The sequence below is a fragment of the Caloenas nicobarica genome, chromosome 3, assembly GCF_036013445.1.
Source record: "Caloenas nicobarica isolate bCalNic1 chromosome 3, bCalNic1.hap1, whole genome shotgun sequence".
NCBI classification, from domain to species: domain Eukaryota; kingdom Metazoa; phylum Chordata; class Aves; order Columbiformes; family Columbidae; genus Caloenas; species Caloenas nicobarica.
Window position 1 is genome coordinate 103,308,484 of NC_088247.1, and position 143,096 is coordinate 103,451,579.

Sequence of the window (143,096 nt, forward strand, 5' to 3'; positions counted from 1 at the left end):
TCTTCAGATCTGTTGAGAAGAGGAACCTGCAATTGCTGCTGTTCAGGCAAACCGATCTGTAAACACAGACGCTGCAGCAGAGGGTGCCTTTTCAGTAAAGCCTAATGGGGGAGTTTATGTAATAGAACAGAAATAAATGGAAACTTCACTTCTAAATTGAGCTGTTATTTCTCCTGTAGGGTAATTATTAATCAATAAACCTATCAGAGTGTGCTAAGTGCTCTGAACTACCTTGCAGTCTGCTAGTAAACCAACCTTAAAATGTTATTAACTCTCAACCATGATCAATTCTGGCGTGTGTCTGAAAGCAGCATGGTCTCTTAGAGCTTTTGCTTCACCTGTGCACTAGCTGGTTTGCACCGATGTGGATTAATACTACCACTCGGAGTTGTGGGTGTATTGTGCGTTGTTCAAGCCATAGAAGCTGGGTTGTGTAGTGTTTGGGCCAAAACAGGTTTCCAAATGTTATGTTGAAAGTCTTACCAGGTGCTTATTTCTCCCTTAGCATGTTTCAGATGGATTCTAATGCTGCAAGGCAAAGGTGAATGATTACTAGTAGAACAAGATGGGATTTTGCCGTTAAGCTATTTCATAGATGGCTCCCCTGAAGACTAAACACCACTGTTCTCTGGGGCATCTGGTACTGGATACTGATGAAGACAAGGCATAAGACAGGACACAGCTTTGATGTAAATAATAATTACTCTGCTCCTGTGAAGCTATTGGCTCTGCTGTTAATGCATGAACAGAGGATAATGCAAATAAAAATGCAAACAATGCTGAAAAAAAAGTGTTTTCAACAAGGAGCAGTAAGATACTGTTAGAAAATTTTGGGGTTTTCTTGCAAACAATATATTTCCTGATATGCATTTGGTCTTCTACAAGAGGAGCTAATTTTGGGGCTATTCACTGGGTCCATTGCACTTAAAATTTTTCTTTCAAAACATGTTTTTAAAGTAGCAAACCAAAACCATTCTTCTTTGGGCTCTTTAGGATGAAAATACTGTCTAAGGTATTTAAGTGCTGTCTATGAACAATATCCACCCCGGGGCACAGAAAAGTCTTAGAGCCTAAGTACTTGACTGTGGAATAAATGGAAATATTTCCAAGGTCTTGCCTTTGGTCACATAAAAAGAGAAAAAAGCCAAACCAAACCATGAATTCCCTTTGAAGTAGTCATTTTTAAAGGCAACATGCCAGCATGGTTGGATCAAAAGAATCCAGAGAAGAAACACACCAGCACTTCGTTGTTTACATCTCTGAAAACTGCAAGTATAGAAAAGTTTTATTGTACCTGTTTCTCCTTCCGCATTGATGGTACTGTATTGGTGTATCGTGGAACAAGTGTAAGGGGCTAATAACTTCCATCTCCCAACAGCTCCATAGTGATTAGCGGAGGAAATTCTGGTGTGGATGCATCACGACTGAGGCTGCTTTATGCTGTTCAAATAACACACAGGAGTTTTAGAGAACTAGCTTGAATAGCAAACTTGGGAAATCATAGAGTGCATTTGCTCTACGTAGTCTCCTCTCAGCACGGGCTGGAGAGGTTGGTAGGAACATGCTGCATTCCACTAACTCATCACTAGCAAAACAATCCCTTTGAGTGTGCTATGAACTAGTGCAAGTTAAAATGCTGCTGATGCACTTTGCCCTTTCTATTCCTCCTGCGTGCTCAGGAAAAAACTGTAGCATAGTTAGAGTTCTAGGCCTCTGTGCTCATTGTAATTAGGAATTTTACAGGCACTTTCAAGGGAACTGAGAGAGATTGAATACAGAGAGCAACTTGGGATCTCTGTTAGCAAAAATAATCCCACCGGTATCAGAGTCAAAATGACACCTCATGCAAATCAATTTGTCACTGGCCCCAATTCTCTGCAATAGAAGACAAAACTTTTGTGAAACCTGAAATTGATTTTGGCACTTATTGCTGGATTGTAAACAAGCTCATCCTAAAGTCTGTTTGGAATTAATTGCAAAAATTGATATATTTTCACTTAGCAAGTTCTTTCTGCATGCACCCCCAGGGTGAATGCAAAATAGGCATGTTTGCACACAATCCCTCCCGTGTCTTCTGCTTGCAAAAATCCTGATTTCTAAAGTCCCCTTGAGAGCAGATGGGGGAAGCAGAAATATTTTTGTAGCTCTGGGGTACTCCAGTGACTTAGGACATACAAGTTTCTTGCTAGAGACTGGGCTGGGATTCTGTTCCTGGGGAACACAGTTCTGCGTTAGGTGCTGTGCCTCAGCCACCGTGTTGGCAGAGGCCACGGTGCTGATACAGCACAAGCCAAGACAAAGAGCGCTCTGTTTCTCAAGGTACCCCGGCCATCCCGCCTGAACAACGGGGCCGGCACTGGCAGCAGCTCTTTTCTCTTGGCATGGCTGTTTGTTGTGCAGCTTTGTAAACATATCGAAGTTGGCCAAGAGCTTGAATTTTTCGTATGTGGTGTTTCCACAGTTATGCTGCTGAACCTTTGTAGTCTAGACATGGCCTGTGATTTGAGGGAAGCTGCTGTTCTTCTCATTGAAGACTTAGTAATAGAAATGCTATTAAATACTATGGTGGGTATTATTTCTGTGTAAAGTGCTTCGAGGTTTCTAAAAGCCCTTCTAGTTCTGCTTTGCAGTAAATTTAATTGTGCTCTAGAGGCTTCTAGGCTGCATTGGTTTATACGTTGAGGCAAGCTGAAATTGGCCAAACTTTTTAATTTGGGGCTAAGTTATGGTGTGAGTGTGCTGGAGGTGGGAGAAGATTGTTGTCTCAGGCTCCAGGAAACATGGTGAAGAAAAGATAGCACCTCCTCAAACAACAGAAATTATGGAAGGACAAGTGAAACAAATAAACAGATCAAGTTCTTGCAGAGCCTATCATTTCCGTTTCTCTAGCCTTGGAGGACTAAGTAATTTCAGGTTACTTTTCAAGGCTGTAGCACTTGCATATGTAAAGAATATATTTTTGTAGCTTGGTGTCCTATCTGCATTGTGCCTGACTTCTCTACAAATGTTTCAGTGGATACTTATTTTGTCAGTTTTATTTATTTATTGTCAGCCATTAGAAAATTAAACTCAAGAGACTGACTAAAATATGTCCTGTCACATAAAGACAGAAGACAGGTCAGTTTTACTCCTGTTATAATCAGGTGAACTCCTGTTAACTTGTGTTACAATTCTTGTTTTGATCCAGGAATACATTTGGTCAATTCTGTTCACTCTTTGGGCAATTTCAGAGCATCAAATTGTGGCAGCAAAACCAACAAAACCTTCCAGCTCTGGAGAGAATGAAGACTGTTCTGTGTCATAAACAATGCTTACCCTACAGAAGATTTGACATACTTCATGTCTTATAAATTCCCCAGCAAATGAGTGTTTGAAACATGACATTCTTTAAAATTATGCATTAAAATGATGACAGTGCTGTTCCTCAAACCATCTTACAAACATTTTTCATACAGAAAGGGATGTCTGGAAACATTAATAATTAAAGAGTCTTGAGTATTTTTTCTACTTGCACCATGAAACAGTTCAAATATATTTGAAATGGATTCTTTTTTGTTACGGTGTTCCGTGTGACTAAAGCACAACAGCCCTGCAGTTGGGTTATGTAGATATGCTGTGAAATCAGGTTGTTCTTCACATTGACAGAATTTTATCACTTGGGGAAGGGTGTTTTAGATCCAGGAGAGCATGCATGTGGTCTTTCAGTTTCTCTTTAACAGTTCAGAGGGAGAAAGAAAGGGAAGGTGCTTCTACCCTTTGCACTGCTGTTCAAGGATTGTGTAAATATGTCCCTGCCCCGCTCCCCCAGACTGATTGGGAGGTACAAGGTGGCTGCCCTCATGCTCTTCACTTTTTATTCTCTATATGTGTCTTAGCTTGTTTTCCTTCCAAATGTATAACAATAGATATATGAGCCTTACTGAAGAGATGATCTGCTTTGGAATTTGTGGAAAATCTAGAGCTTCAGAGGAAGAGAAAGCATTAAACTTGAATTATATCCACAGTCAGCTCCTTTACTGTTGAAGTTTGGCAGCAATCAGCAGTCACTGAGGAAGCCAACATGGTGTGTTTAATCAGAGGACTGTTTACCAAGTCATTGACTTGCTTTGAGATCTGTTTTTATTAAATGACCTTTACACTATTTTGTAAACACTTTTTTGTAAAACAAAATTTGAGTTGTGTAGGTTAAAACATTTTTTTTCTGAAACTCTACAGAAGTGCTGATGTCCTGTGAGTGACAGAACACTGCGAAGATCGAATCCTATCTTAAGAAGCGAGTAAACCTCTATAGTCTTTACAAAGTACATCACTTGTCTCTGAACTATGAGTTCTGTTCTTCTCTTGCAGGCATTATGCTGCTTGAAGTATTCCTGGTTCTGGGGACAGTCATCATCTACTTGTTACTCACCAAGAAGACAGAAGGGACATTACCCTTCAAGGAGGGATGGTGGGGCAAGGGACAAAAGCCTGACACTGAAGAAGATACAACTATTAGGCCATTTAAGGTGGAAACTACAGAAGAAGAGCTGAGTGTAAGCAAATATCTGTACTGGGGAGAGAGAAGTACGAAATGGCAGAATAAATGCAGAACTTGTTCGGAAGTAATTTTTAAATTGAACCAGTACTTATGGGAATGAGCAACGATATCCTGGACTTGATGGAAGGGATTTTTCAAGTACTTCAGAAGATAGGTATGGATAGGCAGATTTCACGTCCAGCTGTACAATTTTGTTCTCAGCTGGCTATTACAAGATTGCTCGTAAATAAACCTCCTCTGTAAAGCCTAATAAACATAAAAATCATACTACAGATTACTCAGTTTTGTGTTCCTGTTTGTGCACCTTCATCAGTTTGATTGTGTAGGCCAGGGTAAGAACAATGTCATTTTTTTTTCTTCCTTTCTTTCAAAAGCAATTATGAATATCTCATTTTCTTTACTGCTTTATATTTGCAGCTGTGTTGGATGCTGATTCTTGTGTAATTAATGATCATCTTGGTTCAACGCTAATACCACAGTGGTAATTACAGTAAACACATAAATTGCAGAATTTGTTAGCGAGATTTTGATTGTGTGTGTTTAAGTTGGGGATAGCACAATTTCATAGATTTGTGTGGAGTAGTGGTTCAAAACAGTATTCACGGGATTGCTCATATTTTTCATTTATAACGGATTCCTATTTTTTCAGTAAGGCCTGTTTTTTTTAACACTTTGCTCTCCTCAGTAATATCAGCAGACATTGATGTCCAATGTTTTCCTCTTACACTGCAGACACAAAGCTAGATAATTTGTAATTTACAGATGTCTTCGAAACACACAATTCTGTATTATGACAGCTATTGCAACATAATCCATCAGTAGAAAACTGTTTCTAAATAAATTCTTACATAAACTAGGGGTTAGAGTTATGGTAGCATACATAAATAGAACATTCATAAAGGTGTTGAGCATGGACAAAAAACATGTATGTAAAGACTTGTTAAAGACTTCATTTAAAAATCCATACTTTCTGTACATGTGTTAAATGCCAAAAGCAGTGAATTTACATACTAACATCAAAAAAAAAGCACAGGAGCTTGTCCTAGACTGGGACAGCCTGTTCAGTGTGGGGCATGAGCCAGTGCTGACACCTCAGAATAAGAGTTACCTCTATCGCTGTTATTAGAAGATGCTGTTCAGGTTTAAACTCCACAGAGGAGGTTTGAGCAGGATTAGATTCCTAGACCTGCCTTCCACCCTCAGCTATTCTGTGGTTCTGTTTGCAGTAGGAAGGGGCTCTTGGCTGTCCTTCCCTGCTGACTGATTTTTTTGATTGGTTTTTTTTTTTTTTTTTGGCAGTATCATCAGCATCCCATGTAAGGGTGAAGTGCAGTAGGAAGGTCAGTTTGTTATTCTAGATTGGGAAACCTTTACTCCAGTAAGCTATCACCAACTTTGTGGCCATATGAAATCCCCTCAGAGTGTTTCCCAGTGAAGACACCCAGCCCCTTGGTTTGGGAAGGAGAACAAACGCTTTGGGCCAGATCCATCATTGATAGTGAGGCTTTGGGCCAGATCCATGCATTGATTGTGGTAACCTGGGGAACAAAGTACCATGGAAAGGCAACAAGACTGTGAAGGCACAGTGCTCTCAGAAAAGTCTATTGTCCTCTGTGGTTATCAGCCTGGCAAACTGGTTAGTCAGCCCTGCAAAACAAAGAGTGCTAAGAACAGGTGTGAATGGAAGAGGAAGGAGACCATCAGGGGGAGAAAAAGAAGTGGAACAGCTGATGGAGCATCAGCAAAATGCACAGGTGTCATGAGACATGTTATTTTCATTGTTCTCATTTCACTTGAGAATAACTAGAAACCAGCACAGCGGAGCACAAGATGGCAGACAAAAGCACTTGTAATGTCTCTTCTCTCTTCTTCCCCGCAGGACTTATTTAGGAGACTTGACCAGGCTCGATTCACTGAGCCACTGGAGAACAGTTGCTTCCATTATGGGACTAACTCAGTGTATCTCAGGAAGGTTGTCTCCTACTGGAAAAACCAGTTCAATTGGAAGAAACAAGTTGAAGTCCTCAACAAGTACCCACAATTCAAAACTAAGATTCAAGGTGTGTGGTTTTTTTCCCTTAAAAATAAACAAACAGTAATGCATAATCTTGTCTACAAGGGATCTCGGTGGTAAGAATTCTATGGCTGTGACTCATGTGCCTTCTCTCCCTGGCTGCCATGGTGTGGATCACTGGCACTGCTGCTGAGGCAGCGAGAAACTGAAGCCATTAGGACAAGGAATGACAAATGGAATTCCCTCATGCATGGATGGGTTGTCAGCTGGTGTTAACAGGAGCCAAGCACAGGCATTTGGGAACAGAACTGGATCTTCAGATGTGCACATGTTCCCTGACTTGCATGTAATCGTGCAGAAACACCCACAGATGCCACCTCTTGCTCCATGTAGTTCCCCAGCTGCTGCTGTCACAGTGGTGCCATCAGTCTGGCAGCCTCCTCAGCTGGGCACACTGGCTGCTCAGGTTGTCCCTGCGTGGCAGATGTGCTCTGCTGCACCATTTTGAGCATTCTTAGGCTTAAAAATGCAGAATGCCTTTTCCTTGGGGTTGATGTGCTGCTAGGTGTCTTGTCAGTCAAAGCACAGGAGCTTTGGTCAAACTGGATGTTTTAAATACTTGAATTAGAGTTGTGCATGGGTCATTTGGGGGTACAGTTGAGCAGGCAGTTGTCTTACATGATGGCAAAATTCAAACTTGAGATTATGCTTTTTTTTTTTTTTTTACTTGCACCCATAATTGTAAGTTATTTCAAATGGGGCAGTTCACCATAATATTTAAAATGGATTTGGGACAATAAATGGCTGTTACATAGTGGTTAGAACATAAAGATTTTTTTTAAATGTATACAACATGGTCAGTGCTGAAAAGATAAAAGCAAAAAGTCTTCCCATAAAAAAGAAAAAATATGTATAATCTGAGACAAGAAAGGGAAAAGAAGGACAATGCACTATGTACAGCAATAGGAAGAGAAATTTCAATGGTTAGGAATGATTACAGAGGTGAGCCATGAAGAGACAAGATCAAACATGCCATATATCAGATTCCCAGCTTCTGTCATCACTTTTAAGTTTTTCAGAGAATACAAAAATCCACAGAATTGTCAAGGAAGGGGAAATCTCAGTCAGTGAAAGACTGTGGGATTGCTGGTGAGCTGGAGTCGATGTGAGTAAAATGTACTTAAATACATCAAGAGATGAGGCATTCAGGCTCTACTGAGAGCAAATTATCGTTTCCTGGAAAGCAAAGCCCTGAATGGGTTTGAGGAAAAGCAGCTCACCTGAAGCATTTAGTGCAACGCTGTGTGAAGCCTACTGCTTACGTACTGTAAGGATCACAAAGGAAACAGAACTGCAATTTTTACCTTTTTACTTAACAATAAGGAGACTGGTACCAGAACATAGTTTCCTGTTTTGGTTTACTCGGAGATACTGAAAGCTTTGGACAAAAGGTGGAAAATAACTACAAAACTGAATGCTTTATTTTAGCAGGGCATTTTTTCAAATCCTGGATTCAGCATGATTGGTTTATCAGCAGTTAGGATGTGTGACTTGATTACAGGAGGCCTCTACAGACAGGGAACACTTAGTGGAGGCTTTCTAAATTCCTTTTGCCGTAACATTAGGATCAATGGCTGGAAACAGAAGCCAGGCACATTCAAATGGAAAGTAAGGCATGCACAAAACAAGGAAGGTGATTAACACCCCCAAACAAATAGCTACTAGTTATGAATGATTCCCTACCTCTTGACACCTTCAAGTTGCAGTTGTGTGCCTTTCAGGAAGAAAAGCCTGTGCTTGGCTAAAGCCTCTCTGGTGCCGTATAGGGACATTTGGGTAAAATTTAAGGGCACTTGAACTAACTGATGTAATCGTCTCTTCTGCCTTTAAGCTGTATGAGTCACTGTGTTACCGTTAGTAGATTGCTTCACTTCTATGTCTTAATTTTCCAGTTTATTTTAAAACATAAATATGCCGACCTCATTTGGCTGTTGTGATGCTTAATTGCCCATTATAAAGTACTTCAGGGTCCTCGGGTAAAAGGATCCAGAGAAGTGTGGTGTGCTTGCACGCTCACCTAAAAAGGACTTGAGAAAAGATTTATTAATAATCTGTTCTGTGGTTAGTTTTAGTGTCATGGTAAATTTGGGCATGTTAATTAATTATTTTATTTTTACAGGCATTGATATCCATTTTGTTCACGTAAAGCCTCCTCGTTTGCCTGAAGGCCAGTCTGCAAAGCCATTATTAATGGTTCATGGTTGGCCCGGCTCATTTTATGAGTTTTACAAAATTATCCCTCTCCTGACGGATCCTGCAAGCCATGGCCTCAGTGATGAACACGTTTTTGAAGTCGTTTGTCCATCCATCCCTGGTTATGGCTTCTCAGAAGCACCCCACAAACAAGGTACGATGTATGAGAAGAAACTGAACTAACACAAGTTTAGTCTCACAGTGAGACAGCTCCTGTGAGCAGAACAGTAATTCTTGGCTCTTCTTGTTTTCCCAGTGTGGAAACAAAAGATTCTGTGTGCCATGTGGGAAGGAGATAAGAGTGTGACTTGAAGTGACACTGTTAATTAGTTTCAGGAGCAACGTAGAGATACTTTACAAAGGACTATAAAAAGTTATGAAGTAACAACTCATAAACTGTAATTGAGGCAATGAATTGTGTGGGGGTGAGCAGGAAGAGTAAACTGGATTTGTTACTGTTCCTTTTGGGTGTTTTGAATCCATATTCAACAGCATTATACAGGTACATGAGAAGAGTTGAAACAAATCAATTGATGTATCTACATGGTAGGTTGCAGCCAATACCTGCTGGTTCAGCTTGTGCTCTGAATTACACAAACACAAGCTGAAACAAATTGGAGCTAGGTGGTATTTAAAGTGATACTGAGCTTAGTACTTAATTACATGTGTAGGTGAACGATGTGGGGAAGGTTAGTTTTGCTTTTTGCTGCTTCTCTGGTTATGATTTATGCAGTCAGTATTTAGTGAAGAGGAGAAGTGCATTATTAGTGGAAACGTAAAAGTTTCCAACTATCATTAAGATTAGACTGTGCTCCCAGTAGACAACCTGATCTGGTTGAAGATGTCCCTGCTCATTGCAGGGGGGTTGGACTAGATGACCTTTGAAGGTCCCTTCGAACCCAAACTATTCTATGATTCTGTGAAAATGGAAACACATTCCCCAGGCAATGCTCAGTGCCTCTGACAGGGCTCAGCTGGAGTGTGACGACAGTTTAACTGGGGGTCTGGCACCCCCTCAGTGGGGCAAGTGCATGGGCAGCTGGTGCAGTTAGGAGACCACCAGTCTGCAGCAAAGGCTTTCTCCTCACGCTTTCTGCTTGATTGCTAGATTGCCTGGCTGATGTGATAAGGGCTTCCATATAGTCTGTCAGACAGGCAAGGAAAAATGGACTTGTAGCTTTTTAGGAACTTGAATATTGCCTTTATGGGGAGAATGAGTGCTGCACAGTCAGAAGTGTAGCTGGAATTTATGCAACGGTTTGGAGTGGTTTTTATATTTTTTTTTTTTTTTTTTTTTTTTTTTAAATGCAGGCTTCAATTCTGTAAGCGCTGCTTCTGTTTTTTATGAATTGATGCTCAGACTGGGATTCAACGAGTTCTACACACAAGGTGGTGACTGGGGCTGGCTCATCTGCACCAATCTGGCCCAGATAGCTCCCAAGTGAGTACCCCTTTGGTACAGCACTGTGACTGGCATGCAAAGCTGTTTGATTCTTCGAATAGTTACTTCTTGTGCGCTTGACAGTTCCTGTCGAAGTCCTCATACGAGCACTGTGTAGTTTCTCTCTTCAGTACTCAGGGTTAAGCAGTGATCCAAAATTTCATACCTTGATTTATACTAAATACCTGTTCTTTCAAACGGTTGTGCAGTTGTTTTGTACTGGCCCCACTGGGGTCTGGAGTGGGATAAGTACTTGTAACAAAAGGAGGATTTGTGGCTTGGTGCTTCAGGAGTGTGTGCTGATTACTGACAGTTGTCCCTTTGGCTTGTCATTTTTGTGTGGAAAGCCACACTACAAAGTACAGCTAAGGTCATGATGTAATTAGCAGGTTGGAATTTAACTACGTCAAATTTTGTTAATAACATTTTAAATGTAACAACTTTGAATTGCATTTTTTTTTTAAAATTTGTGGGGCTTTTTCTGTTTTTATTTTTAGCCATGTGAAAGGTCTCCATTTAAATCTAGCCTCAGTTACAAACATGGGATTCACTCACCTGCTCTCCGTCCTGCTGGGCCGCTACCTCCCAGGGCTCTTCGGGTTCCAGGAGGAAGATGTCAGAAGGATGTTTCCCTTCTTGGAAAAAGGGCTCTACAGGATCTTGTTGGAGTCTGGCTACGCTCACATACAGGCTACAAAGCCTGACACTGTTGGTAAAACAAACAAACCCTTTGAGCTCAGAATACTTAATCTGTTCATTTTAGTTGTACTTTCGTAGAAACAAAACGTACTGCTTAAAATATGCTGAAAATCAGGTTTTTATCAGGGAAGCTGAAATAGGAAGGTTAGAGGTTTTAAAAGGTGGGCTCCTTTTCTGTATCCAAGTCAGAACAGTTACATATGGGTATGCAGCATTAAACTCATGCAGAAGCAGTAAATCTGTAACATCAAAACTGAGCAGCCTCTACGTGCCACTGAGCTCATTTTCAGTTTTCATAAATAAAATAGTTTAATATTTTTCCACTTCTGCTATCACCGGGGACTGTAATTCTATTTCAAACGTAGCTTTGCTGACAACAAAAGGTAGTTTCTTCACAGAGAATGGATCACGTTCAAATGATGTAACCTACAACAAGCTTTTAGCTGTCTCAGCATGCAATGTAGCTTATTTATAGGAATAAGTAATACCTGAAAAGTAAATTCAAATTTTGTTTTCACTCATTGTTATGAATCACTTGCAGACTTTCAAGGAAAAAAAAAAAAAGGGTGTACCTATGAATGTTCTTTCTAGATGAGCTAGTCGCTCAGAATGCTTAACTGCTCTAAGTATCTGACTATTAAGTGTTTCTATTTTAAAAACGTCTTTTTCAACTGAATTGGACAACCGAGTCAAGAATACTGAATATATTTTAGTTTAGTGCAGCAGAAATTCACTCATGGATTTTATTAAAAACATAGCTATGGAAACTATTTCTTAATGGTTTTCTGTAAGCTTACCTACAGAAGCAGGTATAATCTTAAAATGTGTAGGCAAAATATAATTTGATGGATTTAAACCAATTTTGCTTCGTTTGAGTTTTGGTTTCTAAAAATTACTAGTCTCTAATTCCTTTTGCGGTTTAAGAAAAGATGGGGAAGCTGGTAGCTGAAGGATGCCCAGCCATGCTCCTGCTGCTGGGGTTTTCTGGCTGATTCTTCTTCCTACCAGCAATGTGTGGTCTGTACGGACTAGGAACCAGCAGCCAGTTCATGTTTTGGGAGCTGGAGCACAAACATTCCTGCAGTTTTGAGGACAGAGAAGAGAAGAGCGTGGCAGGTTCCCATAGGGGAAAAAAACCCAAACAGGTAGCTGGAAGCAGCACAGCCATGGAGGCTGCCACAACCTTTCTGAGACTGTAGGTGGTACAGGGTGACCTTGCAAGCTGTTGTAAGTGAGGAAGTTTTCTCTGGCTCTTGATACATATGTACTACGCTTGCAGATACTCTACTCTTGATTGCTTCAGAGCTGGCTTTTGATCCAACTGGCTTGCATGGATTTGATTTTACACTTTTTTTTTTGCGAAACCTGCATGGAGTGCGGGTTCATTTTCAACTGACTGAAACAGGCAGTGCCTGTATTCAAAAGTACTACTAGGATCCATGTCAATTTTTCCTGTATGCAAACCGATGTACTCTTCCTTGTTCACACTAAATATATGAGAACATGCTGTTGCTTGTTTTGTTCTGCAGATCTGGACAGCATGCTCAGTATAACTTCTTTAAACACTTGGTAAGCCCGTTATCAGTATTAGTTGTTTGATAACTGAAACTCAACTATCATATTTAAATAGCAATTACTGATGAAATTGTGTTAGCTGTAGTGTTAGGCATCTTTCAGAAAGGTTAGGTTGATATAGGTGGAACTCCAAGTATGCCGCTGTTCATCAGGCAAAGCTTTTTCTAAGGTTTTTCTGAGCAGCTGGGAAGGTTTATGGTCCCTGTATTTCACAGCACTAGGATGTATGAGCAAAGTTCCAGGTGCAGGTGCATTTCTTCTGTCCATGCAAAGCAAACTCTAAAAAGTATGTTAAGCCTTGTCCTACGTGAAGGCAGTTGGCTATAGCTAATTCAGAAGATGGACCTTTTAGTAAAGCTTTGCTCTTCTTTAATGACTTTCTAATAATCCTTAAAATGTTTTTGCTGTTAGGTAATGGTGCAGATTCTCCTGGTCATGTGTAGGCATGTGGGCTTTGGCCCTGTAATGCTGTTTAATACATGACAACTTCCAGATTAATGGAAGCAAACCCTACTTGGCACATAGAGCTTAATCTTGTGAGTTTACAAGAAAAAAAAAAAAAAAAGCAGAAATCCAATACTTTTACATCAGTTCAAAAAACTTAACAGTGTGAGCTAACGCAGAGCCTGTTGGTTTGCAGATACTATCAGTTTATAATTCAACAAGAAATGGCTCCACCATGTTCTACTGTTGTATTTATTTATTTAAGAGCACAGCTGCTGGAACAGCTTTGTGAAGTTATCTACCCTGTATTATAATGGGCTGCTTCTGTAACAGTCTTGAGTTCAGTAGTCAGATATCGCAATTTTAGTTACATTTTCCTCATCTGTTTCAGGCTGTGGTTTGAATGACTCTCCTGTAGGACTGGCAGCATACATCCTGGAGAAGTTTTCTACATGGACTGATCTGGAATTCCGTAATTTAGAGGATGGAGGACTAGACAGGTAAGTGTTTCCTCTTAGTGCTATTTTGGATGGGGTGACTAAGCCCAGAGTCATAGCTGAAGAAGTCTGTCAAACTGATGGCCTCACATCTCATAGGGAGTGACCACAAATGGTGCAGTGCTGTACTACAGCGTGCAAAGAAACAAACAGGCCACGAAGGCTGATGGACTCCCTTCCCACTTTGATGTCCTAGAAAAGAGACAGAACCTGCAGTTTCTGGGTATTATAAACTCACTTAGATGGAAGAATCTCATTAGGACAGAAAAACAAAGTTTAACCTACATTAAGATGCTCGGAAACAGAACTCATGATTCATTTTAATACTAATAATTAACTGTCTATGAATTTGCCTTTGATCAATATTACTTCATCTACTTACCGTTTGTTAATAAAGGATCATTCTTAGTGCGCAGCAGAAATCTGAGATGAAGTTCCCTTTGAAAATTGTGGAGGTACCTGGCAGGAATGGAGTGAAGGGGCATGTTATGAGAAGGTCCAGTGACAAGGGATTTGAACAGAATGTTTGTGCTGCATGCAGCTAATAATGTGATATGGAACACGCACTGTTTACAGCACATGTTGGTGTGATGTCTCTATTGAAGACTCATGGTAGCATTTAAAATTATAAATAATAAATGGCACAAGCTGTTCCATGTGTTCTGCTCCTACTCTCCCAGTGTACGGACAGTAGAGACAGCTATGCTGGAGCATAAGGTGCCTGTTGGGAGTCTGCCTTCCCTGTAGGAGTTAAATCCCCCTTCCCAGTTTGTGTCTGCAAGCCTTTAACATGCTTAACTGGTCACTGACAGACAGAGGGGGAATAGCACATTTCACCTCTCAACTCTTTTCTCAACCAAGTTAACTATTTTTTTCCTGTAACTTTTTTTTTTTCTTACAACCAAACCAAGTCAAGTTCCCGCTAAAGTAATGGAAAATGGTATTTGTTCTAACTAAGCAATCTCTGGGCTTGCCTATTCAGGAAGTTTAATCTGGATGACCTGCTCACCAATATCATGATCTACTGGGTGTCAGGCTGTATAGTCTCCTCAATGCGTTTCTACAAAGAAAATTTGCAGAAGGGGTTAGGCACACAGAAACATGAAAGGTAAGTGGTTGTTTTTCTTTCAGTATTTTGCCCTGAACTTTATTTTATGGTTGCAGACAGGTTCCTTATGTATAGCTGCTGCAAGACTCTGAATGTTGAGGAAAAGCAGTGCTGTATCACAGTGCTCCTCTGCACATGGGCCTGTCAGTTGTGCTTGGAAAACATGTTAATTAGGTAAGAATCCTGAGCCATCAGTAAGATGTGACTGGAGGCACTGCTTGAGCACCTCCCATTCACTGTGTATCCAAGTAGGGAAAAGCACATGCAAGTATTTCCAGATTTTACTTCAGGTACTAAATTAGCCTATGACTGAGTCATGCAGTCAGCTTTGTTTATAGTTTATTTGTTTATAGCTCTAGTACTTTCCTGGACACAGTTTGCCTATTCCTGCAAAAGATTTAAGTCCTACCTTCAGTATAATGACAAACTGCAGAATTCGGAAGTCAGTACGACTGATGTTCCTGCTGCACAGACACTTAAGACAGCAGTTTGGTTGCATATACTTGTGTCAGTTTGACTATCAGTGAAGGCTTAAACCTGCCCTGAGGTATTTGCAACCACAGCTCACTGCTGTGGTATTTATGTAGCTGTGAAATGATGCTCCCAGGAAGCTGACTCAGTTCTTGACGCTGTTGTGGCTACGCTGTGGGCAGTATCCTGCTCCCATTCTGCCTACACGAGATGAGCTATATGAGCTTTTTTGTGCCTAGAGGAAGGAGTCTCAAAGTCCTATGTAAAATTAGGCACCCTGGTTTTGGGCTTCCTGTGGTTACGTGCCAAACAATTTTTGTATCTGCATTTTAAAATCTGTCACTTCTGACAATGCAGCTTACGTGTGGGGGGTATTTAAACCTAGAAAATGTTGCTCCGTTTATAACAAGCGCTCCACTTTCTAAGGTACTTTTCCTTTCAAATTTAGTAAGAGTAGAAAAGCAACTGATGTGCAAAACGTTCTGTAGAGTGCATTTGTGCCAGTTACAAGCAAGAACTACTTTACAGGTTAAAGTCTCACATTCAGAAATGTTTCCTCTGAACTAGTCTAGATTTCCTCTCTATTATTCTTCCCCTCTCTTCCCCCTCTGCAGCAGTTTAAGATAATTCTTTCCCTGCCTACCCTCCAGTTGTCCTGCCAGGCTCAACCTGTTCTAGTTGTAATCTTTACTGTAAGTCTCTCTCCAGCCCTTGTCAAATTGTGTGCTTTCACCTCAATACATGTATCTGAATGCAGCATTGAAGAAGCCTGATACCCACCACCTCCTAGGGCTTTCTTCTTAGTTTCCATACTTCTGTCATGCCCTGAATCCCTTGCAAAACCACCTTAATATCAATTTATGCAAAAATGGTATTTTTTTTCCAGGAATGGGAGTGTCTTCAAATTTGGGATCTGGAAATCAACTATTAATTGCATGACAACAGTGTGCCCAACTGTTTAAGAGCAACATATCAGTAGGATTTCCCATTTCTTGCAGAGTTAAGTGTTTGAAAGGTTAAAATGATTCTCTCTCCTCCCTCAGGCTCACAGTCCAAGTACCTACTGGCATTGCCTCCTTCCCTAATGAAGTGATGCACACACCCCAGGCTTGGGCACAGAAGAAATACACCAATATCGTGTCCTTCCATTTCATGCCCCGAGGTGGCCACTTTGCAGCTTTGGAGGAACCTCAACTTCTTGCTGAAGATATTCTGCAATTTGTTGCGAAAGTAGAGAAAGAGCAACTTTGGAGAAAGAAAGGAGAATAACTCCACTACCAAGCAGCAGGGTAGAATCACAGAATGTCCTGAGTTGGAAGGGACCTACAAGGATCAAGTCCTATTGCTTATAGCTTAGCACATGTACAGGCCTTAGGAAGTTGACTGTAATCCGTGTAATTAGATGTTATTCTTGCCCAGATGTGAGAGAGGACAGCAAGCAAAACACAGTTTACCTCAAGAGATGCTGCTGCAGTGACCTACTGGTTTTGGGTTGGGTTGGTTTTGTTCAGCTAGGCTAAGAAAGGAACACAAAGGTTACTTGGTTATCTTCTCCCCCAACCACAGACTTCTGTAGTATTCCTGACTCTTGCTTTGAAATTGAAAAATACACCTTTACAAGTAATAACTAATAACAGTTTAATTGTTATGAAAAGCTTTTTCATGGCAGCAGTAAAACTTGAGTTGGTGTAGGTGTGAGGTTCCTCACAGAAAGAATGGGGAGCAGCCTAGCAAGACCTAACTTGCATGAGTGCATGGGTTGTACTGATGATCTACAGCACCTTTAAACTAGCCAGCTGGCTACCGCTGGCTGCCCTTCTCCCCCAGCCTGGGCTGGGAAGCAGTGCCCTGGCTGTGAGGAGGCTCAGCGCTCCTGGAACAGCAACGCGTGAGGAGCAGCTGAAACACACAGGCACCTGGAGCTCAGACCAGGAGAGGTAATTATAGACCAAGCTCCCTCTGCACTGAATTTGTACTTGTAGCTAAAAATCATAGCCCTGGACAGGCTCAAGACATTGTGGCTTTGCACTGCTTCTGCAAGGTAATACCTCTTACTAAAGAATAAAAATTTAATTAATTCAAAATCAAAAGAAACTTGCATTAAACCTTTGACTAATACCTGTGTGTTTCTTTTAAATTTTTTAATAACTGAGATTTTGCTTGGTGACAGCAAAGAAGTGTCAATTCAGAACCTATCGATTCTGTACTGCATCTGTTACAAAGGTCAGGTTGAACGCAAACTGCTCAAAGAAAACTGAATTTGAAGGGCTGTATGTTTTTGCCAGCAACAGTCCCTCGTGTGTGCAGTTGAGCTTCAAACACTCTTAAACTGTATCCAGATGACTGATTTCAGTATGGTTTTGTTCTCCAGTCACTTCTGATATACTTCCCTATCCCTGCAAGCACAGGGAAACATAATCCACCGATACCACTTGGATGGATTAGTATTATTTCACAATACGAATTGAAATGGAAGCTGTTAAATAACAGTCACTCCAGCAGAGCCCTGTGCTGTCCCACAGGGCTTTAGACTCAAGAATACCAAGTCAACGCTCCTGCTGGGCACATTTGAATCTCAGTGCTCAAAGCCACGTGATACGCCAGGGCAGAAAATCGTTAGTGCAGACTGGTTGTGGACCAGCTTGGGTCAGTTTTCTGAGCAGAGCAGCTCTCAGGTCTCCCTGCGCAATTAGACTGCAGTGCTGCCTTAGACCTTCAAAGCTGTACTTGAATTCGTTAAGGCAGCTAACTGCCTCCAGATTAGTAGTGAGCACTAATTCTACATTTACTTGTAAATGCTTTCATTAGTCAAAATTTGTGTTCTCATTTGCAAAATGTGTGGTTCAGGCTGGTCTGGTTTGGATAGACAGGAAGAAAATACAGAATCATTCACTCTGTCTAAAATAGACTCTTCTCAGAGAATACCATTCCCCAAACTTGTTTCACCTGCAATATACTGAAAAAAGGTTGCTTTTTCAGGAGGAATCTGCTCACCTCTTCAAGGACGGCCGTTTACAGGCACCACTGTGCTCCCTCCTGCACAAGTCTTGATCTCTGGCCACTTGTTCCTGCTTTACCTCTGTCTCCTGTGTGGCCTTATGTTTCAGAGCAGGAGATCATCCCCTCTCATCGTTAACGCACACGCAAACATCTGCGGTGCTCGGGAGCGCTGCCATATCCCCCTACAACCGAATGCTTCCCCGGGGACTGCTCAGTCACAGTGCAGATAAAGTAAGTGGGAAGGAAGTTTGCTAGACGATACCTGCCAAACACATTTTCAGATGCGAGTAGAAGGCTCAAAATGTTTTCTCTCTCCCTTCTGGAGCAGATCAGCTCGAAGGGGCCCAGCCTTGATGAAAGGAGGCACATCAGGACTCTGCGTTGTGATCTTCTGTTACAGCAGCTCATCCAGGTTCAGTCACCAGTGAGTGCTGGACAAAAAACCAAGCGCCTGTAGAACTTTTCTATTTTTAAAAGTGCCTCACAGTGCTCAGCAATCTGAGACAATGATAATGAACAGAGATAGCAAGTGAGCACGTCCTTGCCCCGCTCTGCAGACCAGGTACATGCACTTCAGCCAACTACAAACAAGCTGTCCACACCAACAGCCTTACTGAGTATAGAAAATGGGCACTGAGACACTAAATCCAGTTTGATTAGCTACTGTCCAAAAGAGGAAAAAAAAATCTGGACAAAAAAAGGTGTAGAATGTAGAAGGTTAAAAATTAAACACCTGTTAGATAGCAAAGGCTGTTCTGAATTCTGATGTCACACTTCTCAAACCTTAAGCTCACAGCTATCAGAAGCTGTTGTGTTCATCACCTGCTTACCTACACTTTAGATACAAAGATTCAGTGAAATACTATGACAGTGTGAAAGACTCTAAAATTCAGCTGTGCGCCAGCTGTAAAGCCTGCCATCAATTCCCCTTCCCATTTTTCAAAATAATAATCTGGTTTTTTAGAAAAACACAGCCCATCCCACTGCCTGTGAGGTTTAATACTAATGAAGTGTTTTGTGGGCTAGTGATAGCACCTGCGTCTCTTCCTGCAGGGGGCAACTCTCCGATGAGGCCCAGATTTGGATTTGACAACCACCTTGTGTGAATCCAGACTCACCCCTGATGCACTCTGATACTGGCTAGTGGGCAATTATTTACTACAGTACTACAGGCAGTAGAGCAAAAGACAGTCAGATAACCAAAAATAGTTTTAACATTTCTGTTAGCAAGTAACTGCATATCAGATTATTGCAATAGTAAAAAGCAGTAAGAAAGGACTCTCTGCTCTGCTATGCGTGTTCTTATTGAAGTGAGCCAGGTGAGTACCTGCCATTCAGACAGTGAATTTCCTCTAACAAGGCCAAGTCATAGAAGCATTTTGGTTGGAAAAGAACTTTCAGATCATTAAGTCCAACTGCTAAAGTGGTGCTCTTGAGCTGGCCGAGTTGTTTTTTGGCAATGAGGCTCTTTGAAATAATAAGTACGGCCTTCAGAAGAACGCAGAACTGGGTGACACTTTGATCACAGAATCTCAGAATGGTTGGGGTTGGAAGGGGCTTCTTGAGATCATCCAGTCCAACCCACCTGCTAAAGCAGGTTCACCCAGAGCAGATCACACAGGAATGTGTCCAGGTGGATTTTGAATGTCTCCAGAGAAGGAGACGCCACAACCTCTCTGGGCAGCCTGTTCCAGGGCTCTGGCACCCTCACAGGAAAGAAGTTTCTCCTCATATTCAGATGGAACCTCCTGTGCTTCAGTCTGTGCCCGTTGTCCCTCATCCTATCATTGGGCACCACCGAAAGGAGTCTGGTCCCATCCTCTTGACATCCACTCTTGAGATATTTATAAACATTGATGAGATCCCCTCTCAGCCTTCTCTTCTCCAGGCTGAACAGACCCAGCTCTCTCAGTCTCTCCTCATAAGAAAAATGCTCTAGGCCCCTCATCATCTTCGCAGCCCTCTGCTGGACTCCCTCCAGTAATTCCTTGTCCTTCTTAAACTGGGAGCCCAGAACTGGATGCAGTTCTGCAGATGCAGCCTCACCAGGGCAGGTTTTTTAGATGCTCAAAACATTCTGTTTTGCTCCAGAACCATATCTTGGTGAAGCTTCCATTTCTGGACCAAAGCTGCCCCAAAGTCCCAGAATTTACACTCTGCTCCCCAGCTGAAGCGCTTTGGAAAGTATCTGCTTCTGGGATGGAAAAGCCACTATCTGCAGCCTTTGGACATCTTGTGCAACTAAGCAAGACAAGATTTCATGTACATTAAGCAAAAAAGTCAGGCATTACTCAGATGATGAATGAAAAAAAATGAATAGAAATCACACTTCCATATGAAAAAGGAAGTTAAACCATCGTTTAGTGAAAAATGGAATGTGTTAAGTCTGGCATCACAGTTAGATCTAGATCCACGAGGGGCACTATTCATCACCACTGAGTCAGCAAGAATTGCTTGGGGACAGGGATTGATCGGTTCAAGACAGTCAATCAAACGTACATTCTGTTTTACAGCAAGTGCAATACATAATATGCATTAAATGAAGATACATTTTCATCTGAAAGGGGAATGGAAAGATCCTTCTGGATACCGTGGGAAGAGACAAGGAATAAATCCATATTGATTTCGGGAAAGCTTATTTTAAAACACTGAGAAATGATGCCGCTTGTTTTACTTGCTGTAATAGCACTTTAAGGAACATAACTCACACTAAAACAGTCTTGCTCGGGATTAGTTTTCTTTCATGGAAGAAATATCCTGTGCAGTGCCAGACAGCCCTGATGGTGTTATGCCAATGCTGCCAGAAGAATTAGCCCCATTACAATTGTCAGTTGTCTTCTGGAGAGCAGTATTTATAAACAGATCTGCGCCGAGTGACAGCTCTTTCCCCTTGATAGACATAGTCCAAACTTCAGTCTTCAAAATACCTTCCTGATTGGATTTTAAGATGTTGAAGGACGCTCAGGCTCTCCCTTGTGTTTTGGAACTGGATATCTGCAGTTTTGCAGATAGGATTAAGGATAAATGAGATTCAAGTGATGAGTTTCCATCTTCTAAAGAGAAAGATAACCCCCCCTTTCCAGCAATGGTTCAAACCACTGCAGATGAGCAGTGCAGAGGGAGCGCAGCGCAGAGGTGAACAGAAACACAAGACGACAAAACTACACTCAACTGCCCAGCTAGTCAAAGGTACCAACACGACAAACCCAACTACACGTGAAGGCTGACTCACGACTCTTTCAACAGCACCGAAGAGGTGCAAGGAGGGAACCCGATGGCTTCGCCTTGCCTGCGCTGCCTGCCCCAGCAGCCGCAAGGGGCCCGGTGTCCCGTTGGCGAAGCCGCCTGCCCCCGGGGCTGAGCGATGGGCTCTGGCCCTGCCAGCGGCAGCAGCTGCAGCGGGCTCTGCGCCCGGCCCCGGGGACAGGTGACAAAAGAAACCCCACGCTCAGCTCTGAAATTCCTCCCGGTCCCTGACTTGCCCCCCACTGGTATCTGCTCCACATCCAATGCAAAACCAACTTTTGCCCGTCCTGCTGATAATGTTTTCCTGATAAATACCCCATCCATCCTTCCTTCCTAACACAATCCACCTACTGCTGCTTAGTCCCTGGCTGTCCACTGCACAGGACTATGTGGACGTGTCCCACCCCAGATATAGGGCTGAGAGAGTTGGGGCTGTTCAGCCTGGAGAAGAGAAGGCTCCGGGGACACCTTATTGCAGCCTTTCAGTGCTTAAAAGGGGCCTGTAGGAAAGATGGGGACAGACTTTTTAGCAGGGCCTGTTACAATAGGACAAGGGCTGATGGTTTGAAATTAAAGGAGGGGAGATTCAGGCTGGACATGAGGAAGACATTTTTTACAATGAGGGTGGTGAAACACTGGCCCAGGTTGCCCAGGGAGGTGGTAGATGCCCCATCCCTGGAGACATTCCAGGCCGGGCTGGACGGGGCTCTGAGCAACCTGATCTTTTTGAAGATGTCCCTGCTCATTGCAGGGGTTGGACTAGACGAGCTTTGAAGGTCCCTTCCTACACGAACTATTCTACGATCCTATGAGGCAGTCAGACAAGTGATGTCAGCACCTTCCTCTGCAGCAGGGAAAGGCCCAGCCCAGCTCACGTTTTTCCCATTGTCCGTCTGGCAGCCCTCAGCACAACTTCACAAGCTTGGGATGCAGCTCTGCTCCATCTGAACCTAAGTAGTTCCTCTCACTTTTGGGCTACGGCCATCACTGCCTTGTAGGATCTCATCTCTGCTCAGCGCACATCTCCTAACCTTTCATCTTCCCCAAATGGAAGAATTCTAAGAGCAGCTTTATCTTCCAGCACTTCTTAAGCTCTTTTGAAACCAACCCTGAATTGTTGGGGTGAGTTTGTATGTAAATACACTTGTATCTCTTGAGTTCTAGGAATACTTGTACAGTCCCAAGGGAACTAAGGTCCGCCCCTGCATTTTTCACAGAATCACAGAATGTCCTGAGGTGGAAGGGACCCACAAGGATCATCGAGTCCAACTCCTGTCCCTGCACAGGACAACCCCACAGGTCACACCATGTGTCTGAGGGTGTTGTCCAGTCTCTTCTTGAACACTGTCAGGCTTGGGGCCGTGACACCTCCCTGGGGAGCCTGTTCCAGTGCTCCACCACCCTCTGGGTGAAGAACCTTTTCCTAATGTCCAACCTAAACCTCCCCTGGCACATCTTCCTGCCATTCCCTCAGGTCCCATCAGAACCAGAGAGAAGAGATCAGCGCCTGCTCCTCCTCCTCCCCTTGTGAGGAAGCTGTAGCTGCCATGAGGTCTCCTCTCAGTCTCCTCCAAGCTGAACAAACCAAGTGACTTTAGCTGCTCCTCATACGGCTTCTTCTCCAAACCCTTCACCAATTTTGTAGCCCTTTCTGACTCAATGGAATTTTTTTTTGTTTTACTCCCAGTCTTTTGTGGCTGATAAAGATTTTTGCAGTGATCGGAATACATTCTTAGTCTTCCTGAGAAACCAAAGAGGAATTAAGTAACATCTCACACAAACGGAGCAGAAGAACTCACTGCAGAACACAGATATAATTAGTTCTCCTACCTTTGCCTCTCTGTCTTTTCCATTTTGAACCTAAATAACAGAAATAATTGCCTAAATGATTCCTCTTAAAAAGTACACAACTGATTTATTTCTCAATTTTTGCCCTTCTCTACCCAGCAGATTCAGATTTCTGGTCTCAGTAAGGAACAAATTCTTCCTATTGTAAGGAACAATTTTGAAGTTACTGACATCAAATACAGGATAATAAGAAAAGCCTACTCCATTCTCCGAAGCTAGAACCCTGTCATAAAAAAATTAAATGCTTGTATCTAAATTACGGTACTTAGCAATTCTTTAAATCACTTCCTTCTCCATTTTCCTGTGTAGAGATAGCTGCTGGGTTTATTTTTCTACGTCTATAGATGAAGGGGAAAAATATAATGATAATTTGCCTTAGGAAGAAAAAAAAAACAGAACTGAAAATAAGTTTTGACGTGGAACATCTTCACTTGAAAGCAGCAACTTGGTACTTTACGTTTCAAGAGAGCAGGCTGTAATAGAGCTAATCGATCTGAAAAGACAAGTATAAAACAGCACTAAATGCATGAAAGATTTTCATACAGAAGGAAAGTGAGCTGTGCACAAAAATGCATCTATCTTACATTCCCTCTGCTCTCAGTCTTCCTCCTGTACTGCAACTTTTCTTTTTTTAATAAGCATCTGAGAAGCACAACAGACAGATACCTTTCAAAACCAATCCCTGACTTCCGTCACAAAATTACACTATTTCGTGTCACTACATAAAAATTGGAGGTTCACAACCACACAGCAGGTAACACATTCTGGCTCCTATTTTATGTAGGGTACCTTATGACGTACCATACATTTGATTTCCGGAACTCTATTTTAAACATCACTTCTGAGAATAGCGTCTTCGTTAACTATTAACCAGCACTTAATTAACCACTGAGTCTATAAACAGACATGAAACGTTCCATCTCTTCTGGGCTATTTACAGTCCCACCCATTCCCACCTGAATACCACGCACAGACCTAGTACAGAGCATTCATTCAAGGCTATCCGATCTTGCAACCACTGTCCTGTGACTTCCCAGAAAAAGCTGGTTTACTTTAAGACCTAAACATAAACATGAGTTTAGAGTCTGGAAGATAAAAGCGTTTTAAGGCCCTAAAATGACACTATCGTATCCGCGTTACATCATATGTCTCGCATATCTATCACATCATAAGGAAATAAGATGGGATGAAGCTCTGGACGGCTGAAGACCACAAACTTTATATCAGTAGATGTCATCAAACCAATTTGAGAGAGATGACAACTAAGAATCGGAGAATTTGGGTTGGTTTAGACACGAATACAATATACTGAACCTTCTGAATAGCCATCCAGCAGCAGGTAACTCAAGGTCTGAGGAGGGTTACAGCAGAATGAATATAATTTCTCCCTGGTAGACAATACCATCTCTACCTTCTTATTTGGGGTGGGGGAAAGGAGCGGGGCAAAAAAAACACGCACAAAACAAAGAGAAGCTTTTGAGCAGGAAGTCAAATACAGTAGTAAGATGTGGTCTTTTTAAAATACACACTCTTAATCTAACCAGACTTGAGGAAATCTAATCATTATGGACATTTCCAAACCAGAACTTTAGTGGAAAGAGTATTCCATCCAGAATTGAAGTTGGAAATATATTTAGCTCCTTAAGCTAGTGAAATCCTTATTTAACACCACATTGTATTACTTTCTGAAGTTAGCCATAAAAGTTGGTCTTGAGGTGGGATTTTTGATCCATTCAAAGGTGAGAAAATCAGATACGTGTTACACCAGAACCTACCTAGGAAGGCAGGAAATAAGCTGCTACAGATGGGACCAAATTCTACTCCAGGAACGCAACGTTTGTTTTCCACCAGGAATCCAGAGTCCCCCTCTACTGGAAACTGCAGGCTCCTGTTTGAAAGGGACTAGTAACAGAGGCACATTGAGTAGGGATAAGCAGCTTTGTATACTACACCAGTTAATTCATGGGGCCACATTTGCCGTTTCATCAAAAGAATTAAAAGCTAATTACGGTACACACAATAGAAAGACAGCTGATCTTGATACACACTCTCTCCAAACAACAAATGCTTACGGGCTCTGGTGATAACAAACGAGTGAAGATAATCCAGGAGTTCTGTGTCTGAGCACAAGGAAGTTGCACTTGCTACAGCTGAAATGCAATGGCCTGACCAATAGGATGCTGGGTACAAAGCAAGAGCCAGGATTTAACCCAAGAACCAAAAATTAGAGGGAAGAATGTTCTGTTATAATTATAGAATTTGCAATGTCTCTGCTTTTGGTCAATTCCCTTCTCTTTTGATCTGTCAGACAGCTGTCCTCAGAAAGAACAACTTCTGTACCTCTGAAGTATCTGAAACTGGCACTTGCAGCTGTTACAGACAGGTGGCAAGCAGCATCATTTGAGAAGTCCTTAGATTAGACAGAGAAGGAATTTGCAAGGCCAGTTTAAGAAGATGCATGTTCTCTTTGAGAGTTCTGACCCTGGCCATCGTTTGGAATTGAAAGTATCTCCTTGGACTGTTGCAGTTCAGAGACAAAAAGTGCGTCTTTTTCTTTGTACTCAATGGACTTGTGTTTGTGTTAGTGACAAAGACCCCATCTCCCCAAATCTTCCTGCGCCGCTCACCTCACTTTTGCTAAGAGCCAGGAGAACAACTCTGTGGTCTGCTGCTCCTGGGACAAGCTTCTTGTAATGCATGAAAGTAAAAGGCATCCAAATGCTAATAAATGAACTACCTGTAGATCATACCTGAGAAAAGTTTCAGTTGTTCTGCTGGCACCTGTGGGTGAGCAGAGCTGGGAACCGGATTTCTGCAAAGAGACGGAAAGAACATGGTCTAGTGCTACACTGAAGCATTTAAAAACTTAGTTAGCACACAGGTCTGCCTTTGGCTCGGGGCATGGGGAAAGCCCGAAGGAAAACAAAGAATGAGCGTGTGCACCTGATGCAAATGAGAAATTGCAATCACTTGGGTGCTGGGGATATGTTGTAACAGGGCTGGAGGTGAACCAGACTGGGCACACAAACAGAGTAAGTTCTAACTGGCACAGAGGTAGGTGTACCTACACAAGCCAAGTGTTTTTTAGAGTCTCAGCATACCACATAGCGTTTTCTTCGCTATAGAAGGAAGTCATCTATAGTGAAGTCTTTGCAGAAGTAAACTGAATTGTAAAAATATCAAACGGGCTCCATTCTTCAACTTTTAGTTTGTCCCGTCAGTTGCATCACAGTGATGCCATTGCAGACCACGCTGTAGGACTTACTCATGTGTGAGGATCAGACTTGTCCAGGATTCAGGTTCCACAGGAGCACTGCTGGTGGCAGCTGCCAGAACCCAAGGAAGGACTTTGCGAGGAGCGAGGGGTGGGAGGAGTTGTTCCAAGTGAGCAATGTGAGCCGAGCAGCAGGCGCGGGATCTCGGCAAATACGGCTTCTGGGAGCTACGATCAGTAACTCCAGCTGGGCCATTTGCTTAGGCTTCCTGCCAAAAGATTTATAAAAAGAACAGTAAAGAATGTGCAACGGGTTTAAATATGAATTTCAAATCCAGCACAGCCAATATCCACATTTGTTGAGACTTCCATCCCTCGGCTTTTCTCTAAGGCTCAGCAAGGAATGCAAGGACTTTCTCCTGCTGATCTAATTTTATCCTCTCTGAGACATCCACCAGCATGAAGGAATGAATTAGAGTCAGTGCAGTTTCCTAATTACTTCCAGCTCTCAGATAAAGACATAAAAGATACTAGGGAAGCAAGCACGACATAGCAAAGCTGATAAACCCGCCTTTAATTTGTGTGTTGCTATACATGGAGGCCTTGTGGTAATTTACTAATAAGTGATTCCAGCCTTTACTTAACTAGTGCATGTCCTGTATATCATAAACATTTCTAGGAGTTTGACTGCAACAGAGTACAGTGGCAAACAAGAACGGCTGCTACATGAAAAATGAAATATGCAGGTGATTTCCCCATCAGACACATGAACTGGTTCCCCAAATGCCAGCAATGACTGTTTAGCAAGATGCAACTTCCCATTACCCAGCAGGTTTTCCATACACTGTATCAGAATTACGTTAGCGTGACTGGAAGTGGGTTTATGCAATTTCACAGGAGAGCTGGCCCTGTCTGCGCTGAACCTGTGCCAGCCACCAGGAGCTTCACTACTGAGGTTCAGCATCCTTCCAAGTGCTAAAAGGAAATCCAACTATCAAAAGTTTGCATCCTTAATATGACATATAGAACCTCACAAGGAATATCAAAGATCACTTGTTCAAAAAAGTTACACCATAGAGCATAAAAATCCCGCAGTGTCAGCACTGTAAACAGATCAAGTGTGTTAGCTGAATCATTTATTGGATTCCTCAATTAGTATACACATCAAGCATCCACTGCTTCTGCAGACCCTGTATGAGATGGAGTGCTGCAGCTAGAATGAATCAGAACAGCCACAGACTGCTGATCTGATTAATACAACAGGCTCTGTCTCCTCCTTCTGTCTGCACATCTGTATGAGAGACTCAGAGACAAGTAAAAAAAAACAAAAAAGTGAAGTCTGTTGGTTTTCTTTTTTCTTGGCTCAAATACCAAACTTAAGTGGCAGTTTGTATCCAGGGTACACACCATACAATACCATGGTCACTAAAAAGCCCCTCACAATATTCAGTGTACACGCCACCTCTAGTAATACCATGATTGCTAAAATCAAAACACGCTTCCCTTTGAACACACACAACTCCCCTCACTAAACTGCAACACTGAAGAGATAAAGAAGTCTGACACAAATCCACTAGAAAACGCTCCTCACTTGCCTTTTAAGAACCAAGAGGAATTTATCGAAGAGCTGCTAAATGGGATAAGAGGATGAGAAAACTCAGTCCCTATCAAAAGAAGAGTATATAAATAACTCAAAGTAGTAGCACTCTGTAAAAGACATGGCAAGGGAAAACGGACTTTGAATGTAAAATCTTTATTAAATAGTTGCCTTTCTCCACAACTTTTTGATTTCATTCAGTTTTGACTCAAGGAATTTCTTTTGTGTGCTTTAAGGGTTCTTTTTTTAAGTGTCGATACTTTTATCATGAATATCAGCAGTTGGATGCTGCTCAACTTTCACGTGAGGATTACTGAAGCAAGTGAAGAATCCAAGAGTTAGCGACGCGGGCAGCGAGCCTACGTGGTGAACCAGAAGATCTTGTAAATTTACAGAGCTAGGAGACTTCTTGCAGCTAGTTGGATAAATGTACAACCAACATAAAAATGTTAACTCATGGATGTCCAGTTTGTTGTGCTTGTCTATACATAAATTATAAAGCGGGTTGTGAATACTGTTTCACATGAATGGAAAACTTGTTACAGTACATTATTTAAATGGTGGTTATTGCAAATTTGGTACGAGAAGGTACCGATTTAGTTTATTAGATGTACCTTAACAGGACGGGCTCTTCGTCAGGGTTATCAGTGCGCTGCAGGGTCCTTCTTGCAGCAGGGCAGGTCTCCTGCTCAGCGTTTGTCCAGAGCGCTGGGCTGGGGAAGCTGGGGGCAGCCCTGCAAGACACTGAACATCCGCACGCACTAGTTTATGGCACAAATTCTACTCCAATCTCAAGATGTTGCTGCTTCACAGACATGCTAGAAAAGGTCAAGTTCACAAACTAACAGTTTAATGATGAGCAGACAAACTGAGGGCTTGGGAGGGCCAAAACCTCCTGCTACCCAAAGGTCACCAAGTTTCATTCCCTGAGAGATTTAAAAGTATTCAAATGTCTCATGGGACACACTGTCATTCTAAGCCTCATGACAGTGCTCTTAGGAACAGTTCGTGACACTGATCATGCTGTGAGGCAGCTAGCAAAAGAGCTGTTTCAATACACAAAGAAAAAAAATAGACGAATCGAGACAGCCTGAAATTTCTCTGAACTCAGTGTTTTATTGCTTTGTGATTGTTACACTTTGACACAATGTACTTTGGAATAAATTGGCACCTACTGCATAATTTAAAAACTTAGTATCTTACAGTTCATATATTTGGCACTATAGAGAAAACCCAGAGATCCATCATTTTGATCCAAGATTAAAAGAAAGATAAAAAGTTTACATCCTTTATTGCTGACAGGTGAACTTGCATTGTGGAAGGCCCTTAAAAATAGTGAACAGAAACAAACCAAACGGCCTCCAAAAAATATATAAAAACAGTATCAGATACACTAGTCCCTTCTTCACACCAGTCTTTTTGCTTTGGTACTTTTAGTACCCAAGTGCACAATAACTCCCTCACCTCTTTAAAGGAAAAAAAAAGTAACATGGTCAAGTCTACACTGACTACTTTGGGTGACAAGAGAGACCCACGCACCATCCTTAACGCCCACGAAACAGCATTTTCATCAAAAGTGACATCACCTCAGGATTTAGCATATCCCGAGAGGTTTATAAATACTAACGGGGGTTTTTTAAATTTTTGTTTGAAGCTAGAATTATTTTGAATAAATACATGACAGCTGTTAACAGCTGCATTTACTTTGGTGACCCATTGTCTATAGGCAGCACAAGTTATCTTCATAAGGCAAGTGGTGAGACAGCGTAAGCGAAGTCCCTGAGGATCAGCATCTCTGTGCTCCACATGTTTGTTCCATACTGTGTGTGTCGACAGCGTGGAAAACAATCAGGCCCAAGGCAGCTGCTTTTTCATCTCCAAACACAGCCGCAGACCACACAATGAAATTATTTCTGTACTTCTTCTGTAGGCAGGAATATGTAAATTAAACGGAATACTTAGTCGGTGGCAGTGGGGAATTAGTTCTCCTAAACCTGGACCAAGTGCTCCACCTCGTGTTAGTCCCTGGCATTCAAACTGAACTTTTCGATGCCGGCTCAATAATTGCAGGTCCAGCAGAATAGCTTATGATTCCTTCTGCCTTGGAACTAGCGTTGCCCATGGTGCCGTATGATTGCTGCTCCTCATGGGCAAGCATCGTCCTTTCTGTAGAATCAGGATGTAAAACTCGGGGGACGTACATCTGAAAGCACAAGCGTTAAGGATTTTACTAGTCTCTCAAAGTATAACATTGGGATAATTCACCCGGGATAGTTTTTCCCCTCACCACTCTTCTTTTCATCCATTTCCCATTCTTCACCTTAACACCCAAGGCCTTTTGCACCCTAATGGATGCTTCCCAGTGCAACACGTCGACTGTGGCACAAAGCCTCTATTTCCACTTCAGTCCTACATCCTTTTTAGTGACACGGCAGGTAAGACCTGCTACACGTCACAACTTTCAAAATCACAAAGCAGCAGCAACTGTCTGCACTTGGCAGCTGTCCGGATGTGAGGATCTGCCTGGTGTAAGGCCCAGAACGCAGCGTACAGAGCTGCTGCAAGTAGCGTGTCTCAACTACTCCTAACGGGTCAGCCGAAGGTACTTCTGGAACAGGCATGTAGCCCAGCTGCACAACTCTCTGGTCCCACATGCATATGGGGAGTCCCACAGTCCATTCAGACTAATACGTGCTACCCGAGCTCTTTGGCAAGTAGGGTGAGAAAGTAAGTTTTTCTAGGAAGCATTAAGAACTTGAGAGTTACTAATATTCTCTTACAGAAGATGTTGGGATGGTTGGTGCATCTGTGCTGCTTGCCCTTTCACCATGCATTTCTTCTATCTGTAACCAGTAACAAGTGGGGAAAAGAAGAGAGACAATATCAAATTGGTAAGTCAAAACAGTACGGAGATTGTAAGTGCCCCCAAACCTGCACAGAGAGATCTCTGTGCAGTGCTGCTACTCTCTCCTCCAATCTTCTTGCATAATTCTTCCATACCGCTCTTTCCTCCCAAATTCAGTTCCTGTTAACACGGACAGCTACTATCAGCCCTCTTTAGCCATCTTAGAAGAACAAACCTTTGCGGGCAGACGCTTCCAGCAAGAAGGCACAAAACAACCCAGCAGGAATAGCTGGTGCTACCCCAAGCACACAGGTAGGTGCTGAAAGGTGTGAGGTGTCCATCACTCACCTTATAATTCAGTGGGCTCAGGTACTTGAAGCAGCCAAAAATAGTATAAGCCAAGCAAATAAAAATTGTGATGTTGACGACTATGAAGGTAAACATGGTTGTAGGTGCTTTAAAGCCTAGGAAAATATTCAGAAAGTACAATATAAAAATACATAGCAGGAAAACAACAAACAAACCTTCACTTTATCTTCCCTATTTTCAGAAGCCTTGTGTTTGTTTGTTTTGTTGTGTTTGTTTTGTTTTTTTCTTAGAGGACTGGACACACCACTTCCAGCCACAAACAGAACCTGGTTATGCACAAAGCTCGTTGACTGCTAAAACTGCTGAGCAAGCTGTTTTCCCAGCTTCCTTAAAGGCCAAGAAAGGCAGCTGCAATACTTGAACGATAAACAAGAATCAGAGCAACTCTTCCTCCCTCAGCCATCTATTCTGGACCCACTTCTAAAATACTTTCATTAATGATCTGTGAAATGTATATAGATAGAGTCTGTTTATGAAATGTAATGATGGCACTAAACTAGATGGTTTGCAAACAACCCAAAGGAAAAAGAAATAATAGGAAAAAGAAAAAAAAGAACCAAAGTGACCTTGACCGACTAAACAACCCCACGCTCTTTCAAGGGGAAAAGAAAAAACAACAACTCAACTAAAAATAAAGAGCAAGATGAAACTGTATGTAGAAAACTGTAAATAGTGACAATATGGAAGGAAAAATGAAATTTAGGTATGAGAGATAACAAGCCTGTAGCATGCAGAATACAATTGATGATTACAAGCTGAAAAGCAGTCAATAGTGTGATGCTATCACAAAACATGGGGAAAAGAAGCAAGACTCTGGTACCTATAAAAACCAATTCGGTGATACTGAACCTTCAACTTGAGCAGCCTTGTCTGTGTTGGACATCATGATAAAATATGGACAAAACTGAAAGCCAAGGAAAATGAACAAGAGAAGAAACTGCGTAAACATGAACTAAGCTGAACAGTAAGTTTTTCTTCAGAGACAGGGGGAGAGACAGAGAGACTACAGGAAACAACGTGGCAGCAGCATCTAGTATGGAAAACATTATAATGACTACAGTGACTTATCATTCCTCAGGTCCACTGGGGAAATATTCTGAAAAAATTTTCATTTTGCAGCAAAGAAGACTTAAATATTATATTAGGAGGAAAAAACCCAAACACAATGAACCAAAACCCCCACAAACAACAACAAAGCAACCCCTTCTTTAGTCAAAAGAGGCAATACCAACCCTCAGATATTTTTGTGGTAAGCCCAGCACATGCAGTGGCACAGAAAAGTTTTACTTTTTGGCTGGTTATAGAAGTCCTGTGCAGATCTGTTCATTAGGGGGAAAAAAAAAAAAGCCACCACACACACAAAACCAAACCCCACAAACACATCACTGTTCAAACCAAAAAGGGAAGTGAAAAACCCTCCCTATGGGTATTCTGCAACGTCCTGGAGAAGAGGTGGTTTTCACATGTGCAGGCTACATCAGTTATTTACCTGCTGATGAGGCATGTCCACACCAAAGCCAATGTCTGGTGTGAACCACAAGGCAAATAGCGGAGATGAGGGAAGAAGAAATCTCCAAAGCTCAGTTTTCCCTGCCCTGTGTCCTCAGCGCTGCTCCCTGCCACCAGCTCTGGAGAAGGTGGGACACCAGCGACTCTCCCAGCAGACAGGGGTGGTGAGGGGCCCAGTGGTGCTTTTGGAATTAAGAGTGTTGTGAGGGGCCCAGCGGTCCTTTTGGTGTACAGTGGATGGAGGGCACAAGTGCTAAGGAAGAGAACAGCAACTGAGAAGGAAATAGCTGACGCCAGTACAGGATGTCACCTCTGGATGTAGTCAAGCGATATTTCATCCTGACTGAGAACTGGGATAAGTCCTTCCAGCCTTACATGAACATAATGAGTAAGAAAACAGAATATTATCACCGTACTCTGCAACCAGACTGAAATATCCATACCAGGCAAACTATACCAATCAATGACTAAGCAATCAGGCTTTACACACCCATCAACCGATTTATTTAGCAGATAAGGAAGCAGGGCACTCTTCCCCCTTCTTCCTTCTCTTTGGCACAAGAAGCAGGAATGAAATCAATGTTAATGAAATAAAAATCTCAAGTTCCTACCTCTCAGACTCACACCGCTTGGCTAGACTGCCCCGTGTACCGACAAACCACTGAACAACATCCTGCAAACAGGATCCTCTCTATTGACCAAGCCAAGGATGGTAATCCAGTCTGTGTTTTCCATTACACTTCCATGACAAATGACGGTTTTACCACAGATGCAGAAACAGAAAACATCATTATAAAGATTTGTTACTACGCCAGGATTTTCCTTCATAACAATTAAAGAGGCACATGAACTGCTGTGTGTTTGGAGTTGATTTTTCTAAAGCATGCTCTAGAAATTCTGCTGTTATTTTAGAGGACATGGATTTGTTGGTCTTCCTGGTTGCAAAGATGGCACTCAAAACAAGGGGGAAAAAAAACCACACCTCTCAAACATACAAGTAACGCAGGGACATCTGCTGAAATCCAAGGACAGCCTGAAGCAATTGTTCCAAGTGCCTCTGACATCCACAGGGAGCTATCTCTGAAGTTAGATGACAAGCTGCCAGCAGTACCTTTTTTACTACTGGTGTGCTAGAAAAACACAACGCAAGCGCAGTCATTTGTCACCAGTGCTGTGAAAGCAGAGAAGAGGGCAAAATACACTTAGATATCAAGGGCCTCCTTCCCAAGAAGGGAACCTCAACTCCTTCCAGCATCACTGGCATCCCTGTTCCACACCAAATGCTTCCTCCTATATCATGGATAAAAAGCCGTAAGCTATCGCCTACCTTTTCTGATGTCAGAGCTGTTACTACACCACAGCCAATACTATCAATGCCAAATACTTGCAAAATAAAGCATGTCCCCATTTTTAAAATAAATTACACACAAAACATGAGTTTTTCAAGTACAATATGGGGAGGAGAGCCACCATCTCACTGCAGCCTTCCATGTAAAATGACTGACGACGCAGAACACAGGTCTTACTAGCATTAGCCAACATTTTAACAGGTTTTTTTTTTCTAAATGAGAGCAGTACAACAGAGGCAGTAGCCAAATCACCCAGGCAAATTAAACTCATGCACAGACTACACAAATTCAGGTAGTGAAGCGAGAGACCACCTTACTAGAAAGAGCTAATTCTGAATAGATTTTTGTTTTATTTAACGATTTTTAGTGTCTGCCACTCCACAGCTCAGCTGGCCAATTCAAACTCTACAGATTTAGGGAACACATGATCTCCTGTAAAACAAAGAAATATGAAGCTCCATGTTATCAGTTTTAAGTTAACATATGAGCCATCTCCATCAGATCATCTCGTGCAAACTTGTATAAGCTGCAAATGTTGTGTAACTCAGTACCACCAGTAACCACCGTGGATTCCCATTTATGCAAGCAAAAAGGAAAGCCCACAGAGCCCACGAAACTTCACATGTAATTTGGGTAAGTTGGCAAGAGAGGTAGGACCAGCTTCTAGACGGAAAAAGGTGATACTCACCTAGTCGCAAAAACGAGAAAAAGAAGAGCCAGAAAAGGCAGAGAATCGGAGCTGCAAGGGCCTGATTCACAGCTGCAAAGTGCATCTTCTTCTCCAGCTTGGCAGGGAGATATGCATAGTAAAGGTTGTAACGGTCAACCATGTGCTTCAGGAGCATGTATATTAAACCTGGAAGGGAAAAAGGGAGAGCCAAGGAGAGGTGGTTGGAGACTTGATAAAAATCAGCAGTTCTGTGAGGAGATCTACACCAACCACGTGACTGAAAAATCTAGATACAGCCCAAAGAGGAATAAGGTACAGGCAGAGGACAGCAGTCTGCGCCTATTTCTTATCCCAAAAAAGGCCAGTTACTGCTGTAACGGCTATGAATTGCAGCAGCTCTGGTATGCAGCAGCACGTTCAGATATTTACAACCGCAAGCAAAACAAAATGTAAATAAATATCAAGCACATTGTTACCAAAAAAATTGGCCACATTCTTCCAATAATAAAGTTGTTGATTAAAACCAGTTCTGAATTATATCTAATTTAGCTAATTAAATTGGATCTAGCTCTCTAAAAATCTGGATTACAAAAGGAAAACATCAACTGTATAAAATGATTTAGTACTACTTATGACTGATAAACACGTTTCCAAAATGGAAATATCTGTAGCTGCTGAACCAATTTTTTTATACATAATTCTTATGACAGTCCAGAATCCCTGTGAACAAAAGATGCAATAAAATAAGATATAGATCATGTCACAGCCACTGAAGATGGACAACTGTCCACAAGTTCTAGACAGATCTGAAGTTTCTTGCATGCCCATACAGGATTTAATGGCTGGTACAGGAAGAAGAAAGTAGTCAAAGCCAGAAACACAGGTAACATAACACAGAAATGTTTTGTTCACGGGACAGGGATAAGCCAACTGAATAAGAGAAACATCCTAGAAAATGAAAATCTGGAGACCTTCTCAGGGTCCTGTCGGAGCTCCACCTGCACCACAGGCCAGCTGTGCTCTACCCACATGCCCTGAACTCCCAGATAACCGGATTTCTAAGCCAGCAAATCTACCAGAGGATCCAGCATCTCTTTTTCCAGCCAAGGGGCAGCTATGGTGTTCAGGATATGGTTTGTCCCAGCAAAGTAGTCAGCACATCGTTAGGTCACATCCCTGCAGCCAGGACCACAGAGCATAACACAGCTGCCCACAGCACAGTGATGATGACAGCCCCTTTTCTCATTCTCATTCAGGATGGGGAATTTTAGACAAAACGGCTTGCAATGCAGAAGAGCTGCAGTAGTGAAAAGGATGGGCAGTTTTCCAGTCTCTTGCTACTGAAACACCACACTTATTTTTGTGCTTCATTTTACATACATCAGTCGAACTTTAGGACAAAAGTTATTTCAAATGCGCCTAAAGGATTTAGGGATCAGAATGTCTCAAGTTTGGTAGCTTAAGGTGGCCCTCCAGGCTGGGTAGCCCCTGCTTCTCCCAGAGCTCAAGTACCCAGAGATTAAAAAATAATACCCTCATCCCCAAACCTACCTAAACTCCTATGCTTAACTATTAAAAACCACCAGAGCTAACACGCTCAAACTTGAGAAATAAAATAAGCATCTAAAAGACACTAAATACACTTAGCTCTTGTACTGCCTTTAGAAGTTCAAAGTAATTCCCCATCTTCTGCCCCGTTTTTCCAGAAGAAGGGAAGGAAACTTGGATCCAAGTCCTAAGGATTATCAGCACTTCGACTGGAGTAAAAACACAGAATTGGGCCTTCCAAACCACCCACATGCCCCCATCTCGTTCACACAGCGCCCAGAGCTCATCGCAACACTTACCGAACGGGACAATGATAGGACATGTAATGCTGTAGGCCATGATGACTGTGAACACACACAACATCCAGGCGTACATTGCTCCAAACTCATATTCAAATGCTTGTTGCTAGGAACAAAACCAAAACACCTAAAACTCTCATGTCATCTATCAATGTGTCAGGAGTTAAGATTCACTAAAGTAACAATTCACCTTCTCTTATTCTCTACCTATGAGAGATCAGTTATTTCCCTACCAGGCATAAATGACGTAATTAGACAGATGAAGTATTATGCATTTTAAGCATCTGCACTTCCAGAAAATATGCTGCTTCTTTCATAGCTTTAAACTAATTCCTCAGGGAATCTATTTTCATCTACAAGAAGCAACCACCTAAAACCACGAGGCAGAAAATAACTGTGCCAAACTTGGAACCTTCGTCTCACGGCAGATTCCATTGAATCTCTACTGTTCCTTGTGTTGGCTTTCCCAGTAGGGCAAGCTCAAGATATCAAAGCTTTGGTGTGGCCAGTATTCCCACTTTTTCCTCTTGGGATGAGGAAAGCAATATAAATAATTTCAGCCAGAGCAAGGGGTAATACACAACAGTTAACAGAAGTGAACGTTTAAAAGAATCTTTTAAAAAGGGAACGCGCTCACTTATCAAAAATAATATGAAAAAAATAAATTGTATACACCTGTGGGCTGACAGAAGAATCTAATTATAGACAGATTTCAATTTAAAGAAACCCTGAAGTTTAGACTACAAGATAAAACCAGAATTATCCTATGAAATCCAAATCATAAAACTCTGACTTGAAGCCATAAAGAGAATACTACCTGAAGTTCAGAGCTCAGGTTTTGATTTTTTTTTTTACCATCTCTGACTTGATTGAATACCTCCCCATTATCTGTGCAGCAAATGAAGGGAATATGAACCTGTCATGGATAAGTGAAACAAAGGCCAAAAAAAATGACAGGAGATGACAGTTAATGGTGTGGAGGATGGGGGCTTCCACTGTTCCTGATAAAGATCAGTCATTTATAATTTCCTCTTGCTAAGGAGGGGCTCTAATACCTGTTTAATGTTTTTCCTTTCTGCTGTGGACTTGGCCATTATCATGCGTATGGTGTAAAGGATGAGGCCAGGCAGGCGCAGCAGCTCCATCCCGTTGCCGATGAAAGCAGAGGCAATCACATAGTTCACAAAGAAGGCTCCCTGGTCAGGCAAAAAAACACATCTGCAAGGAAAGACATCAGACACTGGCTGGAAAGCTGACAAGCAAATATAGCATATCTACAGTGTATCCCTATCACCTTTGGAAATCTCTTACCATAAGGATAAGCACTGGACACCATAAGAAACAGTTAAAAGACTTCTGGTAGTCTTGTTTAAAACAACAACAACAACAAAAAAAGAGTACTCCATAGTTATAAATGCAGTAAGTGCAGTACATGTAAGAGCCTGGCTGAATTGCAATCCAGATGAGGAACAAACTGTTCACAAAAAGATACAGCAGTCTGATGGGTGGCTGATTGCAGACAACAGCACCATTTGATGTCTGCAACAGCAACCCCAGACAAGATGAGATAAGACTGCAATAGAATAATTGACTCTCCTAGCTTAATAACTCCTAATTGTCTTCTTGTTACTGATTTTGAAACAGCATTTGGAAACCTAACTATGTCCTAATAATTGCATTATATTCTTTCCCTCCAGCCACAATCTCTGAAGAGCTATAACAACCAATATCTGCAAATGTGCAATGCTGGTGTAAAACCCTTCACATTTCTTAAAATCAAGAGCCAATGGATTTCAGACAGAAAATTGCTGTAGCTATTTGGTCTCACTGTAATCCTTGGAAAGATCCCCTGTCCATGACATGCAACAATCCTCAGTACATTTTCTGGTCCCCTCTCACCTGCATCATATCATCCTGTCCTTTCTTCTACAAAATTTGTAAGGTTTTGGTAAAATAACCGTCTCTTTATTGAATGTTTGCATACATTAGCTAGCAGGAAAAAAGTATGGATTTTATCACAGGAAATGACTTGCATTCTCCTCCCCTTATTCAGAAGCTCATCATCCCCCCACAGGGTACCATACCCAAGCAAATTTTAATAAACACTAACTAAAGTTAGTCAGCAGCCAAAAAGAAAAAAAAAAGTCTTAGGTATTCCTTTACCAAAGAATTGTTAATACTTACTCCAGCCTAACTGCAGAATCAGACGATTCTCTGTCAAACAGCCAACGGAAAAAAAAGTCAAGGCTGAAAGAAAGATGGTTAATGTAATTCAGTCTTCAGCAGTTTAGTACTGTGCAAAAATGCTTCTTGTTCAGATCAGGATAGTGCATAGAGAGAATTTAACCAAATAATCTCTACACTACTTTAGCTTTTTCAGTTACTGATAGTCAGAAATAGGAAAAAAGATAGAGAATCAAACAAAACAGAAATGTCAACTTCATACTGAAGTTTTAATGATTCATTTTCAGCAGTTATTACATAGATAGGACAAATACATGTTACCCAGTTAGCCAGGGAAACAGTCAAATACTGTAAAGGTAGAAAGAAAAGGACAACTATAACTGAAGTGTAAGACATCGTCAGGAAAGTGGGTTCTCAGCTATGATAGTGAGTATGGGCAACTTTCAATTAGTCAATCTTACGAGGTCTTAAATTTCTTTGCTAAAGAAAGTCAGCCTTTGGAAGCTTAAAGGGCTATGAGGTGCTCAGATGAAAGATAAACACTGAAATCTAATGCATAATGACAATATAAACATACACACTGGAGGGAGTGGGGATGCATCAACTATCCTTCAACTAGCAACTAGAAGACAGAAATAAGCTGGCTCACATGATAAAAATACTCCAACATTGCTCCATTAAACTATGATTCTTTACCTGGTCAGACCAAGGGAGGGAAGAATCAACACCATGAAGATCAAAAATATGTAGACTTTATGCATCATTATTCTGTTCTCTGTAGATCTACCAACATAAAAAAAGTCACTGAGTAAGAAACTCACACAAAAGACTTTCACACATGAAGGATCTTGCCCAGAGTATGTCAGCACGTGTCAGATTTCCAGCTTCCCCTACCATATCACATTGCTACAAGATACTCGCAAAACAAACATCTTTGAGATATCCACTAATTTGGACCAAGCCATCTGGCTCTCAGTATCTTCTTGGGCAAAGAAAACATTTCTGAATGTTAATCCAGACTCTGGATTAGCATCACTACAGGTCTGCCACACAAGCACGGGGATGTGTGACAATCACGGCTGGTCTCTCATCCAACGAGACTCACGTTTAGCAACAGCTTGTAAACAAACCGCTCTTCAAGTGTCATGCCAAGAGGGATTTGGCAGTTTGTAAAAGGGCACCACTGCCAAGAAACCAGACACTCAGACAAGCTACTGGACTGTCCTTGCCAAGTGTCAAGTCCTTGGGAAGAACATGACACCGCTAATGCTATTTCCCTACTACAGTAGCAGGAACATCAATCTAGTGACACCCTGTTGCCAGAAAAGTGCAGCGATCGCTATACACAATTCAGACGGTTGGTGGTATCTGATATGGCATGAAAACCACAGAGGTTTTATTATAGGATCACATAGCCCTTGGGCACTGTGGGACATATCAGTACAACTATACTGAGGCTTGAAATCAGATCTGTGATCACCAGTGACTTTAGAAAACTATTTCAACTGATTGAAAAGGGCTCCGAGTTCATGTGCCTAGTGCAACTAAAAAAAAAAAAAAAAAAAAAAAAAAAAAAAAAAAAAAAAAAAGGAGTTGAGTAAAAATATAGAACTTTGATGAATAAACAGCACACTCTGGACATGATGTCTTAGAAGGGAACGGTACGAAAAATTAAAAAGTCAAAAAAGTTGACCTTCAAATATAAAACCAAACAAAAAATGGCTGCAGGCATTATGGAAAAAGAGTGAAGGAAGTGAAGCTGGGATTCAGCATGCAGTGTCATGCTTTTATCTTACTGTAGGAAAACTGGGGATGAAATCTGGCACATCAAACCAAGCTGTGCCAAGTTCTGCAAGCCAGCAGCATGCTTGACATCTCCGGAGTGCACCCGTCATATCTAAAAACTCTTGCATCGACACATCTGCTGGGCCATGGTCCCATAGGTGTTCTCAGATCACCACTAACAATATCCAACAGTGACTCAGTTGTGCACCAAGAGTGACATCCAGACCACTTTTTCAAGTGAAACAACAAAAGTATCATGCCAGCACTTGGAGCACTTTCTGTTGAAGTGGGATTCTGGGGTCCTGTGATGTTCTCGGCCTGGAAGAGATCCAAACCCACACCTCCTGTCCTCCCAGAGAGTAAGCTAGCTATGGGATCAGAGGCAATTCTCATGCCCCTGTGGAAGCTACTTAAACCCTAGGAGGCATGGGGGGAAGTTGGGATGAAGCATAAGCAAATCCTGAAATGCTGCAGTCAGATTATACTTGCTTTGTCAATTACAAATGACTTAACTCAAAACTGTTGGTTACAACATTAGAAAGAGATGAGAACATGACATTCCCTGCCACAGGAGGTGTGCTGATTCAAGAGTTCCATGAAAGATATGCACTTTGTCCATTTATTTTAGTAATTCAGCTGATAAGGCCAAAACAGAGGGAAAAAAATCTTGCTTACTTTGTCCAGTGCAACTCCAGCAAAGTTGAGTAATAGACGATTGTTGGTAGCAATGCTGAGAAGGACCAGAGCAAGAGCGTTGGGAAAAATTGACTGACAATGGGATTCTAGTGAGAGGAAAAAAAAAAAAAAGAGAATGAAGTATTAAAACAGCTGTAGTAGAACAGAGGTTGCAATATTTTGCTTTTTGTAAATTATAGCAGGTTGGACTGTGGAAATTTTATTCAGATACAGTCTTAAAATGAGTGAGTGCTCAGCACTGATATGCAAGACAAAAAACAAGAGTAGGACTGGGAATTAAATTCCATGAGAGTGTCACAAGCAGTTTTTATATAGTTTATGCTAGCTTAGGGAAGTATTTAAAATGAACAATTTGCCAAAGACTTTAGCTGCAGTCAAACTGAGACCAGATATAGATGCCATCCTGTTTTGAATCCAATAAGCAAAATAAAACCATGGCATTTTACTCCAGAGTTTAAATCTGAATTCCTCACTTCCCATAATAAAAGCAAAAATACAAGTTGGACCTGAAATTCCGTTTTTGGCAAAGGTTTTTGATTGTAAACTTTAGAATTATGTAAATTTGGAATGCAATTTTTTACTACAAATAATACATTTATAATAATACAAAGTCTCAGATGAAATTACTGCGGCCTACTGTCAAGGACCAAAAGAGGACTAAAGACGTGATTCTGGACATATGCTTTCTAATCAGCAGTTAAGTAAAACAATACTGATAATTTCACCTGACTTTAGCTTATAGACACTGTTTAATTGTCTGACGACACACCTATCAGTTTAATCAACATTTTGGTCTAATACATAACTATATCCAAACACGGTGATACTCACATTAAGGTAGTGAATAGGTTTAGTGACATTGAACTTGTCCATGGTTGAGATGATTATGGAAGGAGTAGTAAGAAAAAACAGCACAATAAAAAGAAGCAAATTAATGCAAGCCCATCTAAACCACCATTTCAGTCCACGCACTGAAAGATTTTTCCTGGAAAGAAAGGACATAAAAACAAGCAGTAAGCATTTGCTGCTAAAGGAATATATATAATAGTATCTGTCAAGTAACAGGTGGCACTGCATTTTCTAAACTGAGTTTCATAGTCTCAAAGTTATATAACAAAGCACTACACAAGTTCCAGTTGCTATTATTATAGAAATATAGAAAAACGTGCAACCTTTCTTGAATGATAAATTGTGCTTGCAGAAGAACACATCTAGTGTTTCATAATGCAAACACCATGTCTAATGTAGTTACGATTTGGGATGAAACACTTCCACAGAAGTACTCAACAAAAGCAGAACAAGAAAAGACAGATAGAAGAAGATACAGAGAGTTTCTGCAGGGAGAATAGCTATCAGATGCAGAATGTACCAAGACACTGATTTAAAAAAAAAAAAAACAAAAAAACAAACCACAAAGTTAAAAAACCTTGTATCTCTTCCTGCCATATTAAAAGAGTAACCATAGGTCTTCAGGTCTTCAACAGGTTAAGTTCTTAAATGTTATCTGAAATGGTTCTCAAAAGGACTGGAACGATTTGAAGCTCAGCCAAAGCCAAGTATTAGAACAGACAAAACAGAGAAACAGAGGCTCAGTAACATCCCCAGTTATGACAACTCTTTTTGTGAACCTAAGTAAGTGCAAGCAACTTGGTAAATCCCTGCGCCTTTTCTTCTTCAAGGAGGAGGGGAGAAAAGACAAAGAACAGAAAAGAAAAAAATCCAACAACAACAAAACAAAAACAAACAAACCCCCAACTCAACCAAAACAAAACCAAAAAATCAACAGCAATAAAACCACACCATCTTCTCCTCTCAGAGATGTTTAGAAAGTCTTTGCAAGTGCTTCAACCTGCAGGATCTCACCCATCATTTCCCGTGTCCACAAGACAGCACTTGAAGAAAGGAACAGGAAATGAAGCACACATACAAGAACCCTTTCATGAAAAAGGCGGGTTAAACTGACCCTACTCTGAAAGCAGCTTGCACAAGATTTCTAATTCATATCTTAAAACAACACACCCGCAAAAGACACAGCTAAGAATCATGGTTGTTTTCTTTATGGTTAAAAATTCTGCACTTTATTCCCAACTGTAGAATTGTAGTTCTAGAGAAAAGCTCTCAAGTTTTATAAGTAGATGGTATAGTCACCCTGAAAGTAATTTTCTATTAAAATCATTAGGAAAAAAACTGTACCTTAAAAAAAAAGCTTCATACAGGTGAAACACAGTAAGTTGTGCGTGTTTGTATCCCACTTGCGGTTTTGGTTTGGGCAATGGAAACGTCACAACAAATTTACTGTTCTTTGAATAGGCGACTATATTGACCCAACCCTAAATTATTTGCAAAGGAGTTGGAAAACGTGTAGTCATTTTTAGCCTGTAAGCATGATAGAAGGTAGCACAGGAACAGTTTAATTCAAAAAGCATTTATCTATTCCCTGACACTCTCCTGTAAGTGGTGGGTAAATTCTGGGAAATTTACTGAATCAATAAAAATATGTTAGAAGACAGTTCATAGCTCATAGAGGGATCAAGTTACACTCATCATGTGGAAACTCAAAAAAAAAAACCAAACCACCACATCAACCAAAAAACAAACACCACAACCAACCCATACTTGGAGAATACTCAGCATTAACACTAAGTTGCTTTCCTCAGATCTCAAAAGTAGACATGCATTAACCTCAAAAAATGGAAATGCTGAGGCACAGACATTAATGAGCTGATTTTTTTTTTCTTTTTTTAGTTAACAGGAACTGCAGGTACCAGAACTTTGGGGCGGTAAAACCCTTATCAGCCTCTGAGAGGCCTCCCTAAGGTCAATGAAGAACACCAGGAATGGAAATAAAGATGCAGATTGGCCACATTCAAATGCTACATCAAGTCTTAGTTTAGGATTAAAGAAAATGCACTCAGTCCCCTTCTCCTGTTCCCATTCTAAATCTACGTTATAATAAATAAATGGAAGACAGGAATCTCACCAACAAATATTCTCAGGATAAGGAGCGTATCTGACCTCCCAGTTCGATACGCGCAGCTCCTTGCTGTAGGACGATGTCTGGGGTTCTCCTATACACATAATGCTCTGACATTTGCAGGCATTGAAGTCCCTAAGGACACTGTAAGGAAGAAAAAGAAGAGGAGGATTTTTCCGAATTTTTACACCTGAAAATGCTGTATATCTAATAAGAAAGACTGGGAATAGCAATAGAGGTTTTTTTGCTTTTAATAACCAGAGATCAAGATAGTACTTAGACAACAACATAAGATTATATTATGCAGGTAATGACCATCACAAACAGTTACTACCACAGATCTTTTGAGATCCAACAAAGTCAGAAACAAAAATTAGTTTTGGTTTGAACTGTTCAGTGCTTCCACCAATAAAAACAGCAGCAGTGACTCATATTAAAAAAATTAAAAATTAATAATAAAAAAAAAATTTAAAAAAAATCAAAGCCTAAGAGCATTGGAAAAAAAAAAATAAATACAACCAGTTCCCCAAACACCTCTTTAGGGAACTATAGCTGTTTTCAGATCAAAGCAGACTAGAGGATTAGTCTGCACTCTCATTTCATTACACTAGTCTCAAAACTAGCCAATTTTGCCTTAAGTACCAATTTGCAGAAAACTTTGTCACGCCAGTATTCTCACAATTCAAAATACTACCCTTTCACCCACTCCTAATATCATCACAATACTTAATTTTATCTTCTAATATTATGAGCTGATGGACAATGACAATCAATGTATTTAAACAAAATTTAAGCACATCCAGCATAAATGCTTTCAAAAATTTCTCAGAACACAGTAATAGAAGTGCCAGACATATATTCAGAGACAGTGCAACTGTGTGCATTACTGTGTCAAAGAAGTTTCACTCCAGATAAGCTCTATTACACAAGCGTGGAAACAGCATATTTAACATTTGAACAGTTAAACTCTAAAAGTCTTGAACATGCTTGTTTCTCAGTTGTGCTCTTAACATAAAGAAAACAGAGAACCATGCACACGAACACCAAACAAACAGAAATAACCCTCAGACTCCAGATCTTTAACTTACCAGAATTCAAGTAGGGATGTCGAATTGCCAGCATCTTGCAGCAGCAAGTATTTAAGGAAGTTAATTGTGCTTTGACAGTTTATTTTTAAAAATACATACACAGCAAGCTTTAGCACTACCAGCCACACTACTGAGCCCTGTCACTAACGAAGCTTCTACAACCACCTGCCTCCACGAACCTCAGTCCTGCCTTCATGCTTTTCCCATCCTATTTCAGGGCTCTGCAGAGCAGAACCTACTAAAGGCACCAACCAACTTTCTAATTTGATGGTAGCCTCAGCTTCACATGTAATCTAACCTAATTTTCCAGAGAAAAGAGTACGCCGCATCAATTCCAAGCTAAACAAACTGAAGTCTTTTCAGTTCTTCATAATTCAACTCTGAGATGCCCATGGTGCAACTCACATGCCCAAGGAGAGACTCTATCCTGTCAAGATTGGATGTGACAAATCAGCAGCTAGAGAAGGAACTTCAGTGCTTATTTCTTCTTTCAGTTCCACATTTTAAAATGTTATTTCATGCTCTAGATTCTCTAAATAGGGTGTGTAACACTAGAAAATTAGGAGGGGGGCAGATTTCACCACACAATTACTACTCAGTTAAAGAGCAGCAAGCAAAACTTTCTGCAGCATCTCAAATTCTTGGAAAAAAAAAAAAAAGCATGAAAGACTGGCTTGACTTGAAGGTCAAAATATTGCAGACAATTTAAATCGGAGAGGCTATGAATAAAAAAAGCATGACGTGTCATTTTTCTAACAAAAATATTATTCTGCTTCCCTCTACCCACTTTGTGTTAGTAAAAGACGATCGGAAAGCACCAATAGCAAACAAGCAGCTACATGCATTTTCTATACAAATGACTGAGTAAAAAGTGCTGAACAAATTCTGATATTAGGCCTACACATGTATCTCTAATAACAGGTAAGAGATACATAATGTGTACCTGTCGCCTATGGCCAGGTCAGTCAATGACTCTACTTTGCTGAAATGACTCACTAGCAGTGTAATCTGCACCCAGTGGGACAGTTTGGTAATTGGACCATTTGCACAGTAGAAAATGGAGAAATCAGTAACTCGTATTCAACAGCCAATTAGTCTGGCCTACTGTTAACCTCCACTGATGGCCCGGAGCCCACGCAGAAGAGAAAGGCTCCTCATCTCAATAAATATCTGAGCCATTTAGTTCCTTAGATATTTTCTTTACTCAACACATAGGAGCTAAATGCACACTTAGGGGAAAACTTACCGGAAAGCAAAGCAGACCAAATCCACAGGATGGTGAAGAAGAAGAAAGGAAGAAGAACCAACATAAGCAAACAAGTGACACAAACAGGAGATCACTTGTACTACTATAGTTAAAAGAGAACAAACAAGACAGCAGACAAAACTTACTAGGTTGCCATGGATTTCTCTTGAAATGTTACAAAAGCCATTCCCAGTGGGTGATTATAAACAGCTTGTTCCTCTTTTGAATATTCTTCCATCAGTTCATTTCTAACTTTGGTATAATAATCTACAGCATCCTCCTGTTGGGAAATTGATGACTGTTACATCCAAGTACCAGATGGCTAATACCTTCATTAAAATACAGCTTGACAGAAACCACAGTCTCTTCTTCATACTACTTCCACAAATTACAAATCATGTCACAATGCAAAGACAAACAAACAGGAAGTGTTCCTTGTACTTCGATTTTTGCACTAAGATTACATTTGAAAAGTTTTGGGGAAGTCCATTTCTGCACACTGCAAGAGAAATGAAGGATAAGCTATCTGCAATAAGTGAATAAATAAATTTCTGAGGCTCAACAAGATGTCACACAAAAACTATTCTCTACTCTTCTAACAGTCTACCTGGACATAAGTAAAAACGAACACAATCTCTTACCTTTTCACATCCTTTGACTTCACAACAGCAGAACTGACCACACGGCTTAGGGCTGATTTCGACCCGCTGGCCATACTTCTGGTCCAGGTGTTCATAGTAAGTCAGGCTTTTTTCTGCCTGTTTTCTGGACAGAAAAACACACCCATAACATTTTGCAAGAAAACAGTTTCAACATCAAGCTTAAGAAGAATATAATCTCCAAGAGAAAAAGTTATGTCAAGGACTGATAACAAATTAATCAGTCACCAAAGATATTCATACACCTTATTTTGGCTAGGTAGTATAATTTACTTTCAAGTCTGTAATAGCATTATACAGCCTACAATTGTTGTGAGATTCCACAGAAAAAACCACAATGTACATAGCCTAGAAGATAACACTTTTTTCCTCCTGTGATCAGTGCCTCCAGCCAAAGAAGTAGGATCCCAGAGTTATTAATTCAATAGTTGGGTTTTACCTAAGAATAATTAAATACATACATAAATAATTAGCAAGTCAAAGCTTATCTTATGCAACACACCACACATCACACCTACAAGAAATGGGCTGAACTCCACAACTCATCTTAAAACACAGCTGAATCTAACAAAGTCCAAACCAGAACTTTAAGAGCAGAATTTGTTTTTAGTATGTGCAAACTTAGTACTACTCGTATATGTCAAAGAAGAACTGGCAAAATGTTCATAAAATTAAGCTAAACTTGAGTAGATTACAGAAACAAGTACCTTTTTCTGAAAAGATGAATAAGCTTGGCTACATCATAACACATCTGGACCTCCAGCACAGTGCAGGTCGGGTAGGCGGCACTGAAAAGGGAGCAGCAGAGCAGAACAGTAAGAACAGAAAGTTCAGTAAAGAAACTGTTCCAAAGAGCATCCTGACATCTCAATCACCCATTTAATTTCTGAATGAGGTATCATAAAGTGGAGACTTCCAGACAGACAGTTGCTGAAAGTTACTTGAATCTGAGATGTGCAACATTATTCCCAGGTGAAGGCCACACGGGAGCACGAATGGAAAGTGTGGATACACAGCTACTTTCTTAGATGCTAATTTTAAGATCAGCTAACTAACTTTGCTGAAATATAGTCTTTTCTCAATTCTGTCTAAGGAATTATGCTTTTATTAGACAGATACTATAACGTGAATTTTAAACAATCCAAAAGTCAAAAAACATTTCTGCTTGGGAAAACTACTAGGGCAATTTTAAATCTCCCGTTCCTAATGATACTACTCAAGCATGGAACTTACGTGAAATGTCCTTGTACTGTCTCTTCTTTTGCATTTTTTGGAATACCAGTTATAAAGAGTGTGCACTTAACCTGCAAGTGAAAATGCAACTCCAATTCTGAGAAACCACACCATCAAAGAGAAAATAAGAATATGAGGAAGGGAGTGACACAGCACAATTAGCTGTGTTGTAGAGGGGAAAAAAGGTAGGAAATTTTGATTTTTATTGGAGCTGCATCTAGTCAAGACAGCACCACATTCACCTTCCACATTGGTAGTAGGTTACAACAAAATTTCACAAATCCATCCCCAACCCACTTCTCTCAATCCATTTTCACAGGTTGCTCAGTGGAGCTTTGCTTTCAGTGAATTCCTTCACACTCATGTCACATTCTAGCAAACAGGAGACATCTTAGCAATTTACTTTTTTAGTATTATCCACTTCCAAACGTTATATTTTTTTCACCACAATACAGAAACTTACCGTGTTTTCTTCTTTATATGTGACATACTTCATGTGATGTCTCATGAAGACAACAGTCAGAATCAGGTAAATAACAGCAAAAAATGTGTGCAGCCAAAGAAGATTATTACTGTCGGACAAAATGTTATGAATGAGAACAGGAAGAACTAATTGTCCAACTGGTACAAGTAGCCATCAAACTATTAAGCAGATCAGAACCTCTCACTGAACACAAAACAAGGAAAAAAAGGTAGTTACTGGTAGTCAGTCATGCCTACACAGATGCCTTGGACAGCAATTAGGGTTACTTGCTTATCATAAAATTCTATGGGTAACAGACCTACAAAGAAAACAGATATTCTATGATATGGACATTTTTGGGCAGCATTTGGCTTGCACCTTCTCATTCAGATGACCAATAGCCCACACCATGCTATTTGCCAAAATGTTTTTTATTGGCCTTATTATTTACTGTGCTGAGTACAACATTGAACTCTCCTTGAACACAACCCTTGCTCAAAATGAAAACAGCCTAACACAGAGAGTGAATTCTGCTTCTCTGATAACTAGTTTCTCAAAGCTTACAGAAGTTCTGTGAACAGTTCTTCAGTTTTGCGTACGGCATTAATAATTACAATCAACCTAAACCAGAGGAACCTATTTTACAGACTAGAAAACCCAAACAAACAAAAAATTCCCACTAGTTACAGGATTCATATCGTGGTTAAAAACCCAAAGCGCATTGGCAGAAACTCTATTGGACATGAACTAAATTACCTTTGAAGGTCCCTTTCAACAATTCTATAGTAGCATGGATAGATATGGATTGATCAAGTAATAAAACAGAAAAACTGCACAGCTTTGTATCTCAACTATTTTACAGACTGTTTTTAAAACATATGGAGGTAATCTTAATCATGATCTTGAATGGGAGAGAGAAGCAGACACATAAATCTGATGTAAGAGAATTTAAATCATGCAAGTTACACGTTCTAGTAGAGCTGTCAGCTTTATTTTCCTTCTGAAGTATGGTTTCTTTTAATGTGGAAATTTCTGAAAATAATATCACTAGATGTGCAGTCATTAGCCAAGAGAAACATGCGGTGTAAGAAGTAAAAGCTGAGAGAGTAGAAGCCAAGTCTCCAGATTTCTTATCAGCACTGTAACTGCATAGCCTGAAGCAGAACATACGCCAGTTTCAGTTGATGAAGCGTGAATAAGTAATTCCTACCATGAGGCAAGTATTAATCCATGTGTTTAGAGATTACAGCAGGAAAGAGACATGAGCATAAAAGTACTCTGCAAGATTTACTTACCCAGTTGCTAAGTTTACTATAGTAGTTCTTCCAAAACTATAGGGATCTTTATCTAAGAACAACAAAACCAAGCAGCATAATTAACTCATGTGACATTCACATGCAAACTACCAAAAAGTCAGCTTTTATTCTATAGTTTTTAAATGTTGATGTACTTTCTTAATGCTGAGTATGTTAATTGTTAAAAAGAATCAGAATCATAATCAATGCTCGTTTACACTATATTGCATTTTAAAATTGGACAAAAAAAACCCCCAACAGGATTATATCACATCCAATACATTAAAAGAAATAATAGATAATTTAAAAAAATCTGAATACTAGATCTTTACAGCAGTTCCCTTTCTCCCTCCAATCTCCCTTCACATCCACTAACAACATTGTTTAGGGATTTGAACATATTTCATTCACTTTTTTATTCCATCGCCACTGATTTCTTATCCCAGTTTAAAAAACTGCATTTAAAAAATAGCTAAGGTCAAAAATGAGAAAGTTTCTATGACATTGTTTCTCTAGACTGTCAAGTATTTTTAAAAATGATAATGCAAATGAGCAAAAATTGAGTATATATTCACAAAGAAAAAAGAGCTAAGTGTATCTGGAAAGCCAAACAGTCTTCCAGCACAGACTGTTAAACCACATTGCAAGTTAAGTCATCACAACAGAAAGAACCGCAAAGGCACAAAATCAACATATGGTGGAAGGAAGAACGGGAGAGACACTAAAGCTTCGTATTTGTTTTTCAGCTGTATTTCCTAGCATCACAAAAATTAATGTAGGAAAAGAGAAGCTGTGTTGTCCTGCCATTTGAATTAACAGAGAGCACCTATTGGTATCTAAGATACCAGGACTTTTATAAAATTATAGTTAGAGAAGGACAGTGCACACAGATTGATGTGTATTACAGAATCTATTTTGGTATAAATATACAGGTAGAAAGTATGCCAGAAGAGGGAACTACATTCTCTAAGTTCTTTGAAGGCACCAGCATCTCTCTATTTTATGAAGGAGACAAAGATAGCAACTAGGGCACCTGTTGTGTTGGATTCGATTCTGTAAAATGAGGGATGCTGGCTGAGAACACACAGATGGAAAGCAAGGAAGGAGAAGTGACTGTGAGGTGATAAAGGGTCCTTCAAAAGAACAAAAAAAGAAATGCAAAGAAGGAAAAAAGAACAGCAATGGTCTTTAAGAAAGTAGATACTAATATAAACAGAGAATTTATAAGAAAGAGCTGATAAATGGGAGGTCAGAGATGGCAGTTCCACAAAGAAACAGTCCTGACAGCACAGGTACAATGTATACCATTAGAGACGAGGGCTCATCACAAGGCTCTTTAAAACACAGGTAGGAGTAAACTGAAAACCAAAACTAGGCCACATTATTAAAGACAACAGAAGAGAATAAATTATAGGGACAAAGATCAGCAAGGTCAGTACACAAAATAAGATGCAATTGTTGTGGCGTAAGAACAAACAAAACAAATGCAAGTACTTTTTTTTTTTTAATCACTGTTCACCAAGATGATCAACAGTGAACAACTCTCTAAACATGATCTTGACAACACTGATACAAAGTCAGGTATAAAATGAGCTTATAAGGTCTCATTATCAAAAATGGAAGAATGTTTAAATGGGATTTAACAGAGTTCTGTTCACCAGTATTCTCATTAGCAACCTGAATGCTAGACTAGAGGACACACTTATTGTATCTGTTGAGTGTGAGTTAATAATGGAAAAGAGGTAGGTGTCACACTGGCAGCACTGGGAAATGAAGATAACTCAACGGAAAGAATGTTTTCTCATGTTCGCCTAAACACCGTTAAGAGGGCCAGAGAAGAAAGAGTCCTCCATCTGTGTAACACATTCCATCAATTCATTTGTTGGGGACTTCTACTCACTTACTCTGACGCAGTTTTCCTTTTTTCTTCCCATTTTTATTGTATCAAAAAGATCTTCTGTATTTCATATAGCACGTCCTAAGATTTTTCTTTTCTGCCTACTGAAGAGGAGTTCTCCCCTCATGGCATTTGCATTTTCAGCAAGAAATGAGAGGGCCCTGTAAGTTTTAATTTACTGTTAGGAGAGAACTATTTATTCAGTAATTCTCTGGCTATCAGTATTGAAGATTTCCTCCAGACATGCAAATCCATGACTGCCTGAAGAAGGGTTTGTGTGCATAAAAACTTTAATGTACACATTATATAAAAGCATTAATGTGTACATTAATGGGGAGAAGGAGGGGCAGGCACCAATCTCTTCTCTCTGGTGACCAAAGACAGAACCCAAGGGAATGGCAGGAAGATGGGCCAGGGGAGGTTTAGGTTGGACATTAGGAAAAGGCTCTTCACCCAGAGGGTGGTGGAGCACTGGAACAGGCTCCCCAGGGAGGTGTCACGGTCCCAAGCCTGACAGTGTTCAAGAAGAGACTGGACAACACCCTCAGATACATGGTGTGAACTGTGGGGTTGTCATCTGCAGGGACAGGAGTTGGGCTTGATGATCCTTGTGGGACCCTTCCAACTCAGGACATTCTGTGATTCTATAAGCAGGACTAGACTGCAAAAAACATGAAATAATTCTTTGTCTAGTCAGCACTGACAAAGTCTCAGTGAGAAGATTGGTCCGGTTTTGAGGTGCAAACCAAGACAGAAGGGAACAAAGGTAGACAGTCCAGCTAGATAAAAAAAGTTCAGAGGACAGCTGATGATTTTGTCGTCAGCCAAATGGAACACACTTCTCATTAATGACTGAATTAATGGGTCTGGTTTATTAAAAAAGAGGGAAAAGCACAGATGAATTGATAATGTTCAAGCAGCTAAAAGGATATTATTGCAAAGAGAAAAAGAATAACCTATTCTCCCCAGTCATCTTAACTTGAAGCAAAAGAGATTCAGACCAGACACCAGAAAAAGATTTCTCAACTGTGAAGACAGTTTCCATTGGCAATGCCCTCCCAATAAAAATCATAGAGTGCCTCGATAAACACCAGCTAAGTGGGCACAGGTAAAGTTAATCCTGCCTTGAGCCTTTTAAGTTTAGCCATCTACACCTGCATATGATCTACCTTGTTTCCAACAACAGCGTTTGACAGACATTTAAAGAACCTTTACTCTCATACAAATTTCACACAAAATTACACACATATCAGACTGGGGTGGGGGGAACCAAATCTTACAAAGTTTATCAAAATTTAAAAAAAAAAAATCCTAAAAGCTTTTGCAGTTATATAAAACACAAAATTCTTCTCAGAATACAAAAAAAATTCTCACCAAGTAGATCACCTGATAGGTTGACAGGCAATATGACACACACAGACAAAATGCTGACAGTAATCAACAAGCAGATGATGTGACGCTGGAAGGCAAGGTAATGTATGGCATCTTCACCGCATTTCTCGTGAATCTCATCATTCCTGCACCACAGACAGAAAAGCACATGGCCAGTCTACTTAATATCCTTGGTGTTTTGGGGGAGTGGCTTTTCAACATACACTAATTTCTCAGTCTACCCAGTGACATCTCCCTTAATCTATCCGTTTCCAACACAGTTGTGTTCTTTCATGCATAAATTTAAAGTTCCAGAAGTGTCTTTTTCTTGTGCAGTATCAATATACAAAAATTAACGTGAGGAAATTTAAGACAGGAACAAGTAATCTGAAGAGCGAATATAAATCCAAGTTCTTTTTTATCAGCCTGAAAAGAAGACAAAGGCATTTGTTGTGACCTCCTGCTTTATGACAGGCACAAGGTGTCAAATCTAGCTCTCAGACTTTAAGATTGCACTGTGAAAGTGTTCACTCACCTCCATAGAGGCTCCCCATGAGGAAAATGACAACAGAATCACCTTACGCTTATGACATCTAACTAATAGGTTTTGGAATGAACCCCCATCATCTATCCATTGTCAGCAAGACAGATCATTAAAATAGGCGTTCTTGGAAAAGGAAGGAACTAGCAAAAATGGAGAAAGGCAAGCTCAATCCCCAGCCCTTTTTTGCTTCAACGTACCCAAGCTGGAAATCTACTTTTAAAAATCGTAATTTCTTAAGCCCCAAGAGATACAAAGAATGAACATCACACGTCTAACACGCAGTTTCTGGGAAGCAGTGGGATGGGCTTTTCCTAGTTAGTCAGTGCCATCCCCGACTACACCACCAGTTCTCCACAGAAACCCTTGCAGGGAAACCCTGTTTTCTGCCTGAGGCCCTACTGGCTTCAAACAGGGGAACACCCACACAGGACTCTTTGAAGGCGAAAAGCCTAGAACCTAGTTATTAGCTCAGAATCCATATAAATGTCATAGATTCACTTAGGTTCACACACTGTTCCAAGATGAACAAGCTCCTGGGCTGCCAGCAGAAGGACGACTGTACCCTGAAGCAGCATTCCCATAAGCTGACCTTGTTTTCATATTATTTTTCCACCCCACCAGAGGCACCTGTATCACTGTTTGTATTAAATGCTATCAAGGAGAAAAAAAAAAATTAATGCCACACACCTTTTTAATTAAAAAAGAGCAAAGCAAACCACAGCTCACTATTTCTGTTTCGTATACTTACTGCATCCGAAAAGCAGCTGCCATCCAAGAACAAAATCCCTATAAATAAAGAAGAAAGTTTTTAGGAGCTAACATCCAAAAAATAGAGTCTCTAATCTGTACAGTTAAGAGAAGTGTTTCTATTAAGCCAAACTCTTAGGTAAAAAGTTGGCAGTTTGTTGCTCTGAAATCATAATTTAGAAACATACAGAAAAATACCTCATAGTTTACATACTTTTTATAAGGTACTTAAGTGTCTGTCTTCAGAGAATATTTAAGGGGTTTGTTTCATTACTTGCATGTTTAGTGCTTGGGCATCTTAAATTTATACAAGTGTGTTCTAATCCCATCCCTAATGAACAGAAGCCAAGATTGAGGCTTCTAAGGAATTTTTTTTTTTAAAGGTTGTTTTAGAGCAGAACCAAAGCCATTTCCAGAGATTGTCCGATTTCAAGGATAAGCTCCACAAGAGTCTAATATAAGACAATCAGTTAAACAGCAGTTAGAAACAATGTTGTGATTACGTTAACAGAAAGGCTTCTGGGACAGGTTTACAAAACCTCCTCTGAAGCTATACAGCAGAGGTCTTATCTTACTGAATGTTCCAGCATGGTTCAAAAAATCTTGTCTCTCAAAAGGCCTCTTCTTTCACGTGAATAGCATCAAGCTAAAGAGACACATTTTTATTCAACAGTTTCAGCGATGAAGTTGCTTTAGGGCTTTTAAAAAGATGAAGGAAAGCACACAAATAGCAGAGCAACCCTCATCAAACACCAGTATGCTTTTGATGCTCACACAATTATTTAGTTGTAAGGCTAGATATTGAGTTGATACATATACAAAATGTTAAAATGTAGGCTGCCACCATTGGACAACTCTTGCGTGCTTCATTCTGAAGCTGCAACGCAAAAGATAGAGAAGTGTGAAATTGAAGACTCTAGAAAGACCACGGATGGAACCAATTAAAAAGTTCAGCCAAAAAATTATCTTCCGCTCCAAACTAATTTCAATAGTAAGAGCACAGGGCATTATTATTAGCCTCACACTTGCATTCAGTTTTCTCATTTTTGTGAGGAAGACAATGTACTGTAAAGACTACCTGGGTATGATTTGCAATGTGAACGTAATGTAACTTTTTGAACTGTTATTTAAGCACAAACTATTTAGTAGTCTTTTTTCTTCCCCACCCCGCTTTGAAACTCTAACATATAGTCCCCCTCCTAATTAAAAAAACTGGTTTGCGATATGGCAATAGTTTGTCAGGAAATTGAGAAAGATTACATATGGTTCTATAAAAACAAAGCACATCACTAATTTTTGCATACAGATGGTCTTCCAGTTTAATGACTGGTTCATTGGGCTAGGTGGAATGGCAAATTACAACAGATTCCATTAAATAGTTTACATTAAAATAAATATCAAAACTCTGGAGTACTTACACTATCATATTCAGGATCTTCAGGTACTGATGAAGATGTTGACAATTGGTTGTATCTTGATTCACTAAAATACATTAAATGACACTCCTAAGTATCTTGAATACACGATGGAATCCCACAGAATTATTTCAACTTTAACAGTTCTGAAGTGCTTTTGTACTACTTCCCTTAAGTCACATTTTCACTTTTGAAAGCTGTGGCATATGCTTCTTGTAGCATATGTTTAATTACTGAAACTTTTGCTGTGTCTCATGTTGAAAAAGGAGGATGTGAACTCCTGATGTGAGAGAACTTAACTGAAGCAGAAAGAAAACAATGTTTTATTGGGATATTAAACCACGGAAACATAGCAGAACACATGCAAGACAGGTTTGGAAGCCTAGCAAGGATCAGATTTGCAAGGTAGCTTCTTGTTGAGATATTCCTCCCTACAAGACATCACCTCTTTTCCCTCCACCTCTCTTCCTTCATCTTACAGCCACTACTCAGAATTTCTCTGCCCAGTTAAATCCTTTACCTGCAGGGCCACCTCCCCACACAAGTTCAGTCCTGTAGCAAGGCTAGAAACAGTTAGTGACTCTGTAGCCCTCACATATAGCAAACTACCTGGTTTTAGTTAATTGCTAGAAAAAGATTTTGCAATGATGATGAGCCCATAATTACAGGCCAACACATGTTAAAATGGAGCATGTTCATAAGTGTATCTATGATAATTTTGACCTGGCTGGCTCAGGCCACAGGCCAGCAGGGACAATACCAGAGGCTCCCAGGTGTCCAACTGCTCAAGGACCTGTTTGTCCCACGCAGGTCCCTACAGCCCACATGGAAGCCTGTACCAGAGCATCTTCATTCTGCTGCCTGAGCCAGCTGTCTCAGTTATTATCCATATTTTATTTTTGCTGTCTACTTTTCACAATTGTATGAGGATTACACTTAAAACACCACATTGAGTCCTTTCCTGTTATTTAGTTGTGAATTTACCACAACTTAGTTACACCACTAATACTACCAAGAGGCTCGCTGTTAAAGTTTACCTACTTCATAAATATACAGCTAGCTTTTAAACAACCTGAGACATCATCCTGTAGAAATAATATTTAAAAAAAAATATCAAAAGCTCAATTGTAGTATTACTAAAAATAAGTGAAGAATTTCAGAAATCTGCAATGATACATTTATTTTTTTATTTTTAAACCCTTCAGAAATATTACAGCACAGGCAGCTCTGGGAAGATCCTGGGCTTGAGCCAAGATAAACAAAAGAGTTAATACCTACACTTTCTGTGATAGAAGGATATGTGACACGTCAGCAGAGAAGCAGCCTATTTTCTTACCTCCACTTCCTTAACCTACAACTGTAGAATGAAATTCATGACAGCACCCAACACACAACTTTATTACTGAAACCATGAACAGTAACTCTGTGAGTGGGACATATGTCACACAAAGCAGCACAAGGACATTTTTAACAAATATGTGCATGTGATTACAAACATATCTAATTGATATAAATGCACTTAATTTAAACCCTTTTTACTGTACCTACTTCCACATTCCCCAGATGGTTTTAAGAAATCAGTCTGATTGTGTATCTTTTTTACCTTTCAGCTTCCGACACCAGAGCAACACGACCGTAGTCCCAGAATCTCTTTCTTATAAAGGAAAACACTAATACTAAAATCTAGAAAATAAAACCAAAGATATTTGAATATTTATTTTTCCATTTCATAATAATTATTCTTAAGTGTACAGGAACTGTCAAAAAATGCTGTCCTAGCTCCTAAACCAACCTGCCTGGGACCAAAGGACCAGAACATCTACCCTCCTATTTTAATTCATTAGGAAGGAGAACTGCATGCAAAAATACTTCCAAACTGCAAGTGCATCAACGTTTGCGACAGGAAAAGTAGCACTTCGGAGAAGGTAAAAACTTTCATACATACGTGTTTACTATTATTCATTACTTCATGACCAGAACTATGAGGGAAGACTTGCTATTTTATTTTCTTTCTGAACAGTGATGTAAACAGGCTGCAGAGGGCTCAACTACTTTCTCAAGTATGCTAATTACTTTTATCCTCAATAAAACTAACATATTATAACTCATAAAACCCAGACACTTACATTTGATCTCTGCAATGTATTTTTTATCTCCTCCCTGTATTTTCACTTTTTGAAAGAGGCTAAGAAAACAGGAAAAAAAATGTGCTATGTATTTCATAGGTGCCTTTTTTTTTTTTTAAAGAAACAAGTTTCTCTGTACAAAGCAATGAAGCAGAAGTAACAAAGCCTGTTTTCTATGCATATGTAGCATACACCCTCACCTCCTCGCCCCTCCTACAACCTATACCTGCTTGGCTAGAAAGTGGTGCTACTGATGTAACTTATTTGGATCTATGCAAACACCAGCTGGCCAGCCAGGATACATGTCAAGATTATCTACACTTCAAGATTATACAGCTCATTTCCACATTTCACAATGAATAAAACCTTCTTATAAAGAGCCTTCCTCCCAACAGGGAAATTTACTTTAGATCTTGCTCCTTCATCTAGACATTAAACTTCATGCAAGCAGGAATTTCAAGGCATCAAGTTCTCTAGACTCTCTGAAAACTTTGGTTGAAACTGACTAATGTATTCTGTGGTTATTAGGATGAACCGCCAGACAAAAATGGGAAGGCAATGCAATATATAAACCTTACTTCCTTAGGAAACCGGCCTAGAAATAATATTCAGAAACCCATCAACTGACAGTTACTAAAGGGATCTGCAGTAAATATGTTGTGAACTAAGGAATACAGGAGTTGCTAAATAAATTGCAGTACTCAGTACCTGAAGAAGAAAGGAGCCTTCTACACTGCATCTACCTACCTAAAGCTGTTTGAGAAGAGGGTTCTACAGCAAGGAACTCAAATACAGAGACTGATTATCTTAAAATTTGACCACAGCTTTAAAAAAAAAAAAAGAGGTCTCCCCAAACACTCCAACTAAATCTTATTAAATGCTGTGCCAGCGGTTGCACAGAGGAGTAAATACTGTACACTCGTACAAAATAGATTTATGGTATCCTGTTTCCCCAAAAATAAACCAGGGTCTTATACAATTTTTGCTCCAAAAGTTGCTTACTTTTTTACATGTATAGCTGACTGGACACTATTTTATTTGACTTTTTAATGAACTGTAACCAGGGCTTATTTTTGGAGTAGGGCTTATATTTCGACCATCCTCAAAAATCCTGAAAAATCATGCTAGGGCTTATTTTCAAGGAAACAGGGTAGCATGCTTCACACACCAAACTGATAGCAAAGAATGCCACTACAGAACTTTTAGGAACACCCTCCTAGTTCCTACAGAACTACCAGCTCAGATATTACACAGGTAGTTTTAAGTTTCTCCACAGTGGCTTTCTAGAACTCAGGAACTATGCTATCCCGTAAGTCTCATTTTACTAACACAAACCTCACTTATCAGACCCATTTGTAGGTCTACAGCTCTTTTTCCAGTGGCTTAGACCAAACTTATAGGGATAACTGTAAGTTTTATTGGAGTTTCAGGCCTGTCCTGGAGCCTCCAGACCAGAAACTAATCCTGTTTGTCAGGACTGAGCTGATCAGTACATTATTTCCTCAGCAGCTTCACGGAATCTCATTTTGAGAAATTACAATTTTCTGTATTTTATGTCCTTTTGAAAAATAATCAAATTAGCAATGGAGTTCCCTTCCTGAAAAGATATCCACTACTTAAACCCAGAGTAAGGAAAAAGTGTTCTTGCAGTTAAGACAGATCATAGAAATTTGAGTTACCACTACAAAGTCCATCATGACTCCACATGCAGACCCTATGATTTGCACTCTCTACATCTACACATCCAATATTCAGTGATGCTGTCATCCCACATGAATGTGATCTTTTATCAATACTTGAAAAGTGCTTCGATGTTCCCAGGATGGCCTGAGCACATTTACTATACTGAAGATTCTCAGAAACAAATCCCTACCTGATAAATAAGAAAATTCTGAATAGTCTAACTTTTGAGAAGGTCAGAAGGATTTTCAATACAACGAACAGAAACCAGACTTACAAAAAAGGAGGATACATCAAGCAGCAGGACAGTTGGGATTCCACCAAAAGTTACTCCTTGGAGCACCGTGCTGCCCCGGGCAGTGCTGTAGCAATATGTCTCATTTGTTGAGTTGAAAGGTAGAGTTCTATTCCAGAAGTAGACTAGATGAGAACGTCCAAAACCCAGAAAAAAGAAAGGGTTCATTTTGTCTTTCCCTTAAAAAAAAAAAAAAAAAAAAAGAGAAAGTGAAACAACCATGTGAAAAGCCTGCCTGATATTTGAGAGATGTACTAACATTTGCAAGAACAAAAAGTGCGGAAAGATTCAACCAGGAAATTACTTCAGAAGTGAAGTCATACTTGACAATCGTTCCCTGTAAAATATTTCACAATAACCGACAGGCTCAGTTAGTAGCAGTGCAAGAGCTCAAGACATCCAACCAATCGTGTCCTCTACAGACATCTGAGGAAGACAACAGAAGACCCCCACAAAATAAACTTCTCTATTTTCTAACCTATAACATTAAACTACTTATTCCAGCCTGGATTCTGATTCTGGGAGCAACATGGGGCATTAAAAATTCCAACAACAGCAGTTTGAACATTTTGCTCCCAGTTGACGAATATGTGTGAAAGTACCGGCTTGTGAACTTTGTATTCAAATGGCAAGACCTTGAGATTATTTACAAATTCACCACTAATTCTGTGTGATTTTCCTTTTTTAATAGAAGAATTCAACTGAAAGAACGGCATAGTAATTATGGTATATCATTAACAAGAAAGAACAAAGACTATTTCTAATTTTCTAAGAGAACAGCCATCTACCTCATTGTAGTCAACTGACCTGCTCAGATAATGTAGTAACACACAGGAATACACAAGATTTGGCTATTGATACAAAGGTATTTTTATCAGGGTAGGCAATTGCTCATTTATTTTGAGGCTTTCCACTTCAAATATTTCTGTTATTGGATATTATTAACTTGATGGTTCCCATGTACTTGAGATAAAAGCATGCTTCATGCAGAAAATGCTTCTGACTGATAAATTCATAAAGAAAGCATACCCCCAAAAACTCTGTCCTTTGAAAACCAATATTGTAGATCCTCATCACACAGGTCCAGAGACGCTACTTTTGGGATGTCTCTGAACAAGGACTGCACCTGTCTGTGATGACAGCACTATACTGGATGCTGAAAAGAAAACAAAACCACAACAAGAGTATGAACAACTGCAAGCTCTCCCTTTAAACAGCAGATAAATGGCATGGAGAATACTCCTCTTGAAAGAGCATTTACTAAATGTTGGACTGTGTGACGTGGTGGGGAAGAAGTTTTGTCCCAGCTGACATCTTCTGGCGCAAGGGGAAAAAAAGAAAGAAAAAAAGAAAAACACAAAATTTGTGGCGTGAATCTGCCCCTGCTTTCTAAGGATTTAAATTTCGCGCTGACAGACTATTTTTGAATACACATGGAAAACCTTCCTCACAGCAGCTGCAGAGGCCTCATACTAAATTTGAAATAGCACACTGGATCTTACCAGGCAGGGTTTCCAGTTTTTGAAAACTATGGTTTTCAAACGAGCCGGCTGCCAGCAGACAAGCGAACGGCCAGAGCCGCGGCGGCGGAGCTGCGCTGCAGCCACCCTACGAGCCCCCTTTCCAGGGAACGAGCCCCGGGACCGGCTCTGGAAACGAAAAAAAGCTCTCTCCTTATTTTGTCTGGGACCCCGACAGCGTCCCCGGCTCTGGGAGGGCCGTGAAATGGGGCCGGCCGGGTCGGCTTCTCCAGCGGCACAGCAAACCGCAGGGCTCGTAACTCCCGCGGGGGGCCGGCCCCTTCGCTCCGGGCAAGGAGGACGTGAGGGGGTTACCCGTCCCCCGCCCCGCGCTGAGCCGCCTCACGGCGCGGAGGGGACGGCCCCACGGCTGCCCCGGCCGCCCGCTCCCCGCCCCGAGCCCGCCGGGGTCCCGCTGCGGCCGCTGACGGGCGAGCGGGGAGGAGGCCCAGAGGAAACGGCTGCTCCCCCTCAGGAGGGCCGGGCGGAGGGCGCTGGAGGCGGCCGGCCCCAGCCCGCGCCCCGGCGGCCGGACTCACCTCGCCCTCTCCCCTCCCCGCGGCCGGACCTGCCCCGAGGCCGCCCCACGCAGCCCCGTCCCGTCCCGTCCCCGCACGGCACCTCCAACGAGGGCTGCAGCGGCTGCCGCCACCGGCACCGCCGCTCCCGCCCTCCCTCACCTGCACCGGAGCGGCCTCTCCCCTCCCGTCCCGTCACCACACGGGCCCACACGTTACAAGCCCCGGCAACAAGTCCCGGGAGCCGCGCATGCGTGGCCGGGCCGAGCCCCGCCGCAGGGCCGGGCTGTGCCGGGCTGTACCCGGCTGTGCCCGGCGATCACAGGCCGACGGGGCGGCCATGGGTCCGCCACCTCCTTCTCTCCTTGACGGAGGAGCGCAGCCCCAGAGGCGGCTTTTTCAGAGGGGACGTTGCCGCCCCTCACCTCTCCAGCTTTCTTTCCCAGACCCTGAAGTGCTTCCCTCAGGGAAGGGACCCCGGAGTACAATAACCGGGACAAAATTCCTGTCGTTTGCCCCGCACTGCTGCGCCTGTTTGGCCAATATGACATGGCGGCCGGCAGGTGCAGCACCCGGTTTTGTTCAGTTTCAGCACAGGAGGCACTGGGAGCTGTGCTGGGAGCTGGTGTTAGTCCCGCCGGGCCGGGCCAGCAAGAGCTGCTGAGGCAGAGGCCTGTGTACGCCAGAGCTGCCTTTAAAGCATCTAAAGCCAAGCTTTCCGTGTTGAAAATACGTCTATAATGGTTTATAACAGTTATGTTAGAAGTTCGTAGCTTATCTATGAAAATTGTGTGCTGGATCCTAAAGACAAAACCTCTGGCGAAGGATGAAGGGCTTCCTGACTACCTCCTGATTTCTAAATTTTAGAGTAGTGTGCACCACAGTGCTCTTGTTCGGAGGAAACCGTTCTGTGGCTCTATGACTTGCACTAGCCATTAAACTAAAGTAACAGATGCAAAAAAGAGCTTTTTATAGCAGAAAAGGAAGAAGATATGCGAGATTTCAAGGGAGATTTCACAGTCTGATAAAGTGGGCAAGCATGGAGGCCATATGCATAGGCAACTCTGAAATAAATAATAGTAGTAATATGAATGTGATATGAATGTTACATGAAATTTTCAATGCCCCTTCTCTCTGCATACCTATAAAGAAAAAGCATTCAAATGTTGTATATTGGAAAAAAATGAGACCTAGGGAGTTTAACTTACCGTGTCTATGGCAGAGCTGGGGTGAGACTGGTTCCCAGCCATCCACAGGGACGTCCTCTCTTTTACAGGAGTTAATTCCTTCCAGCCAAGAGGCCAGAAACACGGTACAGAAAGGCCCTGCCATCCACCTTTACCCTTTATTTAATGCTCCCTCAACAACCGTTTGATACCCAGCATTGCCAACTATCATCATCCTCCTGTATCTTCGTCCTCTGCCTTTGATTGACGTGATTGACTTCAACAAGCAGCAGGCATCTGAGGAAGAAGATGATGATGGTAATGATGAAGATGTAACTGTTCAGAGGGAGGCAGGGAGTCTGCTTGCCTTCACAGATTAGCACCCTACCTTCGGTCTTGTAGATGAAGAAGCAGTGATGTTTCAGAACAGCAGTCCACTCTAAAAACAACCAAATCACCCGGGCATTGCAGGGTTCAATCTGATGTTACACTCATCAAAATGTCTGTCATCTGTTGATTTTTAGATGTGAAAGAAATGAGCATCCCAGCCGCCACAAATCCAGCATCTCCTCCAGCTGACAGTCCTGCTCCTGCCTCTCTCCCTTCAACTCCTGATGTCCCCGTGTATTCAAACCATGTGTACTACTTAGGGCCCTGCATGCCCACCTGCTGCCCTGCTCCCTGCCATTTTATTAACCCACATGGGACGAATTGCTTTGCTCTGTCAAATCCTTGCCTCACTTTTCAGGAATGCTTGTGCACCAGAGAGCAGCGTGTGGCTGTACATGTGCGATGTGCCTTCTCCCACTCTACCCCGCAAAAGGGGGAAAAGTCCCAGTTATCTGCAGTAACCAAGAGAGATGCTTCAGGATACAATTTCATAATTTATCATGTGGCTGCATTATAGATAATATGGGATTTTAAATTGGCTGTGAACGGTTATGTTAGAAAATGGCATAGAAGTTCTTAGCTCAAAACAGAATGGTTCAGGTTCACAGCTGGAATAAAGAAATTCCACTATCATTGTATGATGTTGATGATTTTAGCTTTAAAATGCACTCTCTTATACTTATGTTGGCAGGTTATACTAGAGTAATTACTCTTTCCTGGCTTTTCTGGAACAACTCTACATGTAGACAGTTTATTTCAAAATAGGAATTCAAAATGGAATACTTATGATCAGTTAAATTAAATTTTACTGATGTAGCTACGGCAGAGTAGACTTCCCATGTAGGTGAAGCCTTAGTGTATGCCTGCAGCTCTTACAAAATCTGTTTGGTTTACTTTCTCACTGATTTCCTAAGCTGTACTTTTGATTCTTGGCTTATTTTTCAAAATTAAGAAGGCCTTGCTCTGGCTAGACAATCTTACTCTGTAGTGTAAAATAGGTGATGTTCAGTGATCTTGACATTGTAGTCTTGACATTCTTGGTTCTGAGGACTTTTGGCCAGCTGCAGGATAATTTTTCCCTCTCTTTCTCACAAGAATAACATCAAGCTTTTGTCATTTGTTGTTGTTTTGGTTTTTTTTTTTCCTTCCTCTGTCTAGACAGGCTCTTTAGCTAAGTGGTGTGATTTTGTTTATCTCTAATTTCAACAGCGGAGTCACATTTCCCGCCTCCCTACCTCTTGTAAATAGGGTTTTGTTTACCACTGTCTGCTCTTTTGGTGACAAAAGCCACATACTGTCATTAGTTAGCAAACATTTAATTATGTTGCTAGAGCAGATGGAAATCCAGCCTCAGGACCTAGGGAGCAGGTCAACAGAATTGAAAATTCTTCCATCTTTCTTGTATTTTGCACGCTCCATATCCACTTCAACAGCTCTTTAGCACCAAGCCAAACGAGTGTGCAGGGTGTTCACACCTAGATGTGTGACTCTTCCTTTACTTTACTAAATGACCTTATGGCTGGAGAACTCCCCTGTCACTTTAGTTTGATTTATCACAGCAGGACTTCCCTTGATGGGCGAGCTCCCAACAGGACATCAATAGTCTCTGGAGGTGAGGAGCAGGTGGCCTGATGCTTTACCATGCATGGCAACTCTTGCCGTGGTTCCTTCTCTCTGAAGAAACCCATCAGCCCAGCTTGCTGCTCCTTGCTTATCTGCCTAGTCAAGTCTATCTTAATGGATTTAATTCAGGCTTCGAGCCTCACAGCTCTTTGCTATCTTTTAATCCTTGCCTTCATCTAGCAATGTGTTTACAAGCCTCAATATACCAAAGACTTAGCGTGGGCATTATGGAGTCTTCCTTTGAAAGGCCCAAGCATTAATATGTGTATAATAAAACCAAACTAATAGAAAAATCTAGACAGATAGATTTAAATGAACTCTGATCATAATACAAATACGCAAGCAGCAAGTGTGGATTTAAATTAACAATTTACACTTGGTTTCTCTCTATACTTTTAAATTATTTTTGTAGTGCTGCTTCTCATTCACAGATAATCTGTTGATTTTCAAGGTAGAAATAGCCTTGCATTAAAGTTAGAATGGATTTCAATTGATCAAGAGAATTGGCTATTATACAAAATATTTAACCAAATATAGCTAGTGATATATGACAGAAATTTGCCATGCTTTTCTTTTACATGTTGGCAATGACTGCCAAACCTTGCCGTAGGCCTGCCTGACCTGAGACAGGTCTGTGCCTTACCCCGGGGCAGTGCATGGAATTCCTCATTATCAAGAGGTTTTCACCCTCTGTTTTGTGGATAGTTGCAGCTGTGGGGAATCTCTGGTTGGTATGTAGGATTTTTAGGTTTATTATTAGCTTGTTGAAATGCAACTGCTGCTGATATGACACACTTTGGTACAAAACTAGGACAAGGTGACCTGAAACATGGATTACTTCATTGTTTTATGAATATATATATTATCTTAATGCCTATCCACATGTTAACCCTGCGTGTATAAAAGCTGGAGGGAGTTAATGCATAGGTGGCATAGCACTAACTATAATTAAGGCAGATCCCTCAGAGAGAGAGAGGGATGGAGAAACCATCTGTCACAGCCTGGTGTCTCCCACTGAAGAGGACAGCACCTGGCCACAGGACCCATTGGATTTAGGTGAACCAGGGAGCAGGTGCATTTGTCACCAGTGTGAAATATCAAACCACTTACAGCTTGTAATGCTTTCCTCTGCTCGAGTACAATATGCATTAGTTTTAGTGAAGAGCTCTAGTGTCCTCAAGAGCCTTTGTGCTCCACAGCTGTCCTGACCGTAGATACTAACTCTCGTTGCAACACTTCTGGGGTGAGACCTGGACAGACATGAGCATCCTTGCCTCAGGTTCTGCTTTCCCTGGAGCAGAAAGCTGGGTGATGCTTGTGCAGGAGCCACAAAACACTCCAGGAGATCTTGCAGTCTGAACCACTGGAGGGTGAAGTCAGCAGGGTTTGCTGGAACCTGCATCCCCAGGATGGATTGAAAGTAATGTTTTGTTAACCAGCCTCTCAAATCTGTTTTTTGGTCAGACTAGATCAGAAGGGGAAAACTAGTTTTTCCTTTTTTTTTTTTTTTCCAAATACTACTCAGTTTGACAACTTTGAGCAACTTAGTCATTAAACTGGTTAATCTGCTTGATCCACTCTCTATCTGCAAAGACACCAGGGAGCTTTTAGACTTCTACACTTAACAACTGTGTTCCAAGGCCTCGGTCATGACCCTTCCTGCTTCACTGGCTTGACTCCCCTTAAAATGTCAGCATCAAATGCACTGGTTGAACATTTATAAATGTAATTTATGGTATTTTTAAAGTGTCAAAAGCTTAAGCCTTCATATAGGTGGTTATGATTTAAATAAGTATGTTTTTAAAAATAGGAATATATTTGAATAGAAATCTGGATTAAATAATTTTTAAAGGACTTCTAAAATGAATGATCTTTTTTTTTCCCTTGGGCAAGAGTTCCCCCTTCCCATTCCTGGGTTTACAGATGAAAAATTTCAGCGTACAGACTATGAGGATTTCAAAGAGCTTTGATTTTATTTTAGTCTTAGGTTAACTCAAAGCAAACCAGAAGCAGCAGAATTAAGAGTTACACTTTATTAGCTTCTGTGTTCTACCTAGGAGCTTGCACCAATAATAATCTCTCTAGATTTGTGTCTCAGCCTTTAGAATTAGGCTTGATCTGTTAAATTCAGCTTTTGGCTTTGTAAAGAGATGAGGCTGTTATATTTCCCACCGCAGCAGCAAGTCGTCTCCTCTGCCAACACACGCCGCGGCGGGCGAGCGCGGGGACCAGCGGTGCCAGCAGGGTGACCCTGGTGAGCCGAAGCAGGGGGGCAGGTGCCAGCTGCACCAGGCGCAAGTGTCCAGGTGAATTGGTGGCAGGACGCAAAGTGGCTTAAGCAGGAAGTCACGGAGAGCTGTTGTGAAGAGCTATCGCCACGGCAAACAGCCGTGACCAAGGGCAGAGAGGCTTTCTCCATCGAGGAGGAGCCTGCACCCAGGGCCTGGCTTTGCTGGAGCGTGACTGGAAATGGTGGGGTGCAGTGGGGTCCAATCTGTGCCAGGGGCATGCCAGCCGCTCGAGGCATGCTGCGGGTGTGGGGGTCATCGCTGGGCGCTTTCTGGCACTTCTGCTTTAGGGAAGCAGAAGAGTTGCCCAAATACTGGTCACCTGTTGGATGTACTTTCACCACACCTGACTTTCCCGTTATCATTCCTCCCTATCCACTTTCATTCCTCTTTCTGTAGTAGTTTATTTCCTCCTCCCATTCATCCTTTCTCATATTTCCTTTTTTTGTGATGCTTTTATTTTCTCTGAATCACTTTCTTTCTGTTCTATCTTTCTCCTTTCAAACGTATGCCAAGGGTATAAAGGTATTCTCCTGTATCTCTTCCAGCAGTACTTGGCAAGATTGACTTTGACTCATGAGTAAGCGTGTGGCCTGATCTGTGTAAAAAGGGAAAGTAAGGTAGTCACTGCAAGCTGAGGTTAAACATGTGGGTGACCTATGGATGAATGGAGAACTTTCTTCCCTCTAAATGAGCAGTAACAGATGGCAAGAGGGATATCTCTTGTTTCACTAAAATATTTTATGTACAGTAATTGTTAGACTCTGTTGGTGATTAGGGTTTTGTTGATAGAAGCTGTGGTTGGCTGGTGCCTTTGAAAATTAGGTTATTTATTTAGGTGTCTAAGTATGGACTGGAAAATTTTGGCCAAGGCAGTTTGCTCAAGGTCATTACCCTGACTCGGGGACTGAACTGGGATGAGAGCCCAAATCTTTTCAGCTCTCCCTTCCTATTGACATTCTGTGCAGTTTCAGTAAAGCAGACATTTATGCAGTCAGAGTATGTGGCAGAATATAATAAGGTGAGTGATGAGAATTAATTTGGGAGGAGTTAAAAGCAAGTCCTGTAAAGTGGCATGGCCACTTTGTGGGAGTTTCTGCAGTGAGACAGAGCCAGGGTAAGAGAAAGGGTCCATTTTTGCATGGCAGCACAGGGGCAAACCATTCTTGCCTTCACAACACGGTGCACCGTTTATTTTTCTGTTTCTGGCTGAATTCCTGGGAGTGTATAGACAGCTGAGAGAGCAGGTGTGAGCTGGCACTGCTGCATGTGGAGCCCTGAGATGAGCAGACCTGAGGTTTAAGGCCCCAAATTACCAACAACTCTGGGGAACAGTGAGCCAGGTCGATCATAGCTGCTTTGCACTGCAGTTCCTGTGAAGATTAGAAGGGTTTCACATGTCGATGTAAGACCTTGAGCTTATTATTCACATTGTCACAGCGAGAGCATTTCTCAGAGAACATGAAAAGATGTTAAAAAACCGGTTCCCGTCATCTTCCCTTAGGAAACAAGACAAGTGTGTTCTGTATTGCTGCGGTTTCTGGATCAGTTTGAAGGCAAGCCCAGGCAATAGTATGTTTTCATGTTTTTCTTATTTAGGACAGCATGCGTTTAAGAGTTTACCAGCCTGGGAACATAGTGAAGTCCAGAGGTAAGCTTTCCTACCACAAGGCACTAAGAACAAATCAAGCGGTGCAGCCTCTGAAGAGTTCCGAGAGACGTCTTCCAAGACTGCTGCACATCGTGATTTTCAAATCCCTTGCATTGGATTTGCAGAACCTGAACTTTATTGCAAACACTGTTTTCCTGTAGTCTGCCTTTGAGGTGCTCTAGCAGATCTGGTCAAATTGAGTAAGTATCTCAAATTAATTGCCGGGTCATCTATGTCTCTGCTCCGATTGTGGTAATTTATTTCTAGTTTTGCTGTCACAGGGCTAAAATATTCCTCACTGTTTTAGAATCAATGCAGAGAAGAGAGACTAGACACCCAAGTTTTTCTCAAATAAATGAAAAAAATGGACTCTGAATTATTTTTTGCCTTTGAAAATCTTCTCCGTGTGTATGATCTGTCGAAAGATCCTGGATTCTGTACTGCCAACTGCTGAAGCTAACAGCCATGCTACATAAATATAGCGAATTTTAGTCACCATGTCTTTACTATAGTTATTCCACCCAGAAAGCTGACAGATACCAGCTTCAAATGCATGGCATTTCCTGTAGAATCTTGTGTTGAATCCAAAATTAAGGTTCAGAAATGCATTGTTTGCTATATGGAAATGTTGGCCATTCCTGGATTAATGCTTTTAAGAAAGCAAATGGCTAGGTAAGAAAAAAAAAAAACACACACACAAAACCAACAGAAGTTTGTGTTTCACACTTCACATGACCTGGCCAAGTGTGGCTAGATTCCCTTTTAAAATCAAATGACCATGATGCATCTCCCAGGGTCCTGTAGTATGAATGCTAAAAGGATTAAAACTGCTCAGGTCACACAGCTTTATTTTAGTCTTTACAAGGGCCATGTTAAATCCGAGACTTCATACCCTTTGTTTACATAGATATGGGTACATGGCAGGAAATTACATAATTTAACTGGTGCCATGAAGTAAAATACCCCTTTGTGTTCTGTTTTGGCATCAGATACACAAGGAACTATATTTTCTGCAGTTCTTTCCTACTGAAGTCTTTTTCATTACAAAGTAATAACATACCACAACAGTTACCAAAGCAAGACAATAATATATAAATTTAAGTGAAAACAGCTTTGGGGTGACAACTTGTGTAGAAGCAGTCTATCCACACACCCTCCTTGCTGAAGATCACAGCATTGTTTGAAGGCAAAAGTAAATTGGGGGGCTATTTTGATATTTGATATTTGTTATTATGCAATTCTCAAAGGTGTAACAAGGTACCCAAGCTAGACGGAAAGGGGATGGAATGAACAAGGTAAGTAATAAACCAGCATAAACAGTAAACAGCTCACTAAGTTTTCAAAAATGAGTTAATGCTAATGATTTGAAATTTTATTAACAGATTTTAAATCTTTTAAAACACATTTCAAATACTCTGTAGCTCTTTAAGACCATTCTCAGAAGGGATGGCAGAACTCTGAAGAGAAAGAAAAGATGCCAGCAAAGTTTGCTGCAACATTTCCAGCCAGTTAAGCCTGGCTCTTTGTGTTTAAACAGAATGAACGTTAAGTATCGGCATGAGGGATTCTAGTCTGATCCAGATTTTTGTTTCCAAGACTGTTTTGTACCTCTTGAACCTCCTGCCCCACTCTGAGACATCCACCCCCAGTATCAACCCAGCCTGCCCAGAGCTCAGGCAGGCAGGTCCAGTGGTGTTGCTGGACCCATTTGGAATTCCACTTCATCATCCTTTTGATCATGGCACTAGAGTGCCATGAACATCAAGACAAAAAAACACATGCAAGTAATTATTTTGAAACTGAATACATCTATGTTCCACGATGTAAAACCTACTGACACGCAATAGCCCCAAAGTTGCTTCAGCAGCAGATGTTACAGATGGAAAACAACTATATAAACAATTGATATCATTTTCCTGCTGTTGCAGGTATCTTTTTTTCAATCAATATATTTGCTAAGGCACTGCCCAAGTTAATTTAAAATATCTCAGTGAGGATAATTGAAGCCTTTGGGCAGTTACTCTACTATATCAGATATACTAAATTAGAGAAGTCTAAAATATTTATTGATACTATCTTGTCATCTCTGTGCGTGTTATGACCTAATTTTGTCTTCTACAATCTTGTACTGTTTCTTGTAATTTGGCATGCAAGCAACAGCCCTTTTTCTTTTTTGCACTAAACTAACAAATTACTATTTCATGTGACAGCTCACAATGATTAACAGAAGAGGTGCCTTTTAGGTGTCACTGATCTTGGCCTTTCATCTTTCTTTTTGGTCCACAGAAAAAAAAAAAAATCTTCCAGCAAAGTTAGTAATGCAAATTATTCAGCTTTCATTAACTTGTAGATCATAATCTTTCTGTCTTTGCAGCTTCTCCTGGTAATAGAAATAAATTACAACTGCTAGAATATAGTGTTACTCTTTGTCTATCTGAGTTGGGAAAAAGTGATTCATTTTCTCTTTTCGTAGCAAAAGGGGAAAGTCTGTTCAGTGAAGCAAAAGTTATTACAGTTTAACTGGAGGAAATACAATCCATAATTAAGCCAGGCTACTCACTGCCACAGATGCAATATGAATAGTATTCCAAGTGTATTAGCATGACAGGAAAACAGGGGTATTTTTCAGTTATTGGAAGGCCACTTGCTACACAAACCTGGCACAGAATCTGGGGGGGGGCAGAGGACGTGCACCAAACTTTCAGAAGTTCAGCCCAAAAGCTGCGTCAACATGGACCCCAATAGCACCATGCGCATTAAAACCCTCAGCTGCCACATTTTGCTCCAGCGTGGCTGACGCCTCCCTTGCACACACATTCCCTTCTGCCAGAGGGACGTGCTCGGGGACAGGGAGCTGAGGGGGGGTCACACACTGAGCCCTCATGGTGACATTTGACGGAGCACGTTGGTTGAAGCCCAGGTCACCATTAAGCACCACCAAGGGCAGGCAGGGCCTGTGCAGCCCCTCAGGGCCTGGCCTGGAGGTGGGCTCTCACCTGCATCACTACAGCAGGAAAAACACACTCCTAAAAAAAAACTTATATAAATTTTTACAGTGTAAACAGCCAGGAAAAAACAAACAAACAAACAAAAAGGCATTTTAACTAGGCAGATTCGGGGTGGTAACAAATCCTGCTTCCCCAGCTACAAACAAGGCCCAGACTAGGGCGGTGGGGAGGAGACTGCTGAGAGGACAGAAAAAGCGGTATTTAAACAGTTGTGTTTGCTTTTCTGTGGGGAAAAAAAAAAAGAAAATCTTGGAGATCTCTTTTCGGCGAGAGCACCGCCACTTTGCAAATGCTGCCAACACAAACCCTGTGAGCAAGGCAGCTGACATCAACTGACCAAGGACATGGTGGTTCTGTGGACATTTTGTCCATTATCTTCAAACAGGCAGCCTTTTGTCTGGGCCATTCGACCAAAGCAAGCCCATAAAGCAGAAGCCTGTCTATGGAAGGTGTGCTTAATTCAATGGAATCTAAGATACACAGCACCTAAGTTACGTGAATTGTAGAACTGAGCTCAAGATCAGATGAGTTTGCAATGTCTCTCTCAAATAAAATGGTGCTTTTACTATACTGGATATGTTGTGGGATAAATGCGTATGGGAACATTATTCCCACTGCTGCCTCCTCGTGGCTTCACCACCAGCATTTGAGAGAGGAGCCCAACAAGACGTGATCCGTAAGATGCTTTAACTGGGGGTAGCCAGTTCAGTCTGGCCTAGACTGGCGATGAGGAAAAACAGGCTCATGTCCTTGCCTGGATTAAATGAGTTGGATAATTTCTGTATAGCTGAAGCAGGTGATTGTACCACAAAACTTGCTGCTGAAACTGGCTCGTCAGCTGGCAGGCAGAGCACATGTTAGGGACTGAGGCTGTGGCTGCAGTGTCTTTGGTATGAGATCTGTGTGCTCTCAGGTCAAAATAAACATGGTTTGGCTCAAACTGGGACACAAAGTTGTATTTCCCAGAGTCGTATTAGCCAGAGTTCACAATATGGATATAAAGTCCATTTTATGATTTTATGCTCACTGGGGGAGAATGCATGGACATATATATATGTAAGGACAGGTAAGCCAGGCAATACCTGTTTGAGTAAAAAACATTCAGGCACAAAAATTAACAGGGCCAAATTTTTGGAACAAATCAGAACTAGCAGAAAGGATTTAGTGCGGATAACTCTCCACATTGGCTCTGCTGTTTCCAGTCTGGCCCTGGGAGCCAGATGAAAGCTGGGTGCCTTGTGTTGTCAGGCCATATCTTACGAAACTTTTCAATGCCAGGTTCTTGCAGAGCAGCCTGCGGCTGAGACCGAGGCTGTGGGGAGCACAGATGCAAACTCCAGTGAGCTATACCAGTCCCACGGAAGTCCTGGGTGCTGTTGTTCTGGCTCTGTACACTGAGCAAGTTATTCATGCCCTGATGAAAGAGGAGACGTCTCTAGAGGTAGAGCCGGACAGAAAGCCAGCGCCCTGGCAAGGGAGTTTCCCAGTACCTTTCAGCAGGCATTTGCCATTTTCAAGGAACAAGGAACAAATCAGAGCATTTCTAGTCCAGGCTGGTGGCTGGTGGTGTTTGGAGCTAAAGTGGTAAAGAAATGTGATAATAACCCTGTGGCCTGCTCACTTGCTCTTTGTGCCAGAGGAATTTCTCAAACCTCCCAAAGGCCTTGCCCCCGTGGAACAACAGAGTCTTATTGAAGAACTACCACTCGTCATTTTGCATCATCCCTGGAGCCGCACAGGGTGGATGGAGTGAGGCTTACATTGCCCTTCTCTCCTTGCATAAGTGCAAAATTGACACACGGGGCTGCCTTTCTGGCAGGGGCATGAGTGTTTCCCCATGCTGCGCCCCAAGCTGTGCCTGCAGCAAGGGCAGGCTCAGCCAGGAGCCCAGCCAAGGCTGCCTCCCGCTCCTGCCGACACCTCGCCTGGTCCTGTGCTGCAGATGCTGCACAGCCTGAGAGATGGGAAATGGTTTTTGCCTCGGTCACTAGAAATTCGGCGTAAAGAGTGAAACGTAGCTGCTGCCTGCTGGCAGTGGCACAGCTGTGCAGCGGTGGGCTTGGTGAGCTCCAGGCTCGCTGTCTGGACCTGTTTGGCACAGGAAGGGGTCCCAGCAGAGGAACAAGGGTTCCTACCACCAGTGCAGACTGTGCCTGTCAAGAAGAAAGCCAAAGATGCCTGTGAAATCCCGCTTAGAGGTGTGTAGCTTGGGTTCGAGATGCTGGTGGGAAAGTGAAGTTTGAAGCACTGGCTGGTGGCTGGTGGGGTGGTGAGACAGCGTGAGAGGACGTGCCTTCATCCATAGCCTTCACCCATAGCCTGCAGTTTATTTCCACTTTTGAAACCTCTAACCCAGCACTTCACGTGACCAGCCTATTCTGCGGTGCTTTGTTAGCTATGTAAAACTTGGTGTGCTTACGACTGAAAAAGAATATGAAACAGAACTTCTACCTGAATTATTTTTTAACTTGACAAGCTTATACCTGCATCTTAACTACTACTATTTTTACTTCCACATTCCTCAATTCCAAAGACCCTAGACCAAAACCAGACCAAAATCTACATAGACATGTGCTCCCATCTCTGTACAATAAACCTGTTGAACAAATCAGAGCATTTCTTGGAGCACACAAAAATTGTTGCCTTTCATATCACTCAAGCAAAGGCTGTTATAATATGCTCCCAATTGCAATACGAAATAATTACCTCCATGGAAATTCAGATCTTGAAAAATTAAATATTCAGATCCTCACTGACATACTGCAAATACATTTGAAACATTCTTGTTTCCCAGGATAATAGCTACATAATTAGGCTAAGCCTTTCACACTTTCTCTTTGAACCCATTGGATTTATTTACCAAAAATCATTGCATAGATATGCCCAGCAAATATCTTAGAGAGCCGTTTGTAACTAAATTAAAAGCTTAAATATAGAGATTCTCTCTTCACTGAGAGGCTTTTATTAAACCTGTGAGTTGCTTATACTTCAACCCTTGCAGCCTCTTTAAATCCTCTGTTTGAGGGTTTTGAATGTGCCATGCAGGTTCTAATACACATTACACAAAAAGAGCTATTATAAAATTCCTGACTTTTTCTTGTTTGCATGACAAAGGGGGAATGGCAAATCCTCCAATTGGACCAGATAATCACTCTCCTGTGAAAAGCCTACAATACACATCCTCTGTTTTCTTCTTAGCTGAGCTTCAACTGTGTTTGGTCAATAATTTTATTTTATGTGTGAAGCCCATCAATCACCCTCCAATACACATTGGACAGTGAAGAGTCCTGGTAGATTAGACATCAGCCACAGAAGTCTCATCTCTATCCAGGAAAGCCGGGTGCTGCTGGAGAAATCCAGCATTTTCGTTTCATGCAATTATGTTTTTTTGAAGACCCCTCACTATACTGTAGGACAACTCTCCAGAGCAAAGACAAATTGGATGGATAAAGGTTTACAGGATGAAATCTTCTGACATGTTTAAAGAGAGACCATTACAAAAGTGTGAACTGCAGTTTTATCCAGGTGACTCTCACCATACAGACATAAAAAATTTCACTGCTATAACTGAGTTATCCAACACGTACGGAGTGTATCTGAAGGAAACTTTGTCAGCCACCTGAGCATTGCTTAGATGCAGGTTGTGACTGAAGCCTCCAAAGTGATTCATCGTGTGACTGTATTTGTCCCATCCCACAAGAATCAGTAATTTAGCTCGGGAGGCAGCCCAGAGGAAACAATTGGGCATATGGAGCCTTCCTATGTGGCTGACAGAGGCACAGAGATTTCAGAAAAAAACCCCTCATCTCCTCTTATTTGCAAGAGCAGGAGTTTTTGACATGAGCTGAAGTTGAGGCAGTCAAATGAAGTGGGTATTTTTCTCTGCTATTTGTGTCTTGGGAATGAATATAACAGAAAATATTGATTCATTCAGAGAAAGATGCTACACAAAGAGAAAGAATAAAGAATGTACGGCCCTGGGCCATGCACAAGCTCCTAGTTTATAATCCATGTTTCCGTTTTAGCCTTAAAACTCAATTCAACTAAATAAGATGCCCCTTGAACATCTAATGGAGACTTTATCATGTTTAAGGAGACAAGTTACTTCAAAGGTTATAAAGACAAAATGAGCAGTAACAGAGGTGTTTCGTTAGGCCCTTTCAGACGTCTTTGTTGCTTTCCTCTGTGTACAAACAAGCTGCCTTGGCTGACGCTTGTTTTAATGAGGGATGAACCACAACAGGGTGCTTTTGTACAAGCTCATTCCATCGGGTCCTTCCAGCCACACTTTTCTCAGGGCACATCATTCAGCCTGGACATTGGAGTAAACTGGACCGGTTTTGACATGTTGACAGACACGTATAAAATCCGAAGATCTTTTGATGCTGAAGACATTTGTATGTATGCTCAGGCCCTTCTATAACTGCTGGAGAGGATGAGAATCTGCCCCAAGTGCCATGCTCCTTCGCACTTTCATCAGTCATGATTTATTTTTCCAATTCACTTCTCCTGGGATTGGTTTCAAAAATAGACTTTCGCACCTCATGCCAGCAAAGGCCAGGGAAGCCAAGGATGTGAGATTCGAGTTTAAAGGTTGACTTCAAGGCAAACAAGCAGCCCCTCCACCTCAGCCTGCAGGTCAGCTTTGCTCTCCAGAGACAGTTCTGTATTGTGGTTGTTGATAATGTTAGAAATACCGATATTCTTCATCCATGCTGTGGAAAAGCAGAGTGGTTTCTCATGTTCATGGAAGGTGATCTGCCTTTATATAAAGCCTTCTTTTAAGCACAAGTATTATTAAACCCACAGGAATCCATAAAGAGTGATGGGACATTTTTTCTAAAATGTCAGGCCTGTACATCTTCCACTTCTGTGATTCAGAAGCAGCATAAAAGGCCATAAACCATTCAACTGCTGTGATTCACTGCCCTGGTTCATACGCTTGGTACAAATATTCAGAGATCCAAGCAATAACTACCCCTCGCAAAGGTTTTAAATGATTTTTTAATGCCTGCCATAAAGATGGGCTTCCAAGTAAGGCGTTATTCTCCTGATTGATATTGGCTATTTTAGGTAGCAAGTCCCCCATGGTAAAGATTGACGCTTACTTTAAGAATCGTGTGGTGTGGTACATAAAGCAGTGCGCTTTGCAGATGTGTTTCCTCCCTGACCTAGGCTGAACATGAGACACTCATCACCCAGCCATTTTCTGGGCAAAAGTTTACAGGGAATGAAAAAAGGGTGGCAAATTCTTCTGCGTGAAGGAATCTGGAAGCTCCCCTAAACCTCCTTGTATTAACTTTGCGGTAGACGAAGGTGTTAAACTGGCATGTGTCTACCAACAGGGGAGTGATCCTTTTAAGTCCTCTCCTTCGTCCCCACTTGTGGAATTTGTTGTGCCAGTGGGACAAAGCTGGCTATAAAACCCCGGCGCAGGGGACTCTGTCCCGCTCAGGCAGCCTGCCACCACATCTCTGCTGAGAGCAGCCCCAGATCTTCCCCTTCACCTCTGCTGGGTCGGTGGCTGCTTCACCCACGGAGGAGGATGGACGGGAGGTTCGCCCAGATGCTCTGCGTGCTCTGCCTGGTCATCGCAGTCCGAGCGTTTACCCAGGAAGGGTTCAAGGAGGTGTTGCTGAAGCAGATGGGGCTCTCTGAGGTCCCTAAACTTCATAAGAGAGATTTGGCGGATCTGGTTATCCCAGACCACGTCAAGAACAAATACATCTCCATGCTGAAGCGCCAGAGGGTGAAGCGCCGAGCTTTGCCCAGCCTGGCCGGCATCCTCAGGGGCATCCCTGGCAACGCAGGTAACGTTTCTGCTGTCACGGTCGGGAGCTCACGCAGCGCTGGGTGCACCCAGGGGCAGCTGCCCACGCTCACCCGGCAGAGGCAAACCCACGGGGGGAACGAGGTTTGGGTCTGCCTCCAAACCTCAGACGGGTAGGAGAGGTGCGCGTAACGGCATCTTAAAGATTAAGATGAGCTTGTAACTCCTTGCATCTAGGGGGGGTCCCACAGTCCTCGCAAAGGGCAGGTTGCTGCTGGAGCTTGATAGAAAAGCCTTGGTACCCAAGGCAACAGTTTGGGCAGGTGGAAAAACATTGTAAAGAAAAAAGTCAGTAGAAAGCCCAGATTCTGCAGGTATTGGGCCAAAACTCCAGAAATAAGTCCTCTAATAGGAATCACATCTCTCTGAGGATATTTTGCTGTCCCCGGTCTTTTTTTTTTTTTTGTCTGGGAAAAACACAAAGGAGGAAATCAGCTGTACAGGCACAATGGTGTCTGTGCAAGGACATTTAGAGCTTGTTTCACTTTCAAAAGATGTACACAACACCCTGGGCAGCAAATGAAAACACTTTTTCATTGCAAGAGGTGCAGTTTCCTGCTTTGATGCCCAGCACTGGCACAGAGAGATGTCTGCCCGATTTGGGGGCAACTGGTATAGGAGATTTCTTCCCATTGCCTCCAGGTTGCAGAGGCTCAGACGTAGGAGAAGAATCAGGGCATTTGCAAGACACTGATTCAAGTATGCATTAGAAAAGGTGTGTTTAGTGGCTGTCCCTGCCACAAGGGCTGGATGTGGGAGCGTGGAAGGGCTGTGTTGTGATGATAATTGTGGACAAAGTGTGGGGGCTTTGCTCACCAGGATGGCAATGACAGGCTGTCTGTTTTTCTCCCAATGTACACAGGCACTGCCGGAGAATTCCTCCACTCTGACACCACCACACGTCAGAACCTGATCTTTGACATGGAGGGCAGAATACCTAAAAACAGTGAAGTGACAATGGCTGAGCTGAAACTCTTCAAAAAGCCTCTGGACAGAGCAAACCTGCCTGCCAAGCATCCGCACCGGCCCGTCTCCAACGCCAGGGTCAGCGTGTACTGGGTGCAACGGCAGCACGATGGTACCAACAGCACCTCCCTGGTAGACTCCCGGTAAGAAAGGGACCTCTCCTGAAGGCAGGGCTGTAGTTACGGGCTGGGTGTGGGTCCTCTGGGATGGGTTTGGGTGTCATGTGTTTGTGCCTCCAGTCAGTCTGATGGAGTCACACCTGTAGGATCAGGCTATGTAGCCTCTCAAACCAGAATGAGTCTGTAAGAGTAGATAATACATTAAGACTGCAATGTATGATGATTCATTGAAATAAACTATTTCTGTGTCATGTGCTGATGCCATGTGCTGCTAGGTATTCCCTTCTAAAACCTTCCACTTGATTCACTCCTCTCTCACTCTCTAACTCACATGGGTTACTGGCTGCTGGTATTCTTTCCATTGGCCATTTCATTAACTCGTTTAAGTAAATAAAATATGAAAAAGCATCCTGATTCTGTAGCCTTGAGCTCTGTGGAAGTTTCAGAACCCTTGAAGGCAGAATTAGACATCAAAACAAATTTGCTGGGTGGGTAGAAACTTACGGTCCTAATGCCGCTAGGACAGGAGCCCGTGGGAGTAGAGGTGTTCACCAGGCACTTGTCACAAACACTGAGGCTACATATAACCCTGCACTACCATATTTCTGTATGAGCATGAATGAATACCTTGACATGAGCATGCACAAAGGGTTTCATTTAGCCCTTCAGTGTCTATTAGATCTGCATGCTTCTTTTTGAGGCGTGAGTTAATTGCCGTGGGTGCTTGCCCAGAGTGCTCACCAAAATTATCATGTAATCAAGGCACGTGGCAATCTACAGGAAGGAAATTTTTCTGCTGCAGTAACAGCGCTGCAGGCCCAGGCTTTATCTGATGGGCTTTTCTCTAACACTGAGCCCCTGTCTCACAGGCTGGTTCCCATACGCGAGTCGGGCTGGAAGAACTTTGACGTGACGCAGGCCGTGCATTACTGGCTGCGAAACAAGAGGCGCGAGCCGATGTTCCTGGAGGTGTGGATTGAAGGAGAGCGGGTTGGCAGCCATGCCTCGGAAATGGCCAAAGCTGTGCGTTTCACCTCGCAGGACCCCAAGGATAAAGCCCTTGGCAAACCTGAACTGGTGCTTTACACCCTCGACTTGGAAGACTATGGGTATGTATGACACCTATTAATAAATCTGTGCTGTCTCTGGTGTAACTTTGCCCCTGAATTATTGCGCTGTGTGTGCCAACCCAGGCCGTGCAGCTCTTGTCCTCGCAAGAAACCGCTGTGAACAGAGGAGTTAGAAAGTTGCTGCTGAATCACACCTCTCTTTTCCCACATTTGTTGCCTGAATATTCAGACAAAACTCAAGTGTCGCCCAAGTTTCATGTCTTGGGGCCCACCTGTGTTATTAAGAGGGGGGTTTATAGGATCATAGACACATAGAATCATTTTGGCTGGAAGACATCCTCAAGATCATTGAGTCCAACCATAACCTAACTCTAGCACTAAGCCATGTCCCTAAGAACCTCATCTATACGCCTTTTAAACACCTCCAGAGATGGTGACTCCAACACTTCTCTGGGCAGCCTGTTCTAGTGCTTCACAAACCTTTCCGGGGATTTTTTCCTAATATCCAATCTGAATCTCCCCTGGCACAACTTGAGGCCATTTCCTCTTGTCCTATCTCTTGCTACTAGGGAGAAGAGCCCAACCCCCTCCATGCTACAACCTCCTTTCAGGTAGTTGCAGACAGCGATAAGGTCTCCCCTCAGCCTCCTTTTCTCCAGGCTAAACAGCCCCAGTTCCCTTAATTGCTCCTCATACATTATTTCTCCCACCTTCCCAATTCCCAGTCATGGCATCAGTTCTTGTTTTTCCCTTGGCATGCAGGGGCCCTGGGGACTGCAAGGAGGAGACAGTGGTGGAGAAGTCCACCTGCTGCCGGCAGAAACACTACATCAACTTCCGTGAGCTCGCCTGGGCGCAGTACTGGATCATCGAGCCAGCAGGGTACCAGGCTTACCGGTGCTCAGGGGGGTGCCTGCAGCCCCCCAACCCGCTGCGGCACTTCGGCTACGGGGACCGCACCTGCGCCGTGGCAGCGAGCTCCCCACTCCCCATGATGTACCTTGTCCAGAGGGGCAACCGCACTGAGATCGAAGCTGCCGAGTTTCCCAACATGGTCGTCGAGAAATGCAGCTGCGTCACAGATGGCATGGCACTGGTGTGAGGTGTGGGTGGCCAGACAGGGATGTCACCCAATCCCACAGCCCTGCCCAGAGCCACCTTGGTCCCCAGACCTGGGGACAGCAATGAAGGTCTGCGGGAGCCCCCAGATACCTGACAGCAAGGGTCTGCAGCAGCAGGGGTTGCAGCTCTCCCATGCACCCCGCTACCCTGCAGAGAGGGTGCACTTAAAGGCACTGTCCTTATAGATGGGCTCAGAGGAGCATCCATCTTCACATCTCACAGAATCACAGAATGGCTGGGGTTGGAAGGGACCTCTGGAAATCATCCAGTCCAACCCAGCTGCTAAAGCAGGTTCACCCAGAGCAGATCACACAGGAATGTGTCCAGGCGGGTTTTGAATGTCTCCAGAGAAGGAAACTCCACAACCTCTCTGGGCAGCCTGTTCCAGTGCTCTGGCACCCTATGTGAGAGATACCTATGGAGCCTAACGCTTCTTAGGGTCCCTTTGACGGTGGCCAAATTTAATTGAATTTGATGGAGCTGCAGCCAATTTGTTTCAGTTCCCACCTCAGAGTATTGCAAACAGCTACAGGAGAAGGAGGAGGGATCGTGGCCAGAGGAAGGAGTGATGCATGGGTTCAGCTTTTCATCCTTAGACTCCTAGCATTTCTTAAGTTTTGATCCTTGTCTATCCAAGTCATGTTTATGGGGAACTGTAGAAGCACTTACATGTATATGTTGTATACACACACACATACACACATGTACATCTATATAGTATATGTATGTATTGTATATGTACATATTGGGTATATACGTATTGTCTACATACATATATGTAGAGAAAATATTTTCTAGAGTACATATGTACATAAAATATCACCTGGAACTCAAAGGTTTATATTTTTGGCCCCTGCACCATGTGTTTGACACAGTTTTAAGAAGAATTTAGAGTCCTGAATTAAATGTGAATATTGGGACTTAGGTTTGCTCACATGAGTGATGCTTTGTAGAATCAGGCCCTTATTTTTCTGCTTGTGTATTGCAGTTACTCCAATTTAGGGATATTTTCCTCAGCTTAAGTGCTTTCAAACTCAAGGAAACAATAAAATATTATTATTATAGTAGCCATGTGTTTGCTTATATTTATTCTTAGGTCTTAAAGTAGAGGGAAAAAATTTATCATATTTCTGAACGTACTCCAGTGCCCAGCTCCAGTGAACTCACATACAGTAACAGCTCTTCCCAGTTACCTGTTTGATCCTGGCTGCTTCTGGTAAAGCTTATCTTCTCAGGTGGGGACTGGGGCTGGGCTGAACCGGCTCCCTGAGCTGCTGTGGAGCTTAAGCCAGCACTTTTCTTAAAGAGAAAACCTAGAAACATGTCTGAGAGGCCAGAGGGGATGCTCTGCATGTGCTGCAGCAGTGCAGTGCCAAAACTTGCAGGGAATCAACTGCTGCCGTGTGTGGGAAAGAGATGAGCTGCCTCCCACCCCCTCCCTTCCCAGGTGAAGTGTTTTAACCCTGACCCTTCCTTATGGACACCTGATCAACACATGCCCCAGAGAAACACAATGATAATGCGGTTTAATCCCTTTTTAAACTGTAGTGAACTGTTGGCCAGGGTATCACCAATGATAATGATTTCCACGCTTCGTGTCAGACTCCTCGGTTCATAATTTACTGAGATACTGCTGTCCATCTCTGTGGGACGTGGTCTCTGAGACCCTGGCTGAACACACTGCAGGTGGGAGGACTCTGAAATGAGTTTGTCTGGCTAGCCAGGGTGGCCATGGGCTGTGGACCAGGTGAAAAGAGGGACCTGTTGGGCTCTGTGGTGGCTTTGGATCACTCATCCAGAAGGCCGAGGCATCAAATGTCCCCACTACTCTGCAGGACCCCAGGACTGAGGTCACCCAGGCACCCCTGCCGTTACCTTGGCTGGCACCTTTCATTTGTGTGGCAAAAGAAGATATTTAAGAGGAAAAAAAAAAGGCAGACACACAGACTCACCAGTTACCAGCGCTGGGCTACAGCACCATGGATTACTGGAATCAGAATTGGATGAGCCAGACTGATCTCTGGCCATTTCCTTCTCATGACTATGCAGCATTTGTCTCAATGGCATTGGCCTTCACCCCCAGTTCCTCTCCACCCATAGCCTGAAGGCCATGAGCTCAGCCACCACCAAGAAGAACAAAGCCAGTGATTTATCCACACACTCCTGGGGAAGAAAGCTGAACAGGTTCCTGCCTGAGAATGAAGAGCATTAACCCTGCCTTCCCTCCAGCCTCAGCCCTTGGACACTGGATATCATCCCCCAGGCCTGAGAGAAATCCTGTCCCATGCAAGCGGGGCTGTGGGAAGCGGGGAACAGAGCATCACAGCAGGGATGGGGGGCTGCGACCAGCAGGGTGGACAAGGGCCAAGCCTCCTTCTGCTCCCCTCCGCCAGGATCCCACACTGTATCCAGCTCCCCTTGCTCTTGTTTCCTGAGGACACAAGGTACATATTAATAACAGCAAGTGGGGTGTCTGTGGACATGTGTGACAGCTGGGGGAGATGGGGAGGGAGGAGGCGGTGGCTGAGAAGACCTGGTGTCACTGTGGGGGGAACTGTGGGTACCACAGTGCGGGGACAGAGCACGAATCCATGAGCAATCAAGCCATGCCACCACGAGTACTTACTTACGGCTATGGGAGCCACACAGATGCTACAGCAACCCCCTCCTCAGTCCCACCACCCCTCTGCCCCCACAGCCCTCGCACCCGCTGCGTGGTCCCGTCCAGGGCCACGAGGCTGGTGGTCAGAGCAGAGCAGAGGCCTGGGGAAGAGCTGATTTATAGAAGGCTGTAAGTGCAGAGAGCCCGGTGGCATCGCTGACACCCGCGTCTGGCACCTCGCGTCCCCATCTCTTCGTGTCCATGGTCTGTACCCCCCTCCCATCCCACCAGCTGCATGTGAGGCCTCCTGGGAACCTCCAGCACTACCCAGACCCCCCCACCCTCACTCCGTACACAGCACCGTCAGCTGTTAAAATGGCTGAAAAATTAAGCTTCTTAATTAAAAATTAACCAGTTGTGCTACTGTCTCAGTATGATGGATGCTGTGGCTAGTTTTTAAGCCACATTTGGATTGAAACTGTTTGCTTTTGGGGAGACAGTATGTTACTCCTCAAACTCCAGCTGGTTTTGCAGTGAAAATGCAGCAGGCTTGGAGTTCGGGCTGGTGTGGGGAAGGCTCCAGAGATTTCTGCAACGTGGACTCCTAGGCAGCAGGCTGTGGATGAAATACTGCCACACCTGGGGCTTTTCCAGTCATCCTCCTGTGCCGTTGGAAATTATCTCCTGGCTTGTCATCTTCAATCCCGGCTGCATTTGCTGTGATACCTTCTGTGTACTACCTCCCTGCTTCTATATCGGTACAACTTGTAACGCGTACAAAGGCTGTCAAGCTGTCATGTTATCCTTTCCGTCTGAGTGGCACCACAGTCTCTGAGGGAAGGCAGAACATCTTAAGTACCTGGCAGCAGTGTGGTTCAGTATTAACATTTATGTTGTGCTATAAAAAAAAAAAAAACAAAAAACCAACAAAAAGCCCCCACATAAACCAAAACAAACACCAAAAGGGCAGTACAGCAGCATAATGGATCAAATATAAGCAGAAACAATTTCAAAAATTCTAAAGGTGTTTTAAGGCAAAGCTTTAACACATCAGGCATCCTCCTGCACGAAGGCTGAAAGCACAAAGCACTGGGGTGGTGCTCAAGGAGGAGGTGCGTGCTGTTCACATTAAGGGCTTCAACAGCCCTGGCAGCTCCATGCTTAAAGCTAAGCTCTGGTGTAAGCGTTCACAGCGGCAACACGTCTGGGTTAAAGCTTATTGTGAGCTCTGACCTGCCTTCACGGCACTGCTCGCAAGATGATCTGTCAGGTCCTACAATATCTACTGGAGCCGGGCCCAGGGAAATCTGTTGGTCTCCCAATAGGTTTTCTTTTACGAGAGCCTTGGGCAGGACAGCAGCACTTTCTCTCTGCATTATCATCACATTTTAGGTGAGATAACAAAAGTTTCAAGCCATACTAAATGCCACTGCTGCCTTGTCTGATCCTTCTACAGTTTCATTTGAATGAAGGCTGCTTTCCAATTTTCTTTCAAAATCGTTAAGTTGCAGCCTTGCCCTGCTGGTGAGACCTTATTTCCTTTCCCTCTCTTTTTTTTTTTTTTTTTTCCCCTTTGCATTTCACAAACTCCTGCCGAGAGCGTCTGGCACTTTGCCTTTTGGGGCAGCCTTCTAATTGCCCGTGTCAGTGAAAAGTCAGATGCCCAATCCACATCCCAGCAAAGGTGATAATCAGGGGAGCTCCTCGGCTTTGGCTGGGAACAGCTGGAGTCTGGGAAAGGGGAATCCAGGACAAACACAAGGCGGGGGTGGAAGGCGGAGATCCCACAGGACTTTGATATTTTTAGAGGAGCCTCTTTAACAGTCTCAACATCTCCTAGTTTTTGCCATTAACGTGAAATTCACTCCTGTGCAAAGTGCTCCAGCACACAGCAGGACCAGAGCTCCTCTGTCCATTCCTGGAGCAGGTGCAGGAGAGCAACGTGTGCAACCTCAGCATGTTTCAGAAGAAAACAGAATAAAAAGCTATTCAAAACTGTCACCTTCTGGCCTACACAGGTACACGGGCATGCCAGAGCTGCGCAGGTGCTGGGATTTCCAACAGCTAAACCAGCTAGTCCAGAACAGCCAAGAAAGCTTTTAACCATGGCAGGAATTAAGTTATCTGGTGGTATCAGGCAATGCAAAGCCTTGTCATCGGTCCACAGCTCTCAGTATCCTTTTCAACATTTGCTTAATCAGGGGTTTTTATTTTTAGTTATTTAGTAATTTTGGTTTAAAGGTAGTCCTAATGTTTGTGTTTTTCTGCTTACATTTTTCCTGCTTTTAATTTTCTCAATGATAAATCTCCCCCTTTGAAAGTCCAGGTACCTGTATCCTCTTCAAAAATTTGTTTTCCATTTGCTGAAAATGAACGCAGTCACTTCATAATGGCTACTTCAAAGGTGACTGCCAACTTCCAGCCCAGTGGTCAACAAGACTCTGTCACCCTTAGGTCTCAGCTAGTTACCTTTGCTGGATACAATCACACATGCCATAGGTATCATCCACAAGCACCACACATCCAGGGATGTTTTCACTGCGTGGTATTTCCAGATGTTTCACCAGCTGGCTGGCTCCTTATAAACACCGCTCTTCTTTCCATACATCCCAGGCAGGACTTTCAAGAGTCAGGCCCTAGCAGCGCTGCAGAGCAGGGGTGCCTGCCCAGCCCCTCCTCGGCAGCTGGAGGAGGTCAGGGCAGTTGTCACCTCCCTACCTTCAGGTGCCATCAGGTGTGTTAATCCGCAAAGCCACCCAAATTGCTCAGCTATAATTGAAAGCAAAGCCTGCTGTGGGGTGGATGTGTTAATATCTCCGGTTAAATATCTTGGAGAAACATTTAAGATTAAAAAATAGCACCTTCCTGAGAAAAGACACCGCTACAAACAAACCTTTAAAATGTGAACATTCTCCAGAAAGCAAAATCTTGGATAAGAATGAATTTCAGGTGGATCAAAACAATTAGTTTTGGCTGTTTCTGGAACAGGCAGAATGCCATAAACGTGACCTAATAACCCCACTCTGCAGCAGCACCATATGTGTGTGCACCACAGGGCAGAGACAGGACTTCAGGTCAGGTATTTTGTTCAAAGCACTGAGAGTTTCATCCAGTACTGGACCTAGACACATGCTTCCTCCGTCCTTAGTTCAGTGTCACCTAGAGAAGCAAGCACAGAAGCCCATCACTCGGAAAACCCAAGGAAGAAATTCCTGCACGTTCCAGCAAAGTGCTGTTTAGGCCAAATGACTAAAGTGGCTTTAATTATTAATAACTCATTTATTTGTCCATGTTGCAGAGGACTGCATAGGCAAGGAAACTGGGAAAGGAGCCTTTTGTTAGAATGCTGGCAGCTGTCGCTGTGTCTGCTGGTGGTGGTCTTACTAAAATTCAACAAGTTACTTCTCTGTAGCTCAGTACAGAAAACAGGCAGTTAGTCCTAATCTTACACTGCGCTCATGAGTATGAACCCTTCGGTCCTCCTTACACTGCAGGGAGATCACCAGATGCAAATCATTAGTGGAAATCACAACCACTGTTAAGCCAAACCAGGTGGGCTTTTGTGATATTGGATTTCTCTAGAAGTTTTTTTTCTCCTGGGCTGGGATGAAAGTATCAATTTTCACTAAACAGCAGCAAGTTTCTGGTCCTCTGCATCACAGAAAGAAACCAGAAAAAAATTGCTCGGGTTTAGCTATGAATGCTCCTGTTTGGTGATGCTGGATGATCCAGAGTGCTGCTTTTTGGCACTGATGGTTGACCAAAGGCCTATTAGAAAGCAGCACAGAAAGAAACAGTATGTTTTAATTCTGAACTTGACAGCCAGAAGCAATTTCTTAGAAAATGTCAATATTTTGCCTGGGTACTAACCTGCCCTGTTCCTTGCCATTTTCTGTGTATTATATGTACTTACATTTCTTTCCAGGGTATAGACAAATCTGTATGAGGTAAAGCAAAGCCCTCAGGTTTGTGCCAGTGTTTTCGCTAAATAATTTTTTTCAGTCAGTAACTCTGAAATGCAAGAGAAACAAAAGGCAGTGCTCTAGAGCTTCTAGATGTTTTAATTAAAGGCATTTAAAATGACACTTCAGAAGAATTCTGCAAGTCACATCACTCGCTTGTTGGGGAAGTGTTTGTGTGGGAGCATGAACCTTTTCTCTGGAAAGATGTTCACAGTTTTGGTGAATTTACAACCAGAAGCACTTGTGAAATCTAAAGCTGCATTAATCCTCAGAAAAAGAAATATGCAGGCAGGGTCAGGCAAAGTCTACATTATCCTCTGGTCCTGGACTAGAAAGATCACCTCTATTCTGAGGCCATTATGTCCTATGGAAATGGCCTACACTACACTGGAATGTTTTCAATTTAGATTCTTTTTTTAACTGATATTTGTTGACTTCTTTATTTTCCTGCCCAAATTTTTAAGAAAGTTTCAAGCACTTCACCTACTTGTTTCTGTTCTGTTGAAGGATCAGTCTAAGTCCTGTTTGTTACCCAGCTATTTCCTGAAGGACATCCTACAGACAAGTGAAAGTCCAGCATTGCCAGTGAGTGCCCATACGCACAGCTCTCCATATAGAGTATTGCTCTAGGCAAACCCGTTACACGGGCATATCCCAGAGCAAGTGTTTGATCCTATTTAGCTCATCAGGAGTTGAACAATTCCCAAATAAATATGCCGAAGCACGGAGCTGGTTCAAGGTACATGTAAGCTATTGTCCTCTAACACACATGTAGGATATTTCTTTTAATCCAGCACTACTGAAGCCACAGTTGATCAATGAAGTGTTCGGCACTACTGCTGGTTTCAAATATTCCAGTTCCCTTTCACCAAGCAGTGTTTATTCCCTACCCTATGTAATGCTACGTCAGTTGTGCTGGCACAAATTTGTTACAGCCACATGATGTGCCCCATAAGGGAACTGATCTGTTTTAACAAGGAACTCACAACAACAAAGGCGAACAGGTGACACATGGGGTAGACTTGGCAATGGCTGCATCAGCACAACTGAAGCAAGAGTGCAATTGCAGTGAGGGGAAATAACTTAGGTAAGAGTTGTTGCCAAAACACATCATTAAACTGGTGCATTCACTTTTGGCCCATGCCATCCTTGCCATGCTACAGAGGAGCTTGAGTGTGTTCATAAAGCAGAAGGCTCTCCTGCCCCAACTGATGCACAGGTGTTGATGAGAGCCAGCTGTCAGCACACTCAAGGCTTGCCACTGAAGTTGCTGGTTTGCAACATTCCCAGCCAACATTTACACCAGCAAAGCTTCATTATATTGAGGTGACCTCCCAGGTTCCCTCCATTCCAGTTTCCTAATGAAACATAACCAGTAAAAGCCATTTCCTTTCTACCCAGGGTCCACTTGTCATGTCACAACCCCCAGGAGATGCGATTTGCAGAGCCTCAATATCTCTCTCCTCTCACCTCCTCCTCTTTTTTTCCTCTCCAAATTTTCCAAGTCTCCCTTATAGATTAAAATGTCAGACATGTCAAGTGCTTTACTGCCAAACATCTTCTTACCTACTATATCATATGCTGCATTTAAGTCACTGCTTAACATATAAACCAGATTTCGCTAATAAGCTGCAAAATACCAAGTTCACTACTTTCAGATCCCATATCTAGGTAAAGAATGGTTTAAATGTGCTTTAACAATTTAGCCCTCAAGTGCCGTGACTTATGTTTTCAGAACACTACATCAAACAGACCAATAAGTGCTGCTTCATGGTGTAATTACCACCACTGCAAATACCTGCCTATCCTTATCGTAATGCCTTGGGATGCTAACGAGGCTTATCTTGCAGATGTGAATTTGAAAGTTGAGGACACTCAGCTGCAAGGATACCTAGGACTTCCATTTTTCATTTAACCACATCCAATACGCTTTGGGTGGTGGTGGGAGGGATGGGGGACGGGTCGAAGCCCAGGTCCGCAGCGACACCTGCTGGCACGGGACTCTCGCCGCCCCCGCGGAGGGACGTGGGGACGGACAGACAGACACAAAAACCTGCGGGGCACCGAGCATTCAACCTCATTTGATAACAAAGCAAGCCTGGGAAGGTCGAGTGGGTGAGGGAAGGGCAAGCTGTCAGGTGAACCAGCACTTGGGAGCAGCTGCACCAGCACACCTGATTTCACAGGCTGTCAAGAATAAATCCCTGAGCTTTAACACCCTCTCTCAACCCCAAACCTCCAAGCAGAAACAAAACAGCTTCTCAGAGAAGCTGCAAGACCGCAAAACTCACTGAAATGCCCAATACAAACTGCTCATGTCAGAAACATTAAATACTACAGGAATGAACTGATTTCCTAGCATTTGAAGCCCATTTCCTATCAGTATTGCAACGCAAAACTTCACTTTCTGAGCCAATTTTTAAAAACTGGTGGTACCACGTCAGAACAGGAGATGTGATTTTTAATTTTTCAAGCATCTCTCTAAGAAAAAATGATAAGCAGATCATAAACATAATATTTTCCAGCATACAGTGGTAAAACCTGAAGTCCAAAGCACTTTTTAAAAGCCTCTCAAACCAGAGAGGTGGCATCTGCACCTGCAGTCACACGAACAGGCTGCCCTTCCAGCAAGGTGCTCTCAGCACCCCACAGGGTAACACCTGGCACAGAGGCTACAAACACTGTGCTAGGATAAAGCACCAGCACTGCAGATATTTAAAGTCCTCAGGGGACAATTCCATTACTTTTACCATTAAAAAAAAAAAAAATTAAAACCATCCTAAATTTCCCATTCAGCTTCAGATGACCACTCTGTATCTTACTAGCCTTCAGCAGCCAGCAAGCATATTCTTTTTTCAGTTCTTAAAGATTTGATTTCTCTTTTCCCTCAGATAATTTTCCAGAGCCAAATAAGTAAATACCCCTATTTAACTTCTTCTAAAAGAAATACTTACACGCATTAATAATTTCTATCGTATTGAAACCTGACATCCCACAGAAACTCACAGAAGAGTGTATTTAATTATACTGACCATACACATATAAAAATCTTATTTTTATATAAAGATACTTCAGCTTTTAAGCCTGGATCATAGTTCAATGTTTCTCATTTGACAGTTGTAACTGTGCTAAGTGGAACACACATTAAGGAGATTCAACATAAAGCTGAGAAAGGATTGCGATTTTTTCTTAAAAAAACATTATGACAGTGTCACACAACCATTTTCCAGAAAACATTCAGGCTGTTTCTTTCCATAAACAGTAAGTTTCTTCTACCTGTTGTATCAAGACATAACTATTTGTAAAGTTTATCAAAAGATAGTAGTTTCATTCCTTTAATATTGAATACATAACTAACTCACTATCTAGTGACTTACTCTGTGTTACGTTAACCAAACTTCCTTAAAAACAGAAACAAGAGACCATCCAGGGATGCCAAAGAACTCTATGTGGCTGTACAGAATGACAACAGAATAAGAAAAATTAAAACAGATTAAAAAATTGTGTTTAAAATATCACTTTTTTTTCCCTTTAGCGGGCTTAGCAAATAAGGCAGGATCGATCTGGTCTTTAGATAGACCTCTCACTGAAAAAAGCCTTGCTGCTCTTTCCTTCAAAGTTCCTCCACATTTCAGTCCTAATGACATCAATTCCATCTTCAGTCTGTCTAAACCCAGGGCTTCCATTTCAGCAGCAGAGTTGAATGCCAGCAGGTCTATTGGTTCCACCTCCTGCAAAGAGAAAAACATCCCATCAGACTATTATTATTTGCTTCCTGATTAGGGGGAGGAACAAGTATAGACAGAATGTTTCACTTTACAGAAGACCTTCAATTAGGATTATCTTAAACTTCTAATGACTTAATAAAGTTAATAAATGTCTCCCTGTGTATATGTTGGATATTCTCATTATTAGCAGTATTTATGCTACCCAGGTAAAGTATTATTGCATCACATACAAGCAAATTGAAGCTAGCTAGCAGCCTAATTGTAAAACATGCAAATCTTAGCAGATATAACACATCCAAGAGCGGGGTGTGCATGCCCAGGTGAGCTTTGGACCTGGTGTCCAACTCTGCCACTACAATTCTACTCCTCGCAGTGCCTCTGCTAGTTAAAGGCTTGGTCTAACATATCCAGACAAGCTGCAGATGTTCTTAGGCTTGCAGTGTACACAGCCTCCAAGACAGAAGCACTGGTCATTTTAAATTATATAAACACTGCTGAACTTTAAAAATCATTCCGCTACAATTAACTCATTCTACTTGCAATAGAGGAATGCCAATAAAGTAAAAAAAAAAAAAAGTAAATGGCAGTATTTAATCCTATTCCTCTAGAAACAAAATAGCCAGCATTTGTTTTAGCCCCAGGGAAGTTGAGTACTCTCAAGAAAGTGGAATTAACCAACAGCCCATCATCTCACCTAGCAGTTCAGTAGCTTAGCCTTTGCTTCCAGAGGCACAGCAAATCTAACAGCCCCTTTTTAGCCAAATGTAGAATATAGCCAATATGCCCCCAGCAGGAGCAGGAAGGAGCGTGAATAGTTATTTCTAAGGTAGTTACACTGTAGTTACAGAAACAGATATAAAAGCACTGTCTTTTAGTGAGATTAACAAAAGAGCAAGTTATAAAGTTCACATCTCATCCCGCCCCAAGAAAATGGATTAAAATTTCATCTTAAAAGGAAATTAGTATACTTGGAGAATAACTGAGAATGAAAGGGACCTCTATAGATTATCTAGTCCAAGCCCAGGATCTTGTCCACAAAAGAACATGGACAAAGACTGGATAATTCAAATGTTGGAATTTACTACCACACTAAACACTAACACCAAACATTAACACACTATAAAGGACACAAAAATCCAAGCCTGTTTCATTCAATACTTAATGCACGTATCAGCCATATCATGCTGGAGTTCAAGGGACTTCACAGCAAGCCATACCACCACTGGGAATCAGACCGCTCCGTTATGAACTCAGCAAATACAATTTGCTGAATTTTAACCTTTGTCCCACTAAGCATACAAAAAAAGACTGGTTGTCTCATTATTCTCATCCTACTTAAAAAAAATCCACCAAGGACTACTATTAATATAAAAATATTTCCACCTGCAATAACAATCTGCCATAGCATTGGTGGAGTTTCCTGTTCTAGGAATAGAGCAAAAGGTAAACAGTGAAGAATGGTAAACATCCTGTTTAAAATTTGCCAGCTCTAATAGTACAGTAGATGACAAAGCTCTAATTTGTCAGATTACAATCCTTGGTCTTTTTTCCATTTGACTGTATTAAACTTTTTGATAAGAATTCAGTCATTGGCAGTAGCAACCGATGGTAGACTTTCTGCTCAAGCTGAAACAAGACAGAAAAGCCAAGCAACTCCCTGGCCCCAAAAAAGCACCACATTTTGTTTTACTGCTAGCCCCCAAAATTTAAAAGTAATATTATACATGGAGCAATGATGCACAAGTACTGGCACCTTGGCTTTCATCACTTCAGTGAGAGAAGCTATATTCTCTCTTGGGTGAAAAACTGATCCAAAAAGTCTCTTCAGGAAAGAACCCCAGCCATCCTTGTGTCAATCACCAGAGAAGGAAACTCATGGTCAGCACTGCTCCTGATCTGGCTGAGGGCTGTGACACCAACCCAGATTGCCAGCAGAGATAATGGTATGGTTATAATACAGACCTTCTTCCACCATGCATACACTAGATGATCAATTTTAAAGCCACTCTTCCACCATTCTTCACAGTTCAGATGAAGCCCATCATTTATACTCACCCTGCCTCAAAGGAGCTGCTGCTTTCGGAGTTTAAATAGTCAATGAAGAACTGAAGTTTGCACCTGACTACTAGGGCTCTCTGTGAATTAGACTCGGGTCTTTTTATAATAGAAACTAAGAAAGACAGACCAGCTGAATGGCTTAGGGGATGTCTACTTGGAACAACTTTTATAATTTAAACGTTGACATCAATTATAAACATTAAGGTAAAATTATGTTATAAATAAGACTAGTAAAATTGGACAGTGTTTGGTAATGTCTCTAGAAGTATTGGTAAGCATCTTTCTACAAAAGGGTTTTATTTTCCTTCTCCTCTTCCCCCCAGTAAAGAATTTTGGATCCAGAATGTATCCATTAATGTACAAAGGGGGAAAAAAACCAAAACAAACCCACAACGAAAAAACTCCAAGGGGAAACATGGATCTCAGGAAAGACAATAGTAGACAGTCAAGGTCAACTACATCTTAGAAACTCCACACTATGAAAATCTTAACCTTCTAAAGTTATTCCTTGATCCATTCTACTTAGCAGATTTCAAGACAATGCTACTGTACTATAATTCAACTTTCTCCATGGAGACACTGTCAACCAAGAGCCTTCTTTGGCTGTAGTTTTCATTAACTTGCTACATTCCATTTTCGTAAGTCGTACAATGCATCTTCAGTTAAGCTGCTTTTCCTTTTAACCTTGGGATTTTTTGTACTCTGAATCAAACTCTGGAGATTCTATTAGCTTGTTAGGGAGACTATTATTCTAATTCAGGCACTTACATCTAATGCATTGAAGTCATAGGATACAAATCCCCTCCTCTTTTCTGCGATCCACAAAGGGAAAAGTGATCGAGTAAAAGCAGCGGAAAAGATATATCACATTTTGTACTGCTTCATACTTACTGTGCTCTGTAACTGGTTTGTTTCTTGTGCTTTAGAAGAAACATTTTCTTGTTCCTCTTCTTTCAGAGCCTGGGTTACCTCACTCTTTACTTGGGCCTCTTCCTTCAAGGGCTTTGTCATTTTACTGTTTTCATCAGCTGAAATTTCAGTTTTCCCACCTGCATGTGTTTCTCCTTGCACATTTCTTCCAGCACCTTCTGGCTGCTCTGGTGGTTTCTCATTTGCACTGGTAGCTGGACCATCCTCTACCGAATCCACAGAGCTACTTGAGCATTCATTTGGATTTCCAGCATTTTCATTAGATTTGCTGCCTGATGGACAACTTCCATCAGATGTATGAGGGGAGTCATCTTCACTGTCATCCTCACAATCAGAACTGTCACGATCATCCAATCCTTCCAGTCCCAGCCTGGCATAATCAGTACATTACTAATGAATATTCATCTATTTTCACTTTTTTAAAAAAATATTTTGATTATCACACTTCTCTTTCCAAAACTCACTTCAAAGAGCTGCAGTGAACTACTATAGCAGGTATTTAGGATAGTTTAGTACATGGAAGAGCTGGTAATATTGAACATTCCCCCTAAACAGGTATCTTTTTGAAGCATTCCCACTACAGAAATGTGTGCTACCTATTGCTACTCCAAAGACCACTAGAATCATTAAGGCTTCTATTTCATGTTACATTAGGTGAAAAATTCCAGGATTTTTTTTTTTTTTTAAAAGTTCAATTCAAGTTTTATTCATTAACAAAAAAAGGACAATGAGAGATAATAGAATATAACCATATTAGGAAGTGGGGGGTGGGAGGGTACCTATTTCTGCAAATAAATTATATCTGCTCCAGCTGGGACAGAATTATATGAACACAACAACATTTACTTCCAGTTCTCCAATTTAATCAGTTTGATGTACTTATTCCTATTTAAGTCTACATCACAGATAAGATGTTGCTTACTTGTACGTACTTAACGTTTCATCCTGTTCAAGGCTTAATACTTGAGTATAAAAACAAGGCATAATGCTTACCAAAAACACTTTCTTTTTCGAGGTTTCGTTCCATTCTTTCCAGATTCACCTGGACGCTTCCGACTATCGCCACTTTCTGGTGACACTATTTTGCTTGAAGTAGCTTGCAATCCTCCAAAACAAAGTTAAAAGTCTACTTCATCAGTACGTAATTCATATATGTTGTAAATTCTACTTATCTTTTAATTTCAGATGCAATTTAAAACACTAACTGAAAATAATTACTATTGGTGCATTTATGTAAACTCAAAGTTTTAAAATAAACTCAGCAGCAGCAAAAACTTTCCTACACCGCTTTAATAAGGCACAGAGTTAATAAAAATTTAATAAAAATTGGGTTCCTGAACTGAACTCTCAGATTCTACATCCCATTCAGCTTCAAGTTTCACTACCAAGCTGCCAGCAAGGGAACAATTTGTGGATAAATAAAATAACTATAAAGAACAGTGAGTAAAACAAGGTATTTTGTAGTTGGCTTAAATCTCTAGTTTTTACATAAGACCTGTTCATATTTTATTATTTCACTGAAAATGATTATGTAATTCTTACAGCTGAACTAGCAACACTACCTTCACAGAATTTTGCTTTTATTATGAGATGACACTGTAGCACAGCAAGATGAACCATCACTTGTATCCGTGTTACATTGTTCAATGCAATTTAAGAGAAAGAGCAGCCAAAGAGGAAAAATTAAGTCAAACAAATTTTACCAGAATTTAGAATTTCATTCAACTGAGTTCCTGTCAGCATTTTAAAAAAATTTTTTTCCTACTGGAGTGAGGCTAAAGAGACTTATAGTTTGCTTTATTTTTTGATAGAAAGTTAGGTTAAACTGTAATACCTTTAAGGACTGAATCTTCTAGTCGCTCAGCCATTTCATGACACTGCTGCAGGTAGTCTGGATTTGTGAAACTGTGCTTTGGCTCCGCAAGTTTCCGCTGCAGCCTTTCCAAGCGCCTCTGCTCTTTTTCTGCTTCCCGTTCTGCTTGCTGCTTCACCCATTCAGCCATCCTGCAGGTGACAGAACCATGAAAATGAGAGTACTGCCAACACTTCATGTAATAACAGTTTGCTGCTTTGCAAATACTGAATGTTTCTACCACCTGTTTGGATGGGAGACAATAGAAAAAGACAACTAATATCACACAGGGGAATTACCGAAGGAATATAGAGAGATTCTGCTGGAGCAAAGAGAGTAAGGTTTGGTTCGGAAGTCAGGAACAGCAGTGAGATCACACATCCCCAACATCATAGTCTTGCAGCTTCAGAGAAAAGAACTGTGAGAATTCCAGATGAGAAAACCAAGATGTGCTGAATAGTCGCTCAGAAGTAGGCAGAAGTACAATCACATCTATTTTGCAGTAACATAATTACAGTCAGAAGACTTCCAGTCTGTGCTTAAGATTTCACTTTTGCTCTTTCTAGTATGCAAAATAAAATTTCATTGCTACAACTGCCTGTCATTTGACCTCTTTTGTTAACAGTAAACTACATGGTCAGTTTATTTTATAATTCTAGCTTTGAAGAAAATGCCTTACGCTTTTTCATGATTGACATCTCGAAGTCTCCTTCCACTGAGATCTCGGCAAGCCTCTCTGTTTGTCGTCTTTTCAATCTGAGCACCAAGTGCTCGCAGCATAGAGCCAAACCCTGAGAAAAAAAGTAATCAAGAATCAGCTAAACAGAAGCAAATGGAGGTAAGCCAGTACACAACAAAAGAATCAGTTAGGGAAAACTAATACGGTTAATTCAACACTTCCTTCTCCCTCAATGCAACTGAAATAAAGGGTAAGTTAAAAGTCGCAACATGTTGGAAAACTGTCATGGGATGAAATGCTGAAGCACTGAAGGGAAAAAAAGGGATTCAGCATTTACCACTCATCTCATTTTTGTTCTCCTGATACCACACCAGATGGACTCAATTTACTAGAAACTGTGCAGTACTTCTGAAATGGAAGCCTGTTTCTGGATTCCTCAGCAAAATGGTTTGAAACCTTTTTCATCCCAAGATAACATTTTGGGTCCTTTCTAATTTAGCCAAGATATATACACCTCCCCCTTAAGCCCCTACAAAATTCAAATACCCTTTTAAAAATCTGACAAAAAAAGAAAATAACTTTTTTTAGGAGATAGCCTTAGCTGCTTCACCAAGATGATAATGACGTATAAGGTTATGCTGGAAAGCACCCCAAAATACATTTCCATATACTCCTCAGCACTAATTAGTCATAGGCAAGACGACTAATTTCTCTCACTCGGTCCTACCTTGTGTTGTTTACAGAGAAAAGACACTTTTTTAACTACCTCAAAGAAACACAATGTGATTTAATATTAATATAATCCTTCAAGCAATTTGAAAGTGCCAAATACTGGTTTGTAACTAGAAGGTGAACAAATCTTTAAGGAGTGCTACAAACAGTAACAAATCCAAACAGCCAACATGAAGCAGAACACGTACTATGTTCAACTAATAAAACCAATTGCTGCCATTGGTAAGGAGAATTTCTGTAGCTCATGAAACATGCCACTGAATTTTTACATTCTGAAGAATGTGGAGCTTGCTGCTACACCTAGCCAGGCACAGTCCCAAAAATTAACAGCAATGGGTTCATTAAGATTGCAGGTGCTGAATTAGGTCTGAAAATGTTCAATTCTCTTCTAAGTCTGCACAGTCTGTATCCCCTTGAGATCATACAGTACATCTTAATAGTTCTGACCTGTGTTTGTTTGCCTGTTTTTATCAGGCAATTAAGTTACAAAGTCAAAACAAAAGGCAGACTTTAGAAAGCAGATGGAATTGTTAAAGAACAGCTTTAAACTGACCCCAATGGCACATCAGTAACTCTGAGCGAGTCACAGAACACATATCCTGTGGCATCCTGGGATAACTGAAGCTGATAGACAATAGCCAAGAAAGAAGCATTCTATACTATGAATTTATACCATATACACTACTCATAGGACACTTAAAGAAACCTCAATACCTCATAAGCCATAGCAACAATAATTATTTCCAGTTGTATCTAAAACTGAAAAAGGCAAAGTAAGTTGCTGCAGTCTGACACAAGGCTGCACAATTATTCAGCATTTTAGCTCAACGGCTGGAAAATTCTGAGAACTGGATTCAAAAAGCAAACATACTGACTCCAATTAAACTCAAACACTCTGCTAAACTTGCTTCATCCATTATGTGCCATTTTAGGGAATGCCCACATTGGCAGTGGCTGTATCGCTTTATATAGTTAATATACATCTTCTGTAACATGGTTAAAATATATTGTCAATAAATAAAGAGTCTAGTTTAGATTGAATTATTTAGTTCTTAGGACACTGAGATCATGGCATTTATATGCTTTTTCAAATAAGACAAGACAAAATCAATTGGGTCATATAACATACTCGGATAGCAGACTATTTGTACCTGGAATATTTGTCCTACGTGACCATGGATGAAACTGAGGAAGCCAGGAAGCTTGGTGCTTTTAAACACAATTTCAACTCTGAAGTCACTTTGATGCATGTTACAGATTTCTACTAGTAGAACAAGCTGACAAAGGATGCACAGAAGGGCTTTGCCAGCAAAGCTGTTAGCTGAACTGCTGCTTCCCTGGACAATTCTTACCTTTACACACAGACTTTGGTTTCAGCTCTCAGACATTATATCACAGTCATCCACATCACAAGAGACCTGCTAATAGATTAGCACTGCTGCTATCAGTATAGACTATGGTATAATAAAAGTCTTTTAACCTAAGAATCTAATCAATAATAAGCAGTTAAGCAACAAACCTCCTTTTCCACCACAAAGTCTTGGTTCCAGACTATAAACAGCTCCATTCTGCAATACATCTTCATCATTAACCAGTCGTCCGTTACATTTCACATACAAACTCTCTTCAGGAATATTCTAAAAAACAGCAAAATTGAATCATATGATTGACTGAAAAAGCAGCATTCTGACAGAGTAAATCATTAAGGAGCAGCGTTTCCTTCCTTACTGTAGGGACAGAGGGGAAGCAAACCAGATGATCTTAAAAACATAAACATTCTCTATGGTGCCTTAATTCTTGTTTACTGAAAGATTAAACACAGCCTAAAATCAGCTGGTAAACACAAATGGGGAAAAGCCGTGCCATGAGAAAATCTACACTAGGTGTTCAAACACTCTACGTTTTAAAAAAAAAAAAAAAAAAGGGAGCAAAACCAAACGGACATTTTTGGACTGTCAAGAATTCAAGATTGATCCCTTCCATACATATCACAGAATGTCAGGGATTGGGAAGAACCTTGAAAGACCATCTAGTCCAATCCTCCCGCCAGAGCAGAAACACCCAGACGAGGTTACACAGGAAGGCGTCCAGGTCGGTTTTGAATGTCTCCAGAGAAGGAGACTCCACAACCTCCCTGGGCAGCCTGTTCCAGTGCTCTGGCACCCTCATTGTGAAGAAGTTTCTTCTCGTATTTAAGTGGAACCTCCTGTGTTCCAGTTTATACCCGTTGCCCCTTGTCCATCATTGGCTGTCACCGAGAAGAGCCTGGCTCCATCCTCCTGACACTCACCCTTTACATAGTTATATGTATATCCGAGAGACTACAGGACTTTCGGGACAAACCCTCCAGCTCAGCGAAGCGACCGCACCGCGAAGAAGCGGGCCGGCAGTCGCCACATCCCGCCAGCCGCCTCAGCACCGCGGCGAGGCCGGGGAGCGGGCCCGGGCAGCCCCGCGGCCTGCCCGCCGGAACCGGGAGCCTCACCCCGCCACCGCACCCCCGCAACCGCTTCCCCCACCTTTCACTCACCAGCGCCCGGGCGCGATCGCGGAGGAGGCCGCGCACCGAGCCGGCGCCGCCGGAGGGGAGCGCCAAGAGCCGCGCCCGGGAATCCAGCGGGTCGCGCACCAGCAGCGCCATCGCTTCCCCTCAGACGTCGCTCAACGGCCGCCGCGCATGCGCGTGTGACGACAGCGAGCCAATAACGGCCGAGAGGGAGGAGCGGGAGGAGAATGGGGCGGAGGGCGGGGGGGAGGCCGCTGCGGCCTTAGGCCGCAGCGGCCTCCCCCCCGCCCTCCGCCCCCCGGAACCGTGCAGCCGTTAAGTTGTCCGATCAAATACGGCGCCATTTTCCTGTAAGGACCTCTGGAGATCATCCAGTCCAGCCCACCTGCTGAAGCAGGTTCACCCAGAGCAGATCGCACAGGAAGGTGTCCAGGCGGGTTTGAATGTCTCCAGAGAAGGAGACTCCACAACCTCCCTGGGCAGCCTGTTCCAGGGCTCTGGCACCCTCACAGGAAAGAAGATTTTCCTCAGGGACTGGAGCACTGGTTAGGAGAAAACACACACCTGTGCCTCTCCAGAAAAGGACACGCACAGACGTTTGGTGCTGACCCAGACACTGTAACTGTCGCGTTCTTCAGTGGCTTCAAATCCCCTCCATGTCTTCGGCATAACCATCCACCTGAGGGTATTGAAAGGGTGTAAAGGGTGGGTGTCAGGAGGACGGAGCCAGGCTCTTCTCAGTGACAACCAAGGATAGGACAAGGGTCAGTGGGTGCAAACTGGAACACAGGAGGTTCCACTTAAATATGAGAAGAAACTTCTTCACAATGAGGGTGCCAGAGCACTGGAACAGGCTGCCCAGAGAGGTTCTGGAGTCTCCTTCTCTGGAGACATTCAAACCTGCCTGGACGCCTTCCTGTGCAACCTCTTCTAGGTGTTCTTGCTCCGGCGGGGGGATTGGACTGGATGATCTTTCAAGGTCCCTTCCAATCCCTGACATCCTGTGATTCTGTGGGTCGCTACCAGCTGTCTCTGCTGGGAACTTCTGCAAACACCAGCAAAGACTTTGTTAGGCTGCCCCCACCGAGATCTTATCAAATACACCCATCACCGTATTTCCAAATAACAATGTTACCTGCGGTGCCTTTTTGTTTAGCAGCAGCATGGACGAGATCTGTTGCTTATGGCATAATCTGCCCACTTCAGCTCTGCCCCCATCCAAGGGGAGCTTCCCTGCTAGGGTCGCCCGTGGCACCCTGAAAATATCATGTTAGCAAGCAAGACGTATGTCAGAGCATGTGGCTAAATTCAGGCCTTAGGTATCAACGCTGCTTTAAAAAGATGGGGCTCGTGTCTGAGCTGCTTGGCTGTTCTGGAAAGTTCGGTGCTGTGGCTGTCCCACCCTTTTTGCTTGCTGAAGAGCTGTGCTGCTTGGCCAGGCTGGAGCACGAAGAGGTAGCCATCATGCCTGGCCGTCTTAAGTCAACGTGGTAAAAAAGGAGGAAGCAGGGAAACGAAGGAGCATGGAGGTAACCTGACCCAGAAGTGCAGACTTCACTTGCAAATGTAAACAAATTAATAATAATTTAATTAAGGGGATCTCCCCATGGGCTTGTCTTGGCCAACTCACAAATCAAACTTTGCCCCCCCCTTTCTTATGCTATATTAATTTTAGCTAAAATATTTTCACAAAGCATTTTGACCCAGTTTAGACAATCCCTTATTGACTTTACTTTCTATAACAAGTTGATGTTTCTGAATTATGTGTCATGATGCCACAGTGCAACCATTCAAACCTGATTGATGTCTGTGTAGCCTGGAAAAGCTGCGGTTATTTTGTGCTGGATCAGGCCCAAATTCAGTTGTATTTTAAGTCATGTGGTACTGCTTGTTTCATTTATAATCACATGCCATATCTGCGGAATGCCACCTACTGTTAAATTCTACTAGACTTGGAGTATTTTTATTCGTATGCAGTATCTGATTGAAATGTAATTGGAATATACGAAGCATGCACATATACATATGCAGATGAATGAGTATTTTCTTAGGTCTGTGGGATTTCGGTTGCATTCCGAGGGCATGATTCATTTCCTCCTCTGAAGCTCCCGCTGTTGGCGCTGAGGGTGTGGAGCTTGTCAGTACGGGCGGAGTTGTCCAGGGAAGAGTTGGGCTGCAGGACTGTCCAGTGAATGGGCTGAGTCAGTGTAATTATTTTCCGAATGTTTCGAACTACTCTTATATCTGTGCTGGTGAATTCCTGGCCCTGGTGAGCACCAACGGAACTATAATTTCCCAGTGAGGAGTATCTTAGCTAACACATCACAGGGAAAAGTGGACCAAAAAAGGAGGGCCCAGTGCACCCCAAGAGGAGGTGTGTGCCAATGACAGCTGCCTGTCATGACTCTTGACACCGGGATTCTGCCTGTGCATACAGGCCAAAGCTGCGATACACCTGTGAGCATGAGAGCTGACAGCAGCAGAGTCATTCTGACATAAATCCAGCCGTTTGCAGATCATACGTTGCCACCTTACAGGTAGTTTTGGACTACGAATACCGTACTCTGTCCGGTTCTGGGTGGTTGTATCTAGGTGACTTGTGCAGATCCTTGCACATAGTCAGGCTACAAGCAGGTGACATCTAATAGCCTAGAGGAGTAGTTTTCTTTCAGCTTGGTCCTGCAGCTGTGCTAGGTAGATAGTCCCCATTCTCATGATTTATGCAATGCTGTTTAGCTGGTGCCACGTTAATGTCAGTGGGTGAGCTTTCCTCTGTCTTGTTCTTGATTACGTTTCTCTTCCTAGAACTCATCAAAAGTCTATTGCCTTGCTCCTCACAAACGAAGTCTAAAGTCAAAAAGGCTGTTATTATAATTTATCATTTGAAATTCGTTTTATTAGAAATATTATTCTCTTGATAAAACAATGATCAGTCGCTGATTCTGCAGTGGTGTTTTAGACTTAATTAATAAATCATGATTGCCACTTTTCATTTAGAAAGATTTTTAAGGACATAATTAATTAAACTGGACAGTATCCTTGCGGGATAAGTAAGTACTCTGACTTTTTAAATAGTGACACTCAGGCAAACAGGTTATATCACTTTTGGAAGAACCAAGACTAGAATTTAAAACTTCTTGGTATCTTGACATAATTTAAGAGAAGAGACTAACCATCCTTTTATTATTTCATTATGATATCTGTGCGTGTGATGCCTGAGTTATTGGGTGTGGTTATTGGGTGGTTCTGTGGCCTATAATATGCAGTGTGTCAGACTAGACTATTTTCTGCTTAAAATCTGTTACTTGATTTAACGTAGAACAGAGTTTTTACAATATCTGGAACAATCAGATGTGTAACTGTCATAATGCTGCTATTTGTTCATTCGTTCATTCATTCATTCATTCATTCATCCTTATTGTTTCCTCCAGTATATTCCGTCTTAATACTAGTAGCAGTGTTTTATAGTGCTCAATAATGGTCTGTCAAGAGCAAGATCACGTTATGCAAGAGTCTGTACTGAGAGGATACTCATTGGCCCTGGAATTCTAATCTGCACATGAAAGATGCCTTTGGGAGTGAGGAACACAAACCCAGTTGTTCACAAGGTACCCAGGTTAACAAAGGATGGGTCGAAAGTTGCTCTGATAAGAATTCAATGTTCCTCACTTCTAAAAATCTTCCTAGACATGGAAAAGAGAAGGGATGAAAGATACCACTTAAAATATGAAACAGTGATGTATGTTTCTTTTAGCATATTCAAAGTGTGCAGAGATACTAACAAAGATAAATTTTGTCCACTGAAGTCACTTCAAGAATTTGAAAACATGTCTTTTAAGAGTGGGTTTTCCATCTGCTAGACAGTCATTCATGTACTGTCGTATATATGGAGACTGGCTCATCTGGAAATATTTTCTTTTACATCTTAATGGTATCCCAACATGTAAGTTGCAGATAATATATTTGCAAGACTTAAATGTATTACACGTTTTTGTATTATTTTTGCATGGAGGCTCAGGAGAAGATGAAAAGAAACCTTTGTGTATATGTTTTTAGGAGAATAATTAAGATGCTGTATGACATGAGGGAACATTTTTTACTTCAGAGACTATGACATCATGCTGTTTGACAAAAATGTAATTAACCGTAATGAATCTAAGTTGATATTTGCAAGTGTAGCTTCCTGCCAAATGTCAATAGTCATCTGCTTCAGTTTCTGTGTCATCAGTGCAATGAGTAGAGACAGTGTGTTAAGATACCTGATAGTGGGTTGGGAGCAGGGGGAGGAGAAATACAAATGTTATGTTACTTATATTACCCTTGTATTAATACACTAGCTACTGTTAAATATACTTATTGTCTCACAGTGATTGGCTAGATATCAATCTCCTAACAAGTCTGTGATGAATAAATGTATTTTATTATTCTTATAGCCAACAGTTGGCAATAACGCAGATACTTAGACATAATCAAGATTTTTAAATGCTGTAAAACTGGTTTTGCCCTCACATTAGTCCCTTTGTTGTGCTCAATATCTTTGTCTCCATTCTATGGACGGATGAACTGTGAGTCCTTTATCTGCAACTTACGCATTGAGATACCATTAAGATGTAAAAGAAAATATTTCCAGATGAGCCAGTCTCCATATATATGATAGTACATGAACGACTGTCTAGCAGATGGAAAACCCACTCGTAAAAGACATGTTTTCAAATTCTTGAAGTGACTTCAGTGGACAAAATTTACTTTTGTTAATATCTCTGCACACTTCGAATATTCTAAAAGGAATATACGCAACTGTTTCATATTTTAAGTGATATCCCTCATCCCTTCTCTTGTCTGTGAGTTCTCCCTTGAACTGTGAGTCCTTTTGGGGAAGGAACAGGTATTGCTTTGCTCATATATATGTATGGAACCTGGGAAAAGAAGATCCCTTTTTGTTTGACCTTAGGTATCATAATCACAGTCAGCCTTGTTAGTGTTAGTAATAAATTTAAATTTGACAGCAAGAATTTGAGATGAATTGGCTAATTAGACACCCAGGTAATACTGTAGAAGTGAATACTAAAGATTCTAAGATTTCCTTAACCTTGTGTCTCCTCTGATTTGCTAGCCTTAGTGCTTAGATTTGGTCTGTTCTGATTAATTTTCACTGAATACAGCCAGAGAGTGGTGAGCGGGTTAGTTGTAGTGTACAGTATATTTTATAAGGAAACAATACCAAAATAGGCCTCTGCCTCTTTACTTTTGCTCTCCCTGTAATGAAGATAACTGCTTTTAATTATAGCTTGCGGAGACACTGTGTTGAATTACTTAATATCTGTGTAAGGCCTGAATTCTAGTTTCTCAATTGGCATCTGAACATTTGGCAGCTTTGCAAAAATCCAAAACTAAGAGTGAGCATACAGTACAAGATGTGTATTGTGTATGTGGTAGATCTCTATTATCTGTCAGAGCCCTATGCCTCGAAGTTTGTAAGAAACAGGAGAGTGAACCTTACATGCCCTTGCAATGTGAGCTTTTTATACAATTGTGAGGCTGTTTGCAATAATCTGAAGCTCCTAGACCAAAGTGAGTTATACTCCTCTTGAAATGATCAGCTGAAGCGGGGGGGGAAAAAGGGAAAAAAAAGATCGGATATCCTCTTTCGTTTTTCAACTAAGATGAAAGTTGATTTGGAAATGTTCCTTGCTAAAACTGAAGTTGCATTTCCAGTAGTTGGGAGGAGCTCCCAAATTACATTACTCCACCCACATCTGCTTACTTTCAGTTTACTTGGGGAGATTCTACAAGAGAACTGAAGGAGAAAATGAGGACAGCAACAAAAGGGAGAGCACACCGGACAGATCTAAAAAGACAGAAATTTAAAGCAGAGTGCCTCAAGTAGGCAAACCCTCACTTTTGGTTATGTTCAGCAGAGATAACATGTGATTAACATCTGTGGCACATTGTGGGTGTTCATAAGTCCTGTTTAAAGCAGATCATGTCATTGATTCGTTCGTCCCTTGATAAAATGTTATGAGTCAGATCCTTGGCTAGTGTAAATTTTCCAAGCTCCATTGGCTTGAGGGAGAAATGTCTTAAGTTAAGGATCCAGTCCGTCGTGTAGAGAGGCCTCAGTCTTTGGGTGCTGAGTTTGACATGGCTTCCTTTGAATTGGATGATTATGAGCCCCACTTAACATTCAAACAATATTATTACACCAATATTATTAATCTCCTTGTGTCAGGAATGTTCTGCTAGCTTAAAGAGGACCTAAAATGCATAATAATGTATGCAGGTGTTTATTTGTTTCTCTTTAAAAGAAACCATGCAAATAAATTTTAGGAAAAATGCTTGGGGTTTTTTTTGGTTTTACACGGTAAGTTCGAGTTAGAGAATCCTGACATTATAATATTACAGACGTGTGTAGCTTCTTGTTGGATCAATATTGGAATAGTTTGCCAATTCTTTTATACAACATCTTTTTGCACCCATGCAATTAAAATAAAATTGTTAGTATGATGTTGAAGGAATGTCACTGTTGTATTTTGAGCTCCACTCCAGCGTTTCTTCTAATCCTTTCCAAAATGGAGGTAATTATTTGTCATCTATGAGGAATTTGTGATACAGCCCTTTGAGAAGTTTCTTAAGTCATATGTATGTGAGGCCTGGAAAAACCATGTCCTCACATGGTTATATCTGAATATTAGCAACATGACAATGATACAGCTGTGCATTTGTTTCTCTGTGTTCCTGTCTGACTTGGGCTTTGGCCTAGAAGTGATATCGGTGTCAGAATATGTCAGATTGCTTATGTCTCAAAGCAGAGTCTATGAATAAGTGTTGCTAGTGTGTGAAAATCACAGTTGGAAAAATCTTGTTGATGATAGGTGTTTTGTTTTTTGTTTTTTCTCCTGTTGTTCTTTGTAGCAGGACATTACAGGAACAGTTTGTCAGGGGAAGCCTTGAACCATGTCTCGCATCTGCAGAGCTGGGCACGGCACCGAAGTGTGTTCACTGCACAGTTTGTGTGAGCAGCACTTCACCTCTACAAGTGATCTTGTGGTTCTCATAACCAGGAATCTTAAATATTGCAGATGTGGCATGGCCAATCTTCCTGACCCTCTGAGCCACATACCAAAATTTAAGACTGCCAGGCAGCCAGCTCATTCTTCATTGAGCCAAGGGAGAAGGGTGCTGTGTGCTTTTTGCAGGTGGGAAATGACAGTGGCTCCCAGGAATGCTCGCTGTCCATTGTGGGTCAGGGCTAGGCTGCAGGGTGTAACTTCGAGATGTGATGAAGCGTGTAATGTCAACTTCATTATCACCTGATAAAATACTCCCTCTCACAGTGGGGATTTATCCTACAGAAGAGCAGCCCCTCTGTTGGATGTGGGACAGAGTGCCAGCATGGGAGCTGGGCTTGAAAACCTTGTAGCCCAGGGGAAACAGGCTGGTAACCTCTCCTGCACTTCTTTGTTGCTGAGGTTTCAAGTGGTGCTGCTTCTCTGCCTCTGACTTGAGATCTATGTTCTGCAGTCCACGTTAAACCCAACTGATGTTCTCCACTTTAGTTGCCTCAATTGTGACTTGTATTTTAACATATCACTCATATGCTTTAAGTAGTACCCTGTTTCCCTGAAAATAAGACCTACCCTGAAAATAAGCCCTAGCATGATTTTTCAGAATTTTTGAGGATGCTCGAAATATAAGCCCTATTCCAAAAATAAGCCCTAGTTACAGTTCATTAAAAAAGTCAATTTAAGTAGTGTCCAGGCAGCTACACATGTAAAAAAGTAAAATTAATTGGCAATAGAATGCAGCAAGACACATAGACCCTTCACCAAGAAAAGCAGACAACTGACAGTTGTGTTGCTAGTGCGCTACAAGCAGGCTACATGGGCAAGAAGTGCTCATTTAAGGAAAGCGCTATTGCTAGACATGAGAAATTGGGGCCAATGGTTCTAGAGGAAATAGAGTCACAAGAAATTCACAATGGAATTCAGAGTTTGGAGAGTTATGATGATGTTCCAGAATGTGATGACATGACTATATTTGAATAAATGTTAATTTTTTGTTCAAGAATAAATGTAGATTGTTGTTAATGGAAAAATAAGACATCCCCTGAAAATAAGCCCTAATGCATCTTTTGGAGCAAAAAGTAATGTAAGACCCTGTCTTACTTGCAGGGAAACAGGGTAGTGCCAGGACTTAGCATACAAAATTTGTAGCGAGTCCCCACAGAACACAAAGTTTGCCAGAATCATGCAATGTTAGCACATGGTAAATTGTGCATTCTCATTTACCTTCTGTTACTTGTTTGTTTGTTTTGGGGGGGTTTGAGCTGCCAGGGGACCAAGCTCATCTCTGCAAGCACAACTGCCTGGTGCTTTCTTTAGAATTCAAAAAACAAAAGATGAGATTCAGATGTCATCACCTGTCTGCAGGAATTCGGGGCTTTTACTAAAACTCCTCAAACTCACTGTAAAACTTAAGAGGGAATTTTGTCAGCAACTGGCAAAGACGTACAAGTCATAGATGAAGACTGGTGCTGCCTGACAAATTCTTCTCTACACCAGGGATCACTGGACTCCTTTAAAGCAGCTGGGCCCCATGAAAGCAGCTTTGCAGCACCTGCAAAGACAGTGAGACCTGGCAGGCACTCTTTGATCGGAAGGAACTACCTATTGCCACGTCGTTCCTTTGCGCTATTTCTTCTGCTCCCTTCTCTATCACAAGAGATGTGTGGTCAGAACATGTTTAGGAACCAGGAACTATTTCTAATTCTTGCTCTAACACCATCTTTGTGACATGAAAGCAGTTATATGGGTATTTTTAAAGGAATTTTTTAAAATAGCCTCTAATTGGAGTGCCCACATTTGGGTATGTGGTCAAAGGCATACTAGGCCTGATTTTCAGAAATGGTAAATACATGTGAATCCTTTTATTTTCAGCTGGGATTGTAGATACTCAACAATGAGTAGTCAGGGCAAATTAGTTATTCTTTAGAAGGCTTAAATGTGAATTTTGTTACATAAGTTTTTAAGCATTAGGGAACTAAGGAGGAGCGCTAATATTAAGTACTATTCTTAACAGCAACTGCAGTTTTCACATTGAGGTGTGAATTTGAGAAGAGGAGGAGGAGAAATGAAGAAAAATTATCTAAAAATGTGGTACAGTAAAGTATAGTCTGCAGAGTGTGTGACTTACAAAGAATGTTGGGAAAATAGGAAGCTTTCATTTCTTTAAAAAACCTTAACACTCTGTAATCTTTTAAGACTGAAAATAATTAATGTCCATTGCTGTCGCTTTAAAATATACTGTCTGCCACTCCATCTTCTCTTTCCCTTTTCTGCTGTCTCTCAAGAGACTAGTTCTCCAGAAGGTGGGGTTTGAGATTTGGGAGTACTTGTTAAGAAAGATGGGATATGGCAGAGCACTTCACAACTGTGTTAAGGTCACACCTCAGAATAATATTTTCATTTATGAGACTTTCATGAATGAGGCTTGTGAAGCATCCGTGCCATTTCAAGACAATCTTACTCTTGTGCTTTTACAAGGAAGTAGCAGATCTGTTTTGAAAGTAACGAGTCTGCAGATTATTGTTCAAGTAATATTGGGCATTATACCTGATATTTTGGCCTGCTGTTTGCTGTTGGAGCTCAAGTACTGTGGTCTGTGCTGTTTGCATTTTAGTAAAGTATGGCTGAGTTTCACTCTGCTATCCCCAGGCCCATCATGAAGAAGAAATTCATATCTCGTGAGATTACCCCACTGAGCAAAGAAATGAAATAAATAATATTATTCTTTCAGTTCTGTCAAGTATAGTAGCTCATAGAACCTTTCAAGGCAGTGTCAGCAGGGGCTAGAGACTGCATCAGTGCATGAAAAGACATCCTTTACAACAACAGCGCTGCAAAATGAGGCCAATGTGAGCCTAATGGGTGGTGGAAAAGAGTGAGCCTTTTTTTTTTTTTTTCCCCCTCCCTAATGCAAGCCTGCAGGGGTTTTATTTTCCAGCATCTGTGAGTCTTGGGCCAAATCAGTTTGCTGAAATTCTCCTACAACAGGAGCTCTGAGTAAATCACTGTAGTAGTAGAGATCTTATTTGGGAACCAATTAGAGCTTGTGCTGGTTGCTTCTCCTTGGCAGCTTTAATGAATCTATCAACACAGAAGTACTAGGAAATAAAAGATTTTACAGTAGTCTCCACTAGGATGAAGCCCACAGGCTATCCAGTTCTTTCCACAGTACAATACAATGCTTCGAAAAGACGGAAAAGGTTGTTATGATAACTTAGTCATGTGTGAAGAACCAGGAGAGCTAAAATGAGTTAGATAATTTTATCGTACTGTAACTTTAGGAAGAAATATTCCCCAGAACAATTGCTCTTCCCTATACTGCAGAAAATCTTGCAAAAGCCCACTTAAAATATGTCTGTCAATGCAAAGTAACTCAAGCAGGTACAGTAAGTTTCAAAATCTTGTATTTTCATTACAGAGAATAAACTCCCTTTTCTTTATACTTGTCCACCAGTCCTTTAAAGCAATGCCTTAGACCTATTTTTGTAATTAAAATTTCACAGCATATCTCTGAAATACGTTATGACATTTGATCATATTTTATCTAAAAATCACAGATACTCCTTGTCATATCAAATAATTTCTAGTCTTTGGCAAGGCTGTACAATAACTTCACAATTATGTGTTGTACCCTATTCCCTATCTGGTGCTAGGACTCTGTTTCAGTTAACCCTTTAGTGCACTCCAAACCAATAGTATTTGCTTAAGAAAAATAGCCTAATGCTGTCCTGAGAAATGGAAGAAGAAAAGGCATAAGCTTAGAGGAGTCAATAAGAAGCTGAAGTTGTCTTGACAAGGGGAGATCCATGACTGTGTAAACATGTAGTGCTATTTTTATTGTTATTGTCCTTTGTCATCCCATACATTGAAACAAATGAGAATATAATTATCCAATATTAAGCACATACAAAATGAAAACATAATATAAAATTGAGTACGGGTGTTTAAAAAGCTACCTATATTTCTGTTTAGGATCTTTATAGTGTCAGTATAATAGGAACACTGCTTTTTTGATGTGACATTTCAAGTCCTCTTTCCACCTTAAGATAATTCACTGTTGTGTACGAGCCCTTCAAAGCTGATAAGAAAAAATGGAGATTGTGATAATACAGCTACAATGCATCTTATGTACCTGGAACTGTTCTTAGCTATGTAGCAGGCAATTAAAGATATTTTTAACTTCCGGTCTTTAAAAGGCAATGGACTTTATGTATAGATATATATTAATAAAAAGGATACTAAAATATTAAACATATTTTAAAGGGTATTATAAACAAACAAATAAGCAAAGAAGATAGGAATAGGAGTGGAGCTTTGGGATGTCATTATAGGGTGCTCTTAGATGTTTTTGTGTAGCACTCTTTCCACCAGAAGAAACTCACTAGACCATGGCAAAGAAAGAACTAGCGCTGTTTTGTGTAATGTTATTTACTCTTTCATGTTCTGTAGGACCTCATTAGAAGGATGAGAGATGAGTTCCAGCAGTGCATGTATGTTAATAACAAGCAGTATAAATGAGATTATAATAGAATCCTGGATGATAAATAGGGAGTTAGAGCCCATAGTCCATATATAAAAGCAGGCATGTACGCAGTGGAACTTGGTAAGTCTTTGCAGGAGAGCAACCACAAAGGTGGAGGCTGAGTCAAACTCATCAAGCCTCCTAAAAATTAGCAGTAATCCAAAAAGAGAAGGAAAATCCAGGAGTCCTGAATCTTATTCTCTGTGCTATTGTAGACTTGTTTGCACTCTCTTAGAATTTTGTCCTTGAAATTCCTTTTGGGCGAAACTTTTCATTGAAACTGTAAATTAAAAAAAAAAAAGGTTGGAGGAAGAAAAGCAAAATGGATTTACTGCTCTTGGGTTATGAGACAATAGAAAAATGCAGTTTGTCTCCAAAATAGATTGTGCTGAATCCCCTGCACATGTGATGTTCAAATTGTGAAAAGTAGTACCTTTGACAGGACTGATAATTTTGCATTTTAAAGTAGCTGTCTCTTTTAAGCTTTTCTAAAGAACCCAGGAATTCATATAATTTTTTCATGTACTCTTTCCTTATTATTTAGATGGGGGACTTTCCTCAGGGATCAGTCTTCAGGGAGACAATTTAGCACGTGTGTAGATTTAAGAGTATGTTTATTCCATTGAAGTCCATGGAAACTTGAGAGGTGCTTAAAAGTAAACATGTGTTTGAGAGTTTTCTTTAAACAGTGGGGCCATAATATCTAATATATGTGAAGTATTTTAGAGAACAGCAAAAGGCAAAATATATGGTTAAAAGACACAACAAAAATAGATGAAAGGGAGGAAAACGCTGTGTCTACTACTACTATACAACTTCTTATCTGTATTTCCAGTAGGTGCCAATCTCTGGAGATAAGTGCACTGTACAGCTGCTGCTTTTGGCTGGTGTATTTTTTGCATATATATTAGCAGAGAGTATAAATAATATGAATGATAGATATGTGCACTGTGTGGTGTAATAGGCAATCCAGCATATCAAAGAACTGCATGTTACAATTGCTGCTATTACAATGCTGTAACATCTGTCGTGTACAAATTCATGACACAAAATTTCAAAGTAAGTAATAATAGAAAACTATCTACACAGAGATAAAATTATTGTGAATAATTTTGAGATTTTAAATGACTCGTACTTTCCTTCGTAAGTGCCAATGATTGCTAACCCTAGTAACTTCCTAGTAAAACCACTGGAAATAGTGTATTTTTACCTTTCATGTACATGATTATTTAGGAATACATTTACGTCTGCACCAAAATGTGCTGTTAATATAAAGTTAGGTTTACAAATGTTTTCATTCTGCCAAAATACATCTTAAGATGAAGATAGTTTAAAAACTTAACAGCATTTTGGACTTGGATATTGCTTTAATTTCCAGGAGAAGTTGTAACTGTATAGCAGCTGAAGCCAGAAACTGTGTGGCAGGTTGGCCAGGACTGGAGTGAGGATGGAGCAACACTGGACTGGGCTAGTAAGGATGAAGACTGGAATTGATTGGGAAAGGCTGTCCAGCCTGGGAGCTGCAGAAGGACACACAGCAGGTGTGGGACTGGGACTGGCTGAAAAACTAGGGGAAGGTGGGAGTGGTTTGGCATGAAAGTCAAGAGGATGAAAGATGGGGATGATAGGGTCAAGGAGAAAGGTGGTGAAAAATGAAACTGCCTGAGCAAATTCATTGGATGAAGGAGAGCGTGTGGGGAACATGAAATCAGAAAATGTCCAGCAGGCTGCGAGCTGGGATGGGGAACAGGAGTGAGGACGCAGAGCTTGAGTGCCAAGGGTGGCTGGAGGATCAATGAGTGAGAGACAAGAGATGGGTCTGAAGGAGAACAGGAAGGGAGAGTTGAGTCTAGGAGGAGACATGTGGAAATAGGGGTCAAGTGAGTGTTATAGATAAATAAAGCTTAAGTTTTCATACTCCTTCCCCTGTAGAAATGTCTGAGTAGCTTTTTGCATAAAATGCAATCATCTGCAGGGACAGGAGTTGGACTCGACGATCCTGGTGGGTCCCTTCCAACCCAGGTCATTCTATGATTCTATAATTCTATTAATAACAACCTCGACTTCCTCAGAATAGTAGGAGGGGACCTTTCTCTGCTTGTTGGGTAGGAGCTAGACGTTTGGATTTTAGTTAGGGGGGGATAGGAAATAAGTATTTCTTCTTTGATCAGAGACCATTTGGAGTTTGTTGATAAACTGTGAATGTCTCTTGTAGTGGAAAACCTTTTTCGAATGTTTCTGACAGATGCCTGCAATGTTGCTTAAAACCAGTCATACTCTGGACTCACTTATTCTCCTGTGTCTGGATAACCTCAAAAAAGGCACACTTCATCTGCTCCACTGCTGTGGTTGTTTGTTGATCTTTGTGCACTCTGCGATGTTACGGGGTTGATCTGTCAGCTCTTTGGCCAACAGGGCCAGTGCCTTATACCAGCATTTGAAGCTGACTGGGAGCTACTTGGAGGACTTGAGATTGAAGCCTTTGCTCCAAATTTTTTTTTTTCTAGTAACAATTCTGAAACAGTATTTCAAGCTTAATACAATGAGTTGCAACTAATCCAGCCTGATATAAAAAATGCCCAGAGTCTCCTGGGCAAGATAAGTGTTTCTCCAGAAGATGAAGGTAAAAATATTTTGGAAAAATGTATGCTACTTGGATAGCCAAAATGAGCATGAGCTGTGGAAATCTGCCTCTTTTAGCTGAATGAAGGCTGTGTACTTTCTGTGAAAGGCGCTAAAAACATCTCGGACAGCTTCCGATTTGGATGTTTATCTTTTCTATCCGGTATCACTTGAGTCTTCTCTGGCTCTGATCTGGACCAGCTGTTTTCCCTCCTAATCTTCTTTCCCGGGGTGATCTGGACATGTTCGCAGTGGCGGCGGGGGTGACGCTGGGTGAGGACGAAGCGCTGCAGTTGTCCTTGGCGTGTTATTGTTGGTTAAACTGGTGGAATCTCATTAGGTTAGATTTCTTCGTGGCCGCTTACAGACGCTGACGGGTGGAAGATCCCTGTGGTCTGCAGAGATAAAGGCCTTCGGAAAGGAGGAGTGAAGGCTTATCAGCGCTGCTGGGGAAAGCAGAACGTCTGGAGTCTTTGCGGCTTTGGGCCAGCAGCCCGTTGGCACGAAATCGCATTGGGGATAAAGCTTAAAGGGCTGCCCCAGGGTTGTACATGTTCCCATAGCCCTGGAAAAGCAGGTTTTTAACAGCGTTAATCAGCGAGGATGAAACGAGGGTGCAGAAGTTGGTAATACTGGAAATGTTTTTCCTGATTGCGCATTTCTTGAGCATTTTAAATCGGCCGGAACTACCAGCGCTAGGCCAGGCAGCAGCGGTGGAGTCCTAGACCACAGACACAGCCTTGCTCAGCCCCGTCTCCCTCAGGAAAGCACTTGGGTTCCCTCCGGGCCCCCCGCAGGGGAAGGGGCCGGGCGGGCAGCACCGGGGCCGGGACAGCCCCCCGGCCCCGCCCCTCGCCCCGCCTCTCCCGCCACGTCATGGAATTCCAGGCGCTCCCGCCAATGGCGGCGCCGGGCCAGCGGCGGGGGCGCGCGTCAGCCAGCCGGGCGCGCCGGCCCCGGGTCGCCGCACGTGGCCGCGGGGCTCGGCCGCGCCTTGCCCCAGTGCCACCGGCCGAGCCAGGGAAGGACAAGGACGCGGGGATTAAGCGGGGAAAGCGCGGCTGCTTCCTCCTGCCGTCCGAGCGTGTTCGGAACTAAAGCTGACAGGGATGATCTGTGAATTATTAATCTCTGGGCAGCTTCTTGCGGCTGGGAACTGGTGCTGCCGGCTTTTAACTTTTCCAGCTGCTCGTTATGGGACGTGTGTGTTATGCTGGGAATTGATGCCAATTTCAGTGCCTGGCTTTTGCGGTTTATTTACAAATACCCCATGGTGTAATACTGTACAGCTCTGAGTTCCCTTTCTGGCTCTCCAGTAAGGTGCTGCTCTCTCATAAAATACTATCAACAGATAAATCACTCCACTAATTCTTCTGTAAGCATAACTAAAATCCTTTATAATTTATTTTTCCTGAGTCGCCTCCCATAAGCTCATCATAGCATCAGAGGTTTGTACCTGGTGTCTGTCTACACCAGTCTGTGTAGTTCAGCCCATTGCATTTATTTGAGTACCAAAGCAGCCTACATCTATTTTAGCAGGGTGTTCAGCCCACGAGAACACTCTTTTCCTCATCAGTTTTGATTAGCCCCAAGCAAATTACTCTGCTCACATGGCTAAACTGCTTCTGCTGCTGGAGGCAGCTGTGCCTCTGCACAGAACTGCATTACATCGTCATCCATAAGAAAGATTTTGCAAATCAGGTACAGCTCCTTCTCATACCTAAACGACAGACAAGATGGTGGCACAAGTTTGCGTGAGTACAGAATTTGACTCCGTAGTTGAAATGCAGTTAACAAAATTGCAAGTGACTGTTCAGTCATATTAGAGCAGAGGTTACTTTCCCATAGGGCATTTCATTTCTGACATTAACAGAAAATAAAGTAAGAGTGAATTTTCTCATTAAACAACATGGCAGCTGCTACAAGTGGATGGGATCTGTTGGTGATGACAGTGCTAAATTTACAGTCACTTCTCTAATAGCTGCATTCAGGACTTGAAATAGTTTGACAGCGCTGATACAGGGCACAAGACTCCTCTTCCTTCCCCAAACCTCCAATTTTCCTTACAACGCGTTGCGTCTGCAGTTTGTTTCCGACCTCAGCCGTCCTCTCCTGTCCTTCAGCTCTTATTCTGCAGGGTGAGGAAAAGAGGGCTCCCACTGGGTTAGCTCTGACAGGCCCTGTTTGTGGTGAGAATTCTGGAGTTACTTCTATGTAAAAAACCAAAATAAAAACCCCAAACAAACAAAATAAAAACAAAAGCAAACAAACCCCCAAAACAAAAAACCCCACCCAAAGCCAGTCAGACTGACTCTGGGGGATGACAAGGTGCTTTATACTCTGGGGAGGGTAGGAGCTGGAACTGACTCGCCCTGCAGCGCTGCCCACCCCCGGCCGGCTGCTGGCAGCCCCCTCCCCTGCTCCCCTGGGGCTTGTATTCCAGGTCCCTGCTGCTCCTGCCGCCCACCCGGCGGGGGGAACCGGACGCGCCAGGGGGGCGCTGGGGGCTGCGGGCGGGGCGGGAGGGCGAGGGCTGCCGGCGCGGGGTGCCGGGCTCGGCGGGGCTGGAGGCTCCGCTCCGGTCCCCGCTCCGGTCCCCGCTCCGGTCCCGCCGGGGAGGGGCGTGGGAGGGAATCCCCCCCGGCGCGCGCGGCGTGTCTTTTGTGTTTGTACACAGGGCGCCGAGGGGAGGGGGCGGGGCCGGGGGCGGGGCCGCGCCTTCCCTCCATTGTGCCCCATTGGCGGGCGGGCGGGGCCGGGGCGGGGCGCGGCGGCCGGGGGCGGGGCCGAGCGCGGGGCCGGCCCTCCCGAGTCAGCCATCTTTCAATTGTGCTTCGAGCCGCCGCCAGCAGCAGCAGCAGCAGCTCCGGCTCCTCCTCGTTCTCGCTTGCCCGCCCTCCCTCCCGCACGGCAGCCGCGCTCGCCCAGCGGACGGGGTAAGTCTGGCGCCGCGTCCGCCGCCCCCCGCACCCCGCCACCCCCCGGCGGCGCCCCGGCGCCTGCCCCGAGCCTCCCCACAAACTTTTGGGGCGGTTTGGGAGAAGGCGGCAGCCCGCGTCCCCTTCCCCGCGCCGCCTTCCCGGCGCAGCCGGAGCGGCTCCCTCCGCCGGTACCCCCGGCCCCGCTTCGAGCGGTCGTTGCCCCCCTCTACTCCCCTCGCCCCCGCTCCAAACCCCCACCAGAAGCTTCCCCGACCCCTTAGCTGCCTCCTGAGCCCGACATCCCCCCGGATCGGGGCTGGGAAGCGGCCGCAAAGAGGAGCCACTCGCCAGCCCAGGGTAACTCTCCTGCCTTCCTTCCCCTGCTCCCCACAGTTGTTGCTCAGCTTCACCATCTTGTCTCTTTTCTCTGGTCACCGACCATATTTTTTTTCCTATTGCATAAAAAACAATAAAAAGGGAGAGAAATTCGCCGAAGGAACGACCCAAACCCAACGCAATTTTTTGGTTTTCGATTGCAAACTTTTCCGCTGCCTCCCCCTTCATCTGCACCCACATGGTTTGGAGTTCCTTGCGATGTTTTTGGCGTTATTTTTTTGCAATTTATTTTTTCCTCCTCTGCGAAAGGACTAGGGCTGCATTTCGTGATTGTTTCCATTTTGTTCTGGGTCTGGGAGATGAGTTTGCCTGTGAGAGGCGCTTGGGAGCGAGGCGGCTTTGGGGAAGCAGTTGCACAGAAAGAGAAAGACGGCACCCAAAAACCAGCCACCCCCCCCCCCCCAAAAAAAAAAAAAAAAAAAGTTAGTTGCTTTCTCGCACTTGATCCGGACCCTTCCCTTTTTGTACGGTAAACGCCGATTCGCCTGCGGTTGTCGGTGGGAGGGAGAGCGCGGGCGGGCGGCGGCGAGGGCCGGGCAGCCCGGCGGGGGCTGCTCCTCCGCTCCCACCCGCTCCGCGGTTCGGGAAGGAGGTTTTCACCGGGTGGCAGCGGCGGGGCGGGCGCCGGTCCCCCGAGGTTTGCCGGGCGCTATTTGCAAAACACTTCGCAGGTGACGGGCGGCCGGCGGGGGGAGGTGACAGCCGTCTCTCCGCGCTTGCTGGCGGGGCGACTGGCTGGGCTTGAGCCGCCGCAGCCTCGCTATTGAATTCGTGGGTAAAAACCCACTATTTTAATATTCCGCGATCGGCAGACGTTTAATTTTATGGTGTGTGTGTTGGTTTTTTTTTTTTTTTTTTTTGCGATGGGAGGCGTTAGGCGGCCGCGCGTCCGGGACTAACGGCTCGACCCGCCGTTCCGCGCTCGCGGGCAGGGGCGCCTTGCGCGGGGCGGCGGGGACCGGAGCGGGGGGGCAACCCGCCCGTTGCGGGGCGGTTACCGACGGGGCGCGCTCTGAGCCGGCCGGCGCCTCTCTCCCCCCGCCCCCACACCCCCGCGTCCCTCCGGCAGGTGTAAGGCAGCGACGTCGGCAGGAGCATGGCCCGCACCAAGCAGACGGCCCGCAAGTCCACCGGCGGCAAGGCGCCCCGCAAGCAGCTGGCCACCAAAGCCGCCCGCAAGAGCGCGCCCTCTACTGGCGGGGTGAAGAAACCGCACCGCTACAGGTAACGCAGCGCCGCGCAGAGGCGGCGCCGGGCCGGTACCGGGCGCACCCCCAATCCCCCCCCCACCTCCGTGCGGGGTCGAGGGGGGGGCGGGGGGAGCTTCTCCGCCGTGCCGTGCCGCGCTCCCTCCGCTGCCGCCTCCTCCCCGGGACCGCACGCCGGCACCGCTCCGCAGCCCGGTCCCCACCTGCTGTAAAAAAAACCAACCAACCAAAAAAAACCCCCACATAAATGTCCAGCACGAGCATCGACCCGGTATTTACCATTAACCGTTTTTTGGGCGTTTTGCTTAGACGCCTAAAAAATCGACACCCCGCGAATCAACGTATCCGCGATTTTTTTTTTTTTTTTTTTTTTTTTAAATTTTATTTTTACTTCTGGTTATTTAAATACCGCAGCAAGGTTGTGCCGCCGCGAAGTTTATTGTCACCGGCGGATTTGAATGTACTTGCGGGGGTTGATCCGTGCCCGGCGCCGTTCCGGCTCCGGTGGCCGTGCAGGGGAGGTGCCGAGCCGCGAGAGGGCGCCGCATCTCCACGGATGCCAGGCACGCAGCCCGGGCTGGCAGGGGGACGCATCTTTTGGACAGCCCCCTGAAAACGGTGTTTTCCAGTCCCTGCTCGGTGCAGAGTATTAACAGCCGTGCTTCGGCGTGGAGGGTGGTCTTGGGCTAGTTGTACTCGTTCCTTTGCGGGGGGTGGGAAAAGTGGATTGGGAAGGAGAAGCGGGTTTGAAATAGCCAACTTAAGCTACAAGTCTGTTGCTGCAGGTGTGAGGAGGAATTAATAGTCCAGGAGAAAGGTCATAAAGCTGGAGCAGGAAAATACAAAGTTTTCATGGAAGTAAATGTGGTGTTAACTTCATGGGTGGAGTTTGTGTCTGCAAAAGTACATTCTGACACCAAAACTAACACAAGGAAATATACTAGGTACTTCGTACTGATAATACAACACAGAATATAAATTCTGGTAGTTCTGTGAATATTGTGGGCCCTCAGTTCAGGAAGGACAGGGAACTGCTGGAGAGAGTCTAACGCAGAGCCACAATGATGATGAAGGGAGTGGAGCATCTCCCTTATGAGGAAAGGCTGGGGGAGCTGGAGCTCTTTAGCTTGGAGAAGAGGAGATGGAGAGGTGACCTCGTTAATGTTTGTAAATATGTAAAGGGTGAGTGTCACGAGGATGGAGCCAGGCTCTTCTCGGTGATAACCGATGATAGGACAAGGGGCAATGGGTACAAACTGGAACACAGGAGGGTCCACTTAAATATGAGAAGAAACTTCTTCTCAGTGAGGGTGACAGACACTGGAACAGGCTGCCCAGGGAGGTTGTGGAGTCTCCTTCTCTGGAGACATTCAAACCCGCCTGGACGCCTCCTGTGTAACCTCATCTGGGTGTTCCTGCTCCGGCGGGGGGATTGGACTGGATGATCCTTGAGGTCCCTTCCAATCCCTCACATTCTGCGATTCTGTCATTGCCAGTGTCTTATGTCAATAGGGAAGAAGATCTAGATTCCCCTTAAAATTGTGCTTGCTGTCAGGCTCATCGAGGGAGAGCACCCATGGCACTGCTGAACCAGCCGTCTCTCGGCGGTGCTGTGGTTTGCCACGTCTGCACAGAGACGCGTTGGTGTCAGTTGGCCAATGTGCGCTGTTGCCTCTTCTCTTAGCAAAGTCAGGGGCCCGAGGGCCCGCTCCTGCCATGCTGTCAACTGGAGGGGTCCCTGCCGGGGCCAGGTGAAGTTTACACACATCAATGGAGAGAAAACAGTGACCCTTTGCCAGAAAAACTGGTTTTGTAGTGTAAATGCCGGGACGTGCTTAGCAAAAACTGCACATGCACAGTGCTTAGTTTAATTTCGATGATGAGCCTGTGTTTTTTAAGGTGATGTGGAATATGTCTTGAATACTAATTATTTTTTAATTGTTTAATTTTAAAAGGCCGGGTACCGTGGCTCTCCGCGAAATCAGGCGCTATCAAAAGTCGACCGAACTTTTGATCCGCAAACTTCCCTTCCAGCGCCTGGTGCGTGAAATTGCTCAGGACTTCAAAACAGACCTGCGCTTCCAGAGCGCTGCCATCGGTGCTTTGCAGGTGAGCCTTCCGCGGGGGGGCAGTCCGGGGGCGGGCAGGCGGCGGGGCTGCGAGCGCTGGCGCAGCGAGAGCCCCCCGGAGCCCCCAAAACCTGCGGACGGAAGGTAAGGCAGGGCTCCGCCTCCCGCCCCCATTGGCCAGGCTGTTTCTAGGGCTAGCCCCCGCTCCTTCTGATTGGTGGGCTGCCGCGGTGGGCGTGGCCCCTCCTGGAGGGGCTGGTATGAAGGGATGTGCCCTTCAGCCTTCCCTTTGCTTAGGATGGAGCGGGTGATGCCCTGTAGATACCATAGGCTAAAATAATGCAGTGACAGCTCAGCAGCTCCTTATGAAGGCTATAAATGCCATTTGGGGTGGGGATTACTCTTAATTTTTTTTTTAATAGCCCCCCCCCCCCCTTCAAATAGTTGCACTTGACAGAACAGTACATCTTAAGACACTTAAGTCCTGTTTACTCTATCCTCGAGCTTTGTGAGAGGCTTTGCCTTTGAAACCGATGCAGTTGGAGAGGAAAGCGTCGTGCAAAGTTTGCTCTAGTGTGTCCGAATGCGGGTCTTGATATCGTCAAATGCTCCTTAAAGAAAAACAGCTTGATAAGCCACATCTAAATGCAGTTAGGGAAATAAGTCCTTTTGTGTAATGTAGTTAATGCTAAACACATTTTAAAAATAATAGTTGAATAACATATTTAGAGTATATTAAGGGTGTTCTTTCTGGCCCAGATTCCTGCATCTAAGTTAAGTCCTCTCCAAGACTCTGTTCTTATGGTGGAAATGTTTTTCTCTCATGATAGAAAGACACCTCCTGATTAAAGATAGGTCTTCACTCTTCTTTTAGCTGTTGAAAGATTGTCCAAGAACCTATCTGTAATTGTATAATATCTCGTATGCTGGCAAAATGGTCGTCTTTTTTTTTTTTTAGTTAACAACTTCCACTCGATAAGGGCCAAGATATGCTATGAGATCCTATAAACTTGAGCACGTGCTCAACTTCAAAAGATGGCTTTGTGCACTCACAAAGTTGCCACCTTTGCTTTTAGTTATTCTGTCTTCACTGCTGTGAGTGAATGTGGTGGTTCTTAAATCCTGAGGCTTATCTATGTGTCTTGATTGGGAATTGCTTATTAAAATTTAAGTCAGTAGTTAATCCATTTTCAGAATGCTGGTTTGAATGTTCGTGGTTGTGCATTAGGGAGTTGTTGGCATAGAACTTGTCCATGCACTATTCCTACTGCTTCCTGCTCGCATATTTGCAAAAAGAAGCTATTAACCCCTGTAGTACTGTGGTGTTTGTGCCAGCATGGCTTATTTGGTGAAGTGTCTTAACTTTTCACGTAGTGATTTAGGAAAACTGTGTTAGGGGAGTTTATGGTAGCCATATTCTACTGCATACAAAGAGACTTACTAATACTGCAATCCTCATCTTCTGTAGTAAATATTTTTCTTTCCTTGTATTAAATGTTCTATGTTTTTAAACAGGAACTTTGAACTTAGTAGGTTGATTCTGTGGTTCCTGGTAAGGAATTGGTTCACACAAACTGTTCTCTTGCATGTATTCTAGAAAGGTGGACCTCAACCTCCTTTCTGTAACTGAGCCCTGTCACTCCTGCCTTCTCACCCCAACCAGATGCTGTGTCCTGGTCTGTGAGCTGGTCATATGTTTCCTAGGAGATTGTTAATTGTTAGAATTCCATACCAACCCAAAAATGCATAAGTGGTTACCATTGCTGTGCCGGACTTAACAGCAGCTAACTTAACGTGAGCCAGAAGAATAATCAGGTCCAACGGAGCATCTGTCTAGCCCAGAATTCTGTCTGCAGTGGTTCAGTAACAGGGAAAACGCTGTGGTCAGGGTGGTGGTTTTTCCAGGACAGGACTTGTTCTTTACCCTCCCCAGTGCTGGTCCCATGGTTCTCGCAGACATAAGGTGAGAACCTTCTGTGATCGTGGCGGGGGGGCTGTGCTGTGTGCCCCAAATAGACAGGGGATGCTTAGGCAGGAAGAAGGCATAGTGTCTGAATGTAGTTCTTAGGCTACTGTCTTGTTCTTGGTGATTCAGCGTGTTCCTGAGCTAAAGAAGTGGTTCTTGTATTTCTAATAATTCTCATTACCTTTCTTTTCCTGCTAATTTTTGACTTTCAAATTAAGCTACCCGTTCAGTATCCTATGGCAAGGAGTATGTGTCTGATCTGGGTGTTGTGAAGGAATAGCTGCTGCTCTTTCCCCTGGCACCTGCTGCTTTCCCCTGATGCTCCATAGCTCTTACTCTGGAAGACACAGCGGACAAGTCACTTGAATAGTGTAACCCAGCCTTTAAAAAAGAGAAGTTCCTAAGCAAATTAACCTTTTGATAAGAGAACCCCTTATCTTGTGAGAGTCCTGTCAAAATATCACTTCAGTTGTGTTCTGGAGGATGTCTTCACCAAATGGTAATAGTAAACAACTTCGATGTGGAATATTGTTGGGGGGTTTATAAGAAAATGGAGGCTTTTATTTTGTGAGAATCTAAAACTTGATGTTTTTGAGTAAAAAAAGATAAAAACCTAAGCTTAATGCCATGCTACATTGTACTTTGAATTATTGCTATTATTTCTTTCCTAGTGCTCAAAGAGTGAAAGTGTTCTTAACTCTTTTCTTCTACACTAGGAGGCAAGTGAAGCCTACTTGGTTGGCCTGTTTGAAGATACCAACCTGTGTGCTATCCATGCCAAACGTGTCACAATCATGCCAAAAGATATCCAGCTAGCACGCCGCATACGTGGAGAGCGTGCCTAAACTTCACTCTGATGGGTTTGCCATTCTCGAAGCAAAATCTTCTTCCTGTTATTGGTAGTAATGAACGTTAGATATTTTTTCCATGGGGTTAAAAGGTACCTAAGTATATGGTTGCAAATGGAAAAACAGGGGACAGAATTGGGTATTGGCAAGTTTTTTTCCATTTTCATTTGTGTGTGGATTTTTAATATAAACGAGGGGGCAAAAAAATAGCAATGCGGTCAAAAAAAAAGTCTCAGTGAAAAAGTTTCAACAATTCAACTTTATAAAAAAAAAATATAAATAAACCTGTCAAAATTTTTCTGGACAATGCCAGCATTTGGATTTTTTTAAACAAGTAAATTTCTTATCAATGGCAACTAAATGGTGTTTGTAGCATTTTTATCATACAATAGATTCCATCCATTCACTATACTTTTCTAACTGAGTTGTCCTACATGCAAGTACATGTTTTTAATGTTGTCTGTCTTCTGTGCTGTTCCTGTAAGTTTGCTATTAAAATACATTAAATGATGCCTGCTGTTAGTCTTGATTTTTAAATATTACATGTGGGTTTTATTTGATGAAAAAATAATCAGCCTTCCCTTTTTCTCTTCAGTATGTGGCCTAAATACTTAGAGCAGATCTGGGAAACACTGGGGACACTGCCTTGGCTGAAGTGGTGTATATGTGAGGGGTTTTTTTAAGAGTATAAAATTTTTCTCAGTTCCATGTGGAAGCAGTTCGGTAAGTATATTACCAGGTAGAGTTTGGAGCTGGACTGAGCGCTCTAAATAAGCCACAGTGCTGAGAAAAAACAGTTTTGTTGCTGTTTAAATTCCTTTCTTATTCAACTTAATGCTGAATTTGGAATAATTTCTGATTTTCATGGTTTGTTAGTTTGGTATAAGTGGTGGGGTGTGGTGGTTTGGGGTTTTTTTTGGCGTGTTCTGGGGCTTGTGCTTTTTTTTTCTTATTTTTTTACACCCTTTTGCACTCTTATCTGGTTTCTCAGTTTGTAGGTGTTAACTTTTTGGTTGACTACCTTTCTGTCTCAGTCACACCCTCTAGCACGTTTGAGAGCTTTGTCCACTTGTGATTAGTTTCAGTTTGTACGCTTGAATCAAAAAGACACTTTCGTACCATTTTTGTTAGTTATAATACTTCATAGAAGCAGTACTTAGACAGGAGCACATATTTGAAACTTTATATATATGTATTCCCAATTGCTGATGAAAGTTCTTGTGAATAAATTTACTGCTGAAAGTATGTTCTATAAAAACTTGGGTTTAATTTTTTACCTGCAACTTGGTTAAGGATTTTGATGGACCAGTCTGGGAATGAGTTATGTGGTGTACTTTTTGATAGCTCTTGCAGGTAATGAAATTAGTTACACAGAAGAAAATATGTAGGCTGCGAACAGATTTCACCCCTATGCTAAGAGCCTGCAGAGCTTATTTGCCGCCAGCTTCTTTCAAGAGGTTCTGAGTGAGCTCTAGACACACGAGTGAATTTGTCTGAAGATTCCCAAAGAGGATTAATAGAGATGTATTATCTGCTTTGCTATCTTGAACAGAGAGCCAAAAATTACAGAATAAATCACATTATTCAGAACTTGCTCAGCCCTAGTAATGAGTGCTGTCTGCCAGGGCTGTGCGGAATGAAGTCTATTTAAATGAAGTGTCTTGTCACCAAGAAAACTAATGCTAGACAAAATGTGATCACATCCTTTTGATGCCAAGTGGTTCATAGCTATCAGCTGAAAATTAACAAAGACTTCTCGGAGCATCCAGAACAACAGAAATATAAAACGTGAGCAACTGAGACTTAACTGATTTAAGATGTCACTCTTGTCTACTCGATAACAACCCTATATGCATTTCAATATAATAAACTACCTGTTTTGTGCTGTACTTTAGATTTCTGTTTCATGCATCAGTCAACAATGCTGCAACCACCTACACTAAAAGGTAATCGGGCTGTTGCGTGCGGGTTTTTTGTTTAATAACCTGGAATTGAAGTTTTGATAAGGACCTTAGTTTTCTTTCTTAGGTATATTAGAAAACCAAATAAAGAGATTTTGGTACTCAAATACTGAGTTCTTGTTCTTAAAAGAGAGAATCGGGGTGAGGAACATCCCAGTTTAACTGACAATGTTAAACTGTTTTGAGGCAGAAGAATTCAGAATGGAAGATGAGGGAGTCAGGAATCCATGTGGCTGGCAAGGTGTAAGTGTGCAGTGCCACACCTGCAGCTTAGGGATAGGCTTTGCCTTTTTGAGGGTGTTGGCAGTGACAGTTGTCCTAGAGATGCCGTGTGAATCCTGTTAGTGATCAGCTCTCCATGTCTGTATTGATACCAAGTGTTGTCTTGGTTTTATTCCCGAGGAACCTTAGGGTACCACTTCTCTGCACCTCATATGTTTGGGTTTTTGTTTTTTTTTTTTTCCCAAGCGTGATGGGTTTTCATTCTTCAGACTTTTCCACTGAATGAATTGCTTAATCTCTAGCTTTCTCACCACCTACCCCAAGTACACCATCTTTCTGTCTTTACTGTGCAGCAACATGAAAGTAAGAACAATTGCATCATCAACTCTCATTAAACTTTTAAGTTTTTTTTAAACTGCCAGAATGATCACATGTCAGTCCCATTTCAGATGGATCTCTCAGTTGATGCTGTTTAATGTCAGTGGAGAAAAGGGAGTACAAAAGGTGATGTTGCTGAGAGTTTAGTTATTTGGGGTTATATTTTTTCGAGCAGATTTTGGAAGCTCTCTAAGTATTGGTATAACTCATCCAGACTTGACAGTTCACTTGCACCTGGGAGTCTCTCAAAGGCAGGCTCTGCAATACAGAAAGAGTAAAATAAAAAGGTGAGGATTGCTGTTAGTACAAAAGCTGCAGAGGAGGAGGAACAAGACCATCTACAGTTCCTGTTTAATCAATGTTTTTCCTTGTGCAGTAGCATTCCTACAAAAAGATATTTGGGAAGCGGTGGAGGGACGAGAGGGCTATGTAGCACTGGAGATCCATGGTTAGGGCACATGTGGATCTTTAGAGAAGGTGGGATATAGCATGTTATGTGGAATTAAGTTTTAAGCTGCTCGTGTTGAGATGCTGGTTCTCCCTTCCTTTGGTAACTTCAGGATTACAGGTTCCTGCTCCCTGGGATGAAGAAGGGCAGACAAAATAGTTCTGATCCAGTTACATGCAGCAGCGTGGTTTAAAAATACCTGAACAACTGCGTTTTGATCAATGTAGTTTCCCTGTTTTGCACGTTGGCACGTGTCCGTCGTGCTGTTTGCAGCGAGCGGCAGCTGCTGGTGGCCCTGTTAGCTGTCCGCATGTGCAGGGTTGGGCATCGGCTACAAAGAACATCGGCCTGTAGCCCAAGTCTGCAGAGATTTACCAAGTCGGTATGGCAGCTTGTCTCGCTTTCCTGGGCTGCTGCCTGGGGAGATGAGTCCTGGGGAGTTAGCTGGCCTACGGGGTGGCAATCCACTGGAACATTTTATTGCGCTTTGCATCCCAAATGTTCTTTTGATAAAGCAAGGGGTGGTCCTCTGGGAACTCTGTATCCCTGCTTGTTGGGCGAGAGAATTTTTGAGGAAACTATTGACAAACATTAATGGATTTGAAATAACTTAAGGGTTTTTTGGGTTTGTTTGTTTTTTGAGAAGCATGCTTTTCTTCAGTCAGTTTTGCAAGCACTGTTTAGTCTTGCAAGATTCTTAGTATCTAGAGTTGCCCTATGTTGAAGAAATTACAATATTTAAAAATGTGAATTCCTATTAACTTGTGGTATTTGGGAGCTGTAGGGAAAGGGAATACTATCAAACTTGAACGTGGGCTAACTTAACAGTGAAAGAAGAAGAAATCTGCTTAAGTTAAATGTGCTGCATTCTCTGCAAAAATAATTAAAGTTTTACATGTGAGAGAGATGTAATACTGATTTAAAGCATTCTCATTCTTTGGAAGAAATGGCTTCAGGTTCCTCTTTCACCTCTAAAAAAAAAAAAAAAAAAATACAGCTGAACTTTGGTTCCTAAAATAGTTTACCTATTTCTTTTTTTGTTTCCCCATAGCAATTCTGCTATTTCTTGGGTAATTCAGTTGCAGCTGAGATTTTTCAATGCTAGAAACAAGTTGTGGTCATGCGGACATCTTCCTGGGGAGGAGTTTAACTGTACTGGCTGGAGGGATGGACGTGACGTGGCTCCTTACTTGTTAGGGGCAGACATATGCGAAGGCTTAACGTTTGTTTAAGGCATATTGTTGCATGTATCTCCACATTTCAGTCTCCGAATTATTTTGTGAAGTCCTTCATAACATGGATGCAATAAGCTGGTTTTTAGGTCTTTGTTTTAGATGTGTATTTTAACACCTGTATTTAGTTGCTGTTTTCTCAAGAGTAAATGCATAGCCTTATTTTTCCTGAAGTTGGAAGCTTTGTATTAGCAACACAAAAAGCAAGCTTGCCTACCAGAGCCAAAAATTAATAATAACTTCAGACACAAGATCAGTCTCTCTTGTGTGGTTGTATCAAATTCAACTGGTAGTTCTTGAGAGCTTGACAAACGTGGAGCTTAAACTCAGCAGTTCAGATTTTGTTTAGAAAAGTAACTTGCTGAATAGAAAGTTAACTAATATTGGTGTACCTGTGTTCAAGTGATGCACTGTTGAGCTGGGTTTATCTAGCCCTTTATCCCACCTGGCAGTAGCTATTAGGTGATGCCACGGTCCAGAGACCAGGTTCATTAATGTCTGCTCTACAACAAGTTGTAGCACCTACTTGAAATTAGTAATGCCATCTTCTTCAGGGGGGAGAGTAAGTGCAATTATTTCTGCTAGATAACTGCTCGCTAACAGTCTCTGACACTGGTGAATTTGGAGGATGCATTTTGTCATTTGGGATTACTGTCCCAGGACGTGCAAACTTGCCATCAGACTTTCATGCGGTTTTGTTACTATTTAGTGACCTGAATCCACTTTTTAATGTGACTGAAACCAGTGTATCTCACACACAGAGTTCCCATGCCACCGTTTTTGGTCAGTGAGACAAATAATTTGACTCTGCATATCTGCTTGATCTGAAGCAATCGAACAGGACTATCAGTTTCCCCAGCAGCGTAGAGTTTAGGTTCAGTTTCACAATATACTTAATCCAAACTTATGCCTGTGCTGCCTTTCTAATACCAGCTTTTGTGACCACGCTTGCCTCTCTTGAGACTCTGTGATGGATTGCTTCAGTTTGCCTTCCAGAGCTTAATTTTAAATTCAAGGTTTAATGAATTACAGGCAGTGTTCAGCTCAAAGATATCAATTGCATTGTTTCCCACAGTTTTCTTTCTTACTGTAGCAGGCAAACACAAGCAACTTTTCTTGGTCTTTGTAATGAGTAAGGAGTTAAACACTTTTAATATAATTTGGCTTCAAAGGCTTGAATTCAGAGGAGGAGTTCTTGTGTCAGGGAAGTTTTTCCCTGGTTCAGATCACCCTGTAAACATTGGGGAGCTTTTTGCTCAGTTTTCACTTGTGCATTATTCTCATCACCATATATAATGGGTCATCTTCCATGATGAGATTATTTTGCACTAAGTGGATGTTGCAGACTTGTTTATGGCAGGTTTGTCTACAAACAGACAAGTATTTTTCTGAAGAAAAAGCCACTGTTTGTGCGTGTATCTATATATATTAAATCTGTGAAGGATTTGTTGTCTTCTGCACTGGATAATATGTTAAAAAAAAAAAAGCTCAAGTGTGTGAAAAACACATCTACTAATAGTAGAATAATAAAAAAACCTGTTTATAACTGCATAGACTGATCTGCTTAATGTAAGCTACTGAATTTCATCACATGGTACCTAATCCAGTTTGTTGTGTCTTTTTGAACTTAAAACATGATGTTAGCAGGGCACGTAGCACAGGGTAAAAACTTGCTATAAAAGACAGTGCGTGCACCAAAAACATCTCTAGGGAGCACGAAGGGACTTTCTGGTTTCTGTTTGGGAGAGTTACTGTCACACAGGTGATGAAGGCAAGAAATCGCTCTCAAAAAACCCCCACAAACTATAAGAATTTATTACTTTTTACATATGTTGTGGAAGCGTTCCTCAGCACAGCACAAGCCCTCTCTTGAGGGTTATATTTCAAGCAGTGATTGCCTGGTTGGGGGAGCAGACCCCCCCTTATTGCCTGGTCTCGTATTGTTGGACAACCATTATTCAAAGTGCATCGCTCCCCTGCTACACGGATGAGAATAAAGTAAGTTGGGCCAGAAGTTGTGGCATATGGCCAAGTATCTACTCCAGATGAGACAAGTTGGTGACATTTCAGGGGCTACGAATGAAGAAGTAGGATCGAGGAGAAACATGCAGGTAAGGACGTGTCTCTTTCTTCTCTTGCCTTTGCAGCTGACTCTCTCACTTCTCACTGGACAGAAGTCGTGATGTATTTCAGAGGGACTTTCTGCAAAGAAAGTTGGTTTCTGGGTGTTGTTGCAGAGGCAGCTGGTGGTTTGTTTGTTTGTGTTTTGTTTTGTGTGTGTGTTCTGTTTTTTGTTTTGTTTTTTTTCCTGATTTGTACCACCCCTTCTTATCTTCCTGGCCCATGCATGAGGATTTTAATAAAATTCAAAATAATAATACTAATTAAAAAAAAAAAAAAGCCCCAACAAATCTGATCCTTGTAGGAGAATAGGTACCACCTTTTCTTTATCCAGGAGTATTCTGTGGCAGTGGCAGTGATGGAATACTTCTGAATAATCAGGGAAGGACAGCATGAATTGTGGCTGTATGAGGGGCTTTTTGATTGCCTCCTGCCTGTCATCCCTGGGAATATTACCTATTACGTGATCCCAACTAAATAAATATACGAGAAATTATTTATTTAAAATGAAGAGTATTGTCTGTGATAAATGGCTGCAAAATGCTGAGGCTTGGGAATGCTCTTACTTGTAGCACGCCTAGGCAGAAGCTTTCTGCTTTTTCTTTGGTGCTGATGCTTACTGTCCCTTTGCAGCAGGAACACTGAAGATCCAGTCACCTGTGTGAAATCCTGTAAAATACGAGGTTGAGGTCAAAGGCAGGTACAGTGTGTGCTCTTCAAGATGGCATCGTAGTTGCTCTTGAGTGGGGAATAAGCCTAGATTTCTGCCCGTCTCTCTTGATAACATGTTTTTAGGCTTATACGTGGCTCGAGGCGTGTGCATCAGAAAATGCGTGCATTGTCCCCTGCCAGCGGCATCCCCACCTTGTGCAGGGTCTCTAGCAGCAGGAGTGCTTTATGTTACTAGAAGCCTCTGTGAAGTCAGAAAGATTTAAGTAAAAAAAAAAACCCAAAAAACAAAAAACAAAACCCCACAAAAACCCAAACCAAAACAAACAAAAAACCCCCCAACAAACTGAAAAAGAGAAAAAAGCACCCCTATGGCTCTAGAAACCACTTGTGTCTCATGGTGGTGTGAGGACTGAGAGTTCTTGTCCTGCTGCATTGACAGGAGCCTGTCCTGAGCTCCTCGTTGCATGATGTTTGCCTTTATGCATATGCTGTTTCATGGAAGCGTCCCAAGTAAAGCCCAGCTGGAAAACATCTATTGCGTATACATCCTGCAGCGACTGCGAGCTAATTCCATATGGCTCAGTGATAAATGCTAACCCTTGGTTTTGGCCCCACCATCCTTTGCTCATGAATAATTAACCTAGTTGATCCTCTCTCCTGCTAACCTAGATTTGTGGGAGATTTTGCAAGTTCGACTGTTTCCGAGTTTTCCTTAGTGCCTGTTGAAGTGGGTGAGGATTATCTCTTCTACCTTTACCTTGTGGGCTGCTTTGAGGAGAGGACAGGCTGGGATGGCATAGCAGCCATCAGGTGAGAGATGTTCCGTTCTCTCCCCTGTACTGGAGGAAGAGGAAGGCCGAAGAAATGGTATTTACAGTCCTGCTCAGACCTCTCTGAGTGCGTCACTGCCTGGCAGCGGAGCCCCTGTCGAGCCGGCGGGGGTGGGAAGGCGGCCAGGTGGACACACGGACGTGGATGCCGGCCGCGAGGAGCGTCAGCACGAGCAGTGGAAGGCGGGATGGGCATCCCAGCTGGGCGCATCCCCAGGACCGGTTTCCACTGAGGAGCTGTGTGTCCCTACATCTAAAGGCTGGAGCGACTTCAAACGGTCTCCGTGCCCGCTAATCCGAGGCACGGGAGAGTTGCCCGGCTGAGGCGTACGTGGCCCTGAGACCTCAGGCTCCGGCTTAGCCTCGGAGCGGGTAGCGAATTGGCAGCAGCGACGTGAGCTTCCATGTGCTGGCTCGCTGATGGGCTCTGCCCGGAGGGGCTGTCTGCACGGGCGAGTGGGTGATGGCTTTTTCTTTGTGCCTCCTTTCATCTGCGCCCTGCTGAGGGCATGGGGCTGAGAAGATGAGCAGGGGAGGGGACAGGACAGGACACCTCTGCAGCTGGGCTGGCCTGGGCGTGTGGGCAGGTGTAGGGAGCACAGGGGTTGCCAGGCTGATGCCAGGACTCCTCTCCCAGGAGGACAGGGTGAAAGCCGGGGCTTCACCAGCCAGACCTGAACAACGGGAAAGTCCAGGGTGTTGGCTGGAGGGATACCGCCATGGATGCACACATGGTCTTCCAGGATATCACTAGCACAGTTGAGGCCAGTTGAGTCAGCAGGGCTTTGCTGTATTCCTAGGGCATGACTTGAGCTGCGGTTAGCAGTGCTAAGAGGAAATGGCGTCAAGTTGCTCCAGGGGAGGTTCAGATTGGATATTAGGAAAAATTTCTTCACAGAAAGGGTTGTCAGGCGCTGGAACAGGCTGCCCAGGGAAGTGGTGGAGTCACCATCCCTGGAGGTGTTTAGAAGACAACGCAGGTGAGGTTCTTAGGGACGTGGTTTAGTGCCAGTGTTAGGTTATGGTTGGACTCGATCTTAAGGGTCTCTTCCAACCATAATGATTCTATGATTCTGAGTCTTGTAGTAGTTGCTGAACTGACACCAAGGGGTTGAGCCTTGCTGCTGGCTGGGCCTGGGCCTGCGCCTGGGCCTGGGCTGGGTGGGGAGCTCAGGTGTTTCCTGAGAGACAAAGCACCGTTCGAGGGACTGTGTTATGTGATGGTTGGGCCCACAATAGTTACTGGCTCTCTCTGGCCTACTTCTTCAGGTCTATGCGTACAAAAAAATGAGCAAAAGGATTTTTCTTTGCCGGAGTTGTTGAGGAAGAGGGACTCATTTTCTTTTAGTGAATCGGGGGTAGGTTTTTTGGTGGAGCCACCCCCCTCCCCATAACAAAGACATCCTTCCTCACTTCCATTCTATGGTACACTAAATGCTTTAAATCGGGGTGTCAAACTCATTTTTTCTGTAACTACTCCTACATTTATGCTGTCCTAAAATTACATTTGGCCCTTTGAAGGCAACCGTGAGGCTGATGTGGCCCCTAGAGAAAATGAGTTTGACACCTTGGCTTTAAATTGATGGGTACTTGCCCTTGTTTTGAAGTTATGGAGCTGACTCTTTGATATAACCACCAGATCTGCTGCACAGCTCAGACATAGTGAAGGTAAGAGATGTTTTCTGCCTGGTGTCAGCTTGAAGCCTCGCAGACACCGAATCCCTCTAGAGAAGGGCACATCTGTTCGGGAATCTGATCTCATTTCTGCCTTATAGATTCTCCAACTAAATGGACCATTTGCTTTCATGAAAGTAATTGCTTCGAATGCTGTGGAAAAAAGAAGCCAAAGCCACAGACAGTATCTAACCTCGCTAGTGTTTATTCAATAAATTAATAAAATAAACACTAACATGATAGCATTCAAGTTCACAACAGTACAGTAATCTATTTTTAAGATATTGTGGCTATTGCTAGCAGAGAGCACCACACAGCAGCTGCTATCTGTAATGTAAAAATATCTGGCTACGTGTGCAGATAGCAGCTCTACTGCACCCGCGAGCATCGTGAGGCCGGGGCGTAACAGCTCCATAGAAACACATCTGCTCCCTGCCGAGGGGCTGCTCTGGTCCCGCCGCCTGCTGCTGCCGGCACCAAATTCCTCCCCCTGGTCTCAGTTACCTGAAATAGAGGAGACCCTGTAAAATATGATGCTAATACCCGGGGGCTGTTGACCTCGGCACTGTGTTCCTGAAGCCGCTCTGACCTCCCTCCTGCCCAGCGGTTGGGCAGGCGCTGCCAGCATGGGCAGCAGTGAGCTTGTGTCCCTGAATACCGGGAAACCTGGGTCACTCAAATCCTGCAGTAACGCTTCTTCCTTTCCCTGCTACATCACCCTGCCTCTCTCTGCTGCATCCGCAGCCTTCCTGCTCCCTGCCCACCGTAAAACAGCAATGCTGCTGCACGCTCTGTCTGAAAAGAGCAGCGGGTATGTATTGCCCTGTGCACAGGCTTATTTAGGGCCACAGAAATGATCAGAGGGCTGGAACAGCTTTCCTGTGAGGACAGGCTGAGAGAGTTGGGGCTGTTCGGACTGGAGAAGAGAAGGCTCCGGGGAGACCTTATTGTGGACTATCAGTACTTAAAAGGGGCCTGTAAGAAAGAAGGGGACAGACTTTTTAGCAGGGCCTGTTGTGATAGGACAAGGGGTGATGGTTTTAAACTAAAGGAGGGGAGATTCAGGCTAGACATGAGGAAGAAATGTTTTACACTGAGGGTGGTGAAACACTGGCCCAGGTTGCCCAGAGAGGCGGTAGATGCCCCATCCCTGGAGACATTCCAGGCCAGGCTGGACGGGGCTCTGAGCAACCTGACAGGAAAGATACAGCTTATTTCTGCAGGTACCACAGCTGCTGCGGAGACTTGTCAGGCTGAGGCCATGTCCTCTGCAGCTGGACATGTCCTTCCCTCAGAGTACTTGATTCCCCTCACCTTCTGACTTCAGTATGAGTTTGGGCAGATGTTTTTAATATGTTTAAATAACAATATACATTATTTATTATAGATATACTATTATAAATAAATATTATTAGTTCTTTATATATAAAATAAGCAATACATATTATTTAAGCATATGAGATTGGGGAGATGCTTTTTATATGCTTAAATAATAATATATTGTCTCTTATAAATATATATTTAAGCATGTTAAAAAGCATCTCCCCAACCTCACAACAAAATCACAAGGTGAGAGGAATAGAGTACTATGACAGAAGGATGCTGCTAGCTTTATATATCTATATATACATATTTTACTTTTTTTTTTCCTCTGGAGGGCTGGTAAAGGTAGGTTTACTTGTTAATGTTGTCTTTTTGTATTTTTTTTTTTTTTAAGGAGCAAAAGTTAAGTGGATTCTTCAGAAAGAAGAGACATTTTATAGAGGTACAGCTATTAAAATGGCACTAACAGAACTATGGAGCTTATTGCTATTACTCAGGCTAAAGCCAGCAGGGGCCAGCCCAGTCACTTTCTTTAGGGGGTGTGATGTGCTGCAACAGAGAGAACTGTGATTCCTCTCCCTCGTGTATGTGAACATACCCTGTCTGGCCTTTCTCCTGCCCTCTCCTCCTCCAGGAGCTGCCTTTGCAGTTTTGAGGTGGGCACAACGCAGACCTAATGATGACCTCTTTCTTGGATATCTTTCATGCGATACACTCGTTCCTCTAAGGCGCTGCCATCCTATTGAGGTTGTGGCATGTGCTCTGCAGAGCAGCTCTCGTTTGAGGTGTGTGCCTCAGGCTCCAGCCTGCAGAGCCAGTGTGAAGGGAGGTGAGGAACGGGCTACGGTAAAGCTGGTGACAAAGCAAATATCCATGCTCATGGGTTGATTTAGTGCCATGCAAAAATGTGGTTTCTCCTTGTGCCAGCAGAGGTTTTGTTGGGTGGTTGTGGTTTTTACTGCCAGATGGATGAAGATGGCTCCAGCTGGGGATCAGGACAACTACTTGGGCTTTCCTCTTCTAGTTTGAGGAATATGCATATCCATCCCCAGGCTGGAGCTTGTGCAAGTAGATGTCATTTCTCCCTCTGACTCCATGTCCCTGTCCCATACAGGTGTGGGGAAGGCAGTGCTGTTAAACTGCTAGCTCTGCGCAAAGGGTTTTTGTCATGTAAAAAAAGGTTAAAATTGGTAGGAAAAGTGTTCTAGTTCTGGGCTTCCAGAAAAGTGCAACACGAAGCTGAAACTACCTTCTTCATACTTCACCAGTGGAAGAGCCTCATCCCCAGCCAGCCTGGCTAAGGTGGTACCAGTAAAAACTAGAGGCCACCCTCAATGTAAGATGCGTGTGCTGGCTGTGAGGTCCAGCTGAACATGGTCCTGCCCCATTCCTGCCTTGCTGAGAGCCTGTCTGCAGTCAGCTTTGTCCCAGGGCTCCAGGGTCACAGCAAATGGTCCCCCAAGCCCTCCCAGTGCCCACACCGGCATCCTCTTGCTGAGCACCTGGCTGATGGCCACTCCTGTGGGCTGCATGAGAGAACGGTCCATGGAGGTCTCACAACTGCAGGTGACCAAGGCAAGTCCACCTGCAGCTTGCACAGCGTCAAAACATCACCTGCTGAGTAGTGGGAAATAGCACGGGAGGGTGTGAACCGTGTTTGTGATTGCTGAGCTCTAACATCCTGTTTTACATCAGTGTTTTTCCACTTATTTTTCTTTATACCTTTCTCCCCACAGCATCTGTACTGCTCTTCTTCCTGAGAATAGCTTAGGCAAGCTCTGTCAGGAGGGAGAAATATTGGATGCTGTCTGGAGCAAGCTTTAAGCAAGGTAAAGAAAGAGAGGCCAGACAAGGGCCACAGTAAGCCGTTTGGCACCATTTAGAACCACCTTTATTTAGCATCATGGTGCTTCTGTCAAACTCAGGATGTAGCCTGGCACTAATCACTTCTCCAGTTGGTTTAATTATGATATGTTGGTCCTGAGATGCTGCTGCTTTTAATATTGTGAAGATGCACGTGGTGCCTGCTGCTGGATTCCATGGGTGCTGGGAGCTGCTGGACCACGGTGCCAAACCTCAGCTCCTGGGTGACACTTAGTGAGATGCTGAGCTATAGCTTTGGCAAGAAGGCAGACAAAAGAAAATTAAGCCTCTACCCATCAGTACTTACGCAATGCCACAGTTGTGACTAGTGCTTCACAGGTTGAGGAGGAGTGTGTTGGAAGCATTTCTGTATCAAATAAGCCCAGAACCAATCACAACAAACCACAGAGTGGAGCAGAAGTGTAGCGGAGGTGCAAACAAGCAGAAGATGAGGATGGAGGAAGAGCTGCCCTGAAATGTGGTCAGCTCTGGGGAGGCAGGCACCCAAACTTGCCCTCAAGCCCGGGAGCAGGCTTTCCCTTCCCAGTCTTGCTCCAAGAAAGACTTTCTCAACAGCTTTGGGCAAGTTACATCGCTTCTGAATTTGCCTTTTCTCTCCTAAAAATGAGGTTGCCACGTTTCTGCCTTTGCAGCAGTGCTGGGACGACTGTTACTGTTCGCAAGGTGCTCCAAAGAGCCACCAACCGCTATATGGGATTTATCCTGGAGATGAGGGGTTTAGCTCCCAAGACACACCTCCTCTCCTATTACAGGTCCTGTGAAAGCTGGAATAGATGCTCTGCTGTTCGCAGAGCAGGAATCCAGGTGGGACCGTAGGAGAGGTCTCTCCTGGGCAGCTCAGAGAGGAGTGTACTCTTGCTGATGGAAATCTGCTTTCAGCAACCTTGCTGAACCCCTTGCTTTAAATGCTAGCCTAGATTTTCATAACAATCGTATTACGTTGCTGACCAGATTCAAACAGTGGGAAATACATCCACCCTATTTAAAGACGGGTAAATAAACATATTTGATTTAATACACTGTCTTAATGTGCTTTTGGCATTAGATCTGTCCTTGATGTCATCCGTGTTGTGTCTCTTTTGGGTACAGGGCTATGCAGTGGCAGTGTCAGCAGTCAAAATGTGTTTGGTTTTTTGCTTGTTTAAGAGGAACCAACATATTTGGCTGAGAATTTTGGCTCCGCTTTGTGACTGCAATCAGCCAGTGATGACTGAAGATTGTGACATTGTTGTGGTTTAACCCAGCAGGCAGCTAAGCACCACACAGCCCTTCGCTCACTCCTCACAGGTAGGATAGGGGAGAAAATTGGGGAGAGAAAAAAAAAAAAAAAAGGTAAACCTCATGGGTTAAGGTAAAGATAGTTTAATAGGTAAAGCAAAAGCTGTGCACACAAGCAAAGCAAAACATGGGTTTCATTCGCTACTGCCCATGGGCAGGCAGGTGTTCAGCCATCTCCAGGAAAGCCGGGCTCCATCACGTGTAACGGTGACTCAGGAAGACAAACAGCATCACTCTGAATGCCCCTTCTTCCCCCAGCTCTATATGTTGAGCATGATGTCATATGGTGTGGGATATCCCTTTGGTCAGTTTGGGTCAGATATCTTAGCTGTGTCCCCTCCCAGCTTCTTGTGCAGCTGGTGAGAAGCTGAAAACTCCTTGACTACTGAGTAACAACTAAAACTTCAGTGTATTATCAACATTATTCTCATTATAAATCTAAAACACAGTACTATGCCAGCTACTAGGAAGAAAATTAACTCTATCCCAGCCGAAACCAGGACACGTTAAAAAAATATATATTTTAATTTATTCTCCTGGGAAATTAGCATGCAATGAGCTGTTTACTTTCTATTTACCCCTACGCTTTGCTAAATTACCTCAGTGCTGCTGTCTGCTACTGTATCTCCACTGTGATCAGTGAATCTCCTCGTACCTGGCTGATTCGGGGCTTTGATTTTGGAAGACCGAGGCTAAACCCAGGTGGGGCAGGCAGCAGCCACCCAGCTCTGCGATGCCACTGGAGGACAGATGCTGTCAGATGGTTTTAGTTATTCCATGGATGCTGTGCCATACCCTGCATCCCCATATTTCTTGTTGCTGCTTTCCTTCTCCTGCCCCAGTGCAGCTCTGTCTGGGAAGCCGGAGCCACGTGCGTGACTCCAGGCTATACATCAAACCTCAGCTTTCTGCGACCGTGGCTCTGCAATAAACAAGGAGGAGGGCATGTCCCTGCTTGACTGGTACGTTAAGCAGATGTTCGGTATCTAGGCCTCAGTTCAGGCTGGTAGAAAAGAGAAGAAAAGGAGAAGAGGATGATTTTCTCTCCCTGACAGCCAATGATGCCCTTGCAAACCCGCGTTTGTGACGCTAGGCTGCAAATTTGGCGTTAACAGCTGCTCTGGAGCTCCTGACTGGATCGCAGGGATGCTGCCTCCCAGGATATTTGAGCGTGTGTGAAGTTGGCTCCAGCTGCAGAGATGGAAAGGGCTAAAAGGACGCTTTAGACCCACCGAAGAAACACTGAAAGAATACGTTGGAAGCGTATTCTGTGTCACACCTGAGCTGGCTGCTATAACCCTCCTTCAAGCTACTCTCCTTTATATTTATTTCTTACAGGAGCAGCTCAATTTTTCATAACTTCCCTGTGCGATAGGCTTATTATTATATTTGTTGTTATTATTATCCAAGGTTACACAGCATCTCTGTTGCAAAAATACAGCCCTAAGAATGAGCTGAGCCCTCTTGGTTCCATTTTCGCATCCATACAGACACCTTTGCCCTCACATGCAGGAATCATCAGCAGGGAAATGTCCCATTGACAGAGGGATTTTGTAAGCATCATTAATATAAGAGGGATTTCTAGGCACAAAGCAAAAGCTAATTAATGTGTAAATGTGCTCTAGTTAATTGAGGAGACTATAAATACCACTCTACCTGGGCTGGACACAGTTAAGATGAGGTGGCTTGCTCCAGTTCATCTGAGGGGTGAGGAGCAGAGTGAGACATTGTGCCCCAGCTAAGAGGTCAACCTTCCTCTTCCCAGGTTAATCACCCCCCTTGCCTTCAGCTATACAAACAGTTGTTAAAATAACCCCTAATGTTCCTATTTAAGCTGCTTTAACTGTATAAATACATCTATGTAGGTACAAGAAAGACATTGGTCAAAATTATAGCTAATGGCTACCTGGAGAGCAGAGCATCCATGGAGAAATCTGGTAAATTCCAAATATTTCATGCATGAAAATGGAAGGGCAGTGGTACCCTTTTCAAGCTGTTCCAGAATAAGTCCATGACTGAGCAGAACCACTTTAATCCCTGTGCTTCATAAGGAAAATCTTCCTTTCCTCAGCAGCACAATGGTCACCACAATGGGATGCTCACAGTAAAAACCATCTCAGGGCTGCACCAGGCAGAGTCTGAGGGTCACAGGAGTGACGGTCACTTGGCTGCTTCCCTCCGCTCAGCTGCTGAAAAACTCAAAGAGCATCAGTTGTGGTGACAATGGTGGAATATGTTTTTGGGTAAATGCTTCAACTTCTCATCATAATAAATGATTTCTCCCATACTCAGGTTTCTCCTTAGTCCTAGATCCATGTGGAAGAATGCCACTGGAACCACACCGAAGGTACAGCTGTGGTGAGAAAAAAAAAATCTCTGCCAGCTATTACAGTGACTACTCCTCTCAGCAGCAAGGCCAGGATGCGGGCAGCACGCTGGTGGGGACCTGCCCAAGTCTTGCTCTCCAGCCAGCGCTCACTTTGCCTCGACTTCAGCGGGACTTGCAAGAAAATAAAAGATTAACATCATCTGGGGAGGGAAGGACAGGTATTGAGGGGCTAGACATGTTAAGTGTGATTGATGGCTCGCAGTCAATGAGGCTGTGCAGCTTCCCTGGGCGTAAGGGACAGAATTTGGACCCCATTGAAGGAGGCAACGGTGCTCTCAGCTTCAAGTTATTCCCCCATCTCTGCATTTTGGAAAAGAATAAATATTTTACAAGTTGAGGAAGAAGGAAAAAAGGAAAATAAAATAACAAAAAAGAAAAAAAGAAAGGAAAGGAGAGGGAAGGAAAGGAGAGGGAAGGAAAGGAGAGGGAAGGAAAGGAGAGGAAAGGAGAGGAAAGGGAAGGAAAGGAGAGGAAAGGAGAGGAGAGGAAAGGAAAGGAAAGGAAACCTCTTTGATCGATTACTTTGCTAAAGTAGTTGAAAATTGCTCCTGCCAGTTATGCATCTATTCTGGGAGCAGTGATACTGAGGAATTTAGTGTGGAGTTGAGGTCAGCTATTTGGTGTGTATGGGGGCATTTTGCACAGTTTTCTTTTAGCAATAAGATGAAAAAAAAAAGGGGGTAAAGGACTCATCTGGGAGGAAAGCTGCCAATTCAAAGAGGTAATAGGGTGCTTGCATGCAGGAAAAAAACCCCACAAAACCAAGTGATTTAACAGAACACAGGGCTTTATTTCCAAAAGTGCAGAATATGCTGAGCCTGGGGGGAGGTTTTCGCAGGAGCTCGCCCCTTTGGCCGTGCTCCTGAGCGGGGTGGCCACCCCAGCACGCACCTGGCTGAGCTCCGGCTGCTGTGATGCCGGACACTGAGTGATGGCAATGGCCATTGCAGCTTTTCCAGAGCACCCAGCGCTTGTTGCTCACCTGGAGAAACCGGCAACTGGGGCTGAAAAGGAGGAGGTGAAGGGATGGGGAGGTGATTTTGGGTAGCGGGGGAGAAAATAAGGGTGTTTGCTCAACAGATGTGCTGAGGCTGCCCAGCACTGTGAAACCTGAATCCTTTCCTTCCTCTGAGCTGGTCTCATTGAACAAGAACAAGAGGCCAGAGGCTGAAATTTATGGCTGGTGTGTCTGAAACAAATCAAATGGTAGAATATTTGGGTTGCCTGGCAGTGGCAGGGAGTGTGTCAGGTCTTTTGTGTGGGAGCATGGCTGAGGTGTTGCTGCGTGATGGGTCGGGGCTGTCAGGTCCTGATGGGCAGGGACTGATGGCAACGGTCAGGAATCACAGATATTGGATCGGAGCTTAAAATAACCCAGCATAAACTATATAACTCAGTGAGACAGAGCTGGGAAAGGAAAGCTGGATGTCACTTCAGAGGTCTGCAGTTGCCTTTCAGGACCTACATTTGCACTGTGCTGCTTCTGTCCTGCCTTCCCAACCCTTTCCCCATCCCACCTCCCTCCTGCAGCAGAAGTTGGCTATACAAAAGGACAGGATTTTGGAGATCTGTATTTGCTCACTCAGTTGTCTGCCTGACTTCCTAAGTCAGACTTTAGCACCTATCGCCTCCCTCTCCCACCCCACTAACTTCCCTGCCTTGTGATTTGGGTTTTGCCCAAGCATTTTCCTACCCCTCGGGCTGTGAAATTTCCTGCTACGTTCCTCTCTTGAATTTACACATGCGATGCAAAGGCTGACAAGGGGAGATGAGAAGCATGGCAGCCATGTGAGGGGGATATTGTTCGTATAAAGCTTCCAGAAATGACAGCAGAGCGCACATCTCTCCTCAGGCAAGTTGCTAGAGGAGCAGCAGAAACTCCTGCAAGAGCTGAGCCAGACATGAAGAAACATTGTTGTGTCTATTTTGGGATTTTGTGCTGCTGCTCCTCACCACCTAGTCCAAATACATCCCTTTAATGGATGTCACCCGAGAGGAAGAACATACATTCTCCTGCGAGAGGGTGCCTGTGCCCCTAAGCCTGTTTTCCCAACACTATGAATTTGGCCTATAAAAGATGTTACCTCTCCCTGTTTCTCCTTAATAACCAGGTGCTGTGGCTGTAACAACACTTCACTGCCATCATATTTTTCACCAGGACTCCACTCTCCCCTCTTTTTTCCTCTTGGGTACTGAACAGCTCTCAGCAAAACCAGGCAGTCCAGTGTCCCGCATCCCAGTATCCCACATCCCAGCATCCCATATCCTGCATCCTGTGTCCCAGCATTCCAGCATCCCAGCATCCCGCATCCTGCATCATAGCATCCCAGCCCTGGCGGCAGCCGCTGGGTGGGACAGGAGTGGTTGGGCATGTGGATGTGAACAGAGAGGTCTGGTGAGGATGCTCTGGGAGGAGGTGGGACACTGGGCACAGAGGAGAGGGCAGTGGTGATGGGGCCACATGAGGATTTGAGAGATGGGCGGGGTGGCTCGAGTGTGTACCGTGAGGTCCTGGGC

At 42.9% G+C, this 143,096-nt stretch overlaps 6 protein-coding genes across 12 annotated transcripts in view; 4 read left to right on the plus strand and 2 right to left on the minus strand.

The window, feature by feature from the left end:
• The window catches only part of EPHX1 (epoxide hydrolase 1), a 23,814-nt gene extending 6,531 nt beyond the window's left edge, over positions 1–17,283 (plus strand). The window contains exons 2-9 of the mRNA XM_065631742.1: positions 4,348–4,532; positions 6,417–6,597; positions 8,731–8,958; positions 10,116–10,245; positions 10,743–10,957; positions 13,355–13,463; positions 14,443–14,568; positions 16,083–17,283. Coding sequence (XP_065487814.1) covers positions 4,353–4,532; positions 6,417–6,597; positions 8,731–8,958; positions 10,116–10,245; positions 10,743–10,957; positions 13,355–13,463; positions 14,443–14,568; positions 16,083–16,308 — 1,395 coding nt within the window. The 5' untranslated portion in view covers positions 4,348–4,352 and the 3' untranslated portion in view covers positions 16,309–17,283. The remainder of the gene's footprint in view (positions 1–4,347; positions 4,533–6,416; positions 6,598–8,730; positions 8,959–10,115; positions 10,246–10,742; positions 10,958–13,354; positions 13,464–14,442; positions 14,569–16,082) is intronic.
• An 11,792-nt stretch (positions 17,284–29,075) lies between these two features.
• Positions 29,076–62,493, minus strand: TMEM63A (transmembrane protein 63A). 7 transcript variants are annotated; one of them, XM_065631589.1, is made up of 24 exons: positions 62,432–62,493; positions 61,261–61,387; positions 60,214–60,410; positions 57,734–57,813; positions 56,134–56,197; positions 54,717–54,754; positions 53,428–53,570; positions 50,157–50,208; positions 48,862–48,970; positions 48,399–48,469; positions 47,873–47,953; positions 47,148–47,271; positions 46,653–46,786; positions 44,179–44,316; positions 42,030–42,183; positions 41,178–41,284; positions 39,414–39,500; positions 38,718–38,780; positions 37,589–37,751; positions 36,534–36,639; positions 34,705–34,872; positions 31,138–31,253; positions 30,725–30,787; positions 29,076–30,147 (listed from the first exon to the last, which is right to left on the minus strand). In XM_065631589.1, the coding sequence occupies exons 3-24, from the start codon at positions 60,397–60,399 to the stop codon at positions 29,977–29,979; spliced, it is 2,418 nt and encodes an 805-aa protein (XP_065487661.1). In that variant the 5' UTR covers positions 60,400–60,410; positions 61,261–61,387; positions 62,432–62,493; the 3' UTR covers positions 29,076–29,976. The 7 variants fall into 7 exon arrangements, 6 of the variants coding, with proteins under 6 accessions (XP_065487661.1, XP_065487662.1, XP_065487663.1 ...); XM_065631590.1 differs by lacking the exon at positions 61,261–61,387 and having other exon boundaries at positions 62,432–62,491; XM_065631593.1 differs by lacking the exon at positions 31,138–31,253 and having other exon boundaries at positions 30,061–30,147.
• On the plus strand, positions 61,762–62,760 carry LOC135986951 (proline-rich protein 2-like). Its single transcript, XM_065631508.1, has one exon. It carries the CDS (start codon positions 61,762–61,764, stop codon positions 62,758–62,760), a length of 999 nt encoding a protein of 332 aa, XP_065487580.1.
• Positions 62,761–77,940: 15,180 nt separating this feature from the next.
• Positions 77,941–81,482, plus strand: LOC135987665 (left-right determination factor 2-like). The gene is made up of 4 exons (XM_065632705.1): positions 77,941–78,205; positions 79,100–79,334; positions 80,180–80,419; positions 81,143–81,482. The coding sequence occupies exons 1-4, from the start codon at positions 77,941–77,943 to the stop codon at positions 81,480–81,482; spliced, it is 1,080 nt and encodes a 359-aa protein (XP_065488777.1).
• Positions 81,483–88,178: 6,696 nt separating this feature from the next.
• SDE2 (SDE2 telomere maintenance homolog) lies at positions 88,179–100,707 on the minus strand. Its single transcript, XM_065632898.1, has 7 exons — positions 100,576–100,707; positions 99,565–99,682; positions 97,314–97,425; positions 96,617–96,786; positions 95,776–95,887; positions 94,744–95,152; positions 88,179–91,797 (listed from the first exon to the last, which is right to left on the minus strand). The coding sequence occupies exons 1-7, from the start codon at positions 100,684–100,686 to the stop codon at positions 91,582–91,584; spliced, it is 1,248 nt and encodes a 415-aa protein (XP_065488970.1). The 5' UTR covers positions 100,687–100,707; the 3' UTR covers positions 88,179–91,581.
• A 16,877-nt stretch (positions 100,708–117,584) lies between these two features.
• Positions 117,585–124,678, plus strand: LOC135987797 (histone H3.3A). Its single transcript, XM_065632997.1, has 4 exons — positions 117,585–117,695; positions 119,146–119,300; positions 121,240–121,393; positions 124,036–124,678. Exons 2-4 carry the CDS (start codon positions 119,173–119,175, stop codon positions 124,162–124,164), a joined length of 411 nt encoding a protein of 136 aa, XP_065489069.1. The 5' UTR covers positions 117,585–117,695; positions 119,146–119,172; the 3' UTR covers positions 124,165–124,678.
• Positions 124,679–143,096: the final 18,418 nt, after the last annotated feature.

Coding starts and splice junctions, on each gene's coding strand:
- LOC135987797 (XM_065632997.1), top strand. CDS start 119,173: ATGGCCCGCACCAAGCAGACGGCCCGCAAGTCCACCGGCGGCAAGGCG. Junction 119,301..121,239: donor AAGAAACCGCACCGCTACAG/GTAACGCAGCGC, acceptor TAATTTTAAAAG/GCCGGGTACCGTGGCTCTCC. Junction 121,394..124,035: donor CTGCCATCGGTGCTTTGCAG/GTGAGCCTTCCG, acceptor CTTCTACACTAG/GAGGCAAGTGAAGCCTACTT.
- LOC135986951 (XM_065631508.1), top strand. CDS start 61,762: ATGGTTTTCAAACGAGCCGGCTGCCAGCAGACAAGCGAACGGCCAGAG.
- TMEM63A (XM_065631589.1), bottom strand. CDS start 60,399: ATGAACCCTTTCTTTTTTCTGGGTTTTGGACGTTCTCATCTAGTCTAC. Junction 54,755..56,133: donor AAGATCCTGAATATGATAGT/GTAAGTACTCCA, acceptor CTTTATTTATAG/GGATTTTGTTCTTGGATGGC. Junction 30,148..30,724: donor CAACCATCCCAACATCTTCT/GTAAGAGAATAT, acceptor TTGTGCTTTCAG/ATGTACGTCCCCCGAGTTTT.
- LOC135987665 (XM_065632705.1), top strand. CDS start 77,941: ATGGACGGGAGGTTCGCCCAGATGCTCTGCGTGCTCTGCCTGGTCATC. Junction 78,206..79,099: donor GGGCATCCCTGGCAACGCAG/GTAACGTTTCTG, acceptor GCACTGCCGGAG/AATTCCTCCACTCTGACACC. Junction 79,335..80,179: donor ACCTCCCTGGTAGACTCCCG/GTAAGAAAGGGA, acceptor CCTGTCTCACAG/GCTGGTTCCCATACGCGAGT.
- SDE2 (XM_065632898.1), bottom strand. CDS start 100,686: ATGGCGCTGCTGGTGCGCGACCCGCTGGATTCCCGGGCGCGGCTCTTG. Junction 97,426..99,564: donor ACTTTGTGGTGGAAAAGGAG/GTTTGTTGCTTA, acceptor TTTTTTTCTCAG/GGTTTGGCTCTATGCTGCGA. Junction 95,888..96,616: donor AGAAGATTCAGTCCTTAAAG/GTATTACAGTTT, acceptor TTTGTTTTGGAG/GATTGCAAGCTACTTCAAGC.